Genomic DNA, 144,179 nt, shown 5'->3' with positions numbered 1-144,179 from the left:
CGACCATGTATAGTAAGGCGTTTTTGGCCTGAAAAAAACGACTATGTAAGGTAAGGCGTTTTTGGCCAAAAAAAAGCGACCATGTATTGTAAGGCGATTTTGGCCCGAAAAAAACGACCATGTATAGTAAGGCCTTTTTGGCCCGAAAAAAACGATCATGAATAGTAAGGCGTTTTTAGCCCATTTATAGACGAAAAAAACGACCATGTATAGTAATGCGTTTTTGGCCTGAAAAAAAGACCATATATAGTAAGCGTTTTTAGCACGAAAAAAACGGCCATGTATATAGTAAGGCCTTTTTAGCCCGAAAAAAACAACCATGTATAGTAATGCGTTTTTGGCCTGAAAAAAACGACCATGTATAGTAAGGCATTTTTGGCCCGAAAAAAACGACCATGTATAGTAGGCCGTTTTTGGCCCGAAAAAAACGACCATGTATAGTAAGGCGTTTTTGGTCCGAAAAAAACGACCATGTCTCATAAGGCGTTTTTAACCCAAAAAATGACCCTGTATAGTAAGGCGTTTTTGCCCCGAAAAAAACGGCCATGTATAGTAAGGCGCTTTTGGCCCGAATAAAACGACCATGTATAGTTAGGCGTTTTTAGCCCGAAAAAAACCCGCCATGGATAGTAAGGCGTTTTTGGCCTGAAGAAAAACGACCATGTATATAGTAAGGCGTTTTTAGCACGAAAAAACCCCGCCATGTCTAGTAAGGCGTTTTTGGCCTGAAAAAAAACGACCATGTATTCTAAGGCGTTTTTGGCCCAAAAAAAACAACCATGCATAGTAAGGCGTTTTTGGCCCGAAAAAAACGACCATGTATAGTAAGGCGTTTTTATCCCGAAATAGCTCGAAAAAAACGACCATGTATAGTCAGGCGTTTTTGGCCTGAAAAAAAAAAACGACCATGTATAGTAAGGAGTTTTGGCCCGAAAAAAAACGACCATGTATAGTAAGGCGTTTTTGGCCCGAAAAAAATGACCATGTATAGTTAGGCGTTTCTAGCCGAAAAAAACGACCATATAGTAAGGCGTTTTTGGCCCGAAAAAAATGACCATGTATAGTAAGGCGTTTTTGGCCCGAAAAAAACGACCATGTATAGTTAGGCATTTCTAGACGAAAAAAACGACCATGTTTAGTAATGCATTTTAACTAAAAAAAAAACGACCATGTGTAGGAAGGCGTTTTTAGCCGAAAAAAAAACGACCATGTATAGGAAGGCGTTTTTAGCCGAAAAAAACGACCATGTATATAGTAAGGCGTTTTTAGATGAAAAAAAACACGACCATGTATAGTCAGGCGTTTTTAGCCGAAAAAAAGGACCATAAATAGTAAGGCGTTTTTAGCCGAAAAAAACTACCATGTATAGTAAGGCGTTTTTAGCCGAAAAAAAGGACCATGAGTAGTCAGGCGTTTTTAGCCGAAAAAAACCCCGACCATGTATTATAAGGCGTTTTTAGCCGAAAAAAACAACCATGTATAGGAAGGAATTTTTAGCTCCAGTGTATGTGGAGTTATATATGAGGTTCACAAACTATGACAATAAACATATTTTTATAACAGTCGTTTTTGAGACCTTTTTTTTAATGTGGGTCAAATATGGCTCATGAAAGATGTGGCTTAGTTGAGGTTGAATTCAGGCTGCTATCAGGAACCTGTTCTGGCCCATCGTCGGGCCGGAGTAGGGCCAGGTATGGTTTTACAATGCGGCTCAGATCTGGGCCGAATGCGGCCCACATCATGGATGCCAGACGTGGGCCACTGCAGGACCGTCATTCATTGAGGTACAGTATGTGGGCCGAGCGTACGTGCCGTGTCTGCCCCAGAGCTGGGCCAGACCAATTTTGCTGACTGGGTTCTTTTTAAATCCGACACTGCGATGGTATTTCCAGTTGTACTCGCTCACTCAAATGAAAAAAAAAAAAGTATTGGGCGATAAGGAATACTGAACTCACCGTAGTGATTCTGTAGCTGTTACCTATAAAATGCTATGAGGCGTGCAGTGTGGATTTGCCCAAGACAAAATACACACAAGTTGAGCTCAGAAGAAGAATGATGTGGTCGATAAAGTCAGTGAGAAGTAGCGGCTGCGGCGGGATGACTCTGCCTGTGAATTAAACACAAAATAAATGAGAATCAATAGTCGGAGTCCAGGGATCTTCTGCTTGAATGAACATAGCTACGCCTCTCCCAACTTTGATCGCTGGATCTGCGTGTCACGTTGCGAGGTGGTGGTGGACCACAAAAAGCAGGCAGGAGGGAGGAGCAGGTTGGACTTGACAACTTGTATTAAAACAGAGAGAAAACTAAATCCAAAACAAACACAGTCTAAAGCATAGGTGTGAAACTCAGGTTCTGGAGGGCCGCTGTCCTGCATGTTTTCCAAGTCTCCCTGTTGCAACACACCTGATTCAAATGAACAGGTTCAATGTCAGGCTTCCGCAGAGCTTGCTGATGATCTGATCATTTGAATCAGGTGTGTTGCAACAGGGAGACTTGGAAAACATGCAAGAAAGCGGCCCACCAGGACCTGAGTTTGACAAGCTAAAACATAACAGTGACCAAAACATGACTGAAACAAACCTTACAGCAGCAAACAAACAACACAATGACCCGACAATGAGTGGTCGGGCGGGAGTCATTTTATACTCCTTATTACCAAACAACCAACAGGTGTGCAGCTGCAGGAGAAGCCCTACAGTGCCACCTGTTGGTCACAAACAGAATCATGACATTGTGTGGGGTTTGTCTCTATAATATTTGCGTGTCTCTTTTGTTTTAATACTCTGGGACGTGGTGGCCGATAAGTATAAGATAAATTCCAAAACAGATTTGTGTGAAACGGCTTAACCAACTTTATCTGTCCCCCAGCCATCCATTCATCCATTTTCTACAGCACTTGAACTCACTGCGGCTGTGGGTGAGCCGGATTCTATCCCGGCTGACTTTGGGTGAAAGGCAGGTTAGTTAGAATGTGAGATCATCAAAAAAAGAAAGTAACTATCAGACAGACTTTATGAATATGCATGGTTCCGCTGTACAAGTAACATATATCCAATTCTTATTTTCATCCAAACAACAATGTGTTTTCTTATGACAAACCGTTCCTCTTTCGTGTCTGCAAATTGTGTTTTGTTTGGTTTTACAGCATCAGCAACCTTTGACATTCACCTTATTGAGCCAGTCGCAGTGACACGGAGACCGCCTTTTGCGATTACGTCACTGCAAACCTGTTCAACATTTTCGTCTCGTTCCAGATAGCCTGTCACTGTTTGGGAGTGGCTTGCTTCATCCCCGAGCTGTGGTTCTTTTGGGTCATGGCTGTGTGTGTTTGTTTTGGTGGGTGCTGTGTTCACATAAAGTTTGCTAACACCCTGGCTTGCCGGGCAAAAGGCTACATGCCATAATTCCCTCATGTGCAAACTGTGGATGTGAACACAATAATGTGTGAATGCAATTTGCATCGCCATGTGACCTTGTGCCGTTTGTCATATTCTTAAAGTCAAATCATTCCCACGGCGCATCTGCGATTTCGCTTTTGTCACACACACAAACAAAATGTGCATGCAAGTCTAAATCTAGACATCGGAAATTCCCAAAAGAGAAATAGATTCCTTTTTAAAATGTAAGTAGCATACTGTATATGTGTAAATTTTGCCTTATGTTTAACATGTCACATAACTGTGCCAAACAAACATGTATCGAAAGATGGGGGACTGTGGAAAGAGCGGGAGAAGGTGGGTGGGTGGACGAGAGGTAAGTTACCAGGCAGTGTGGGAGTTTCAGCATGTCTCTCAATTTTGTGTGTGTGTGTGTGTGTGTGCGCGTGCGTGTGCGTGTGTGTGTGTGTGTGCGTGGGTGCAAGTAGTGATGAGAGTATGAGACCCAGCGAGCCCTTGCATGGAGGCAGTTGTCATGGCAACAGAGGAAGTCGTCTTTTCTGCAAGAGCTCTTTCGGCTGTCCCAGAATCCTACATCTCTCTCTCGCTCAACTGTTGGTGCCTGTGTCCTTGTGAGTCTGTATCAATGGTTTGAATACCGTTTCTATTTCGGTTGGGTTACTAAGACCAAAACAAACAAACCGAGCAACTCACCTACTAATGCCTATCCCTTTTCAATCCTTTCTATATCAGAACTTACGTTCCCTCTAATTTTACATGCATCTGAGCATTCAAAGGAATTCCCTCAGCATGCCTTGGAACATGGGGAGCAACATCAGGCATGCACACGATGGCCAATCTAGTGTCACACCTGTCCAAAACCTGTTATCATATCAAGTTACATCAAAGTTACACTGACAATTCAAAGCACCTTTCAATCAACATCGACCATACCATTGAATAGAGATTTGTGAAAATAATCAAATCAGTCCTAGTTTGTTGTGTTTATTTTAGCGCACGTCTCTTTAAGCGTAATTAAATCTCAATGCATTCTGTATATGGTCCCACGCTGTCCACGAAGAAATAATGGAAAAAAATGTCATTTCATAAAACTCAGAAATGTCTTGTCACCTGACCTCAGAAACGCGCAAAATAGCCTCATTTAAGGGGCTCGCAAACTAAGCCCATGTTTGGATTTTCTGAGTGGAATGGTTCGCATGTATGCTGCTAACCAGTGATTTGTCTACTCTAGCCCATTTTGGGGTGTGCTGAAACACCCTTATAGACAATAGTAGCACCTGTGAATGTTGAGAGAGCTTATATGTTTTTTTTTTGCCTGTGTTTTTCTTTTAACAGGCTAAAAAAATTATTCAAAACACATACAGGTTTGGTTGAAAAGCAATGTTTTTAAAAAAGAAATATTTTAAAAATAAAAATCCAATATGTCTTGTTAATTAACACAATTCAAGATCCATTTTATTATCGATGACATTACAATTATAGTCTATTACTTTGCGTGTGCGTGCCAATATTGGAACATCGACATCTCTAACCCACCACAGTTTTCTTCGACATCGACAACACATGCACACACACAGACCATTACTCTCATTTTACCATTTTAAGAATCAAAACTGAGGCTTCTTAACCTAATCAGGCATTTGCAATATTCCTCATGGAGGCTTTTGTTTTCATTCAAGACTAATTCCCAGAAACAAACAAAAAAAACAACCAAAACCCACTGACATGGCTTAAAAAGCCACAAAACACCAAAGTAAATTCCCAAAAGCTCATCTAGTTTGAAAGCACCAGTTTAATTCCAAAGTCAACATCTAGTGCTCATGACAGCTAAGATCAAGCATCAGAAGCACAGGGAGTAGATTATGGCTCTATGATGAATGCATCACATGCAAGTTCAAGAAATGTGACCCACATCATTGTAAACATCTTAAATCTCTTTCCAAGGTCCATTGTGTAACAGTCTGGCGCCAGGTTTACATTCCCAACCAGTCAGCTGACGTGTACGTTCAAGAACACACCTAAAAAAAAAAGAAAAAGATTGTATTTTGCACAAGTAAGGCCTATGACACGTATCTCAATGATCATAGCATGATCATGTTTTCCTGATGATATTGTAAAAATGACCAAATGATGACATTTCAACCATGCTGTACACTGTGTGCTAAGAAATATGTACTCGGAGATGGAAACCGGCTCACGTAAGCAGAGTAAGAATCCAAACAAAATCCTCTTATTCACATGCCTAAATAAAGATTATTAGTTGAATTAAGATTATGAATTGAATTAAAACTATTCTTTTTTTTTTTAAAATTGGCAGCTTTTCATTTGCAACAATAAAATTACATCGGTTGTGTAATGTGATTTGCTAATTTTTCCCCGAAGAAAGAGCATTAAAATGGAATTGTGTTAATATTCCAGTAACCCACAGCGCCAGAAATTAAAGCTTTGTTTGTCTCACCTCCACCTTTGCTTTACTCCTCACCTTCAAAAAGTCTTTTTCACTCTCAAACAAACACCAGCGTGCGCACACAAACACCCACACACATGATTTATAGCTTTGGTAGCAATGAACTGCATGTCTGAGAGAGAGAGAATGCTGGAGGAAAGTATAACCGCACCTGAGCCCGAATACTCGACTCATCCATCCACATTTACTAGAATGTAGACAAAATACATTGTCATTAAGAATGCTGTCAGGGACGTGCTGCAAAATGGAAAACTACCAAATGCTACCTGATTACAACCTCCATCAAACTTATAAGGACACCTGTTATTTAAAAAAAAAACACATCATAGAGGCCAATGTTGTCTGGGTGTCATGTTTTGCATGGTGGTAGTTGGAGGACCCCAAAAAGCAGGGAGGCAGAGAGGAGCAGGGTGGCTGACCAAAATGTATTTAACAAAAATGCAAGGAATACACTGGAGAAACTAACTCCAAAACTAACTCAAATAAATCCATCCATCCATCCATTTTCCGAACCGCTTGATCCTCACTAGGGTCGCGGGGGTTGCTGGAGCCTATCCCAGCCGTCTTCGGGCAGTAGGCGGGGACACCCTGAATCAGTTGCCAGCCAATCGCAGGGCACACAGAGACGAACAACCATTCACGGCCACACTCACACCTAGGGACAATTTAGAGCGTCCAATCAGCCTGCCATGCATGTTTTTGGAATGTGGGAGGAAACCGGAGCACCCGGAGAAAACCCACGCAGGCCCCGGGGAGAACATGCAAACTCCACACAGGGAGGCCGGAGCTGGAATTGAACCCGGTACCTCTGCACTGTGAAGCCGACGTGCTAACCACTGGACTACCGGGCCGCCCAACTCAAATAAAATCCAGTAAAAGCACAAGAAATCAAAGACAGAAATCAAAACAGAATACAAAACATGACGCATGCACACAGCAACAATGACCCGACACCGAGTGGTTGTGCCGGGACTCCTTTTAAACAAACAAACTAATGACACAATGACCAACAGGTGTGCAGCTGCAGGCGGAGCCCTACAGTGCCACCTGTTGGCCGCAAACAGAACCATGACACTGGGTACACAAATATGGTCAAAGGTGTGGTCCCCAAGTGTGTGGCCTACTGGGCACTCACGTTGAAATTTTTCATGGGCTCAAAATAATTCTTCATTTCCGTAAAGGCCATGTTGGTAGTCGGATGGTGGACTGTGGAAAGGTTTGAGGTGCCATAGTCGCAGCATCCATTTCTATTTGGAAGTGCTGCTGCTGAAGGAGCAAGGACAATCTCATTACCGGAAGTGTGGGTCCCTCAAAATACCCGCATGCCTTTGCACCCTCACTACACATCTGTCTGCAAGTCTGTCTTACAGTCCTGCAATAGCTGACGCAACAGGATGTGTGACCATCCCCCCCCCCCCCCCCCCCCCCCCGTCCTCAGAGAACATGTGCCTCCCCATGCTAATCATACGCTTTGCAACATGAACCCCCTCTCGTCTCACTTTCATGTCTTTCTCGGGACTGTCCTCGTCACGTTGCCTTTGATAGAGTGCCAGAGGCTGGCAGATGCTCATGTGCACGCCACCTGCTTCTGCAACTTCCCTTTACAAATAGCGCACACACACACACGCACACACACATAGACACACATTTATGGTCATGAAATATCAAAGCTCACAGTGGCCTTGAAATGCCAAAAATGGTTGCATAGCCATCACTATATGGCCTGTGATTAAAAGCAAGGACGTGTTCATCCATTATATATGAATGCCCTATTACATAATAATTTTATGCTGATGCTCAGCACTGGCCCTGGTAGCATTTCATTACACAACAATGCCATTGTTCCAAAAGGCAAGAGATATCAAAGACACAGCAGAAAGTGTGATTGGTTTTCCTCTGCTAGATCGGTCCTGATTTTATAAGTGGCTGTCACTGTCACTCTGCCTTCTAGATTTTGGACTTCAAAAGCAATAATTGATTTTCATTGTTCAAAAACGAGTATTTTTCCATCTGAAACTGTTTGACTAGCATTCAGGGTATGACAGTCTGAGGGGCGTTTAATCTTCTTTGAGCGTCGTTGTGTGCTCCAATTCAATTATCGGTTTGGATTAAAAAGTATGACGCTGTTTCCAACTGAAACATTTTGAATGGCTCTTCAGCCCGTGCTTTCTGTCCACTGTCAGGTGGACGCAATCTCTGCCGGGGTATTGACAAACACTCAAAGCAGCATATGTGACTGAAGACAGTTTGAACAGCAAACATGGAAAACAGAAACGTGTGGAGAAAAACAGAAAAACGGGCCTAATTAAAATGTTGTGTTGAATTTTAGAGTGCAGTAGAGTTAAGGATCGCAATACTTTGATTTGACTTGAAGACATGTTTTATTCTTGGAAAATAATGTTTATGCAAATATTTATGTTTATATACTTATATGTACCTGTAGAATGTGTATTTAACAATGTTGCATTTATTTATAATCTTTTTTTTAATATAACACACATTGTATAGTCAACCCTGTACAGTATTCTTTTTTGGTTTAATCATCATGTGATTGAGATACATTTTTTTAAAGTAGATGTATGGTCTACTTTAAAAATGTATCCGGGTCCAGATGATTTTATTTCGTGCAACCAAATGACACAATAAAATGCAGTCAATTATTTAACACACCATTTTTTTCAGTGTAGGCACATATTAAAGCATCATCTGACATTTTTTATAATGATTTTGCAGACTAAATTGCCGTAAAGTAAAACCGGCCACACGCCCAAGTGAATACAAGGTCGCTCATCCTCTGTAAAAGCCAATGTGTCTTGTTAGATATTTGTGTGAATGCAGTGACAAATATTCACATCAATATTGCTTCCAAAAAGGACTCTGATGTCGACCCAATATTGTTCTGTTCATTTTTTGTTTTGGTTTATTGCATTCTCTGCCAGGGCTTTCACTCAGAGGATTCAAACTCAATAAAAGTATAAAATGTGTAGTTTATTTCTTTGCCCAAACCCTTATTGGTTCCAACATATTGCACTTTGACTGCAACCGCCTTTGAAGATGGCATCATAGACAGCAAATCAATGACACAGCAACAATAGCATAGCATCATCAGAAAAGCCAAATGGCTTTCTCTTTCTTTCGATTGCACCTCAACAGATCCAGCTGTCAAACTCATAAAGTTCGCAGACGACACCACGGTCATCGGTCTCATCAAAACTCATCGAAGTATGCCTTTTCAGATATTGTCTTGTGCACTTGGGCATAGTCATGCAAGAACAAAAAAGGGTCTTCCAAAATGTCTCGTTAAAATGAAATCATTTTTTTTTTCAAATGAAGTACCACGCTCTTTGTAATTTTTGCTTGTTTTTGGCCGGATTCCCAGTGTATGATGTGTGACAGTCGCCTCCTGGTCGATGCGGCAGTGCTAACAAGAAAAATGCAAATTGGCCTGCATCACAGGCTTTAGGTAAGTGTCTCATCTGTATTCCAGGAACCAATCAAGCTTATAACTGTATACCATAACTGAAACGTGAAGGAACAAAAACACCACTCGTTCAAAGACACAGGTGAAAATAGGTTGACATCGCAAAGGCAAAGACCAAAAATAATTCAAACAAATAAATATATAAAGGATTATTTTTCTTAAATAGTTTGTACTTGGTACATATTTACACTAATGTCGAGACTGGCTATAACATTTACCCATGACCTTAATGAAAAACACATACAAGCAAGATGTCTTGAGGTTATGAGCTACTTGTACGTGCCAGGAGGATTCACTGTTGGCCATTGGACAGAGTCAGGAGCACTTTCAAATTCCTATTCAAGAGAAACAAATTTGCTACGAGCATAATTTCCATCCAAAATCTGGAGCAGAATTGAATATACTGTACTTTATCTTCATAATCATTTGAACAGGCCCCAGATGAAGGGACCACTTTTTGTCACATCTAGTTTGCTGCCTCGATAACTTCTTCTTTCCTCGCACTCCTGTTGTTAACTTGAGATATTAAGACATATACAGAAGCTTTAAGGACGTTTGAATGCTTTAGCTACACAATTACATATAAATATACCTTATTTAATGACTCTAGTGACACCGTATGTTCTGCCCCTGAACGCTTCGTTCACAACTTTCAGCGATCCAGAAAGCCAAAAAGAAGTCCGCAGGTTCTAATCGAGAGCATTTTCAATTCGGGCTCCAATACTCTAGAATGCCCTACACATGGAAATAAAAGCCGCTACCTCAGTTGAAATGTTTGAAACCCAACTAGAGACTCATTTGTCTACAGTACTCTTTGATTTAGTTGAACTGCATATTGGCCTGTTTGACTGCCGCTTCCCCCTCCTCCCTGATGTGGAGAGGGGGCAGGGTGATGGTGACCCAATTGGAAAGAAAGGTCAAATCCAATACCTAAATAATGGCGGCAGAAAATGCACCAGTCTATGAATATTACAGAGCAAAAGTAACATGTAAAACTGAAAGAACTGGTGAGCCGCATTACGCAGCCGTTTATGATGGGTGAAGACTGTCATCTAGTGGCACGTCTGGAGATTTAACTGTGCCTTTTAAACCGATCACAGTACAGTATATTGCTCAACTAGTGTATCGGCGTGTGTGTGCGTGTGTGTGCGCGTGTACGTGTGTGCGCGTGTCCTTGCGGATGTTGCTCTTACTCCATCTGTTTCTCTTTTATTTTGAACATTACTTTTACTTTGAAAATCACCACTGAGCGCCTGTCCACTTTCTGTCATTAATCGTTTTATTCCCTTTCATTAATTCAAGCGTTCTTTCAGTTTTCTCTTAGTTATCATCAAGTACAAGTGTATACTGTAGTTGTTTAAAGGCACACTTGGATGGGCTGAATTTTGGCCCTTATATAATAGTCTATGTCTATGCCTATGTGTAAAAAAATTCACCCCCTTTGAAGAATCTGTAGGACTTTCTGACATGATTTTGGCCATAGATTGCTCCGCCCACTATTGGACCCTGACATTTTTCCATCTCACCCTGTCTATGTCTCATTACAAAACAAACAAACAAAATTGAGCTCGTCAGCGAAAAATTGACCCTAACAACCGGATGATCATTTTAACGATTAAAATGTAATGCTTCTCTCTTCATTTGGGTCTTTGGTGGTTGTCCCCTTCGGTTGTCCAAGCGTCCCTGCAAAAGTGACCAACTAGAGTCAGATATGAAAATTTGTTGGAAATTTAGCATTGAGCTCCTGTTGTGGCTTACTGTGAGCCAGCCTAGTCATGTATCTCTCTAGTCTCTATAAACCGGCCTTGTTTGAATGTGTGAATGAGAGAGTATTTAACATTTTCTTAGGGAACAAGAAAAATTCCTGTACATATCGTGTTTGTTTGAACATGCTTTTACTTTCTTGTGGTGGTGTGTAAGAGCGGAGCCACATCTGGAAACAATAGAGCAGTAGATGCTTGTCACTTACCTCAGGCTTTTGAGGGAGCCCTTAAACAAACACTCATTCAGCCATAGTAAATTACAGGAAGGTAATCCAAGCTACAAACCCAGATTTCTGGAAAACCCTCGCCAGCACATCGCCAGCACTCCCTGCAACACACACCTAAGGAGATAATCTAGTGTATAGCTGAGTTGTTGCAGCTAAATTACATGCCAAACAAAACCTTCTGCACTCGTGCGATTTGAATGATAGGCCAGCAATTTTGAACATCCAGTTATTTTCACACACACACACACACACACACACACACACACACACACACACACACACACACACACACACACACACACACACACACACACAAATAGACAGAATGTATCCCAAAAATGCATAAAAAACACCCAACATAAAAGTTATCAAATGTCATACATTCTACTGATCGTAATCAGTACAGTATTTGATTCCCAAGTCAACTATCTGTGAAGACTAGAAACCCTTGATGACAAAAACAAGTGTTGGAGTTGGTCACCATGGTTCGCTCACAGCTCAGCAGGGATTTTAGCCGACTCCACCTGAAGAATCTTTCTTTCAAGTTTCTCAGCTGCTGCTTAAAAACGTAGGTGTGTGGACTTTGCATGTTCTCCGGGCCCGCGTGGGTTTTCTCCGGGAACTCCGGTTTCCTCCCACATTCCAAAAACATGCATGACAAGGTTGACTCAACACTCCAAATTGTCCCTCGGTGTGAGTGTGAGCACGGATAGTTGTTCGTCTGTGTGTGCCCTGCGATTGGCTGGCAACCGGTTCAGGGTGTCCCCCGCTTACTGCCCGAAGCCAGCTGGGATAGGCTCCAGCACGCCCGCAACCCTTATGAGGATAAAGCGGATTAAAAAAATGGATGGATGGATTTTCTTGGTTTCTCATCGGGCAGGAGGTGGCAGCATTGTTAAACTCCGGTGACGTGTACTCGTGTAAGTGTGAGTGCGTGTGAAACATTCACTCTGAATTAATGCACTCCAGTAATTTACACGATGACATCATCAAATGGTATCATGAACCCAAAAACTTTTTAATGCTGTCAATTTGCTGCGATTACACGCGCATGAAGGGACGTACACACACTGAAAACAAACCCTTTTGGTAACCAAAGCTTTTGTTTTTTTATTCGTCTTCTGATACAAAAGTGTCATTTAAATAACAAACGGGTTTTTAAAATTCTATCTCTTTTTACAAGGATAAATTAACATTTTTCCTATAATACACTGATCATCTCTCCAGACTTCTTAGATCTTATAGGCTAAGACCAACAATGTTCAACTAAAACCAACATTGACTCATATCTGGGCATCTCAACATTTACACATCTTATTGCCAGTGATTTTTTTTATTTTTTAATGTGGCCCGTGTCAGAGTAACTTAACTACTCTGTTATTGTTTGAAACATCATGGGAGGCACAGTGCGGTCATAAGGGAGGTGGCCGCCAAACGTTATGAGAAAAGGGAAACTGCATTAGCTCAGGCGGATGGTGGTCAGAGCTTTGCTTAATTCACTTTAGCTCAATGCAATGTTTGTTTGACTTTGGAAATCTAATCAGGGTGCCAAGGTATGCCGCGTTGGAGGACCACTGGTGGCTGCTCCAGGCTTCTCAGGTTCACCACAATATTTAGAAATAGCTACAAGGTCTCATTTCCCTCGGTAGGCCGAGACACAACATAAGTCTGTCAACCGATATCTTCACCTACTTCTGCAGCTTTACCTCAAAACGCACGTGACAGCAATGTGAGGGGCGATCTAGTTTCGCATGATGCGCTGAATGCTTGTATCGTCGGCCTTTTTTCACTTGAAATTCCCCACGTTTGACTCTGCGCTTGTACGAGCACTAAATGTGACTGACACACATTACAAATATACATTCCGAGACTCACTGAAACGCAAGTGCTTTGTTCGATTGTCGTGCAAACACACTAAGCGTGTGTACATTGATGAATGCTGCATTAACGCATGGTGATTGTGATACTTGTGAACGAATGACTTTTCAATTCTCAAATGCATTGAAATATATTTTTTTTTTCGAGGAGTGGCTTGATTGTCCAGGATGGCCACGGTTGCAGTCCTGACACATGTCACTGGAACACGTTGCTTCTCTAATGTCTTTATGGAACTTTATGCATGTTCCAGTTGAACATTTCGGGGTCATATCAGTTGACCCCGAAATGTTCAACTGGAACTGATATTTGATGATACTGTATTTTAGCCCAAATGAGATCACTATGGCATTTGGATTTGGTTCCTCTTCCAAGTGTTTCAATGCATAGCTGCATGAGGGCATGTGTTTGCAACAGCAATATAGTATTGAACTTTGTGTCTTTTGGCAAGCTATTTTCTAATAAGGTTGAATTCTGGCTAATGTTTGGAAAAGGCACAGCTTTAATTTCCTGGACTGCTCATTAATCTGTGAGCACATACAGCTCCCAGGAGAGTGAACCCATTGAAAGAAAAAAAAAGGTGGCTCCGAAAAGATGAGAGCTTTCTAACCGATCAGGCCGAGCTTCCCACAAATGAATTGCCCCATAAGCAACTTGACTTTTGTTTTTCGTACGCAAGCGATTGGCTTCACATTGGCCACTTAGTGAAATGTAATTTGCTGTCGTTCGCCTCCATGACAATTCTCAGACAACAGGTTTCTAACCAAATCTCTCCGGGGAAAATGTCAAAACATAATTACTCTGCAAATGTATTTTTTCCCCCTGCCTTTTGTCACAAATGTCACACTCAGAATTTCAATACATGCACAACTCAACCCTTTGTCATGTTTACATATTGTGGTTACGTCTGATTCATTGGAGTCAACGTGTAATTGATGCTAGATGGTGTTCTTATTGCAGCATTTTCGGAACAAAAAGGATATCTCCGCTGGTGAGTTTTCATGAATCAGTCTGCTGTTTAAATTAATGCACTTGTGGCAGGCACGGACGGACACTTCATGTTTTTAATTCGACTGCATTAATACAGCTTGAAGCTGGTGTCAAGAATATAACGCACTAACCCTTGCTGAAATGTAAACATTTTAGAAATGTAAGGCCATTTGACTTGACTCACTTTAGGTCTGGTATGTCTTTTCCATTTCCCGTTCCGTTTTATCAAGAAAGACACCAGGCTCTTTGGGAAACCTCCGCCGGTATCGGAATACCATCTGTACACGGGCTCATCAACAGGCCTTTAAGGTAGAGGGGTTATCCTACCCGGCAGTTCAGTCTCTGGCGCTGAGCAGAAAATTGAGGCAGAGGTAGACGTGGCACCACACAGCTTATTTTGTGTCCAATTTTTACGTTAATGTTTCAATGCTGCCTGCTATGTCTTTTATTCCTCCTCCATTTTCCAGCTCTCTCTGAGCTGGAAAATGTCTTAAGAGTTCACGGGGCTACTGTTGCTGCTCGTTTTTGAACCCGTCCACCCTTCTCGCCGAACTCCAGCACTTAAAGGAAATATCAACCACTGTGGGAGACACAGAGATAGACACGCGTGTGTGTGGACTCTGACATAGTTTCCAGCGTCGTTCACATCCAGTGGTTTGTATGACATCCTTCCTTTTGTCAGGGCGAGCGCCAGTGAGCTCAAGAAGCAAGTCCAGTCCTGCGCATTCTTTCTCCTCACACCACTGTCTCGTTGCCCGTCCCCGGTTTAATCCAACCATTGGCCGGTCCTCGCTTGCCTCCTCGACCCACCCTACTGTCCTTGAGTAAGCGGGCGGAGCAGCGTTGCCACGTGTGCAGGGTCTTGGCTGACCAGATCCACATGCCCGAGGTGACGCCCACGAGCAGCGACATGAAGATTCGAAGCATCTCTGATGCAACGTACGAGTCTTGCGTGGTGGCTTTGAAGTCCTCCCAGTGGGAAAGTTGGTAGAGGTAACAGCCAATCACAGTGGATGCTGGAACCGTGTAGAGAACAGAAAACACTCCGATCTTCACCATTAAACGCTCAAGCTTGTCTGTCTTGGCGCCATCCTTCTGCAAATTGGAGCGGATCTTGAAAAGCGCTACGAGACCAGCGCAGATGAATAGCGTACCTGCAGATCAACGCAGAAGACATTTAATTCATCGTTTTGTGTCAATAACTTTGGATACCCTGGATTTCTACAAATTCTCTTTTGAACAAAGATTAAACAGCATCGGTGTTACAGTGTATTCGGTAAAACTGGAGTTAAAAATAAAATGCGTATGATAGACAATACTGGAATGTCAGTAAGCTCATCGTGAAGATGGAACTTGTTTTTTCAAGATGCGGAGAGTCCCCGCGCTTGATTTCATCCGAGTGATATGCTTCAGTAGGTGCTTGTTTTGGTTAGCAACCATGTTCAAATGGACTCGGCCGTTCACCCCCCTTGTGTGTCAATGACAGCAGTAACAGCATGCGTTTTAGGAATGGGGAAAGGGAAGAGACTGTTAGAATGAGCTAACCCGCTAACGCAAGCAAACGCAGCGTGTCATGAAATTCTTCATTGTAGGCAAGGTTTGAATTACCTATAAGAAGGTAGGTCGCTAGCGGCGCCACGACAAAGCCCGTGAGCGCCTCCTGCTGCAGGTTGCCAACATAGCACAGGCCGGTCAGATCGTCAGCATCCACCAATCTCATGATAAGAATGACGATGGTTTTAACAGCTGGGATGGCCCAAGCCGCTATGTGGAAGTAGGAGCTGTGCATTTCAATAGCCTCGTGGCCCCACTTTAATCCTGCAGCCAAGAACCATGTCAGGGTCAGGATCACCCACCTGAATTGACAAGATGAGAAAACGAAACAACGCACCATTCAATCTTCTTACAGTGTAAATACAGCTACGGCCCATTCAGTGTTGCTCGTCGTGGCGGCAGATAGTAAAGGGTTACACAACAGATGGTGGTGTCATATTTAAGGCCAGAATAAATCCTTTGGGTTTGCTTTTCCTGGAAAGGGGAAATCAAGGGCAAAATCCAAGAGAAAGACTTTGAGCTGTGTTTTTCAATAGCCGCACAACAAGATTGTGAAAAGTGGCCTCAGTCCAGTGGTAGATTTTGATACGAGTGAAATTATCCATGAAGTGCCGATAAATGTGCAAGATTTTAAACCAAACAGGATGCTCGTGTTATGTTCCAATTGTTGTTCAACAAGAGGTGCTATGCACGTGTCCACGAACCAGAGAGAGGAGGCCATGCCAAAAAAGTAGAGCAGGAGAAAAACGATGGCACAGCCGGTGCTCTTCAGTCCTTCCTGCACTAGAATAGGAACTTCGGTGGCATCCAGGTCACATGACACACGTTCCCGACCCAGAGTCAATCGGACCTGAAAGGGAGATAGAAATACATTATTGAATTGGAAATGAATTTTGTTCGAAGCGTTTCTACAATTATGGCCAAATTAAATTCTCTTAGGATCATGTAAACTTCCTTAAGTTAATGGGAAGAACACACAAAAAATGCAAACTAAATTAGTGTACTTTCTGGACTACAAGCCGCGAATTTTTTCCCCCGCTCTATGAACCCTGCAGCTTTGAATGTGACCATGAAATTTTACTGACGATCTTCAAGACGCCAGCAGATTTATCCATAGTCTTTTTCACATCTGACCAATGAAATTACCAAACACATCACAGTGGATCAAAATTTGTAAGTAGAGACGCGTTTTCCATGAAAATGCCCTAATCTGTTCCAAGCCCCCCAAAATTCAGACATAAATGTTTTATAAAGCATAAAAAGGCATCAAAATATGTAACAAATACATGTTACAATTACATTCTTGCACAATAAATGAGTATTGCGTATAATGTAAAAAAACAAAGAATAAAGACTCAAAATGATGGTCATTTAACATTTAACTGCGCCCTCATCGTTTTTTGCCCTCTTTTGTTCATGCTCTCTCTTAGAATTTTTTTTTTTTGCCTGGCGTTTTGTAAAGAACTGATCCAAGGACGTTTGCTTTTGTCGGCTTTTAATAATCCTTCGAAAATTGCCAAGGCAAACATCAGCATCGTGAGCGATCCCCCAACTGGTGAACACTTTTTCTGGGTAATTCACAGTTACGTAAAACTATCGGAACACCTCGTGGCCCGAGGGACGAATGACGAAGATGCTGCATCGACACATATCTATCTATCTACAAAGACACGTGCGGTAGAGGTCCCTGTCAGCCAATGGGATGCCAGGATGATGCTCGGTAGTAGCCAATGTATGTTGCGTTCAGGAAACTCGGAGCTGCGAGTAGCAGCCCATACTGTATTTTTACCTTTCGAATCTTGAAATTTCTTTCGTAACGGGCGGCAATATTTTCCTGTTGGGGCGTTTCGTAACGTGAAAATTTCATTAGAAGTGGCGTTCGTAAGTAGAGGTGCTACTGTAGGTCAAAGCTGGAACGGTCAGAATCAGAAATGTGGAAGTATAAGCACATCCAAAAAGTGAGGAAAAAAATGAAATGAAGCTAAATGGTGTGGAATAACATACGTGCGAATGCTTTGTGCTCGGCTGAGGTGTTTCAGGAGAGGTCATTGAATTGGACAATATTCTTAGAATTGGCATAGCACTGCACTGCTTCTACAATGAAGTCAAACCTATACACACCAAACTGACTTACCAAGTAGGCAACACTGTACAAATTGCAGCACATGGACAGGAAGATGATTGGCCTCTCAGGGTAGGAGAATCGTTGGGAATCCAACAGGAAGGTCAGGACCGTTAAAGTGGTGGAAAGGAAGCAGAGCACAGCCCATACCGCCATCCAGGCATCCGTGAACACCTTGGCCCCGCGCCTGTAGAGCCCACTGTCATAGCCGCACTGGAGTGCACAGCTATCCGTCTGCTTCAGCCATGTGTACTGGTCGGGGGCAGATCCCAAGGCCTGACACTCCTCCTGGTGCGGAGGATGGCGGTAATACGGCGGATCCTCATCCCCCGGACCCTCCATGCACATGTGGTTGTGGTCATTCTGAGGCGGGAAAAGGCTGCAGTTGAGCACCTGTATCGGGAACAAAATGGAAAAAATATGCAATCCGGGAAAGTGAGAAAACAAAAAAAGAGAGGCTCCGAACTTCACTTTCGCCAGGAGCACAGGCACTCTGATTTAAGTATCTGCAGTATATGTGAAGGTTGTTGACTCACCTCTGGCCAAATGAATCCAAACTCATGAAGCACTGGCAGGCATTTTCTCTTGACAGACAAACACATGCTGCCACAAGGTCCAATAGGAATTGGCACTTTGTCCGTGCACATTGGCACATAGACTGAGCACAGGAAGAACTAGAGAAAAAGACAAATTGCTAGTTACAGTTCGAGATTGGGTATCAAGGATCATCCTACAACTAATCCAAGGAATGCAGCAAAGAATTTCAAAATTGCACACGCGCACACAAGTCAATCTTGTGATATTGTGGACTTTTCCTCCAATAAAATAAATTCCGAGTTTGACAAAGAAAGTAAATCTGCTATTACCATAAATGGCGGTATGCACCCTCCTATGGCCTTGTTTTGATATTCACTCTGTACCCCCCATTGCATCATCCCAAACCATTGCGACGCGTCTACACATGGCTGGTCAACATTTCCACTTATAATAGCATAAGTGAGTCAAGAAACCAGAGCCAAACTCAACCTACTTCAAGGTTAGACACACAACTCTGCGTCTTCAAAAAAAAAAAAAAAAAAAAACCCCGAGGAGTAAACACAAGGGGCATGAGCCTCATCATGCTCCATAATCCCCCTTAATCTAAGGCTCAATTTTCCGTGCCATGGCAACAGTTTTGAAATAGAGCTATAAATCTGGGTTTCAAAAACATTTTCAAGAATGGAGTTGCATTTTACCATTTCACATGGTCATGACGTGACTCCTTGAGGGATCCAAAAGCTTTTGAGTTTTTAGTATTTCTGAAGGCCTTTTATCTTCTTGTCAGGGGGTAAAAATGTTATATTAATGAAGTCTACATTTATACATGCTCGAAGGTTTGAAAGCGATGACTTTGACTGCCAAACTTAAATACACCGAGTAACTGAACGATACTGTATTATAGTAAGTACCGCATTTGAAGACATTTGTTGTTTACAGTTGTTTGCGCTTCAACAATTGATGACGTTTGACGTCGTTTGAACGCAGTGATGACAGAGAAATATCGAGGGTGTTTTCCCTGACTGTTAGTAAACCGAGTGCCGCCACTTCAGTGCCTGAAGCTGCTCTGGTTATTTGCCAGGAAGACTCCCATTAGATCAAATGTTCGGGGATATGGTTTCCCTTTCGCCTTTCCTCCCTCCTCTGCGTGTAGGAGGGGTTGTCGGCTAATCTTACAGGGCAATTTTGGTGCAGGAGCAGGGCAGGACTGTGGAGTCTGCAGTTCTTGTTCTGTCTGTCCTCCTCACACACTGAGCACAAATATCTTTTGAAGCACTTTGCTTACTGTGGCACATTCAAAGCCCTCCATCCAAGCACCTGTCCATACCAAGCCGTTCAAGTTCTTTAAAAAAATAAAAATAAAATAACATGCCTGCAACAATTCCTGACCAAAGATTAAATAAAATTGACAACATGCTTAAAACTACAAACGTTGCCATCTCCAATGTCATAGTAGTGTTAGAGGATTGCATTTTCTAATATGGAAATGGAATAAAAGATACACATCACAAATGCAGTTTGATGTATACTGCACATATACAACCGTATACTGTATATTACACAGAAATCGGTGCCGGTTTCGTTGAACACAAATGTTCAAATTCGGTAGCATGAATGACAATTGGTGGAACAACATGAATTGTCCTGCTTGTCACTATGCGTCAGTCACAGAAATAGATCAATAAAGATACATGACAAGTACCCAATACATTTGATTTGTTTCGGGGTTAATTAAGTAAACTGTTTCCTGACTTGATTGGGTATCACTGATTCGGTGTAGAGCGCTGAGGAGGCAAGTCAGGGGAGGCTAAATTGGCATTACATTGCACATTAGACCGACGTGAACTTTCCAGTTCATCCTGCAGTATGTGAATACTTTTACTGGTGGCAGCTCGATGCTGTCATGCGCTCCCCATTCCTCCATCCATCCACACATGCACGCACAGGTTTGCAGACAGTCTGCACCCAGCATTGGCTATTTGAATCTCCATCCCAAATTGTGTGTGCGTAACCATTCTGTTGCGGTCTGTTTATAAATACACACTGGACGCGGGTCCCACATGCGTGCCGTACCTTGAGCTGGCTGGAGCAGCCGTACTGGATGAGCGGCGTAAACGTGGTCAGCTGCAGTTCGGCGTCAGACTGGAGCACGTTGCCGACCAGATTGGGCATTTTGGTAACGTTGTATCCCAAGCCCTGGCACATGCTGATCCGGATGGGGTCGCAGGTCATCTCCTCCACTTCGTCGCCGAAGCCGCGCACCGCGCACGGCGGAGCGAGCAGTCCGAACAGGAGGAGCACGACTGCCCGAGTGAGCGACACCATAACCCCCTGCATGCTCACTCCAAAACGGAGTCACCGTCTTTTTGCAATCTTATTCCTTTTAAAAAACCTCGCCTTGGAAACAGTCCAACGCGCCCGGGCTTCGTCCCTGGTGGTCGGTCACCTTATCCTATCCGGAGCGTTTAATAGATGCTGCATACGTCCAGAGAGAACGCCGAAACGAATATAAAAGCTTGTTCACCTAAAAACTGCACATGCCCCTGCAGGCCCAAAACAAATCATCTCTTCCTTGTCGATTCCGTGAAAAAAAAAAGGCGCAGATCCGGCAACCAGCTCTTGCGCCTCCAAGCTCCAGTAGACCGGCTTCGAACTTTATTGTGTCTGTTTGTGGAGAGACGATACAGTCCGTCTACTACACAGCCAACCAATCCTTGCGCCCTATTTCGCTTTCTCTGACCAACCCTCAGCCGGCGGGCGGGGCCCATTAGGAAAAAAAAAAAAAATCGGACACTCCTTTTCTCACTCCCTCGCCTCCTTGTTTCCTTTGCTCGAGTTTCCCTCTGAAAATTCTAACCTGTGATGAAGCATTCCTAATTTTGACATAACGAGACCAGAAACTGAATTTCAGTGGTTAAGCATTCAAGAGTCAGAGGTTGTTTTCATATTTAAATTAGTATTTTAAATTTCAAATGGCATCTATATTGAGTCCCATTCTTCAGGCCCATCTCGTCCAAATGGCCCTGACATTGTTACTGAAAGTAGGCGCTTCACTCATGCCGAGGCGCTACAAATCCGTTTTGCATTGCAATGAAGGCACATACGGGACAGGTATTGTGTGGTTGTGGCACCCAGGGAGAAGGTTTCACCATTCGAGCATGAAACAAGTAGTGAAGAGTGATGGGACTTCGGGGAGCAACTGCAAACACTGTTCATTCGATTATGTGTGCCTGATTTGCACACTTCAGACATATTCCACCTGTAAATGCATTTACTCGGTTGAAATCTTAGGAGCCTGCAAATAGTATTGTGTCTAAAGTAAAAAAAAACACAACGGTTTGGGATTGTGCACATATAATGGGTCCACCTTTCAGCCATACACACTAAGAATGAGCTTTGTGAATTTATAGCATTTGTGAGCTGCGCGACAATGGCATGACAACAACATTTTCTGACCGTGTTACTTCTGAGCATGAACAAAGCAAACGAGCGATCGGATGATGGAGCGCATCGTCTCAGTTTGATGACACGTGGCTAGTCGCAACGCATCTTAAATATTATGATTACGTCGACTTGGTAATCGATTGTGACTGCATGCAGCGGGCAACGTATGGCATATCGCGTGAAAATGTGTCAAGCGCTTCATGTGGGAAGAAGGCGCGTTTCGGATTTTCCGTCGGGCACTTGGGACCGTTGATGGAAGCAATGATGGTAGGTTCACATGAATGGCATGTCATTCGAAACTAATCATCTGTTATAACATCTGGTCCTGTTATTAATGAAGGCAATGGGTAAACATTTCAAGCACCAGAGTGGACCAGATAGCAGCACTACGGACATCATGCACTTTTAAGATTTATGCGGTTTATTTATTTTGCGGATCTGGAAAGCTACTGTACTTTCCACTGCTTAGGGCCAAATGAAAATAGGGTGTATTTTCAAATGATACATCTCACACTTTTCTCCAATAACAGCCATGTTTTTTTTTTCTGTGTGAATACCAGCAGAAAGAACTTCAACATCTTTGTGAAAGTGTGCTTTATTTATTATCGACTGCTCCCAGCTGGTTTCCATTTTGCTATTCAGTCCCCCCGTTCGTCCAAGTTTTGCTCAAATATGACTAATTGATTTGACAATTTCAGATTGATGTCTTACTCATTGTCTTTTCAAACAATAAAGCACAGTGGCTGAGTAGTATAAACAAAATGCCATGCCAAAGCACTTTCTCGAATGCCAAAAAACATTCAGGAATTCAATATTGGAAATGACACATTCGCAGATGTCAAAACCAAAATTCATGAAAGAATACAGTAATACAATTTACAATCGTAATGGTAAAATATCCCAATCCCGTCCTGTGATCAGGGGTCTCAAACTCCGGATTTTGAGGGTCGCTTTCCGACATACGTATTTTCCATCTCTCCCAGTTGCAACACACCAGATTCAAAAACGATCTTGATCATTTGAATTGGGGTGTGCTGCGGGGGGGGGGGGGGGGACGGACGTTTTAGACCCCCGTTTTTGTTTTTTATTTTTTTAAATTAAATTTGTAAATTTCCCCAGTGTGGGACAAATAACGGATATCTTATCTTATATTGTCTTGTCTTGTCTTGACAATGGTAAATCAGTCATAGACTGCAACAGTAAACGTCCATCCATCCATTTTCCGATCCGCTTTTATCCTCACAAGGGTCGTGGGGGATGCTGGAGCCTATCTCAGCCATCTTCGGGGCAGTAGGCGGGGGACATCCTGAACCGGTTGCCAGCCAATCGCAGGGCACACATAGACGAACAAACATCCACGCTCACAATTACACGAGGGACAATTTGGAGCGTTCAGTCAGCCTGCCATGCATGATTTTGGAATGTGGGAGGAAACCGGAGTACCCGGAGAAAACCCACACGGGCCTGGGGAGAACATGCAAAATCCACACAGGGAGGCCTTAGCCGGGATCGAACCCACGACATCTGCACTGTGAGGTCGACGCGCGAAACACTGGCCCACCAAACGGCCTGCAACAGTAACCCTCTATAAAAACTCTGCATATCCACTTTGAAAAACGTGTGAATTTGGGCCACAAATGAAACACAAAGATATATTTCTATTTGCACCACCAGCTCATGACTGCTTCCTCTGATTATTGAAAAACAAATATTCAGGGTACATAAGATAAGAAAACCTTTATTAGTCTCGCAATGGAGCAATTCCCAATTCACAGCAGCAAAGTTATGAAAGGAAGAAGTAGAACAACAAAATATAGTAGCTGCTGGAAAGGCAGCCACTCTCGCGGTGCCATTTTGAAATCAAAATAACAAAAATAACACAACACAACACATAGGACACAGACAGTCGTGCAATCTTCACCAATTTTCTGCATACACTTTGTTGTCTGAAGCAGTTCTAGATGAAAGAGGAGAGGATCAAAGTGTCCTTTCACCAGTGGATCAGAGACGTCATGCTGAAAATGTGCACACGTCTGCTACAAGCTAAGTTTTTGAAAGCAAACACGAAGCTGTAGCGTCCATTGACGAAAAGAGATTAGTTCACTTCTCCTGTCCCACGTAATCCGCTTCAAACTCCAAGCCGCGACTCCCAGCTGCACATCCGCATCGGCGCTGCGCGCTAACGCTCCTTTCTTCTCATCGTCGGCTCCTCAAGCCTTACATCCATCCAGCCGCAGACCGTTCAACAGCACCGATCTCTCCGCTGAACAAAGCGGGGCTGTGAAAAATGCTGCCCATCACAGGCACAAGACACAAGCGCCCCGGGACTGTCCAGCAACGACAGTCAAATGGCGCCGACATTCCTCCCAGGCAAAAACAGTGCTGGTATACCCATGCTGCCGAGAAGGCGCAACCACCGAGCACAGAGTCTCCTCCTTGATGAATGTCGTGGCCAAAAAAATGCTGAAAAAAGTCCACATCAGGTCCACACGACGTAACAACAAACACAAAGTGACAAAACAAACACAAAAACAACAAAAAAAGCAAGGCTCATGAGAGCACTTGCTGACGGCTGCCTACTCGGGCGCCATCTTGACTTCGTGAGGACAAAAGTCACTTATGTACGCTCGGTAAGGTCATTTCGTATCCACTTTGAAAATGAATGGAGAAATAGGCTGACGCACAAACCTGTTTTCCACAAAAACACTGTATTTTCCAATTTCAAAATATCTGATTTACACATTGTTAAAAAAAAACTTTCCATAAGTAGCCTTCTCTTTAATTAAATTTACTGTCTCATGTTTTTTAATTAGTTTTTTTCTCTTGTCAGTTGCATTTTACAGTGTAATTTTGTATTGCCAAATGAGAATTTGTTTCAGAATTCATAAAAATGTTTTAAATATGTCTCACAAATATGCCACTGAGTAAGTCTGGTAAAAAAACAAACAAACAAAAATGTTTTGATCATTTTAGGTGAATCAGCTTTACATGTAGAGATTTTACACTCTAGCCTTTCCGTTTAAGAGCACTCCGAGGACAGAAAAAAAAAACCCAAGCGTGTATCAGACACCACATAGCATCTCATGGCCCAAAGCCCAGTCCTTCAAGTGTGGTATTAATAGGCCTGCCAACGCCTCGGAATGGTGTGAGTATGTATAAGTGACAGACCTGCCTATAGGAGTGAATGTGTATGTGCACTGCTTTCTATGAAATGTTGAAGTTTGTACTGTCGGCTAGACAATATAAAAGTATGTGTGTGTGTGTGTGTGTGTGTGTGTGTGTGTGTGTGTGTGTGTGTGTGTGTGTGTGTGTGTGGGTGACATGCTATATTGCGAGTTTGACAGAAAAGAGTTTTGCAGGTGTTCTGTCCCATGTGGCGGAGCAGGTTCAGGTTACCTTGCAAGTACATGCACATGCTGCAAACCACAGTGAAACAAACCAAAACAAAATTGTAATTTACGCCAAAGTATCAATAAGAATGTCGTACTGGGGAGGTGATCACTAACTCTCAGATTGTCAATACCCTTTTCTCAGAAGTTATGACGCAGGAAAGTGACAGAAGTGCCTCTGGCATGTGCGAATAGTTTCCCCCCCCCCCCCCCCTTTTTTTTCTTGAACCATATGTTGTTTTTGTGCTCGTTTTGTGAATGTGGAAAATGGAATTTAATCCATATTTAAACCCTGGTTCAGATGAGAAAACTGCCAGATTAAAATATAATTTTGTAAGCATGCATTTTACACATAGATTGTGCTGCCCCTGAAGTTGATGCTTATCACACACAAGAAAACAGCGAGTACTATACATCATCAAGACCTGGAATGGTCAGCGATGCAACACAAACCATTTACTATTGCGTACGTACCTCTACGTAGTCAAAAAGATGATAACTTTCCTTTCATAATCCACAAATTGAAACGGAAATATGGCTTCGTGATATTACTTGTAACAATGCTGCCCATACGCTGATTGCCTGCGTGGGTTTTCTCCGGGTACTCCAGTTTCCTCCCGCATTCCAAAAACATGCATGGCAGGTTAATGGAACACTCTAAATGATCCCTCGGTGTGCGTGTGAGAGCGAATGGTTGTATGTCTGTATGTGTACCCTGTGATTGGCTGGCAACCAGTTCAGGGTGTCCCCTGCCCAAAGTCAGCTGGTATATGCTCCAGCACACCCCGCGACCCTTGTGAAGATAAGCGGATCAGGAAATGGATGGATGGATGTGTATGTGTATAAAGTGGGGGTCATGGGAGAAACTTGTCCCTTTCTCATAATGAATTCAGTCGAGTAGATGAGAGAGATGCGCACCACATTCTTTTTTCAACAAAGCAGAACAGTTGTTTATGAATTCAAGATTGTAGCTTTTTCACTCGACCATGAAGAATTTTCCAAGCACATCATGTGAACTAAATCCTATGCGGCATTAAAACATTTCACCATGCATAAGGATAGCCTATTCATTTCTAATTCGGGGTACTTTTTGGAGCAGTAGCTTCAGCCTAAGGCGACCCTGTGCGGTGTCAGGCAGCAGAGTGCTGATAGATGGTTCCTGTCCATGTCTGTAAATGGGCCTCTTGTTGGTGAGTTAACCCCTGTAACCCTGCTCGTCTGTAACTCCACACTGCTCTCTCACTGCCTAGGGCAGATGATTTTTCTTTCTCAGAAAAGTCTCATGAGCAGGTGGTAGCAGCCCAATTGGAAAGTGGACAGATGTGCACACTCTGACAGAAAGAAAGAAAGAAAGAAAGAAAGAAAGAAAGAAAGAAAGAAAAACCCTTACTGATTGGTTGTGTACGTGTGAATTTGGGCCACAAATGAAACACAAAGATACATTTCTATTTGCACCACTAGCTCATGACTGCTTCCTCTGATTATTGAAAAACAAATATTCAGGGTACATGAGGACAAAGGTCACTTAAGTACGCTCGGTAAGGTCATTTCGTTTACAGCATCTTGCTGCGAGTGGTTTGTCTTTCTTTGGCAGCCGTCACTGTGTCTTGTAAAATTGGTCACAATCAGATTTATGTACTGATTATGCTCATGATTCATTCAGCATGAAATCATCTGACCACATGCAGATGCCTGTGCCTTGTGGTAATCTGATCTCATTAAAAAAAAGAAAAAAACCCCATCTTCGATTATGACGCTGTACGGATTCCTAGATGGAAGCATTATGACGCCGCCTTTCAGCATCTTTGCTATTTAGTTGAGTAATTCAGTTCAAGTTTCGTGTTAATCGACTGCATGTCAGTAGTTTCCAAGACCTACTCTTGGGATATGAGAAGACCCTCCAAAACTAAAGAACACTGCAAACCGTGCTTTTCCACTTGTAGGTGAAAGGAAATGATTGGTCATCTGTCAGATCTATTAGATATAAAGCCAACACCAAAGCAACGTTCTTCCGTCCCTTCATCCATTATCTGAACCGGTTTTTGCTCACGAGGGGGTGCAGGCGTGCTGGAGCGTTTTGTGCAGCTGTGGCCGTGACTTAATTCACTTCCAGTGGAAGGGGCTTCTCTCCTTCCCTAAAATGCAGCGTGCAATAAGTGCACTAATCATCCTTGAGATGGCGGAAGAACAAGTTGATTTGCTCGAGTCCAGGCAGGGAATCGAAGTGTGCAAATGATATTTATAAGGAAGCAGACTTCCATGATTGGCCAGGAAGATCACAGATCTGTGAAGTGGGCACTTGGAAAGTTTGTGTACCCATGCCAAAAACGTAGCTGGGGTTCTAGCAGCCGCAAAGCATAAATGAATTTCTGCTACCGGACTGTCCGATGCGCCCGGCGCATGTCAAAGGAAATGTCCTTGGTACGCCAGAAAGTCCAGCATGACGCAAAGAGATGAAGCAAATTCCTAAACAGGAGCAACGGGGCTCGCACTGGCACAAAAATGACATGCCACTCTTTATGCAGCTTATAATAGAGCCCAAAGTATCAAACAGTAAATGATTTCTTAAATCTCACTCATCATGTCGAATTGACTTTGTGTATTTTGGAACGGAACACCGAGCTCAGTGTGAGCATGTACAAGTGCAATATGATATCACGCTTTTACTTTGTTATGTTTTAGTTTTGGCCGTCTGGTTTGCGAAAGTGATCCGGACTTGTTTACCTTGATTCGCTCCGAAACACAGCAGCTTTTGAATTGGATGCACGCACAAAGCGTTTCATTCCAAAATGGAAATAAAAAGCAAACTTGCAACGGGAACAGATACACGAGAAGGACAGTCTGGCACAGTATTTCTTCATTAAAGTTTTCAGTTTTGTCCGCTGATATCGAACTGCTTTGCACTGAACTCGGCACCATCCATTTCTCCCTTCACTTTGTTATTCATATTTCGTGCTAACTTCCTTGGCACCTGTTTCTTCTCCATCTCGTTGCTCCGCTCCCTGAAATAGAACTCATGTCTCTGGAGGAAAAGTCAACACTGTCCCTGCCGTGGGAATATTGAGCCCCACCATAACACGCGCAAGCGTATCGTCATAGAAATATACTCGTATTTCAGTTTGGAGGCACGGATGCCTTCTGTGACCTATCAGCAGCCACCAAACGGATTGAAGCTGTCACAATATTTCACCATCTGACTCACAACTGTAAGAATAAGGGGTCTCTCTTATGTTCAGTGCCGGAATAACTTCCCAACCTCAATCCCATCAAACACCTTTGTGATGAACTGGAATATCATTCGTGACCACCAAACTTAAAAATCTTCTTCTGCCTTCACCCTCCGCTCAGAAGGCAGTGCAAGGCAAGGCAGTCTAATTTATATAACACATTTCATACAGAAGTCAACTCAATGTGATTCACACAACCAAAAACCAAAACTCCTAAAAACATTGACAAACAGCTACAGCGGGGACGTACTGGAATGTAAAATCAGCCGAGGGATATTCGTGTGGTGAGGAGGTCTGAGGAGGTGGCACTGCGAACGGCGGCCGAAAAGAGTCGAGACGAATTCGTCGAGGATGCCGTGTGATCCAAATTTTGATCCACGCTGACTGTGATGCATCCTCGTATATGTACTCTCTTTGTCTGGAAATGCGATGCCTGAGTTTATTCTCCCAACTACGTGGGTGTGGTGATGTTTCTGAGCGTGCGCTCAGTGGCGACGTTATACAAACATCTCATTATCTTCGGATTTAGCAGGGACAGCCACCGAAACATTGACACCATATCACCTCTGCTCAGACCAATCGTGCTTTCACTTGCGTGCCATGTGTGTCATCTTTGTGTCACGCTTGCCACTTACACAATAAGCAGTGGTTGAGGAATATATATGTCCCGGTTTTGGTTTTTGTCTCATTCAACGTGCACACATGCACAGACTGTCAGACAAATGGACCTCGCTGACACCCAGGCAGATTTGGACAAGATGGTTTTCTGTTTGAATGCCCAGTCAAACCGCAAGCCACAATTACACTTGTCCGTGTCTGTCTGACTGCAGCTGAGATGGAGTCCTTGGTTTCCATTGGGCTGGGAGCTACGGCATGGGCTTGTGACCACTGGGGTCCGTGTTCAGTTGCATTCACATTAGCATTTTGTTGGAGCCAACTTCAGGGAACGTTCTGTTCTTGGTCTGGAAATAAGCAATGTTAATTTATGTTTGACTTTTTTCAAATTGTCAGAATGATGGATGTGCTGCGAAATGGGCTTTGATGACTTGATTACAGCTAGTCCTTCATTATTGAAAATACACTTGATGATGTCTAATCACTATTTGGTCATTTGCGTAGAGGTGCTTCATGGCAATGGCAAAACCAAAAAAAATGTTGCTTGTCAGTATGTACTGATGCTATTTGTACATTGCCCTTGTATTTATTAACTTGGTGTAACACACTAAAGGAGGCACCCTGGAATGATGGATGGTTCACAGTCATGGCTCATGATACAGTTAACTCCTACTAGAATTGCTTGCAATCATTCTTTTATTTATCTTTTTTAGGCAAACCTGTGACTGGTACTTCATAGTTAACGGCCTTCACAGCCAGTGTATGCTAGACCTCTGGCAAGCCTTTGAAACACAAATCTTCTGGTGTGCGCAATATTTGCTTGCAAATCTGGAAAGGAATGCAAAAAATGGCGATAGCTTTGGTGATTAATTCTTCGTAAATCTCTGGTTTTGAAAACGTACCGCATGAATTTGGAACCCTGACATCCAGAGTACCCTGCACTTAATCAGTATCTCTTGTTATCAAAATAAGACCTCATTTTGTACAAACTTGTTTGAAGTTAAAAAAAAAATCTTTGTCGTTATTCACTTACCATAGAGACAATAGCAAAAAAAAAAAAAAAAAAAAAGACGAAGCAAAATGAGTGAGCGGTCTCTTGGTCTAGAGCTCTGAGTTTGGTTTTCTCAAAGGAGAACACCAGACAAATGATTTACAGAGCAGATGGTCATAAAAAAAATGCTTATTTCCCCTTTAGGTCCCTAAAAAATGTCCAAGAATGAAATTGAGCGTTTGCGTTACTGTATAGTTTACTTTCTGAGGTTTGAGATCCGGACAGTCGGCATTAGGACATATTTGTTAAACAAGGTTTGGAGTGGACAGCGCTGATTGACATGCAGAAGTGAGAGGCTTTGAAGATGAAGGTTATTTTTAACTTGCAATCTAATGACTGATTGGCTTAATGTTTACATTATGTGCTCACTTCGATGAACTGTTTAGCAAAGGCCCCGAGGCCACACATGTAAAAGTCATTGTGCTGTTTGTTCCTTGTACCTTCATTCCTTTTTTATTACTCATCTGTTCTTTTTGCATTCCTTCTTGCTGTATTTTATTTTTTCACCTTTTCTTTTGGTCTTTTTTTTGTGTGTGTGTGTGTGGGGGGGGGGAGGGGCAATGACTCTGTTTCTCCAAGGTCCAGTAGCACTATGCGTAACTGGCAATGTAATTAAATGCTCTACAGGGGCCTGGAGAGCATTCGAGAATAAAGAGGCAGCAGAGAGAGAAATGGTACATTTATTGAAAGATTTTTTTTTTTTTTTTTAAGTGTGAACAGCTATTCTTTTCCCTTCTTTCCACCCTCAACGTGGAAAGTGTATTACTGGCTTCTAATAGTGTGACTGAATGCACATCTGCTAACCTTCTAAGCTGAAACTTATACACCATTTGACGTGCACGACTTTATACAGTTACCGGCATCCGAGATTTATGGTTACGTCTTATGTTGTAAACACACTGCAGTCTGTGTGTGGTGGAGGATGTGGTGTTCTGTATTTGTTTGTCTTACTAAGTGTTGCGACAACCACAGACCACAGTGTAGCCATTTTGTCCGTCCGTCATTTGGCAGGAAGCCCGTAGTTAACGTCAACAGAAGACGTGTGTGTTTGTGTCTTTGTCAGACGCATTTTTAGTAGTTAGGACAGTTTGAGGAAGTGAGACTCACTTTTACATACAGCGACAAATAGCTGTTTCAGACCTGAGGCTGTTTAACTATAAAAGTGAAGACATTTATTGGTACGGGACTTATTGTTGTTGGTGGGTAGTTGTACAAGTATGACTCACTCTGTCACACAATTTTAAGGAAGATGGAGAGTGGCAGTTGAATTGGTCATACTAAAATAAATAAATACATAAATAAATAGATGGATAAATAAATAACTGGGTTCCAGTCTGTCAGGTCACATGCAATTTGGTAGCAGGCCACACATAGACACTGAACAAACGACATTTTATCGATCAACAACGTTTCGTTCACCCGCTTCGTCCACTTGCGTAACATGGATTCGTTCATCTTAAATTGTCTCACGGCCGCTCGATTACCATGTTCCTCTGCGCAACTGATCTCTTGATGTTTGAACTGTGCTTCGTGTGCGTGTCTCTTCAAAGGTGCCATTTTGCAGCGTACGGAATAGTTTTGCACAATGCACGTGCCGGCATTATATCCACCGCGCCCTCTTTCACGCCCACCCTTCCACTTTAACGTCCGCATGCCATCCTCATTCACAGATTTTGGAAATCGATGTGTAGATTAGGCGCCCGTCCATTTTGGAGACGATGTAAGACTTTTAAGTGTGCCATATAGTCGCGAAAACAGGGTACATTGTACGTTATTAAAGGAAAGTTGGAGATCATGTAGCGCTCACTGAAAAAAAAACCAAGACAATAATATAAGAAGAGTAAATATACAGTATATAAAAATATAAAGCATATTTTAATATGAAGGGCCATTTAAGGATATGTGACTTTTTAGGTAACGACACTGGAGTGGACAGTGGATTGGATGAGAGACAAATATTTGTGCGGATGTGTTTATAATTCAAATTCTTCACTACAGTAACTGAAAAGCTTTCCGGGCCTCACGGGAAACCACACCGCTGGAGACAGTTTGTTCATTGTTGTGATGTACAACACTGCAAATGTAAAACTAAGGACCTGTATTCTATAATGACTCCTGATGATGAGGGAAGTGGATTCAGTCTCTTCCAGGAAACGCCTATCCAACAGGATACCTGCGGGTGCTGTAAACAGCAGTACACAGACACAGACACAGGCAGACACACACACACACACACACACGCGCACACACACACACACGCACACACACACACACACACACACACACACACACACACACACACACACACACACACACGTGCACATTTTGTCATAAATTGGTCTCAATGGAATTTTTACTTTTCCATGTGTTGGTGAGTGTGTGCAAATTACAACCAAAAACGTTCCTTTACAATTGTACTTGTGACTACATGTGTGTGAGACTCAATGAGGTCATGAGAAGCAATTAACTGTGGCACTGCAGGCCTCGTTAGAGACCTGTTGATGGATTGGAAACATCCACGGGGTAGACAGAGTTAGTTGTACTCTACTCAACGGTCTTTGCTCTGGTCAACTCACGTTTGTATGTGTGTCCGTACATTGCACGCCTTCTGCGGTTGGAAGTGCAGTAGATTTGTCTTGGATCTATTTTAATCATTTGGAAGGATCTACTTTACTTTATGTTCACTCACAGAGACTGAACTGTCTTGTACTGTCTGACCAGTTGGTAGGAACCACCCCCCCCTAAAAAAGAAAGAACCCCCTTTTCTCCTCTCATGTTCCACATTGCCCTCTTAATTGGACTCATTTTTTAAAACCGAAACATGTTGCAGGCATAGGTGGTTTTACTGGGTGGCTGTTAAGTGAGGAAGAGAATTTGGACCAAGAAGCAGACAGGACACGGCAGTGAAAAAGTCAAAAGTAACAACAGAGAGCAGGGCTGGATGCAGAAGGCATGAAAGAAAACTTGACGTCTGACAACTTGTTACTGAACTACATTTGGTCATACGCAATTCTGTATGATAAAATAAAAGTGGAAAAAAAATGAAGGACCATAGCAAATGACAGCATCAAGGACCCAACCCAAAACACAACCACTCACAACAGTACCCCCCTCAAAGGGCACCACCTGCACAGCATGTAAGCAAACATCTCGTACAGGTCCCGGAGGAGGGAAAGGTCGAGGATGAGGGAGCTTGAGACTCAAGAATGTTCCCATTTGGAAGGAAGGCTGAGGGGGCCAGAGAAGACTGGCTTCAGGAAGAAAAAAAGGAGGGCGAGTCCGGCGGGTGGCCCAAACGGCGAGCACACGGCTCTTTAAATAGCCACACGGGAGGCCGCACTTGAGGGTAGGGCAGCTGCAGGGGTTGCGCCGCCAGAGCAGGATCGTGTAGCAGCCGCAGGACGTGCGCCACCAAAGCAGGGCCATGGGGACGACCTCACAGTCTCCCCGGCGCTGGAGAATGACCCGCTGGCTGGAAGAGCCGTCCGCCTGAACGCCAGTGGAGGGCCTTCCCGTGATTGGTCATGGCTGCCTAGCGGTCCATGCGGTGGTGGGGCGAGCGAGCCGGTAGCGGGGTGCGGAGGCCGCTCGTGGTGGTGGTTTCAGTTACCCACCTCGGGCAGTCGCTCCGCAGGCGTACGGGGACAAATGACACTGAGTCATACGAACGATTACACCGACGGAGGAAACCCCACTTCTGTCAGTGCTTACTCCATCATTTTTTTTAAGTTTCCTGCCATTTGTCATCAAAACGGGGATCCGTCCGTGACGGATTGACAGCCTTTCCATCAGTTCTGATGGAATGCTGACTGACCTCTGCTTACAAGTACATCCATCCATCCTTCCATCCATTTTGGAATCCGCTTATCCTCACGAGGGTCGCGGGCGGAGGGAGGTAGAGAGGGAGGGAGGTAGCTCGACATAACTTGCGATTTGAGATGTGGAATCTCTGCCAAAACGCATTTCAAATAGTCAACAACCCATGAAAGCTAGCTGCAGAACCACGCTGACTGCGTGACAGGACTGAATAGTTCAGTTGTAATGAGTTGCTCGGTATATGCTGGGAGTAATACAACTTACCCGCCGGATTCAGAGTCATCCAGCCACTGCATCTGCAGTCACAGCTTTTTTTTGTCCACTGCTTTCAGTTGACCTGCTCTTATAACCTTCATTATTTTTTAAATGTAATGGTGCACGTACCGTGAGGACGCACTATGGTTGTAAACCACGTTTGACCGCATTTTTATTCATTCATTCATCAATGTAACCTTTTATGGATTTTTATTTTCCTAGATCAACATGCAGTAATAAATTCTGTTCAAGTAGTAATCCACTGAAGAGGACAGCATGAATGAATGAATGCACGTTGTCTTTCAACTGTAACAAGACAGCAATGCAATACATTTTTCTGGCTGTGGTTGCAACAAATAATCTTGTTGCAACTCTTCTGATGATGGCCACCTGTTACTTATCAGTGACACACATACGTACTCATGTCTTGACTCTGCTATTGTCCATCATTTCCAAGTAAAACCACCCATAAAGCGATCGACTCTCTACACATGCTCAGTGGTGCTCAGCGGACGAACTGCCATCACAGGATAGAGCGGCCTGGTGCGGAAAGATGTTTGGCTTGAGTAGCGGCATTTGATGAAAACCCTATCATTATCATCCTCGGCCTTACGTTTCTATTTCAACCATGTGATGTAATTTTGCAGCAGGGAATATGTTGCATGACAATGTCCACATGCGGCTATATCAATGTTTTACTCTGAGAAAGCAGCTAACACCCACTCTAATCCGTATACATTCTCTGAACATGACAAGAAACCTCCTGGTGATTGTGTTAGGGAATGATCATTTTAATGAGTGTGCATGTGTGTATGTTGCGTTGGCGAGTGAACGTGTGAGTGAGCGAGCTTGATATTGAGCAAGTTAGGTTTTCCTCCCGCGAGAGTCTGAGGATGTGCGCAAGTATGTGTTAATGTGGTCACAGCCACAATGTTGTACTCTCAAATTAGTCTGTGGGTTCTCTGAGTTTTGGAAAAGAGTTTTCTTAAGCAGATGAAAGGCGTTTGGTGGGATGGGGAGGACTGGATACTGATGTGTGGTGATGAGTACACGCATCTGTGCCCGTTCGATTTCTGCGTTCACTGAACAAGTCCGAAGAACCGACTATGAGCGAGTTACGATCAACTGAGTTAATTGGTTGTATTATAATATTACTGGATTTGAACCATAATATGTCTGTCGTGCCCTTAATTTACCCTCACCAAAACACCAGATTTGAAATGTGTAGCTGACCACAGAAATGACATTAGTTATTGCATACAAAAAGTATTAAAAATTTTTTTTTAATGAAGCTGGCTGCTAAAAACAGGTGCAGTCGCGACAAGGGCTTAAAAAAATATCTGGATGGGTGGCTCATGATATAAGTTACAAACATTGCAAAGCACTCTGTAAAAAAAAAAAAAATCAACGATGATCTTCGGGTCAAAGTCCACATGTTGATCCAATTTCTCCTCGGTGAGGTGTTGCAGCTGAGTGCAGAAGCTGCCAAGAAGCTGCAGGACAAATATTGTCTTAAACATGAAATAGGGCTGGTCAAGGGAAGGCCCTCATAAAGGAGAGACAAACGATGCTGTTGGAGACGAGTGGTGGAGGCTCTTAAAAATGACCTGGCTGCAGTTCAATGAGTCTGGCCGAGAGAGGGAGAGATGTTTCTTGAAGGTGGACGAGGAATACCAGTGGAGAGAAAACGCAGACCTCCGACGTGATTCAGCTCAACATGAAACAAGTTGGACATGAAGTGCATCTGATGCTGCCGCCACTGCAGTTGGTTTGGCTTGGCCGCTTTGGGTTTCATGACCTGGCATGACTGGGAAGCAAATTATTCTCCATTTAAAGTGCCTTGTTACAGCTCCAGCTGTTGTGAAAGCAATATATAAAAAACAATATATTGTATCGTATTATCTCATTAAAAAAAAGTTGATCCTTTTGCCCTTTTGCTGAGCGCCGGTCATTGAGTTCTGTCAACAAAGGATAGTTTGTGTATTCCATAGAAGGAGAATTTAAAAAAAGGGAGGACGTGAAAAAAAACAAACGCGGTGAGTGGAAAAACAGAGTCTTTAAATGTGTGTTACTAAGGCGCAAACATATTTGTGCAGTTTACAGCCCCATAACGAAGGAGGAGTGTCGCAGTTCCTGCTGCGGTTGCATGAATGAGAGATGAGGATTATAAAAATGAAGAGAGAATTGAGTTGTGGTCGCAGCTGTAGCCGAATCAAAGGAACCGGTTTGTGCTTCTGTGTGTCAACATGTGTTTCAGTAGTATCTCATGGCTGCTTCATCTGGTCCTTATTTAACTTAGTTTGGCCGCTTCTGTGTCTCACTCGTGTGTGCCTGTTCAAGTGTGTCTCTCTGTATATGGCTAGCCAAAATGAAAAAAAAAAAAAAGTAATTCTTGTAATTTTCTATTAATTGCTCATAGTCTGGCATTAACCGAACAATGGTGAGCATTTGGGAAAGTAACAAAGACTCTAATATGATGTAGGAAATTAGAATATCTACTTTGGGAAGGCTGTAAAGGGTTTTGCTTTAGGATTAGGCCTTCAACATCTCTCGCTGTGATTTACATCACTGACGTCATTTGCCACCGGTCGACCATCGGTCAATGATGGGCCTCAGAAAGTACGCTTGAGGCACGCACCCCGCCCGTTGCCATTTTCAGACCTTGTTTTTGCCTTTTCTGGACACTTCAGTACACTGCATCGGCAGCACGGGCTGGAAGAGAAAATTCTCTTGAGCTCTTGGCCATAAGATCAGACGAGAACCGCAAAAAAAAAAAAAAAATTGACAGCTCAACATGTTTCCCCCATGTCGGCTGCTCCTTGTTAGCAGACGTTGGATTTTCTGTATTGAAGAATGCATTGTCCTGTAAATGCCCAAATTCCGAAACACAGATCACAATTCAACACACACACTTACTGAACACAGCTCTGTTTCTCAGGCTTTGTGCGAATGTGGGGTCAGAGTTGGGGCCCCTCATCAATCACCACATCATTAGAGTGCTTTAACGACCCCTTCTCATTTCCTTTTACTTCTCTCCCTTCTTCATTCTGCAACCCCTGCTTCCATAATGTGGAAAAGTTCTTCTTAAAATCCGCACGGGCCCTTATACCCGAAAAAAAAATATTTTCAGCTTGAATTGTAGATTCTCAAACACAACATGTGGGTGGTGCGCCTATTATTATGTGTTGTCAGGAGCAAGTTAGTTTTCTCAGGATAAACTGATTTAACGTGGGGGCCCGTACTTCAGTGCTTATAGATACTGCTGAGTGACACAACAGTAGAATTTACAAACATCGGCCAAGAGATGAGAGTATACTTCTGCCTTATGAGTGCCAAGCCTGGGAGAAGAGCTCTTGAGGGGATTTTTATTATTATTATTTTTTACCAGGACTGTCATTCAATTCACAGGATAGGGCATCAAATAGGTGCTAGGCAATGATGGGATTCTGTTGTTTACCAATTTCATAGAGCAATCTTAAATAGACCCTGGACTGGACCAGTCAGTCGCAGCGCACATGAGAGAAAAACTACCGTTCACACGCCCATTCACATCTATGGGTAAAATTGAGTTTTCAATTAACCTAAGAAACATCCATCCATCCGTCCATTTTCCGATCCGCTTTATCCTCACATGGGTCGCGGGGGTTGCTGGAGCCTATCCCAGCTGTCTTCGGGCAGTAGGCGGGGGACACCCTGAACCGGTTGCCAGCCAATCGCAGGGCACACAGAGACGAACGACCATCCGCGCTCACACTCACACCGAGGGACAATTCGGAGTGTTCAATCAACGTTCAATCAGCCTGCTATGTATGTTTTTGGAATGTGGGAGGAAACTGGAGTACCTGGAGAAAACCAAACCAAACTCCACACAGGGAGGTCCGGAGCCGGGATCGAACCCACGACCTCTGAGGTCGACGCCCTAACCACTGGCCCACCGGGGCGCCCCCTAAGAAACTTGTTTTGGATTTTTTTTTGTGATAGTTAAAGGAAGCCAGAGTATAAGGGAAAAAAACCCTACACAAATGGAGATAGAAACACACAGGTGGATATTCAGTTGACATTTGAACCCAAATATCTCGACTGTAAGGCATGCCAGCCACACCACTTCACCGTGCCGCTTACTTATTTTCATGATCATAACTCTCTCCAGCTATTTTTGTCCACTTGATAATTATATATACACACTAAATAGCATCAGGCCATTCTCCACGTTCTCCTGCATGTCCAAAGATGGCGCCTATGAATTGGCAGCCTGTTACAAGAACTCCGGCGTGGGCTCGTTGTTAACTGTTCTCAGCATTTTTGGCCGTGCCATTGAAAGTCAATATTGATGCTTGATGGTTGAGCAAACAATGAAAACACATTTTATGACCACATATCTTTAATCAGTTCCTCCATTTCACATAAGTCATCTTTCAAACAGGATCTTCCGCCACATACAATATCAACTTCATTTACTCTGTTTTAATGACAAGAAAAGATTCAAACCATCATTGCAAGAGCTGTCATTATAATTTATTAAATGCAGACAAACTCCCAAAGTGAGCCGGAACAGACTCCGGCACATCCGCCACCATCGTGAGGATAAGCAGTACAGAATATGGATGGATAGAAATGCAAACAACCTTGAACAGTTTGAGCATATGATTGACAGGAAGCTGGAATTTTAGCTGAACCAAGTCAGATTCTTGCAGGGACTGCTTGTCCAGATCTTTACGGGTCCCCAAGCAGAATTTGATTTGGGGCCACCCTCCCAACATGTTAAGGCCGTTTCACTCCGCACTTGGTTTTCCTTGTGTTCTCCGCGGGGCGGTGTTCAAGGTCGACAGCGCCCCGGTGCATGCTTGCCATAATTGGAAGTGCTTGCAGAGCCGTCGTCCAAGAAGAAACAGGGGAGGATTTTCCCACTCTTTGGTCTGTTGCTGTTACAAATTTCTCCTATTTGACATCATACGAATGTCACACTTAAATTGATCGTGATTCAGTTTGAGGGCGTGTCATGGAAAACATCCACCGTGTGGGTCATGAGACAGCGGTCCATTCTCACACCGTCTTAGAACGTGAACAATGAACATGCATGGCGCTACACCGGAGCTCAGGGGTTTCTGTAGCCCCATCAGCAATCTGTCTAGCCCCCATTCAGTCCCTCCAGCAGTTTATTCATTTAAGTGTAAATGAATACGATTGCTGCTCCGTGCAGCTGCAGCTGTACCCCGCATGTGTTTGTGAGGGCAGGGAGGGAGCAGGATGAGTCTTGTAGTGACTTGCGCTTCGGTTAGAGTTGGTAAACATATTTGCAAACACGTTCAAATGGTTTGAACGTATTAATAAAATGCAGGCTATATGCGAAAAACATCACCTTTTTCCCATAATACCACGGGGTATTGATGTGCACATGCACAAGTTAATACCCCATGGCCTTGTGGGAAAAATATTGCTGTTTTTAGCATTTTCCCTCCTACCCATATGATCTTGAAATGGCATCGTTAATCATTTTCCACTGTTGTTTGTACTGCTTGTTGGGGACCAATTTGTCGGACACGCGTTAATGCAAGAACAATTTGACGTTTTTTTTTTTTTAAAAGTACGATAACATAGCCCTATTCTCGGGTTGGTAGATTCAACATTCTTGTCCCATGACATGCGTTTGGATAGTAAGATGGTACAAAAGCAACTGCCAAATTTGTGCTATTATTTGGCTCCACATGAGCTCCGCAGAGAGTACTTTCTTTAAAGTTATACTTTGCAGGTTTTAGTTTGAAGAACCACAAGTCAAATGGCACCATTATTTATGGTTGAAGTGAGAATTGGCTGGAGTTGAGGATGCCAAAATAAATACCTGTCAGAGGCCCCTTTCAGAACCCATTTCGCACATAATTGGCTCGAGGAAAACATTGAAGTGCCAGGCCGTGTGTTTTTTATGAGGAGCTATCTGGATAAAAAAAAAAAAAAAAAAGACAAAAAGGCCATGATTTGGAAAGCTGTGCCTGTCCCCTACTGTGCTAATGGTTTTGAAGTCAATTTCTTTTTATCAGTCAGCCTGCTCTGAGCAGTACCATCGACAGAACCTTGTAACTTTGTTGAACTGTCCCCGTATCATTCACGAGAGTAATGAAAATAAAGTGCAATTAATAAATGTGGGAAAAAGGCTCGCGCGCATAAACACATTTTGTATTCAAGCATCTGCCCTCCTCGCTCAGTGCCACATGTGGAAGCAATAGAAGACCAAATGTGTTCCTCATTATGGCAGCAGCGGCAGCGTGTATGGACATGCTCAGGATACACAGACAAATTAGCTCATTTCCCCTCACGCACGCACACACCCGCGCTCACACACAAATACTGTACATACATGCAAACTACAACAACCAGCAGCTTACGCATTCACGCATGGTAGTGTGTGCATTTCTCGAAACCCGCACGCAGAGTAATTTATCGGTGAAAAATTCACGAACTGTATTTTCTGTTTATAAAGAGCACACTGCACAATTGTGTGTTCCTTGGAAACAACTCTTTGGTTTCATCTTGTTGCACACTAGTTTGCCAGTAGTGCTGTGGAGCATCTAAGCACTCTTTTACAAACTTCAAACCTATAACAATGTTTTTTTTGGACAGCAGTGGCTCCCTCTGTGGTGTCCTTCAATGACATCCCACCTCGTTTAATGTCTTGCCCGTAGAATTATCAACGGACATATTTGGATGTTGTCAGAGATTTCAATCGGTTCTTAAACTACGACCAAAACGGGTCATACGCAGCTTTCCACTCTCACGTTCGGGTGTATCAAGAGTTAAATGGGGGTATTCTCGTGGTGTAGCCAACTCGGGGATCGAACTCACGCAGCCACCAAGTCTCTGGTTTGGTGGCGCAGAGCCCTGACCGCTGAGTGAAATATCTGGGTCACCGTTTGAGTTGAGCAGCCTACTGAACAAATTCAAGCACCCGCGATCCGAAATTTATGTCTCATTAACAGTATTGCTGGTCTCGTCTTTGCTCACAGGCATCTCGAGCTCACACCTTGTGAAGTTCCGCGTTTTTCATTGGTGACTCGTGATTTGATAATCTGATCAGGTAGCGTGATTATTCCCACCCTCAGGCCTGTTTATGCAAATTTGCATATTTATATAGAGGTGTGGAAAGGAAGGGGTCTGGTTTGCCAACATTTCATCATCGAGGATGTGCAGAAGGAATGTGCTTAGATTCAGGTGTTCGCAGAGATTTGTGCATCTGGATTTTTTTTTTTTTTTGTGCAACATTTTTGGGGATTTGGTTGTATACCGTATTTTAAAATGAACACCACACAAGCACAGGAGGCCCATGAACTTTTTCCCTTTGTAGACAATCTGTTTTACCATGGCTTGATGAACATCACGGCTTCTTGAGATACGTTTGTGACCCATTTCACTTTAATTCCGGTTAATGATTCTCGATTGTTATTCTGAGAGCTCTTTCGTGCAAGGCACGGTTCACTTCGGGCAATGCAATGAAATCTTAAAACTGGTGTGTGTGTGTGTGCGTGTGTGTGTGTGTTTTATCGGGCAGGAAAGCTTTACACTAACTCTTACAATCTCGTCACATTGATTGGACTCAAGGTTGGCTGACTCCTGACTCTGATTAGCGCTGAGAGAAGTCATTAGCCCAGGGGTCCACATACCATACTTTTTTCCATCCCGCACTTTTAAATGTTTACATGGTGTGTCCAATAAATGCATGAACCGATATAATTGTTTGTGTGTTATTAGAAGTCTGTGAGCAATCATTGTTGAGACTTTGATGAACATCAGATCTCATTTTATGACCAATATATGCAGAAATCCAGGCAGTTCCAAAGAGTCCACATACTTTGTCGTGCTTTGCTTCATAATGCGTATGTACTGTATGGTTTCAGTGTTCATATTGGCGCCACGTAGAACCATGCCCAGATTTAATGTCATGAAGATTACAAAAAATATATATCGCCGTAACTAGCCTTATTTTCGTTTACCTGTGCGATTTTGATGAAGCAAGAGTATGCTTGTGAGGGTGTATCATGTCTTTTGCAAACGTGTGTACAACGGAAGGGTATGGCTTCCTGCTTTGCGATTGCACAAAGTTGCAGGAAACTCACCCAGACCCCTGCTCCCACTTCCAGACACAATCTCTTTCAGTCAAGGTGCCTTTATCCTTCATAGACCTGCTAATCAACATCACAAGATTCTTACCTTGTAGGGAGCAAAAATCCGAGTGGGTGTGGCAGTGGCAGAGCGACATATGGTTAAGTTAATGGCACAATGAGTAACTTTTATTGGACTGGAATCTGAGAGTGACACTGTTTAATTTTGATGGGAAATTATCTTGTTTTGTGGCTTTCACATCAAATGGTATATATTGTGGCAAATTTGTAGCGGACCAAACATTGAGGATTGTGCTTCTACATCACTAACTTGGGTAGCACCTCGAATTTCCACACACACACACACACACACACACACACACACACACACACACACACACACACACACACACACACACACACACACACACACACACACACACACACACACACACACACACACGCACACACACACACACGTTCTTGGTCTTGTCACATTCATTGTTGATCTTGGTTCAGACCCACTGAGAGTGAGCAATGTTTGTGCAGACTTCATGTGAATATGTGTCTAGGAGGGTGTTTTCCTAAGGGTGTGTGTGTGTGTTTGTGAGAGAGAGAGCGAGAGAGAGAGAGAGACTGAAGTGAGCTGTATTATGTTCAGTGTTGTGACAACAGACAAAAAAAAAGATATCCAGAAAACACGATAGTTTGAGACTTATGACAGATTTTACTGAAATGTGTTCATGTAATACAGGTATGATATCATGATAATCCTCAAATACACATTTGTCTAATTGCACATGTTTTTACACAATGACACGCTGAATTCCTTTATGTTCAGGCAAAAGAATGAAGGTCAAAATGCCATCTCCATGGTTAAACTCAACCTTAACTCATTCACTCCCAAAGACGTTTTTAAACGTCTTTTCAGACTTGGTCCAGAATTGGCTGGTACTGAATGAGTTAATTGATTTGAATATTTGGATACTTTACGCATACACAACACAATTTCTGCTGTTAATAACGATGAAAGCAAATGGTAATTAAACTACATAGTCCTGTTAGTAATTTGGGAAATTTTCATCTTATTGTTGTATCTGTGATTGTCATAAATATACAGAATAGTAATGTATGCTTTGAGTGGTCGCGTTTCTCAACGCATTTCCTGCAGTCATTTATCACGCTGATACTGTACATTGTAAATTTTGCATTGGTGGGAAAATCAACCGGAATCAAAGGGCAAAAGTCGACATTTTGAATGTAAAGAGACTTAAGAGAAAGTTTTACTCATATTTTCAGATATGATTGGGAACTAACTGTTAACTTTTTAGTCAGTTCATATATCAGTCGGAGAGAATGATTCTCCTATTGCCAACTTGAAAATCACATGGAAAATTGGTGAATTTACTTTCCAAGCCCCTGTGTTTGCGTGAGTTTTCCACAGATACTCAAGCTTCCCACACGTTCAAAAGCATGCGTGGTGGAGGAATTGAAGACTCTCATTTTCCTTTCGGTGTGAAGGTGAATGGTCGTCGTTCTGTGATTGACCGGTTGCCACTGATTGGAATACATTTTTTAAAGTAACCCTCCCAACCCTGAAATTCTGGCGCTAAGCAGTCAGGTAATAAAAGTCCAGCTTGGTCGAGCAACACTTTTGTTTACTCGCTGTCGGCCTCTCACATAAATTTACAAACTCGCACACCGGATTGAAGACAAAAATACGGAGATGAGCTCAGTGTTTGCTAGCAGCTGCTGCAACACAAGTGGATAAATTTAAAATTGGTCCAAAAGAAGACCGTGGAAGGCGAAGGAGGTTCGAGTACGTTATTGTAAACGAAAAATGAAAACCTTTACGTCATTTGACACGGCTGGGTTATACCGTGACGGTATACATCCGATATATTGTCAAAAAAGTCAATACCAGTACCAAATTACATTTCGGAAAAAGGAACAACCTCATCTGCGGATAGAGTTCTGTTAAATCCAATGTCACGGTAGACACAGTGATACCTTATTGTCTTTCTCCCTCGGGCCCTTTTGTGTCTTTCAAAATGGCACTGGCTGAGGTGCATGTGTCTCGGCCCTTTTGGATATGTGAGCTGAAAGTAAACTGATAAGAACTGTTATGTGCAGAAGACAGACAGGTTTGAAAGCAAAAATCAACTCAAAGGAAGGCTAGGCGGATACGTGATCTATGTAATTGTGAATGAGTACATGAGTGGATCAGAGAAGACGAAAGGAGGGGGTGACAAAATTTACAGGCACGTCAAGCTAAGTGAGTTAATGATCAGACAGATGTCAGAGCTGCTCCTCTCCTTCCCTCTAACGAGGCAGGAGCACTCAGCCTAGACTAATGCAGCTTTTATCCTTTCTCCTTTGTAAACCCTGCTCCTTTTTATGAGCCTGTTTGCAGCTTAATTAGTGGGCGCAGTGACGGACAGCTTGTAGCCAAGAAGGAGAGAAAAAAGCTGCTGTGGTCAATAACAGACTGACGAGACGATTAAACTTGTCTGCCTACTCCTCTTACCCCTGTCCACCAACTCTGTTCTATTGCCGTATCCTTTGAACTGGAACCTTCCAGTACAGTAAACCCCTGCTTATACGCTATTCATCCTTTACGAGCTATTTCTTTTCCCTGTTGAACCCAACTAACAGTTATTCACTTAACTTTTTTTTATTTTTTTTTTTAAATAGGATAAGTGGGGTAGAAAATAACAACACTATGGCTCGAAATATTGTATATTTTTTCTTTGTGGAGGAGTTTTGGGAATCAGTGACTTCATTTGTGGAGCAATTTCTTTCTCCCCGAAGGTTGACCCCAGGGAACTGAAGCAACATAAATAAAAATAACTATATAATGAATGAACAATTGGATTACTTTCTTTTTTTACGTATTATAGAATCGACATTTTGTATTTTTTAATTTCACATTGAAAAAGTGTATCCATGATATTTTTGCATGCTGCTTGAACTCATGAAGCTAGCATAATGTCTCGGGGGTCAGTAAGTTTAAGTGCCCTCATGGCAAGCCTGTGTATATACATTTAATTGTGAATGACGTCAATTCTGTCCGATCCAGTCTGCTTCAGCGACTCCTTCTTCATCCCAAAGTCCGTCTCACACAACTTTTCCGCTTAGCAGGATACCAATTGGCCGGACCACCTGTTGCTGATGGCGACAGCGCCCTGACAGGAGAATGTGATTGGACGGTGAGGTCGTTAACCTCCGCATAGAGAAGGAGGTGAACCCTGGCAGGAGGTGGCGACAACGACACACATCGTCTTAATGAGCATACGTACACACACCCCTGCTTACACTTGCAAATCCCCCCACAAACCGGTATTATACACACCACCCCCCCATGCACACACGTTTAAGCGAGGTCTCCCATTCCCCTCCTCCCCTGAGCGAGCGTTTAGCAAAACAGCGACGGGATCTATTGAGGACCAGTCTCTTTTCTCTTCTCTTTGTCCGGAGCTGATTGGCAATTTGTCTGGAGACGAATTACTTTGCTGGTTTCGCAGGAAAGGATGAACAGAATAAAGGACCAAAAGCCAAGGAATTAGAGAGCTAGTTAAGAGAGGGTGAGAGTGGAACAGAACGAAGAGGGTGAGCCCGAGAAAGACAGAGGCGCAGATTGCCGGAGAGGAATGCTGAAAAGACTGAACGAGAGTGCTGATTGAAATGCTCTGCGATGGCTGTCTGAAGTCTTTGTGCTTGGACAGAGTGCTTCAGGCAATTCAAAAGGCTTACTACTCCTCTGCTCCCATTGTCACGGAAGGATTTTGCATACCTCCAACTTTTATTGGTACTTTGTGTGGCTCCTTAGATCCATTTCCCTCTACTTGAAAGCTAATGATTTACCTAAAAATATTTTGGGGCGTATTGGAGCTGCAATGGTGTTATGCGGCGAAACAGCAGGCCAGGTGAAAAAAAGAATAAAAAGGCAATTCAGCCAGGATTCAGGAAGGAGATTTTCCAGTTTTCTTTATTTTCAGGAGTGACAGTTGACCAGTTTTGAGCAGCCCGCATGTAGCACTGCTCTCCAAGTTGTCCGGCGCAGTGACTTCCTCATTCGTCTTATAAAGGGAGTTTACTTGAGCTTCAGGCCAATCAGGTCCAAGCAACAATTGGCCATTCCCAGGTGGTTGCAATTACCTTATCTGAAACAATTAGTGTTCTACAAGGTGCATTAAGTATCAACAATTTTGGATGGAAAGAAATGTGCGCCTTTCTTCCATCCAAAATACACAAAACCCCCCCAGAATTTTTAATATACACCTGTATGTCTTTCGTCATCATGACAAATGGACAATGTAACGTGATGATTAAAAAGAAAAGCGCACTTTTCAAAAAAATCTTTTGTAGAGACGTTACTCCAGAAGATGAATTTGACGCTGCCCACCCATTGTTCTCTGCATGTGTGAGTTGAATCCCATTGCAAGCTCCACATGTGACTTTGCACTGATCTGTCCATTTGTAATCATCCACGTCATGAAAACCACACCGCCTCTTGAACTTAATGAATTGATCTGACGTAAATAGTGATACAAATCCAATATTGCGTCCCCAGTGTTATTTGGATGATGTTCAAATGTAATCAAGATATGGACGTGGCTTGATAAGAGAGTTGAAATTGTGTAAAAATGACTTCCCGACTGTAATCACATGACGGGAGAGAAACAATGATGTACACTCACTCAACTATATTTACGGTTCTCCACCCTTCCTCCTCCATTTTGGAGCAGCTGTAGAGGAGTGCCTCGGCCCGCGGCCAGTGAAGGGCCCTTCGGTTCGAATCCACCTCCCAACTGCTCCCATTAAGCTGGAAAGCTTCCTGTTGCCTGTTCGCTTCACGAACGGCGTGGCCCTGCTGCGTTCATGACTGCACTTGGCTACATGCAGATGTCACATTTCACGGATGTGTTTACACGACAATAAAGTCAAGGGAGTCCATGAAAAGCTGACCACAGTCGACTGTAGTTAAGTGACTCACCGCCCACAAGAAATGTTACTCACCCATTCTCAACAAAATAGGTGATAATGTGGCTATACTTCCACTCATAAACTTCCGCTAGGATGTCCCCTATTGGGTATGTTTGAAGATACTAATCTCCCCAACAGACAATGGCTCTTCCTGAGAGGCTGTATATGATATCCTCTCACTTGGATTCATTGACAACTCCTTTCAAAATGTCCATTGTTCATTTTGTATGACAAACCTTTTCGAACAGTAGCAAAAACAATATGTATTGGCTCTGTATGGCGTGGATAGTTTAACTTGACGTAGGCTACAGATGTTTTGGATGGAATTAGCAAGTGAGGCATGAGCCAACATCTTGTCGCACTTGTTACAGCTTCCCAATATTTTGATGGGGGGGAAAAAAAAACACTCCATCAACATTTTTATCCAAATGTACGTGTTATCCAATTAGTTTGGTTTTTCATATACATGGTTGTCTCTCTCCCTCTCACACAAACGCACACGATCCAAGCGGCTGCATCTCATACTGTCTGCTTGAGTGCCAAGTGTTGAAACTCTAAACACATGTTGCGATGTAATTTCCTTTTCTACCGAATGCGTCTGCGAGGACATGCTGTTCTAATAATTGTCCGAGTGCATTTTTCAGATGTCTGCCGTTGGACCTACCTCATTGAGGCTGTCAGCACAGGATAGAAGAAGGAGGCAACAATTAGATGTTTGAGGAGAGGCAAAGTAAGACGTTCATAAAAGTCTTAAGACAGACGGAGAAGATGTGCGGGACCGAGAGAACAACTCTTGGAGCAACTGCGGCGAGAGAAAGAACAAGAGACCGGCCTGTTAGTGGAAATGCACCTCTGTCATCAAAGCTCAAGTCCAAGAAATATTGTGCATGGCCTTCATTATATATGGATTAAGCACGCACACAGGTACCCACATGCACACAATCACGGGAACACGTTCAAATGACAATGCTATGTTGCAGCCAAACTCTCCCTCAATTGCAAAGCAGGCTTGTTCTTGGTCGACAGAATAAGTTTAAAATGCAAGATTGGTTCAGTAAACCCAATCAAACATTCAATCCTGTTATTTATTTCCAGCCCGGGACAATTACATTTGAGTAAACATACAATCAGTCAGGCACACAGCGAGGCTTCCAGGAAGTTGGCTCACTATTAAGCATCCCCACACACAAGCAAAATGGAAGCAAAGCGATGTCACGTCACCGCTTTACAACAAAGCAAAATTGAAACGTGTTTAATCATGTAGGCCGACATGCTGCCTGGCTGTGTTTTTTCACTTGCCCTTAACTCGATTTGACGAAGTAGGACTGAGTGTGGGCCATGGTTTTAAGCTAGTTGGCCACCAAGTACTGACAGTATGAATGCTGGCATGAAGCCCAGCCTCCGAGCACACGGCCTACACAGTAAACTCCCCAAATTTAGGCAGCAGATGGAATACTGACAGGTAGTTGGATGCTACCCAAGTAACATTACATCGACGAAAAAGAAGGTAAAGTGCTTCAAACTTTTCGCGCAGTAGTCTTCTCCTTATCTTTTAGTTAGCCTTTGTCCGCGTTTGTCTAGTCTTCCTACGCTGTTATGAAGGGTCACCGGGTCAAATGTTCTCTTTTTACTGGCTCTGTTTCAACCATCATCATGTATTTTCTGTCCTCCCCCTGATTCATTCTCTTCGCATGACCGCCTCTCCTCTTTCGACTCACTTTCCGATAAATGATCTCTCTTTCCGCAGCAAAACAGCGACGTGCTCCCCGTCGTCGTTTCTTTTATGGCGGCGCCATTTACCATGTGTCACATTATTTTCCTGCGTTCCTACTTATGCTCTCTCATGCTAATTTTCACTCCCTCGGAGACAATGCACAGGAATGGGTGTGCGGCTTGTGGAGGGAGCTAAAGTTGCTTTTCAGTAATGATAGAGACATCCTGTTTCACGCACGCACGCAGGCACACACACACACACACACACACACACACACACACACACACACACACACACACACACACACACACACACACACACACACACACACACACACACACACCCACACACATGCTCTCATGCTTTCTTTTATAAAGAGGATGTTGGCTGGACAATGGATAGCCCTCAAGAGTGTTTTGGAGGAAGGGGGCCCATCTACACCTCGCCTTCCAGTGCCTGTACACTATTCCCTGTTTAATAGTTTGAGGTATCCCATTACAGCATATCTGACTTCAGAACTTTTACTGCAACACTTGTCTGTGCAAGAAGATGCACTTTTTTTTCACATGAGAGTACAGTTGGTCTTGGGTGGTGACAGGTATGTAAATAGTTGCGGCATATTACTGCAAACCAAATTAGAATTTAAGAGCAAATTATTGAGTCATTTTCAGAGTAAAAAGTTAATATCTGCTGAAAATGGCAAAATAAGTTTAGTATCCTTTTAACTCATTAAGTACCAGCCAATTCTGGACCAAGTCCGAAAAGACGTTTAAAAACGTCTTTGGGAGTGAATGAGTTAAGAAGGGGATGACAATGGAAGCCTCCCGTGTTTTGTGTCCTTCTATTGGGCAGTGTGTTCCAAGAATCTAAGCTTTATTTCACACATTTGCTTTGTGTTGTTTCAATTGCTATTCCACTGTTGAGTGGAAGTGAAAGTTCTGTTGACTAAACTCTTTGCGGCAGTGTCTTGCTCTGCCCTGTAGGCACATAGTAGAGCAAATGAAGGGTTCGGTGAAAGCAATCTGCACAATGAACTCAACATAAACGGAACACAAACCGAGCAGAAACTACACTGCATCCGCATTGTGAATCTTTTACAATTCAACTGCAGGCTGGCGAAGGCAACCTTATTTCAAAACTGTCTACATTCATGAGAGAATTCTCCAATCGCAGAGATTGCACAGCATATTCAATGTTGCAACAATGCAGTCCTCTTCCGTTATTCCTCAGGCACTACACCCGCAGTGAAAGTAAGCCAATGTGGACTGAATAATACAGCCTTACGGCAGCTGTAAGAGTGCGTGCAGCCGACAGGTACAATGGTGTGATAAAGTACACATATTTCTCTTGTTTTCATTTGTCAGAGTCTATTTTCACTCAGCAGTCCAGATACTGTTTTTCTTCGACGGTTCACAATTTGGTTCTGCCTTTTCTGCAGGCTCTGTGATTGGAGTGGGAACTTTTGGATAAGAGTCATCCAAGCATGGCTTCGCCAAAACATATGATAATGAGCTTTTGTTGGCTCCACGTAAAAGTCCCGGCGTATGCAAGGTTGCGAGGAGGAGATGAATGGAGGTGGAGAGCAAGAGATGAGGAGAATGCAGAGAAAAGGAGGGGAGCGGCGGCAGAGAGAGAAGGAGCAGTGCCCCGGTGCTATTGTCCTGTCTGTCAGCTGCCGGGGGGGAAGAACAAAGCAAACTGGTGGCCTGTGGCATATCAAATGTCTGTCTCACTTGCTCTAACTCTTAGCCGTGTTATTCGCTCTCCCGCTCAGTACATTCACCCCGGGAGATGTGTGACTCTCTTGTGTTTGTCGTGTCCCCCTGTCCCCTTCTGTCCTTTCTCATTCTTGATTCTTTGAGCACATTCATTTCCAGTCTGCTTCCCAAAGTGTAGCGAGCTCTGTCCCAGGTGGGGTAGGAACTATAGGTAGGTGGATCTCTGGATGACAAACACTACACCGACCGTAAGGAGGTCACGGCATGGCCAGTACACTCCACACCTGTCTCTTGGCACCAGGGCGTGAGGAATGGACATTGTAACACTGTGCTGAACCTGTACGTCAGCGATCAGACCGTGTAAAGAAGTGTTTCCCAACCTTTATTGCACCAAGGCACCCATGTGCATTGGAAAAATGTAGCAGCACACATACAAACAAAAATGTCATCTCATTTTACTCACAAATGTACTTACTCCAGTGATGTCATGGTCTTATCTGCAGTCCAAACACTATCACGTTTAAGGACCTACATTCACAATTTACATGAAATGGTAATATTTTTTTTCCCAAAAGCCTTTTGTCTTTGTGTCTTGGTCGCACGGTTTCCAGTCATTTGTGAGTGTGTTTTTTTTTTTTGGTCCCATCAGATTTCAGCTGCCATGTGTATCCATGCAAATATTATTTCATCCAATGCCTTCACAATCAAGTGCAGGACCACACACACACACACGCACGCGCACACACGCGCGCACACACACACACACACACACGCACACACCGTTGAAATCGCTGGTTCTTCTTTTACGATAGTCATTCAGTTTTTAGATTTACCGCTGAACACCTTCTCAAAGGCTTGGTGATGAGCGAGTTTCTCCGTCCTCTCATTGGTTCAGCTATGTTTGGCTTCTGGTTGGTTGAGTTGTGCATCAAAGCTTGATTTATGATGGTGGACGATGTCAGCCCATAATTAAAAATTCACTTTCAACGTGCACTTTTCAAGAAAATGTGGATTTGATGAGATTAGCTCAACCAAAACTCTTGTTGCTGGCTTGTTTCAATTCAATTCTTTTTTTGGGGGAGGCCACTTTCAGAGTAGCTGGAGTATCCCAGGGTGGAAAAACAAACTTCAGTCATGAGTCAAACCTCAAATCTTGCTGTAAGACAGCATTGCTAACTACTGTTTTACTGTGCCGCAAAAACCCAACTGACCTTAGAAATCAAGCTCCTGTTGAGGATTACATATCAGAAGTGTAATGCATGTACGCTGTGTAACATGCCGTTCTGTATATCTTCTTAAAAAAAACACAGCATTGCTACCTTCTTGTTCTGACTGTATATGACTGCCTATTTTGCCTCCTGATATTAATGAGCTAAAACACCCGCAGAGCACTCACTGTGGGGGGAATCCCAACTTGTTTGGCTCTGTACACTGACTCATGTTGAGGTGAAAAGTGGAAATGGCGGCTCCTGTTTTGTTTCCCAATCTGTCATCTACTCCACTCGTCTCTTCCTAATCATGTGCTGTTGCTATACTCTACTGTCAAATAACTGTGAGGGAGATGTTTTCCCAAGTAGAGTCGGGAGAACATTTGTGGCTTCCAAATACTATCCAATAAAAGCAGACCGCGAGCTCAATCCCTGTCTTCGCTTGCTCGTGCTTTAACTGTTTCTCATATGAACTCTGGCTTGATTTGGGATTGGCCGATGTCAAGTCCTGGAGTGGATAATCTGGAGCACCGGGAGAACACCAGGTGGGTTAAAATGCTTTATAAGCTGCTAAGAGCTGGTCCCCAAAATGCAGAAAGCTCACACAAAAGACGTCTCATAATTTGATCAATCTAGTACCAATATTATCACAGAGTGGGATTGTGTTATACAGCGAGCTATTTTAAATCCAAATGTGAGTTGTAATTAGCTTTTTGTTCATTTATTCAATTTAGAGAGAGTGACATTTACTATATTTGATCATCGATATCTTATTGATTGAGTGTGTTATTGCCCTTAATTGTTTTAGTGGTACAAAGACTCATTAGAATTATTAGCAAGCAGGCCCCTGCTTGCCATCGGAAACTTTGTGAAAAATGTGATGATTTTTTCCATGATGATCGATTTCAGGGCTGGTCGAACCGCATGACAGCCGACAATCGCTGATTAGCTTTCATAGTGTGACGGCCCACGAACCTGACATACAGAGATGATCAAGAAGTGTGAGTTTTCATTTCTTTTGTAAGCAATCAAAAATGGGCTTTGACAGTATGAAGGGAAAAGTCAACATTTCTAAACCTTGATATGCTGGAAGCAGTGCCAGGGACCCAGTAGGATGCCCAGTCTGACTGTTGCTATTACTGAGAACACTTTAGACAGTGTTGACGTCTTGGAATGTTGTTGTTGATTTTGATTGACGTTTGTTGTGTTTTGTGTTGTGATTAGTGCAATTGGAAGAGAAGGATGATATCAAGTCAAGTCAAGTCAACAGTATTTATAGAGCACTTTCAAACAGCCATCGCTGCATACAAAGTGCTGTACATGGAGCAATTTAACATGCACAATAAACAGTAAGACAAATGGGTAATAAAGGCGGTAGAAAGCACCAAACAGTAAAACCAAGAACAAATCTAAGTCATGCTGAGTCGAATGCCAAAGAATACAAGTGAGTTTTGAGGAGGGTTTTGAAGATGGGCAGCGAGGAGGCTTGCCGAATGTTCAGTGGGAGGTCATTCCAGAGAGAGGGACCAGCAACAGAAAAGGCTCGATCCCCTCTGAGCCTCAGTTTAGTTCTTGGTACTTCTAATAAAGTCTGGTCCACAGACCTGAGGCGCCGGGCAGGTGTGTAGGGGCGGATGAGCTCAGAGAGGTAAGGTGGCGCGAGATTATTCAGAGATTTGAAAAACAAATAAGAGGATCTTGAAAATAACTCTAAAATGAATGGGGAGCCAGTGAAGGGATGCCAGAGTAGGAGTTATGTGCTCCCTCTTACGAGTACCAGTCAAGAGGCGAGCAGCGGCATTCTGGACCAGCTGAAGGCGCTTAATGGAGGACTGGCTGACTCCAAAGTAAAGGGCATTGCAGTAATCGAGCCGGGATGTGACAAAGGCATGAATTACCGTCTCAAAGTGTTCATGTGAGAGGAGAGGTTTTATTTTGGCCAGCTGTCTAAGGTGAAAGAAGCTGGATTTAACAACGGCACCAATTTGCCGATCGAGTTTGAAATCACTGTCCAGTTTAAGGCCCAAGTTTGAGACTGTTGACTTAAGATAAGGAGACAGGGGGCCCAAGTCTACAGGATGGAATGTACAAGGGCCACTGGGACCAAACAATATCACCTCTGTCTTCTTTTCATTGAATCTCAAGAAATTTTGTGCCATCCAGGTTTTGATTTCTTCCAGACAGGATAGGAGTGGCCTTAATGAGAAGGCGTCTTTCTTGCTCAGTGGGACATAGATCTTATAGATCGTATCAATATTCATATTCATTTCTACTAAGAAACTGTCAAATGCTACTAAAAGAGAACAAACCTGTAGCTAATTGATTTAGTTTATGGTGCCATTTCAAGCTTGTGACCAAAAAAAGTCATTTTCCGGTGCCTTTATGTGCTGATTTTGCTTGACCTATCATTTCATTTTCCAAATTTCTTATTCATTCCAATTTAAAAATGTCAGAGCATACCCAATAACAGAATAAAGCATGTGTTTACTAAACTTTACTCAACTAAAGACCATTTTAATCAACTTTAAAACTGAGACCGTGTGCGCAATGAGCACATGTTCAATTTAAATAGGCCCTTTCATTCCAAACTACCGTCGAAATGAGCTTGAACAATCAATTGAACTCAAATGGCTCAAATGTCATCGAATGCACGAAATGAATATTTTTATGATGTATTGCAGTCCTTCTTTCTAGCTCTTCATCTTGTTGGAGAGAGGGGTAATAGCCCTCAAAACAGCAACAACAAAGGCTGTTTGTTGTTGCTTTTAGATTGAAATCGCTGCCAAAAGCAGATTTGGTGAAATATTTAATGTGAGAGAATTCTGAGCAGCACAAATGACCTTCACAGTGTGAACAACGTGTTGATGGACAGATAACATGGCTGCTGCTATTTGTTGACAGGATGCAGGCCGGCTTTAACCTTTGACTCATGCCAGTGGCCAACTATAACCTTCTGACCCCCTGCTTTGTGTTTTTCTTTTTCTTCTTCCTCTTTCCTCTTGTTTTGCCATTTCCCAGATTTCCCAGAAGGTAACAGAACTGTTTCTCCATATCTACACAACATGCAGTCTCGTGTGCTTTGGTCAAGACTCGCTTTTCCTGGACAAATGTTTCCAAAACTTTTTCTATTTCCTTTTAAACCCATGACCACATTTTAGCAGCTTTGGTGCATGTACTTGGATATGATTGACATGATTGCTATTTGAACTGAGCCTGGTCAGACACCTTTGGTGATGCATTACTGGTACTGCGCTCCATTCAGGTTGCCGTCATTGGTACAAGTATTTAATTTTTAACACAATGCGATCAGATTTACTGAAAGCCACTTGTGAGACATTTGTTGACAAACTGTTGAATTGTAATTTGCACGTTTGCGTGTTTTGCAAAGAATCGGAGTCACCAATATGCAATGGGGCCTGCGCTCACAGTCCTGTCTTGTTAAGTGCTTGCATGGACCCATGGGGAGTGTTTGTGAATGGAACTGGGGTGAGGGTGATTTATGGCCCATATTTTAGACACCTTGGAACTGAACTTTGACCTCGGTGACGGATTGTTCTGCTAGCTTGAGGTAAGTGACACCACCAGCGTACACTGGAAAGCCTTTGTTTATGTAATGCATAACATTTTTGGAAAAGTCTTGCCTACTTTTAAACGTTGGAGGCTTTATTTGAATCATCTTAACTCAACGAAAAGAGTTTCAGACCTGATGATGAGATTAACTGATAAGTATGGAGACTTCCTCCGTTGTCCCTGAAACAAATGATGACATCTCCCAAGTGTATGCTGTCTTTCTTGATTAAATTTATGGTCTTAAGGGGGCATAAATCTGTCAGACAGATGGGTCACATGTTATTTTGGGGACTTTCCCCTCCTTTAGGGTTCACGAGGCATGGCTTTGTGATACAAGAATAAACATTTACTGGTTGGTCAAGTGAGGTTAGTGTACGTTTTAAGAAAATGAAGTGTAGCTTGTCTTAAACGTTTCAGGAGTGTGTGAGCCATGGAAAGAATTCAGTGAGTGAATGTGGGAGTATATGTTCTAATAAAAAGATAAAATTACATAGCTGTGCGTGCATGTGTGTGTGTGAGAGAGAGAGAGACAGAGAGAGAGAGAGAACTGTATTTATGCAACCCAGGGTCAGAGGTTATCCTTTCTAAACTCAACCCCCACCCAACACACACAAATGCAAATTCACATACATTCCTTTCCCTAATGACTTTTGTCTCCAAACTCAAAAAAGTTATTTGAAGACCCAAGAGAAACAACATAGAGAACAAGAATAGCGACTCTTTCTCTAGTGACTAATCCCTTGTCCTCGCCATGGTAACACACGGTCAACAGAAGGTTCAGGGGTCAGCAGGTGACCTCCACTGGTCCCATCTGGGCCAGAGGATAATGATAGATGTTCTTGACATGGTGGAAATAATAGGAAATAAAGAGATCTCCAGTCATGGGGCAACATCCCAATGTAAGTCTCCTCACTAGTTGGCTAAAAACGAAACAGGAAGCGAGGAGGCGGAAACAAAGGCCCTCACACAAAGGAACATATAACGTAGTATTTATTTACAAACGTACTATTTATTTCCAGGACTTGCATGAAAGGATGATTTGTTTTGAGTGTTCAAGTTGAAAAGCTGAAGTCATGATTGTCGTGCCTGATGTCTCTCTGGTGACGAGGTTGCGTGTTGTTAGACCAAGGTAAAGAGGTCAAATGGCTTTGTGGCTTCTTTGGAAACCAGTAAAAAAAAAAAAATGAAATCACAGATGGTGAGGGACTGTGCAGCTCCGATGTGCTCAAGCAGCCTGCACAGAGCAGTAAATTATATGCTTTCCATCTCAAAGGCAGTCTGCAGAGTATTCAACAATGCACCGACAGTAGACGTGATTTCTCCAGGTGTTTGGACACATGACTGTCCCCCGTATCATAATGATAAACTGTTTCCTTTCAAATTAAGTTCAAGCTTGAGAAATTAGAAAAGTTGAGAGTATGGTGACTGTATACTTCAACTCAGAGGTGGGCCTTTTGCGAAATTTGCCAGTTTGTCAAGTGTCAACCATCAGCGGCCTGGACACCAGTCCGTCTTCGTTAGTCCATCATTTCTTCAAACCGAACTACTATCGTCACTCTGTCAGTCTGGCAGGTTATTTTAAAAGCGCTTCCATTGTTAAATTACATCAGTCCGACATTCAGTGCGGTCATAATTCAACAGATGAAAAATCAATGTCATTAAGATGGTAAACACTTATCTGCCAATCTACAGCATTGAACTGGTGGCTTCCTGCGGCGGTTGAATTTAAAGTTTAAAATGATTTGCCTTAACAAGAATCCAGATACACATTGCGGCCAAGGGTAAAATCTAATCCAAGTACCTTAAGGGCATCTCTTTGGACAGACAATAGCAATAGAAGCAAACTGTAAATAAACTAAAGTGTTTTTGTTTGAAACAACTTTGTGTTGAGATGAAAACTACCTCCTGTGAAGGAAAACATGACATTAAAAAAAAAATCCCTGTTACCTGCATGGTGCCATGGCCTCAGGTGATGTGAGGAGGAGGTGTAGGATGATGTACTTTTATGTTGTAATCTCCTGTGATTGGGTGAGGGGAGAGGCTCATCTGACTGGGCTGTGCAGGAAGTGTGAATGACAAAGCACATGTCATGTCTTATATTTCAACCGCATGCAGGACAATATGTGCCAATCACTTTCGGTGCAAATGATCCACAGCAATAAAAAGTTCTCTCACTCTCTTACACACACACACACACACACACACACACACACACACACACACACACACGCAAAATCAAGTTAACCCAAACTATATTTATCCCCTTGTGGATATGTACCTGCCAAGTTAGAGCTCTCCCGGGTTCATCCTGTCATCCTCTTGCCTACTTCTCTTCTGCCTCAAGGCTACGATTGGTCCTTCCTGTCATGTGGAGAGCCGAGGAGAAAGAAGCAAAGTAATATTATACATGAAAGTCAATACATGGGTTAGGTCACAGCAGTTGTACATTTAACTTTCATCATGAAAGAGTGTGTCAGGTTCTGGACCGAACTGAATCATGTTTTTGGATTCCAGGCTGAATGCAGGCTAGAAGTGTGATAACAAAAATATATACAGAAAAGCGCAAACAGAAATTGCTTGTCACAAAGAGCAAAGGAAAAACAATGTATAAACAGAAGCGCTTGCAAAAGGCAAAGGTGCGAGAGAACAGCAAGAATAAACAAACAAAATGTCAAGAAGCCAATAAGGCAAAGCCAAGGATCAAGAGCAATAGCAAAAAAATAAAAAAAATAAAAACTTACCAACTACTGTAGAATCTATGAATAATGAGAGTGACTATGGATAGTATCGAGATGTCTAGAAAACAACACTTGAGGCACTAAAGAGAGCAAGGTCAATAATCTGACAGTGACTTGGAAACTTGGCGGTCAAGGCTTGATTGGGAAACATGGAACAGGTGCGCCTGCTGAAGGGTAACACATTTCGATGCACACCGGGTTGAAGTCTCAAGTGATCTCTCACTTGACAGTTTAAATCATAGGTGTCAAACTCAGGTCCTGGAGGGCCGCTGTCCTGCATGTTTTCCAAGTCTCCCTGTTGCAACACACGTGATTCAAATGATCAGATCATCAGCAAGCTCTGCAGAAGCCTGACATTGAACCTGTTCATTTGAATCAGGTGTGTTGCAACAGGGAGACTTGGAAAACATGCAGGACAGCGGCCCTCCAGGACCTGAGTTTGACACCTATGGTTTAAATTCATGATTTTTGTGCAAATTTTGACTTTTTTTTTTTTTTTTTAGCTGTGAATTTATTAAATGCTGTGTTTCTGGATTTGTCAAGGTAGTTTCGATATTACCATTTAATGCTTGGTTCCAAATTTAGAAAAGAAGTAAAGAACTGTGACACGATGACAGTGTGTGTGTGTGTGCGTGTGTGTGTGTGTGTGTGTGATCATAGTATCATTCAGAGCAGTGGGTCGATGTGGATTTATTGCTGCTTGTTGATTTGTGGTAAGCCAATAAGGCCAACATTAAATTTGACATCTGGACTCAATGTTGAGGAAAATGATTAATTTAGAAAGAACAAGAAACGCGCTCAATGAAAGTCTGCTTGTTGGAGCAAGCAAGGAACAGTGTTTTAAACCTGGCAGATGACTCTGTACTGAATGGAATCGGGTTTAGTTGGAGCACAGAAAGACACGTAGGAAGAAATTGAGGTGTGCAGTGGAGGCTCATCTGTGGTTCCCATGCTCCGCAGAGTTAGCTGCCTGCATGTGCTCACACGGTTGAAAGTGTGTCTGCAAGACTTTGCATTCGTGTGTATGTGACACTGGTGTTCCCCAGAGCACAGACCAACGAGGTCTCACGGTGACACCTATTATCCACATGTAACATGACACACCACCAGGGAGAAAGACATAGTGAGAAGGGTGGGGGGTGAACGCATTTCCCCTTCAAGCGCCTGTTCGCCTCAGCATTGATTATATCACAACATTCAACCATCTGCCTGTACTACAGTTTGACTTTGTCTATGTGCTTGGCACACAAGGCCCTGACATATTTTGTGTCAATAGGGAATCAAGTTTGTCCTCGGAATGGCCTGGATCAACATAATGGAAGTCCGAAAATGTAATCTGCACATATGAGGTCAAGTTTGGGTTCTTGCCCACAGAGTGCTTAGACATTTATTTTGATTAGAAAATAAACATTTATGGCCTTCAACCAGGCGTCAATGCCAAAACAAGAAATGCCCTTTTAATAAATAGGCCTACTTTTTCCATTGGCCCTTTGACCTTTTCGGTCACCAACACATTTACTTTGCATGCCGTGAGTTCACTTTAAACAGGTCAACTCTAGCTGTACTCATTGCCATGTACGCTAACCAATGTCTGCATAAAGACTGGGTGAATGGTCAAACTGAATCAAATGGCAATTTATGGAGCCTCTAAACCCTGCCACACATCAACTGTTGTGGCCAAACAAGACTGACACGCTGTGGCTGTTGGCCACAGTGTGTCTAAAATGCACACAAGCTTTCACAAAAAAACAAAAAATTATGCTTGCTTGGTCATTGCATGGAGGAAGAATACATGCCGACTGTGGAAACAAAACTCCGCACTGTTTCAAAAGTTATGCACATAAGAACAAGGTTTGGTGCCACCTATTGTAGGTGCTGTAGATGTTATCACAGAGGGGCAAGGGTTGGTCTTAAGGTAGGTGTCAGTTTGGCTGCTGTGTGGTGGACGTGGTTAGACATTTGGAATAAGTAGGGGCTCCTTGGAGGGGGGTTGACTGGAGACATTCTAAACTGTAGTATCTCTCTTTCTTTCGGCCTGCTCAGGTTTCCTAAATGCTGCCAGCTACAAAGCAAAATGCAGCCAAAAAAAGAGTTGGAGCACAAGTGCAAGGGTGTGTGTGTGTGTGTGTGTGTGTGTGTGTGTGTGTGTGTGTGTGTGTGCGTGTGCGTGTGTTGTGGGGTGTGAAGTAAGTCAAGGGAGTCTAGGGGGAGAGTAGGGGTGAAGGAAACTAACGGTATGGAGGAGGGTAAGAGAGGGTGGAAGTGAAAAGGATTAATTCATTTATAGGGGAACTGTAAAATGAGAGAACATATCAAATGCATCAGTAAAGAAGTGTAGATAAGCTATAATCAGGGAAATTGGAAGTTTCAGAGGAAGAAAGGAGAGAATAATAAATTGGGAGGGATTTAAAAAGGGGGCGTTGTCTGAAAGTCAAAGTAGCTCCTGTCTTTCTACCTCTTTCACTCTTTCCTTTAGTGGGAGCCGTCAAAATAATGGATTGTCACGCTAAAGGCCGGAGACAAGAGGGCAAAGGAGTTGCCCAGGCAGGGGGGTCGGAGAAGGAGGGAGTAATTGTAGAAGGCCAGGGGGAGGCCATTTTGGACAGATGGGGGTGAACACACTGAGAGGTCTGCTATGCTTCCAAAGCAATTTATTCCCTATTACAGAGTGGTGACAAAACACTGTGAGAGAGCAATTGTTATTCCAAAGCTGAGATCACGCAATTGACTGTTTTACATTTCAGCTCTATTCCCTCCAAAATATTGTTTGTAATATTGAAATACTGTTATTTGCAAACAAAACTGTCCTAAAGTAAAAAGTGTGATGCAGCAAGTGCACGAAGAAATGATGCTGAGCACAACTTGCCGAGATCATAGAAGAGCTCACTATATACGGGAACAGTCCAAAGTTGGATACATCGCCGAGAACATTTTAGAGTTCGGAACGCCAGTTGGGGTTCAAAACCTAAAAATGAACAGACAGTAACACATTCTGGATTCCGAAAGATGGAAAAAGAAATGGAGGAAGACTCGTTGGAGAGACCACCTGGACCATTTCAACAAGTAATGGAACAGAGGCGCCAGGACGGATGAAGAAAATCTCGGAAGGCTGATGTCCAAATTCACACATCATTTTTCGACTTGTGTAGCTAATTGATGTAAGCAAAACATTAGATACAGTTCTCGATATGTTGTATTGTAATGCTGCACCGCCGCAGTCTAAAAATGAGTTCTGTCATACAAAAAAAACAAAACAAAAATCTGGAAGGTTTTGGTTTCTTGCAAAATTCTGCTTGGACACTTTATGCTTATGAATATTCTTTGGCAGCCCTTGTAATATCTTTGAACAATTTACAATGTATCTTGGCCCGCTGACTATTTTGAGCAGATTTTTCCTGGCCCACATGTGAACTGGTCATTTGTGGCTTCGCAAAGCTTCAGGCTGCGTCGAGTGTGAAACACACTTGAGCCGCACAACTCATCATTGCTCATCAGGAGGAAATGAAAGTCTGTATTTAAATGTGCTATTTAGGACCCGTGTGCCATCACCTCTTCATGTCAATGACAGTTGGTTCGCATTGTAACCACTGTACTGTGGCTGCTGTGTTGTTCCTACACTGCGAGAACATTCACTTGCCAAACCAATGTCAGGCCACCGATATCTTTGAATGGAGTTTGAATGCTATCGAAAATGAGCTGCAGCTACTTTCCTAGAGGCTGTTTGTTGGTCTTAATAAACAGAAGGATTGCCTGTGTTTCTTCCCCCCCTCTATTCCTCTGCCTCCCCAGCCAGTCTTGCTACAAGTGTGTTTGATGTATATTTGATAGATCCCAATATCCCTGCCTCTTTTTCCCTTGCTGACGATAGAGGATCAATAGTGTGCGTGCGTATGTTCAGGTCTGGGTGTGTTTGTCAGAGAAGAATAGAGATGAGGTACTGGCTTAAAGCGATGCGAATGCAATGTCGTCCAGCTGTAAGATAGAGAAGATGGCCCACGCGAGACTATCCAATCCTATGGATAGTTGGGCCGCACAATCAGGCGGTGTTGGATTTAATGGAAAGGTATGTGGATCATACTGTAATTTCCCTGTAGGCTCCCCTCAACAATGAAAAGAATGAAAACAAAAGAGAACCTATGGGAATGGGGTAACGGGAAACAGATTGAAAATATGGAAGTAAAGAAAAATAAATAAATATAGTCGAAAATAGTGTGCACACTGTCCTTAGAGTAAGCATTACTTGACTAGACAAAGGAAGAAATGTTTAAAAAAGTCAGGAAATGACAGATCTGCTTGTTTGTGGACCTTAAATGGATAAAACGTATATTGAAGTACTTTTTTTTTTTTTTGGCGATCAATTCATGAGTCCCCCGGCCAGTTTGCTCATTCGATGATTTTGGTCTACACCCAGTCTTTTGAATAGATGCGCATGGATGTTTCTTTCCCCCACGGTCTTCGACAGCCTGCACACTTTAAAATATGCCTCTCTCTACCATTTTGCTTAATACTTCAACAATATCTATTTTGCTTGCAGTGATTTCTCCCACGAAGACCTCGGGGACACCCAAGCAAGCATGTGTTACATCCCTCCCCCACGTGCCTTTGCTCCTCTCTGAGAAAGGCAGGATGCTGCAATACCTCCAGAATGAAGTGATGGTGCCTTTGGGCTTCTAAGCCATTTGAAATGCAACCAAACAAGCTCTCCAAGGAAAGCTTTGAAACAATAGCACTCCTTTTTTCTGGGCATTAATTCAAGTAAGCATCTTTTTTTTTTCTCCTCCCCCCTGTGAAACAGCTCCGGCAGGACCCATCAAATAAAGTTTAACAGACAAAGAGCATGTTTAGTTCAAACCCTGAGCGAAATAAGCCGCTTACCATCACTGGTGCGATGTGAACATATATTTCTCTTAGTATCAGTGGAATAAGTGTACAGCACCAACTGCAATCCCATAATAATTGTTGGATGTTTTCTGATGGATTATTACTTGGATAGACAGCTTGGAGTAACACAGTTATTGGCAGAGCTATTGTTTGCGTATCTCTGCGAAGGAAGAAAGACAGCCAGGAGACTCATGAATTTATAACATCATTGTGGGTGTGGAATGCAGCTCTTTTTCCCCCCCTCCACGAATATGAACAATGTCTCTTTGTCATCCACTAATTTCTTACCTAAATTATTTTCAGAATTCTAACAAGATGAATATCTAGCAATTGCAGTCAGCTGTCATTTGAAAAGCAAATGTACAAAGACCATTGGAAAGTGGTTGATTTTACCACCATGTGTGAGATACCCGAGAATATTCTCATTCATCCATTCTCAAGGCATTTCATTTCTCGCAACTGGACTGTTCTGGTTGTTTTAGAAGACGATTTGCCTTTTATATGAGTAAGCTTCATCATTCATGCATCCGTAGCCTGAGTGTTTGGGTGGAATTCCAACAATTTATCCCCAAAGTTAGGCCCGGTCCAGATGGATATAGAGCCAAACTTTTCTTATTCTTTTTTTTAAAGTTTCCTGTAAACACAGAATCGTTTCTAGAAATACGTCCTAAAACCGTGCGGTATAAAAGTAGGTCTGAAGCGGCTTTGTAACACTGCCACAGCCTAACGTACAACCTTTCCAGCTTGTCAATGTATCGAATGTCATTTTCATGAAAGTGAGATGTGAATTCACTTGGATGGAACATTGACTGAGAAAAATGAATTTTATCACTGCTCTCCATGGTAAATCCTTCGCCTGCCACTCCTACTATCCTGCCAACATGACTGCGTAAACAAATGCACGTGGGGATCAGCAACGTGATGTCCAGAGCTCTGTTCGACCCAGGAGGAAAGGCAAATAGCGTGTATCCGTGTCGTGTTTCTAAGTGCTATGGCCAACCATTGGCCTGGCATGAACATGACAGCAGTTTAGGTAATTTCCGCAAGTGTTTCCATGTTAACAGGAATTGTTTGACGTAAACCTTTTCACTCGGTTGTTGTTTGTTGAAACATAGAAAAGGTCACTGCATAGGGGAACGGCTTAGCAGAGACAGCACAGGCTACAGTCATCGGCTCTCACGACATACATTTCAAATTGTGATGGCCTTTGATGTTCGCCCTCCGCAGAAACATGACGCTATCAACAAACTGCAGCTAAGTGGGCATGTCATTGCAACCCCTGCTAGCGCTTCCTCCCTTGGGGTTCCCTCACACGATCCTCCCTGAAGACAGTCTGTTTCACTCTCATCACCTGTCTTAGTGCCACTGGTGATGGACTGATGAACGGCTGGATGGATCCATGCATGTACATATATGTCAGGGTAATGTCTGCAGGGGAAATAAGTCACATCTCAAGAAGTTCAATAAATGCCGGCAAGGTCTGGTCAGATTTCACACACTCACACACTAAAGATATTGGGTCCCAGCGAGGTTAAAAAATGCCTTGGCCAAAAACTCATTGAGTGTATCACCATTACATAAAAGTGTGCTGATTGACATTCGGCTCATCAAACAGGACAAACATATACGCCGGAAGCTCTTTTACAAAGTAATTGGTCAAAATTGCCTGAAAAGTTGTTTCTTTATAGACGACTGTTAATTCCTCCATGGCTGCTTATCATCACGGAAGGGTTTACTTGGAGCTGCTAGGTGCAACAGCCGTGTAACATTCCTGACCTAAAACGGCTGTTAAGGAGACGCCAGCGAATTAATGTTACTCATGTGTACACAGCCCAAACCGAATTCCTGCAGCCTCTTAAACCCTCTTTCTTCGTAAATCTGTCAAATCTCGCTCCAAAAGTGTCCAAATTCCCCCACTGAGCAATTAAACAAAGGCTATTTCAGTCAGCACCACTCACAAAGAGAATGTTCAAAAGGCCCTGCTGTACTACCATTAATACACATAACCAATGTTGCCAGTTGCCTTGAAAAAGTAACGTAGTCATACCTTAGTTATGAAATTCTCCTCGGTGTAGGGTGTTGTCCTGCCTGGTTTCCAGCTCTCCCAGGAGCAACACACCTGATTCAAATAATCCTGAATGTTTTATTGCCGCTTCAGAGCTGGCTGATGAGCTGATCATCTGAATCAGGAGAGATGGAAAACAGGCAGGACAGTGGCCCTGCAGGCCCGGCCAGAGCTGGACATGCCTGCTTTGTTGGATCGCTTGTCTCCCCAAGAATTCCAATTTGTCGAATCTGCTATCTTACTGAGTCAAGGTATGAATGCACTTGGCGACTCTGAAATCCCAGGATGAAGGACTTTTCCTATTATTCCAATGTGCTTAATACATATTCAAGAACTGCTATCTTTCTGATGTCACTAACATTATTACCTGTTCCTGTTTGGCTACAACCTTATCAGATCATAATGCTCAACAGATGAAAGTGCTTCTGCAGGGCTCATCGCTTAAAGCTGGTGATTTAAATATTTGAAATGTCAAAGTTGGACTTGGAAAGATTCGAAGCACCGGACTTCCACCGATGAGGCTGACCCTTCAAACATTCAAACTTTGAACTGTTCATTTTACTGTATCCGTATGTTTCCAAATCAAAGCCAAAACTTATGATTGGTCTTTTTTCCCCATCGAATGTTTCCTCTATGTATTGTGTATGCATTTATATATTTTTAGAATGACTATGACTAAATATCTTTTTCTCTTTGCTTGACATTGCACTCATTACATACACACTCTCTCACTCTGCAGCCATACAAAACTTATAATCACAACTGTAATATCCTGTTGTTTCGGATTATTCTCAGAATGCCAGCAGCCTAATCCTCATCATGCTGACTCAATCCACTTAAATTGCTTTCAATCATTGCCTTGTGCACTGGTTCCCCGCACAAAAGAAATATATTCCGAATATAAATTCTCTGGTACGGGCCCCTTCAAAATAGCGTGGCAGAGGTCACAAACTGCTTGGTGAGAAATGCATTTACGGAAGATGAAGTACAGAGGCTGCTGTGTCACTGGAGGACAGAAACCTGCTTATTATATTCCTCAGAATTACTAAGAAGCTTAAACGAAATACCTGCACTGTCTTCTAAAGAGCATTATTCAAGAAGCTAACAGTGCTGACCGTTATTGTGAATGTCTGAGTGTCTGAAGTGGACTAGTTATTAGATTTACTCCCTCAAGTGAAGCGAGTTTGCCTCTTGAATGTATTCAATAGTTTTTGAATAGTGAGTGGTACATTTAGATGTTCCCGTGTCCAAAATAGTAGCTCCATTTCATGTTGAGCCGAAACACCTCATATCCTCTTCAACAGACTGCTGTTTATGTTTCAACCCGGCCTGACATGCTGTGTGTTTCTCTAACAGCCACCGCAGAGGAAAGTCCAACTGGTTTGTTCGTTAGACAACAGAGGCATGAGGGGAGGAAGACAGACAAATTTGGGGTGGTGCAGAGGTGGCGGGAAGTACGATGCTGAATTATAAAAGGGAGCCAAGAAAGGTGAGAGGGTAGAGGAGAAGAAGAGGAAGATGTTTGTGGTGACACGGGGAGATTGATGGAGGACCAGATCATTCGAGGGAGGCGGAGTAGAGCACCAAAAATGAAGTAAAAGTAGAAACAGTAGTGGAAGTCAGGAGAGAAGGAAAATTAGTCCGTGTCAGAGGGGAAAGAGATGGAAGAGGAGAACAGATGTGGAGAGAAGACAAAGGATGGGTGGGTTGGGACCTCGGGGTTACATTCCTGAAGCGCAACCAACCTGGTGCTGCTCCTCTCCCCAACGTAAACACAGAATGGAAAGGAGGACTAACAATCTGTCACAGTATTAGGGAAAGATAAATGCCTCAGAGTGGGAGCAGATTCAAGAAAAAGACTTGATAAACTAAGATATGAGTAAGTATTTGACAGTTGACATTATGACAGCATGAATTAAATGTTGACTACATCATCCAGTCATAACCTTTTATGACCATTTTCATCCCATTCCATCATGGCTGCCCCTGCCAGGTACTGCAAATTGATATTTAAAATAAACTTTGCTCATTTGAACCTATTGCGTTTGCTGGGTTGCTCATACTTGGCTGAGCATATGATGTAGTTGTGTTCCAACAACGTTCACTTGATCGATTAATGGTGCCATTGCTACATCTGTTGGCCAGAGAAGATGATGCAGCTCTTTTTCAATGACTTTAGTCGCAAAACGAAGCTGCGCTGAAATATAAAAGCTCCAAATCGATTTAATTGGAAGAGTATAGTCATCAAACAAATGTTTATTATTGCACTTGTAATTTGCAGTAGAGTAGAACATCATTGCATCATAAGATGAATGGGATAATATTTTGATTTGCTTAAAATCAAACAACAGTTTCATTACATACATGAAAGAGGCGACATATTACTTTACTAATGCATTACTTTACTTCTTGCATGCAATTTGGAGACAGTATTTTCATATCTGAAATAGAACCATGTAGAAGTACAAAATAAAATACATGTGAAAAAAGTCACATACAGTATCATCATAAAATCCCACTCAATAGAGTTTCTTATAAAACAGGCCTTGCTGTCATCATTTAAATAAAAAGACGCTGTCCTCGACCTCCTACCACAAACAAGTTCGGGTTGAAGGTATTGCACCAGGTTGGATTACCCACAGAACCAAGACAGAATGCGGCAGACAACTAAAACTTAAACATCTTTTTTACAAAAAAAAATTATATACAGTATATATATGAATTGTGAATATCCACAAAATCTAAAAGAAAGCAAGGCAGCTGCTGTCTAAATATTTGGAAAATCATAATTATACTGTACTCTCTTGAGTTTTTGAGGGTAGTGGTTTATCCTTCAGCAGTTCACAACTGCAGGGTCTTTTCTCTTTGGCCTTAATTGAGGGCCTTTATTTCTCTGGAGGGAAATATAAGGGAAAACAAAGAAAGACTCAGAGATGACGGTAACTATGCTTAACTGTTTTGTGAAGCGCTTTGTTACAGCTGTCGCTGTTGTGAAAGCGCTATATAAATCTGCATGTATTGTATTGTATTGTATGCATATGCAATGTACTAAACATTATAATTTAAGATTTTACTTTTAATTCCGATGAGATTGAAAATGTTAACACTTTACAATCTATCGTTTTTCTAACCAGTCAAATAATAACTGCCATGAATTTAAAAAAACAAAACAAATTACAATTGTATTCTGGTGCAATGCAGCATAAACAAAAATACTGTACAGGAAAATATGATACAAGCACAACCCAATATTTTGGAACATGCTCTTGGGTTTAAATGTAGAATGACTATCAAACTGAATAGCTTTTCAATAAAATATGTATCTGTTCCACATGCTGATCATTTCTTTTTTTTAATGGACAGTTAATAGTCAAAATTTAAACTTACCTTGGATCTACAGCTACATTAGTTACTGCTGCACCTATAAAAAGAAAAAGACCCAATTCAAATTCAAATTATATCCCAGTACAAAGTAGGCCTGTCTTCATAGTCCAGTCAGGAAATAAGTCTAAACAGCCATTCTGTATTGTGATACATGTATGTATTATTAACACTTTGCTTACTTTTCTGCTGTTTTATGTATTTCCATACCAGCACCAATGGAATCGTTGCGATGAACAACATTACTGAACAGATTGCTGTTTTTACACTAGGATTGTGATACTTTGGAATGCCTGTGGGTGAGAACAAATAATATGTATTTTTTTTTTCAAACGTCATATCTGGGGCTCCATAATTCACAGTACACTGTTAGCAAAAACATTCTCGGGGCAAACTACTTAGGAACCAAGCATGCAATGCTGATTTCAGTAATGTAACAAAAGTCGAAAAAAGAATGTTTTAAAACACAACACTGTCTATCTATCTCGTGCAGCCCCAAAGTCATTGACATTTTTAAAAATGTTTTTGAAACACCTTAACCAAACGTTTTGCCAATTTTTTGCTACTCCATACTCCATTTGTACATACGGTATACTGTACATGAATCTAAATATTAGATGCCTCTTTCACTATGATTCAGTACGGTTCTACACCCCTGCAAACTACAACCACACTAATTACCACATGGTGAAATGAATGTTTCTCTGACGGTGTCAATCAAAATTGAACAGGCAGAATTTTTTTGAACATTGGTATAAGATGTATATGATGTCATAATGGAAAAATGAAGATTCAAATTTGCTTCATGAGGCAGTTGTATTTTTTGATTCCGCTAGATGACATTGTTTGATGTTTCTCATGTAAATACGTGCTTTAGCTCAATAAAGGTTAGAAAACAACGGTGCAAATCAAGAGGGTCTGTTACCAAGAGCGCATTTCTCACTTCTCAAACGTCAACTCAGACTTTGGGGCAACAAACTCTCATGACTTTATATTTTTGAATCTGTTGAATGTACTACTCACAGACAGACAACGACTCAGATGTGCCACCATCCACGGAACAACTAATGAATGTTTCTTCTCCATCAGAGCAGTTGAAGGACACGGTACTGGAAATGTTGTACAACAATGTTTTTGGATCGCTCTCCTCGCTCACGTTCAGAACCTTCAATGTCAGGCCACTGCTGTTCCCGACACTCCACATCAACTCGGTGTGCGGATAGCCTCCATGTGAGGCACACGTCAACAGGCAGCGATGTGCAGAACAAAACGTTGTGACTGCAGGTTTGCTGTAGTGGGCTGCCAGAGTGCAAAAAAAAAGGGTAGCCTTGTTAGAAACTTAATTTGTCAATGAGTTAAACACACGCACACGCACACGCACACACACACACACACACACACACACAAATTAAGATATGAACATGTATGTAATGTACCTGTGACACTGAGGTGTATGCCTGTGACAGAAACATTTGGCCTTTCATTATACTGGATGTAACACTGATAGTCTCCACTATGCGAAGCATTCAGTTTGATCATTTGGACGGTTGCAGTGTTGTTTTCCACTCTGGTGTTTTCCCATTTCTCTGGTATCTTTTTCAATTTATGGAAGCCATTTACAAATTCTCCGCCCCTTTGGAAGTAGAAGAATTCGATCGTCTTATGCTGGTCCACAGGACAGTGAATGGTCACATTCTTACCAACTTCACCTCCGAGTTGAATCTGAGCAACACTTTCTGCAAGAGAAGCAAAATTAACCGTTACCTCGAGCGAAACCAGTTTAGTAACTATTGAGCAAGTTTTCACAAAGTAGCTCCATTAAACTGTGGATATAAGGCCAATTCAGAAAAAGGAAGCCACTTTTTACACTTTGGATCGCAGTGGAACCATTACCATCACCCCAGTGTTCATACAAAATCCCAAATTGAAGGGATTTGAGCCCTTTAAAAAAAAAAAAATCTATTTTATATTCTGGACTGGTCGCCTGTCAAGTTTTTTTTTCTTTTCAGAGGACATGTGCTGTAGATACAGAAACCTTTTAAAACTCACATTCAGACATCATTGAATGGGAATTTAATCCATTTTGCCTCCGTGGAAGCGAGCCGCTCGTGTCAGGGGCCATCAACATGGTGCCCGTGGGTGCCAGGCAGCCCTTAAGGACCACATGAGTAGCCCCTGGGCTTGTTCTACAAATAATAAATATATAGCTAACCAGTGTAGTGATCATTTGTACAGATTTATATAAATTAAGTGTTGCAGATTGATATTTATCTGTTTCCTACAATTGATGATAATTCTTATGAGAAACTATCAACATAATCAGTGTCTTCATAAAGATAGGTTGTCAATCATTAATCATATGTCAAGGAAGTTTTGGCAAATTTGTTATTTCAGAAGTGTACCGGCATAGAAAACTGGCCTTCACACTTCAGCAACTCCAAATGGTGGCATGTCATTGGTCTAGTAATCTTTCATAGAACGTAATCAAAGCAAATGGACAGACAAATACAGCACTCAAGGTTTCACTTCTCTCTCTCTGCTGTATGATTCACAAAGGGCCCCCCCTCCAAAAAAAAATAAATAAATACGGATTTGGGCCCATCTTCTTACGTCAAGATACAGACAGAAATAAGGCACTCTGTGGTTTTTCTTCTTTCTACCCACAATCTTGCTGCTGTAGACTGTAAATTTCCCCAGTGTGGGACAAATAAAGGATATTTTATCTTGTTTCTTTTTCCCAAATTGGGTGGAGGTCTGTGCTCTGCAAAGTGCTAATGTGGTTTCTCCATTGTGTCCCACTGGGGAAACAAAGGAGTAACATTGAATCCATAGTCATGGTAATAGTCGAGATTTATTGTGTACCAAACACAGGCCCATGTCTTTTTCGTTTTTAACATTTTGTTTCCCCCCTAGGTTCCAAAACAACTTAAAAGTGATTAAAACAGTCTGAGAACGCCTAGTGGGATCGAATGGGGTCATCTACAGTACAAACAAGCATCCACCCGTTTCCTGCACTGCCCATCTTCATGAGGGTTCACTGGTGAGCTCAAGCCTACCCCAGCTAGTTTGGAACGAGAAGCATTGCGCACTGGTTGTGACCCAGTCGCAGGGCACATACGAATAACCATTCACACTCACATTCACATCCAATGACGATTCACACTACATGCTTCAATGCAAGTAACGTGCATCTTTTGGAGTACCCAACCTCTGAACGGTGGGGCCAATGGCGCTAACTACACAACTACTGGCAATCTACAAACATTTAATTTTAAATTTTTCATTTTTATTTACTTTTTAAGTACAAATATATTTTACGTTTTATTTCAAATCCAAATAAACCATTTGTCATGGCTTTTTGTTTTTCACTTTGGAAAATATGTGGATTTGAAGGTTATGGGTTTGTGTGATCTTTCAAACTTCCTCTTCCGACAATTTGTTCTTTTCCATGTCAGTAGTCAGCTTCCTATTGACGTGGTTTCACTTCTCTCTTCCTCTTCAGAGATAATGATGCTCCCCTTAATTTGGTCTTTCTCTGTCTCTAATCTGATATGTTGTGCCATGATTAGAATGTGAAACTCTGCCTTCTCCTCCTAATGCAAAAGTTCAAATTTGGAATTACCGCTACTTTCCCGAACCACTGCATCCTCACATTTACAAAGAAAACATGATCACATTATCCAATTCAGCCATGATCAGAATCGCTTTATTTTCATGAGGATAGCGGCATGATCACATTATATTTATTATAATAAATATTATTTTGTTCTTGCACATCCATATCACAGTATGGGATTTGTGGTTTGAATCTCAGCTGCAGTGGGAGGAATTCACATGTAAGATTACTTGAATGAGTTTCCTCCTCTCACATTTCAAATACATGCATTTAAGCTTCATTTTTTAAATCTAAATTGTCCATACATTTGAATTCTTGTTTGTCTATATGCACCCTGTGACTGACTTGAGTGTAGGCTGTCCAAGTCATTTGGGATAATGACTGGATAGCCTAAAAATGATGCATTGATTATTTTGGAGTAATCGTTACATTATTTGTGAGAAAATTACTTTGAAAAATATGTGATATTATTCATATTACATTTCCCCTTCCATTTAGTTCTCTAAATAGCAATTTATTTACAAATAAGGAAGACAGTAAGGCGCTTACTAAATTGACTGTTGAAGTATTTCGCAATACTGTTTGGAAACTCGACCTTTCCATTCCAATCCAGAGGAGGAGCGGACATATTGTTTATGTCATGTTGAAAATGGAATGCATTTTTTGTTTTATTGTCCTCTCTGTATTATGATTTGAGGAGACAATTATTTTGTAAATTGTTGGATGTGGCAGTGTATTTGTTACAATGTCAGAGGAAGAAAGACTGCAATATCGGTTCAAGTGCAAGCCTTTTTTTTTTGGCTGAGTGTCTGTTACGTGCTTGGATGCTACATCAGGGGACTCTCTTTGTTTGATATATTTGTCGATGTCTGTTTGTTTTTGTGTGTTCTTAGCCAATGTCGGCTGGGCCCTTTTATTTGTGCATGACACTAAAATAAGAAATAAACTAACCTAAAACTAAAACTTCAAAAGCTTTTCAACATGATTTTGATTTTGACTCTAAAAGGATAATCACATGTGAGTGTTAAATACAAAACAACTGAATTAATCGTTACTTCTTGATAATATCAGGATTCATTTAAAGCAATGATATCAAATGTATGGATTGCTTCAGCAACGTGTGAACAGTCACGATTCTTTCTCATCGTGTGATCACGACAGGATGGCGCTTTAAATTAGAGGGTTCTCTTTCCTCAAACACTCAACTGGAACAAAGCTTGTTGGGGGTTGAAGGATTCCTCAACCTCCAACATTACAGTGCATAAAATTGCTCTAAAACTCTCTTTTGTTGTTAACAGAAGTAAGCACTCACCTTGGGGGGCCAAGGGCCAACTTACAGTGAAAATTAAAGCCAACAGTCTCCGTAGAACACTTGTTTTTCTAAGAAGAGAGAATGAAAGCCCACTTAATATTTGTCTTCACACGAGTTATCAAGAAGAAACAAGAGCATGTGTATATTATCATCTACTGAGAAACCTCCACAGCATGCTAAGATATGCACCTTTTTCAAATTGCAAATATACCAAAATATTGAATATTGATGACTCACATACAAACAGGACAGTTGTGGAAGTAATACTTACATAAATTGTGGCGCAACCCAAATCGAGATCTGTTCAAAAGAGCATATTTAACTTGTAAAACTGATTTCGACAGTCATTTGAGACTCAACAATCCCAGTTACTCCAGCAGACATATGAAAGTTTTCATTATTATCCATTCATCCAAATATTTTCTTCCAATCATTTCCGCTTATCCTCATGAAGGTCGCGGGGCGTGCTGGAGCTTATCCCAGCTGTCTTCGGGCAGTAGGCAGGGACACCCTGAACTGGTTGCGAGCCAATCGCAGGGCACACATTGACGAACAACTATGTGCGCTCACACTCACACCTAGGGACAATTTAGAGTGTTCAATCAGCCTGCCATGCATGTTTTTGGAATGTGGGGGGAAACCGGAGTACCCGGAGAAACCCCAGGCAGGCACGGGGAGAACATGCAAACTCCACACAGGCCAATAACATTATTTTCCATCATTGCAATGGTAAAGGGGACTGGTTTACAAATATAAGGATTATTACATAATACAAATAAACTAAAGAAACAAAATGAGGTAAGGCAAAGCAAAGAAGAAATATAATATCTTACCATGTTGGCGTCTTCCTCGCAACTGTAACTGAATGCAAATGCATGTGAGTATGTGGAGTGTGTGGAACTAGGAGAGTGACGTGACAACTTCCTCTTTGTTCGGGTGAAAGTTGACTCATTCAATCACACTAAAAAAATTAGAAGCGTGGCTTCTTCTTTTTTTCACAAAGAACAAAAGTCACTCATAATTTTAATATTATTGAGGTACTATGTTTGTCCTGCATGTCATTCCAAAACCGCAAAGAAATACTGGACTAGTACTCACATTGAGCAGTATAAGACCCAGTTTAAGGACAACTCTGCTATCTAGTGTCGATTCTGATATTATAATTTAAAACTACAGTCAACGGCTGCAAATTTGCTGTTCGACACTAGCGGATTTGTATATTCACGGGTTTTTTCTCTTTTTTTCCCAATTTTTCAAATAATTTGTCTAGATTTTCCATCACATTTCCCTAGTCTTTTGTGAAGACTGTAACTACTTTTCAGCACCTTATGAAGAATTGTTCTTGTTCTTACACAGAAACGCCTTCATTGTGTACCGTCGTTATGCATATCGCAACATTGGCAAAGTCTTCACAAAAATACCTGAAAATTTGCCAATTTGCCACAAAGTTACGTAGTTTTACGTAAAATGCGTAAGATTTCAGGACAGCATGGTCACGTGACTTCAGGTTTCGGTGTTTCGTAGCAACCACGCAAGTGTTATCTTGGAGAAGCAAGGGAGCGAACTGCAACAGTTTGCGCTGCTTCACTCCACGGATTCAGATTTATTTGTGGAGGCAGAGAAGTAGTATGTGGCTGAGGGCTATTGAAGTGTTGTTTGTCTCCATGAACCAACGCCATCGCTAATCTGCTGACGTGAGGAGGATCCTTTTACTGAGGCAGTGTGCTAACCACAGCTAGCTTCTTAAGTCACTACAGGGCTGGACTAAAACACCGTTAACATTCTAATGGTAATGTAAGAAACCAATTAATAATACATCTACTTGTATGCATGTTCGTTAAATGCAGTAAAGTTTATTCTTACCAGACGTGTATATACTGTGTAAGTTATTCGCCCTTTCCCACACTACGATTGTTAAATTTAACGATGCAATTTAATGAATGTTGGTGTGAACGATCAAATCATCAATTGCTACGAACGAACACGGACAAACAATGTTATGCTCATGTACCAATGTCCTCAGCTAGCCTCCTCCACGCTCGTGACGGCCAAATCCACCAATGTAGAACGCGGTCGCAACCAGGTTGCACTCCACCTTTAGTCCAAAGTTAGCTGGAATCGGCTCCAGCTCCTCGGTGACTTTAATGAGGACATGCACTTACATGATGTAATGAGGACATGCACTTACATGATGGATGAAGGATAGAATATTACTATTTAACTTTACGTGCTGTATAAAGCCACTTTGAATTGCAACTACATTAATACATAGTATTGAAAATACTGATGATTATTTTTGCAAAGGCACCTTTGTATTCGATTTTATTCGAATGTGTATGACATCCGATGTGTTTATCCAAAGCATTAACGTAATTTTTCAAATTGTGTGTTGTGTATTTCAACATCTACCTCCTTCTGTACGTGTTTCATATAGGAGATGACCCAGCAACCAATCGATGGGCGTAAAAAGTTTATCCTTACCACTACGGGAAACTTCTTTGAACTAAAGCCGCCATCCCTTCTGAATGACAGCCCAGAACTCAACAACTTCTTGGATGATGGGAACCAATTTGTCTTGTCCATCACCAGACATGAAAGTGATCTTCACCTGTCAAATAAGGTAGCGCAAACTTCAATTATCAACATTTTTTTTAGTACATCAAAGCATCTTACTCAGGTGAGTCATCCCTTATCCCACGCCATATCCTACTCGGCCAATAGTGAGTTTGGCTTTTGATACCATGACAACGGGGTAGAGCTTGAGCTTTGCCACAACAGGCCTAGCAGGCAAGCTCTCATCATCTTGCCAGCAGGTGTATGGGAAACAGCAGTCTTGAATCTCAGCACTGAGTGCAATTTCTGGTTGATGTTTGGCTGTCTCCTTTTCCGTGTCACTCGGCGGTGTAGCTCTTGTCATGTCACCTGCGTTTGGTGGCTCTGGATCTTTAGCCACTCTAGTTGATCATGCATTGGTAGAAACTTGGTATCAGGGATGTTGTTATATAAATGAGTCCCACTGCTTTGTAACATTGGGGCGTAGATGGCTCACTCACAGACATTTTCAGAAATTATCAGATGAGTAAATATTTAATTGCTTGTTTAATTTTACACTTTATCTTCAGGCAGGCACTTTAAATACAGAAGGATTTGTCTACAGGCAGTTACAAGCACATTTCTCCTTTAAATGAATTCCTCTTCCTTCATCAGATCGAAGCATTGGAAGCTGGCCAAGAGAAAGTGTTGGTGTTCTTCAAGCTCTACCCCACAGTGATCACAGTGGAGAACCTCCACCAGAGCATCCTCGTATCATCCATGCTGGACTCCCCTATTAACACTCTATACCAGGCTGTGAGACGGGTCTTTGCACCTGTGCTGCTGAAGGATGAACACTGGCGTTCGGTGTTTGATCCCAAGCTTGCGAGTTTACTCAGTGAGTTGGAGCTGGGTCTGGGCTCAGTGGTCCGCCAGTCAGGAGCACAACCGTCTGACTTGAAAAGAGGACACTCGGAAGAAGATGTTTTGGGTATGTGCACACAGACCATTAAGTTGTGTGTGGGTCAATGTCCAGGGTCCAGTGAGTTGCAGTTGTAGTGTGATTTTGTCATTTTCCCACATGTGTTTGAGAGCTTTTGTTATAGTCCAATGAGCTTAAGGTTGGACTTTTTGGACATAATTCCAGAAGTTACTTGCACAAACGCAACACAAAAGAGCACTAAAGCTACAGTAAAACCTGGTGATGGCAGCATCATGCTTTAGGGGTGTTTATCTTCAACTGGAACTGGTGCCTTAGAAGTTGTAAGGAATAATCAGGATAATCAATAGAAGGTGTTAGTGAAGGTTTGGTAACTTCAGACTTCTGTTAGAAAGAAAAACTAAATATCTGGGAAGGCTTGTAGATCAGCTGAAAAAGCCTACTAGAACAGATGAAATTAATTTCGGGTTAATCAGAGGCACACAAATGGTTGTAGGTGTGTGCTGCGGACTCCCATTTAACATGAGTTTGAATGTAATTAATCAGCAAAATCTCAGTTGTAGCGAACTGTGCCCACTTGTGCAACCTCGTTATCTCAGTTATTATTATTTCATTCCCCGCTGAAAAAGAAAAAGAAAATCCCAGAAATACCGGTAAATGTTGTTGTACAGGTTATAGGTAACATTCATTTTTTAAATGACACATCTTTGTGTTTATTACTTTACTTTATGTTAACTGTTTTGTTAAGCGCTTTGTTACAGCTGCCGCTGTTGTGAAAGCGCAATATAAATCAGCATGTATTGTATTGTATTGTATCTTGGTATCTTTTTTTTTTTTTTAATTTGAAAAAAATGACCACACAACTTTCTCCAATAATTCATGTGACGTTTTATACCTGTCTAACTTATGCAGGTATTCTTACACCCAATGATGAGTTCCTGTACTGGGCGGATGTAGCAGAGTCTGCAAAGAAGACCAATGTGAAAGAAAGGGCTGCATATTTCACTGAACAATTTAACCTTGTAGAGAAGGTATGCATATAAAGCATTATACTGTATATACTGTGTGTGTGTGTGTGTGTGTGTGTGTGTGTGTGTGTGTGTGTGTGTGTGTGTGTGTAAATGTTAGCAATTCACTTGGACTTGGTGGGTAAAATAAAAAAGGATGAATAATGAAGATGTTCGCTTATAAATGTGATTCTTTTAATCAAAACAAGACAAAATCATGTTAACTACCCTTGTGTATGTGTCTCCATCAGGAGTATTGTGGTCTTGATGGCCTGTCTTTGCCTGATGTTCTGGATCTAGTGGAGCAGAGTAGAGACACACTCGATGGTGTCTGGCGGCAGCTTGATTACGAACCTTACCCAGAAACACGCATGGTCCGACTGATGGACGTTATTGGTGAGAATTAGCCTCAACAAGACACGTACTAAGTAATTTCTACTCAAGGGATTTTTTTTTCTTTTTTAAAGGAACATGTTTGAAGGAATTTGGTTTTTTTTTGTCTTATTTCTTTTAAATCTTTGAGGTGGAGCCCTCGGACGATACGTCCAGAAGAAGCTCAGTGATCTAAAGATTTTTGAGCAGCCATTCGTGTCTGTGAGGGAGAGCTGGAAAACGGGGCTCGCTATCTGTGAGCATTGGGTTGCAGCTTGTGAACATCTAACTGGACAGGTGCGAGAATGTTTGAAATAGTGAATAAAACTACTAATAAAATGGTTTTAAAAAACATTGGATTGACTGACAAATATTTTCAAAACAATTGACCATTCTCAATGTCTGCTTTTTTTTTTTTAATCCTTCTAAAATGTTATTGCCAGGTCTGGAAGAGACATGCTCCTCATCCCTGGAAGGGAAACAAACACTGCCCGCAAATGCTACATTGCCTTGGCAAACGATTGGATGAGGTATACCGCATCAATCCACCTACCTACTTCATGAGTAACGAGTATTGTTTGAATGTTTCTCGCATTGTTATTTAGAGCCTCTCTCGATTAGTTGAGTATGGAATGCACTTTCTCCATCAGGTGGTGTCTTTGCGGATTTTCCATGAAAAGCTGCTGCGTTTGCTACCGGGAGGAAAGCAGCAGGCTCTGACTTCAGATTGTGTGTTTGAACCCTTCTCTGGCCTTAATCCTCTCCAGTACAACCCCTACACTGAGGTTAGTTGACTGGACTGGTTGTGTGCATGTGAACCTACCTAAACACCGACAATGTGCCTGTTTTTTTTTTTGGCCACTTCTTTATGTAAACCTCTGTGTCCCAATAGAGGATAGGCTCCAGCACCCCCCGCGTCCCTAGTGAGGATCAAGCGGTTCGGAAAATGGATGGATGGATGTGTCCCAATAGAAGAGATTTAGCAAAAGTGCCACCTGTAGATGTGACCTAAATATTAGCAGCTCTTGTCAAAAACTACACCCACAATAATAAAGATGCATTTAAAGTAATACATATATGACAGTGTTGATCAAACCATTTTCTTGATTCTTGCTTCATCTCTTGTCTTCCATCCCATCAGATCATGCACATTTGTCAGATGTGTCCAAAATGACTTCTAGCTGTACATCAGTGAAGGATGAGCAATTTGTCTACCTGATTCGAAAATTTTTGTGTTTTTGTAGCCCCTTTGGAGGGCAGCAGTGGCCCAGTTTGAGCGCATCATGGCTCCTTCAGAGCGCGAGGTGGCTGTCAGACTAAAGAGCTACATCGCTGATGTACAAGACAACCCACAACAGGTTGTGTAACAGCTCCGAATAAAATGTACACCCTACTCTTGGTTAACTTTAATGTATGCTCACTACAAGTACATGCTATCTCTGTAGCTGTTGCAGGTGTTTCAAAAACACAAGGAGTTAATCAGGCGGCCGACCATCAGAAAAGAGCTCCAGTCTGAGAGAGACACTCTATTGGCAAGACTTCTTGACTACAACAAGGGTGAATTTGTCTTTCTTTCTGTCAGTTTATGAGCAAAGCTATCTCACAATTTTGAAACGCTCTTTTTTCAAAACTAGGATGAAGAAATCACATGTTAGATTCTATAATGAAACACATTAATTTTGTTACTCGTCTCTTAACCCTTTTAATAGGGTTGAAGACAGACTTTGAGAGTCGCTGCCATGGAACTCCAGGAGAGAAGGCTGGCCCACTCATGGGGAGAAACCTCTCTGATGTGGTCAATAGAATTATCTGGGTCCAGCACATCATTCACAAGGTAGCCTTATAAATGAATACACATAACTGTTCAGTCGTCTGCGAGGACAAATTTTGCACATTTTATTCTGCTTTAGCCATGCTCTTAAAATTGTACATAATTATGAAACCTCTGCATCTCTGAATACAGGGAACATAAATACTTAAAAGAATGAAGAGTAAATCATCAAAAATACACAAAGACCGCTGGGGGATATGTTCCTCCCTAAAAATCAGGCAATAGGTGACTCACCTATAAGCGGATGCCCACTGTACAGTATACACTGTATGTATTATTTTGTTGTGGTTATTGCAGTGTTTACATCTTTCTTTTTTTTTTAATCATTTAAATTGCCATAAATCTGTGGTCTAAAAGTCTAAAAAGATACACACAACGAAAAGCAAAACTAAAGTTAAGGAAATACACACTTGACCAACAAATTGTACAACAATGTAAATCTTCACGCCACTCTAAAACCTCAATGGAATGCAATCCAAAGTAAAGTCATTCTTAGATCTACTTTAAGGTCGTCCAATGTTGAAATGCAGCTGTGAAAAATGTCACTAAAACTAGAGCGTTAGTGGTGGACTTTTTGCCCAGTGCTGCATACATTTTGATGAATATATTAAAACACGTGGTAGATTGCTGCTTGCTTGTGCTTTCCACCCTACATTAGGTGGAGGACTGTGTCCGCATTGCCGAGGCTCTGCTGTCAGATCTGTCAGGGTTCAAAGGGTTTGTGCATTTCTGTGATGACTCGCTGGAGGTTTTGAGAGCTTATGAACAGGAACTGTTTGAAGACTGGTCCAGAGATTTATTGTCTAGTCTGGCTGATTCCAAGTCAGGACTCAGGTGAGACATAGTCAACTTTTTGTAAAATAATTCATAAAACATACAAAAAAAAGCACACCGGATTTATAACAAAATTCTGCACGCGGGGCTCCAGACTAACATTTTTTTACTAGGAGCATAGTAGCCCCAAACTTAAACCATTTAGTGGCAGTCCGTAGCCTTGAACACACTGAACATATATTCCACATAATCTTTGTTACTTTAGTCTCCAGGCGAGTGACAGAGTGATGGAACTGGATCATGCAGATGGCAGGCTGAAGATCCATTACTCTGACAGATTGGTCAGTCTGCTCAGGGAGGTCAGACAGCTCGCTGCTCTGGGCTTTGCTATTCCTGCGAAGATCCAACTGGCCGCCAATACTGCAGACAAGTTCCATCGGCAGGCCATTGTCCTCAAACAGGTGACTTTCGAGTTTTCCTTCCGTGATCTTATTTTTTCTTCTTCTTTTCATTTCGATTGGGCTTACCTTTATAACACAGCTTTGCTATGTTGCATAGGTGGCAAACTTCTACAACACCATTGACCAGCAAATGATCCCTTCTCAGAGACCAATGATGCTTACGCTTGCTTTGGCTTTTGAGCAAGTTATCAAGGTAATCCCAGTGTCATGGCAATGACACAAATGCTACTGTCCTTATTACGAGCAAGTTGATTATTTTTATGCTCAAATCACCGCATAATTGTTTCTCTAACTGTGTCATGGTTATGGTGATTATTATGTGATAACATCTCATGTAACATCTCTCTTCTCTTTACAGAATCCTCGCTCTCAGTCAAAAGAATCTGGCAGTAAACTGCACATCACTTGGAACAATCCCAAAGAGCTGGAAGTTTACATCTCTAAATTGCAGTCTGCCACTGAGAAACTCTCCACTGAGAACAGAAAGCTGCGCAAATGGCACACGGATTTCACAGACAAGGTTGGACCGTACCGTTATGCTTGTATCACCTGGGTAATAATTTGACCCATTCTTGTTGTGTATTGTAAATATTTGTGGACAATAGCTCATAATTGGCTTTATGTTCATTTTTATGTGTGTTGCCAAGGTGGTGACATTGATGAATATTGACTTACTGAGACATCAACAATGGTGGAAAGAAGGCCTCCAGGAGCTCCGCACTGGTTTTGCCACTCTGGAGGCCCAGGTAATGATTGTTTTGTGTGTGTGTGTGTGTGTCTGTTATTGTGAAATCGATGTATCGTTGCGCTAGATTGAGGCTGAAGTATTTAGTGAAAACATAACCTTTGTATTTTGATATTCAGGGCTTTAGGTCTGATGACATGCAGGCATGGCGGCAGCACTGGAATCATCAGCTATACAAGGCACTTGAACACCAGTATCAGACCGGATTGGAAGCTCTGAACAAGAACCTACCCGAAATACATATTGACCTTACTTTCAAGTGAATGCCACGTCTTTATTGTCATCCACTATCCCTCGTTTCAATTTCACAAAATACATTTTCAGTGTCCTTTTTCCGAGCAGGCAGGGCCGGTTGCAGTTCCAACCGCCATTTGAGGAGATACGAGCACGCTATTACAGGGAGATGAAGAGGTTCATTTCAATCCCGAACCAATTCAAAGGAGTCAGTGCACCGGGCGATCCGGTTATCTTTGGTGCTATGATTGAGAGGAATGCTTTTGGGTTCCTCACCATCTTCAACAAGGCAGAGGACCTCTTTAGCCGCCTGCAGGCTATTCTACACAAGTACAAGGTGCCTGAACAACGTAATTTACAACATATCACTTCAATTTAAATAATTTAAACTTTCCCAAGTGAAAAATGCAGGCTGTTGGATGTTTTTTGTCAGCAGTTATTCATCTATTTTTTTGAAAGGGAAAGCCCGACCCTTCTTTGTTTCCTTTTTTATGTAGTCATCATTATTCTATGTTCAATATCATTTCTCCTTTCTGACACGGTTGCATTTAAAATGAGGAATCATGCATAGCTCACAATTTTTGGTGTGTGCGTGCGTGCGCCTGTATTGCGTGTTTGTTTTGTTTTGTTTGTTTCTTTAGGAGTGGGTGGTACTAGGTCAGGTAGATTTGGAGAAGTTAGTGGAGAAACATCTGACCTCTGTACAAGATTGGGAAAGAAATTTCAAGGCTCTGAAAGCCAGAGGAAAAGAATCAGAGCGCCTGCCCAGGTACATATTACACAAAACAACAAGTATGTTCTTCAACTCGCTGGATACTTAAAGAACTGATAAAAGCCAATGTTTCGCACTAGTGGGAGGCGCTGTATATCCTGGATTGGTTGCCAGCAAATCACAGGGCACACATACTGTATATACACATGTCGACAAACCACCATTCACATTTACATTCACACCGATGGTCAATTGGAATCTTCCGGCAAAGTAACGTTTTGATTCGGAGGGATTAGGGAAAAAAACTGTAATACCTACCTAAAAAGGAAACTCACAAAAGCATAAATAGGACATGTGCACTCCACACATTTGGGCCTGAGCTGAGATACACGGGGCCTCTTGACTGTGATGCAGGTGTCCTAACTTGTCCACCATGCTATGTGCACCCAAAAAATACCACCTAAGTGGTCTTCCTAGGTTTTTTTTCAGAATGAACAAGTGCCCTAACAAACAACGACATAAAACTCTCACTTTTACCACTATTTGAACTAATGTCTTTCCTTAATGCAAATGCATGTCCTTTCTTATTATCAGCCAGGAGAAAGTTGACTGTGTCACAGTGAACTGTGAGCCACTGAAAGCAGCCATCGATCGGCTGATCCAGAGGCTCTTTGACTTGCTGCTTCTGTCTCTTCGGAAGTCGATACAAGGTAGAGGGCACAATAAATAAATACATCAATAAATAAATCGAACCAGAAGACATTTTAAATCTCTCCCTTCACCCTTTTTTTGTCTACTGTTATAGGCTAATTCCATGTATTATCCTTGTTGTTTCGTCGATTTCAGGTCACACACAGGCCATAAACAGTTTTGTGTCAGAGTCAATGGAGACTTTGTCTACACGACCAGAAAATATTGAAGCGATTAGTACTGCCAGCAGCAAATATACCCAGATAGTGGCCAACAAACCTGAGGTAAGAGACAAATAACCCATACTGTGGAATTCAGAACACACACAAAAAAAAGTTGCATTTTGCTACTGTATTTTCAAATAGTTGAATGTAAAAGGTTGAACGCGATCCATTTCAGGCATGCTTTTTGCCCCTACACTATTCATTTTGAATTGTCATATGATTGCAAAAATAAGTGAACTGTTTTGCACAAACATATAAAAACAACGTAACCAATTAACTCTGACCATTAACTCTTAACACGCGTAGCGGATACAAACTCGTGACATGTTGATGAACCTGCAGAGGATACTATTACTGCTTGTGGCTGGCGGGTAAACACAGCTCACTTTGCAATTTAAATTCTCTTCTTTTTTTAATATTGACTTACTGTTAACCTAGCAATATTCTTTTTAGCAATTTGGCCAAAAAGCTGTGACCCATTTTCTTTCCTGTAATCATCATTAACAGTTTCCTCATTGCAATTTTCAATACACTTCTGCAATTGTATCACAAAAAAGGATGAAAGAAGCAAAACACATAGTATAAATCCCTTTCCTTGGGAGGGGTGTAGGTATTGGTAAGTCATGCAGCTCACTGCCAACTGTATGGGTCTGACTAGATCCTGCCTCAGTTCAAGTCAGCAGAGGAGAAGAACCGTTTACTGCGAGCAGTATCAGGGGCGGGGCTTGACTCCCTCTCCTCCCTGCGGGCCAAATGGGACAAACTGGAGCTTGTCATGGAGAGCCATCAGCTTATGATCAAAGATCAGGTATACCAGTGGAGCATCATGGTTTGCGTTTTCTGATGGGACACGTCTTCTGCTGGTGGTTGACTCGTTGCGATATCATGCTGTTCTCCTTTCTAGGTGGAAGTGATGCGAAGTCACACCACAGATCGTATCAATGCCTACAGGGCGGATCTGGAGAGGTTCAAGGCCCGCTGGGACCAGCTGAAACCCAAAGAAGAGCTGCTTGAATCTGGTGATCATGAAACCCTACTTGCCAGTCTTCAAACCATCAGAGATAAGCAGCAAGAGTTCCAGGAGTTAGAATTAATGCGCAATAAGCTAATGTAAGTAGTTTATTATATAGTTTATAGTCAGAATTTTAGAGGTGTGGAGAGAATGTATGGTTTCTGATCTTCCCACCCTCTTTTTCTCTTTACGCTACTTCTCCTCTCCTTAGTGAGGACTGTGTGTATTTTGACCTGGAGGTTTCAACTTTCCCTCTTGCTGAAGAGACAAAACAAGACATGGAGGAGTACAGTCAGATGTGGGGTCTGTATGAGGAGTGGCACCAAGGCTTTACGGAAAAGGCTCAGGAGGACTGGATCTCCTTCAGGTAAAGTAACAAACACAGATCAAAAACATACCACTGTTATAATTTTTATTCTTACTTTAAATGTTTTGTTTGCTTCAACATTTTTTCCCATTTGACAGGAGTAAGATCTATCTGTTTGAGGAGTTTCTATTCACATGGCAGGACAAACTTCGGAAGCTTGAACAGCCTACAGCCATTTCTGTTAAACTGCAAGAAGAAGTGGACAAATATAAGGTACACAATCCAGTAAAAAACATTTATTTTTCGTGTCAGTTGATATGCCTGAATTGACATTGTTGTGTGTTCCTTACACTCGGCAACTAACCTAAACATTGCTTTGCTCGTGTAAAAAAATATATTGCTCATGCATTTTTTAAAATGATACATTATTCACCAATGAAAAGTGGGGGCATCACGGTGGTTGACTGGTTAGCACGTCAGTCTAACAGTGCAGAGGTGCTTGGTTCGATTCCAGTTCCGGCCTTCCTGTGTGGAGTTTGCATGTTCTCCTCTGTGTGGTACTCCAGTTTCCTCCCACATTCCAGAAACGTGCGTGACAAGTTAATGGAACACTCTAAATTGTCCTTATGTGTGAGTGAGTGTGAATGGTTGTCCATCTATGTGTGCCCTGCGATTGGCTGGCAACCAGTTCAGGGTGTCCCCCGCCTACTGCCCTAAGATAGCAGGGAAAGGCTCCAGCACACCTGCGACCCCTGTGAGGATAAGCGCATTTAGAGAATGAATCGATGGATAAAGTCATCAGTGCGGCTGTTTTTAAGAGGCAGCTATTGTGAAAGCGCTATATAAATAAAACTGTCTTGTATTGTGTTGTATTGTAAATATTAGGGGATTGAGTTCATGCCCCACTTAGTTGTTGTGATTGTGTTCGATTTGAACGTTTAAATGAATAACTTTTCAATCTGTGTGTTCAGAACATTGTTCCAGTACTGAAGTATGTGCGTGGGGAACACCTGTCTCAAGACCATTGGTTGGACATGTTCCGTTTACTTGGTCTTCCACGGGGGATGACTTTAGAAAAACTCACCTTTAATGACCTCCTGGGAGTGGCAGATAACATTATTACAAAGGCCATGGAGCTTAAGGTATAGTACAGCGGATATAAAAACATTTCACACGCAAGATATTCGGGACATAAAAAAACGAGACAGAGATAAATCATTTCAAAACGTATATATATATATTTTTTACCACTGATGTGACCTATAATGTAATACAGCTCAATTAAAAGAAATCTTCGAGAGGGGAAGTAAAGATGAACTGAGATGATGTGGCTGCTCACCCTCTTAAAACTGGCAATGTCCCTTTGTTCGGAATTGACCAATCATATTGCACACACGTGCCACCATTTAAAGTGTCTCTGATGAACCCCAAATACATTTCCGCTATTCTAGTAGGTTTTTAACATCATTGGTTGCTTTCTCGCACGAGCCTGAAGGTTTTAACTAACTATTACTACTGTTTGGAACTGTTCATTATTCCCTCAACCTTGACTAAGGCCCCAATTTCAGTTTAAGAAAAAATAGCCCCAAAGCATGATGCTGCCACCACCACCATGCTTTGTTGTAGGAATGGTGCTCTTTTGGTGAAAAGCCGTGTTGTGTTTAAACATTCCTTTTGGAGTCATGGATAAAAACCTCAACCTTGATTTCTGTTGCTATGGTTTTGATTAATTTCTCATTGATAATGTCTTAAAACTTAAAACTGTTACTAATGCGAGGAGATAAATGTTCAGATTGCATTAAAAAGTCATAAGCATATGATGAAGTTGCATCTGCGGTTTTCAAGCTCAAATCACCCTCAGGTTTATACCTGGCTGAGTGTACTGTCTGTTTCATGTGTGCGTAGGACCTCAACAGCCGCGCCCAAGCAGAGGTGACAATCAGAGAAGGACTGAGAGAGTTGGATTTGTGGGGAGCAGCAGCTACCTTTAACCTCACAGAGTACACTGGTAGCAGTGGCTGCACTCTAAACATCATCAAAGACTGGAAAGATATAGTCAGCCAGGTAGAAGCATATACACATTGAAGCAAATGCACTCTCATGTACAGTATGTAATATTTGGTAGTGCTTCTTTTGTTGTTGTTTTTGTTGTCTTTTTCCCATGCACATTAATAGTCGTTGTGAAACTTTTTTTTAAAAGCTGTTTAAGTTGGTTGAAGGGTACAAGTATGGATTTATATTGTGGCATGGTACACTGTTCAATTAGAACTGAAGAACGTGCGACTTGAATATTTTAAATGAGTTTTACTCACTGTATGTATTGCCGAGGCACAAATTAAATAATTGGAGACATTTCCGAATTCAGCCAGTTTAGTATCGCAGTACCTCAAACAGTTTAGTATCGCAGTACCTTTGTAACCTTTTATTTCCACCACAACAAAAATCTGATTAGTAAAGTCACAATTACAGTAAATATATGAGTGAAAACCACGTATAGGCCATCAATGTAAAACAACCAAATGGAAGATAAGTGCGGGTGGCAATTAAATGTCACATATTCTTTGCACGTCGTTTAGCCATAATGGGTCCAGGACCCACTTTTGGGCATCAGTACCCGCCAACTGTGCATTGCAAATTACAAGCCTGAAAAAGTCTGTGAATGTTTGCGGTGTAAATTTTTGAATGCAATGCATTGTAAAATGCTATTTGTCTAGAATATTGGATAGGCGCCGTGGCCATGTTGAAGAACCCTTGAAGTTATTTCAGATAATATCCTTCAGGATATCTTGGCAGTTATAAGTTTGAGTTATAAATTATGTTACTCAATGTTTTTACTCACATCCTTTCAGATAATGCGTTCTGTTGCACATCAGTTTAAATTTGCTCTACCCCTATTTGAGAAATCATTTTGTGAGACTGCGGTCATCGAGATATGTGCACCATTTCCAGATATCATTTATGGTCCAATACATTTTGGAGTGTTAAATGCATTGAGTAGCGACTAACTGCCTGAAAGCAGACACATAAATCCTCAGCTTCAGTTTTGTTTGGACTGGCAAACTTTTTTACCTCCCGATTTATAGTTTATACGCTCTCTCTGTCCCCTTACAAATCATGGTGAATTCCATTTTGTCATATGCTCTAGACACTATGGGCACAAAACCTTCTTTTCTGTACTGCGGTCTTCACCACTTTTACTCTCCACTATTTGGGATCCTCATAAATGAGGCCCCACACATGAACATAAATCCCTTGTAACTTGTAATACGGTGTCTGCCTGTGATTACTGTTGGTTTATAATTAGGTTGCATATTTTTGTAAAACGTATTTGTTCATTGAAGTGACATTTTGTCTTGATGAATTATAATTACTCCAAAGACGTAGCTGTCGTCAGTCACATCAACGGACACTATTCAATGAAATCTTTTGAGTTAAGCCACTGTTGGCCTTATTGCCACTTTGCGTGTCCATCCAGGTGGGAGATAACCGCTGTTTACTGCAGTCTCTGAAAGACTCACCCTACTACCGCAACTTCCAGGACAAGGTCAGATGAATGTGTTGGATTGGGGTCCTTTGAATAAATGGAAATAATTTGAAAAATGTAAATAACTACTTGTACCGTATGTATGTTAACTCCCATTTACATTCAGGTCAGCTTGTGGGAGGTACGTCTGTCAGACTTGGATGAATACCTACTAAGTCTAAATGCCATCCAGAGAAGATGGGTTTATTTGGAGCCTATCTTTGGACGGGGAGCATTGCCGCGAGAAGAGGCCCGCTTCAAACGAGTTGATGAAGACTTTAGGTAAGTGGAGTGTGAGCTATGATTCTACGCTTCAAAATTTCTGGAAACACATTGGAGAAGGCCCTAGTGAGTTCCATCAAGGATGCTTGGATGGCCTTTGTGTTGAAGAAATTGGCAAAGATCCTTGACCTCAAAGCCATCAAACACATTTGGGATGTGTAACTGTATTATATATTTTTTCATTTTAACACTCTGCAGGTGTGATGGCCAGGTCTCTCAATATTTTTGTCCCTATGACAGGATGTGTCCTGTAAACATTAATTAACAGCAAAATCCCATGTGCTGCAGGTCTATCATGTCTGACATCCAGAGGGACAACAGAGTAATTTCTCTGAGCTCAAGGGCTGGCATCAGAAACTCCCTGGTGACAATAATGGACCAGCTACAGCGCTGCCAAAAATCACTCAATGAATTCCTGGAGGTACATACACACCAAAAACACACACAACATATGGCGTCTTTCCCTTCATGTATAGCTGATTCATATGTCAGTGTGTGTCTGTTTTAGGAGAAGCGCTCAGCCTTCCCAAGGTTTTATTTTATAGGAGATGATGATCTTTTAGAGATTCTTGGTCAGGCCACCAACCCAACGGTTATCCAGTCACACCTCAAGAAACTGTTTGCAGGTCACAAATCTTTGTTGCTTTTTGATAATTGTTGTTTTCTGGCTGTAATGGACACCAACCTGAAGCTTTGTGGCTTGAACATGGGACCCTAATCAATGTACTACCCACTCAGGCATCCATAGTGTTGTGTTTGATGAGCAGTGCCAGAATATCGTGGCCATGTGTTCCTTGGATGGAGAGGTGGTACCTCTCAGGAATACCGTCCACATCACCAGCCTTGTGGAGGTATACATAACATGTGAAGTGTGTATATATAGACATTTTTTGGAATAGTTTTGTATTTTTCATTTCCGTATAGACATAGTCTTTTGACCAGTGTTTCTACTTTATATATGTGTGCTTCATAGGTGTGGTTGAATGAACTTTCAAAGGAAATGAAGGGGACTTTGAAGAAAATGCTGCATGACTGTGTCACTGCAGGGAAAAAAGGGGATGTTGACCCCTCACGTTATCCGTCACAAGTACGTATGCATGCTTTTTCATCTTTTTATTATTATTATTATTTTTTTGCTTAAGTCCACCTCTCTGTCCTTCATATTTTTTCCAACATCTTTTTAGGCAACATCCCCTTTGAATAAAAAGACCTGAAACGTCAACATTGTAATTTTGGGGTGCAGATTTTGTGTCTTGCAGAGCAAATCCAGTTTACTGAAGATGTAGAGGCAGCACTCAAGGAACACAATCTACAGCAGCTAGAGTTGGAGCTCAGTGCCAAGCTAGAACACTACACCACAGTTGATTCCAGCTCTGATGAACAGACAAATACAGGTAGGCCTACTGTAGTTCACAACTTAACTTTATTTATAGAGTACTTAGAAAACACCCACAGATGCATACAAAGTGCTGTACATAAAGTAAAAATCAGTCACATGAAAACAAACATAAAAGAATAAATTACTAACGTGTGTGTGCGTGCGCGCGTGTGTGTGTGTGTGGCATGTAGGGGAAATTAAGGGATGCATCCCAATGTCTGACGTCTGAATGAGTTAGATGAAGTTACATTCAAGAATGCATCTTGTGTGGTTTCTTTACACCTTAGATTCTTGCCTGACTTCAGTTATGTATTTCAAAATACTCTAAAGGGTATACTGTATGTCATTATACTGTAGTCCTGTTCAGGGCGTTAACAACAACATTGTAAAGAAATGCAAGATAATCTATTTGCATCGGCCTTAAAATGAATAAAGACAATGATGATTGTTTACTTTGCATCTAAATTTCAAGTATTATCACATTTCATTTGTTCATCTAATAATGGCCCTGTACAGACACTGGTATTCTGCAGCTGAAGCTGAAGGCCTTGATTCTGGACATTATCCACAACATCAGTGTGGTGAAGCAGCTGAAGCAAGCAGGAGTCAGCAACCTTGATGCGTGGGACTGGCAAAAGCAACTTCGCTTCTACATGGGACCTGACAAATGCTGCTGCATTAATATGGTGGATGCACAGTTTAGCTACACCTATGAATACCAGGTGGGTAACTGCAACTGGTTATGCCTCCTCCCTTTTTCTTCTTTGCAACAACTCACTTCCTGCACACATTCGGGGGGAGGCTTCTCTTTGACCTTGTGATAATTATTGTAGATGAGATCTGCAAAGATCCTTTCCATAACGTTAGCACACACTCGATTCCAATTACGTGTGTCACCATTAATCACTGTCCCAAAAATAGATGAAAATTGGACTTGTTTAAAAAGAGCATAATTACCATTTGAGGTCAGAATCTAAATGGGAAGATACATTTCCTGCTGAACATTCAATTCACAATAGTCTGTGTGTGAAAGTCATTTATCGGACACTAAATTTGTGTATAAATAGCATTCCAGCTGGATAAATGACTCATCTCATGCCACTCAGAAGAGTGTACGGTAGTCTTTTGTTAGGCACCCGTCATGGGTTCGGTGCCTAACATAAAAGAGAATTAATCTCAGTCGACGTAACAAGGTAACCGGTTTAAAATAGCAAAAATTAGGCCAAAGGCAAAAAGGTACAAAACTGTTATTTACAATATTCATTTGACAAAAAGGTCAGAAAATGGGTCAAAAACAAGAGGCAACAAAAGCTGTCATGTAAACAAAGGATCGAACCTAAAAGTAACGAACAACTAACTCCTAACTAAGGAAGCATGAATTCTTGAAAACAATTGTTGGAGGCCAAGAGCAAGTGAGCTACTGCTGTCAGATACATCGCCGACTCTTGTCACTTGGCACATTTGTTTGGAAATGCATGCTTTTAATCTGACATTGATATCATACATGTTCATCCACATTCATACCAGTTTACAACAACCAGTAAGGTGTATTTGGTGTGTGTGGGGGGTTTTTTTTTGGGGGGGGGGGGTTGTTTTTGAAATCATATAGGCACCATCATTTGGGGAACTTTGGCATGCAGATTTCTTACTGTCTAAGAAATATGCTACCATTTGGGGGAGCTGTTTCTTTAAGAATGGGTAAAAGTGAATGCACATTGAGCTCATTTGAAAAGATACCAAAAGCGTCTGTCATTTTGTTTTTCTGGTCACTAAATTGTTTTCAGGCGTTGCTTAATCACCCACCTACTTTCCCTTCTTCACATTGTGTCATCTTATGGCTTTCCTCATGATCTTCTCTTTTTCTCTCAATTCCCTCCCCATTTTCTCTCTCTCTCTCTCTCTCTCTCTCTCTCTCTCTCTCTCTCTGTCTGTCTGTGTTGTCTTGCAGGGGAATGCGGCAAAGCTGGTCCACACTCCGCTGACTGATAAATGCTACCTGACACTGACTCAGGCCATGAAGATGGGGCTTGGGGGGAATCCCTACGGGCCAGCTGGAACAGGCAAGACTGAATCGGTCAAAGCCCTGGGTGGGCTGTTTGGACGCCAAGTGCTGGTGTTCAATTGTGATGAGGTAAAAAGGTGGTCTTAATGTGTGGAGAAATAATCCATAATCACTCATCACACGCACCAACATCTCTCATTTGCGATAATATAGCATTTATTAATCACAGGGTTTATATTACGTATCAGAAAGACGTGATTAATTTACGAACGCAGTTTTCAAACCCTGTTGATATCTCAATATTATCACGTTGGATATCTTTAAGGATTGGTACATTGTGTAGAGACTGTATTTGTATGTGAAAAGCCGAAAGGAGAAGAAGAAGACATTGTGTAGAGACAAAGAGATTACATTCTGTGTGAATGATCTCCTCATAGCATCTGATTCCGGTTTAGTATCCATCCTCATCCTCTTAGACTTGAGCGCTGCCTTTGACACAATCTCTCACCCTATCCTCCTCAATAGACTCTCCTCCATTGGTCTCTCCCACACTCCCCTCAGTTGGTTCCACTCCTACCTCACTGGCCGCACTCAGTTTGTCCAGCTCAAATCCTTCACCTCAAAGCCCTCCCCAGTCACCACAGGTGTACCACAGGGATCTGTCCTAGGTCCTCTTCTCTTCATCATCTACCTCCTGCCTCTTGGCCATATCCTCCGCAAATTTAATATCCACTTTCACTGCTTTGCTGATGACACCCAGCTCTACCTCTCCTGCAAGCCAAACTCCATACTCCCACCCCCCTCCCTCACCTCTTGCCTCTCCGAACTCAAAACATGGTTCACAACAAACTTTCTTAAATTAAATACTAATAAAACTGAAGTCCTCCTTCTTGGCACCAAATCCACTTTATCCAAAGTAAACAGTTTTTCCTTCAACATTGACAGCTCCCTAGTGTCCCCCTCCCCCCAGGTTAAGAGTCTGGGTGTCATCCTGGATAGCATGCTCACCTTCCACTCGCATATCAACACCATCACCCGCACTGCTTATTTCCACCTCCGCAATATTACCAGACTTCGCCCTTCCCTCACCCCCCGCACCACTGCTATTCTTGTCCACAGTCTTGTCACATCCCGCCTTGATTACTGCAACGCTCTCCTCTTCGGCCTACCTCAAAAGTCCCTTCATAAAATCCAGCTGGTCCAAAACGCCTCTGCTCGCATCATCACAAAAACATCTTCCCAGCAGCACATCACCCCCGTTCTCCAACAGCTTCACTGGCTCCCTGTTCAACATCGCATCAATTACAAACTGCTTCTATATACATATATGGCCATCCACAACCTGGCCCCTCCTTACCTATCCGACCTTCTCCAGGTGCATATCCCCTCTCGCTCCCTCAGATCCTCGTCCTCCCTCCGCCTGTCAGTGCCCCCTGCCCGACTGAGCACCATGGGAGCCAGAGCCTTCAGTCACGCTGCTCCAAAGCTCTGGAACAACCTACCTCCGGACCTCCAAAACTGCACACCTCTTTCCACTTTCAAGTCCCGTCTAAAAACACACCTGTTCAGGATTGCCTACAACACATAGCTCTTCCATTTCCTATGTTTTTATGATTTTATGTCCTGTTTTTATATAATATCTCGTTTACTAATTTTTACATTGTATTTTCTTATTGTCTGTACAGTGTCCTTGGGTGGCATGAAAGGCGCTTTTAAATAAAATGCATTATTATTATTATTATTATTCTTCTTTGTTTGTCAGCACATGGTGTGAACAATTCCAAATATGTGACTTCAAAAGAGAGAATACATGAAAGTCTGTTTTCCCATGTTTTCTTTTTACTCAGGGTATTGATGTGAAATCAATGGGCCGCATTTTTGTGGGCTTGGTGAAGTGTGGCGCATGGGGCTGCTTTGACGAGTTCAATCGTTTGGAGGAGGCAGTGCTCTCTGCAGTTTCTATGCAGATTCAAGCCATTCAAGACTCCCTTAAACATCACAAACACACATGCGAACTGATGGGGAGGGAGGTCAGTGAATACAAACTGATGCAATCTCATTTCGTTTTGCAAGTACGGATGCCAAGCTAATTCTGTTCTTAGACCATTCTCTTCTTTAATTCAGTGTCTCTTCGAATCCTGTAGACGTGTACTGTGATTGAACAAATATTGAACTGTCAGGTGCATTGTTTTCAGCCCACTTATTCAGAACCTGTTTCAACATTTATTAATCTGAATCTACAATTTATGTTATGCATGTAATGTTATGTACGTATTTATCAATTTATTGATTACTCTCCCTCCCAGGTTGAATTAGACCCAAACACTGGAGTGTTCATCACATTGAACCCAGCAGGGAAAGGTTATGGAGGGCGACAGAAACTTCCAGACAATCTAAAGCAGCTGTTCAGGCCCGTGGCCATGAGCCGGCCTGACAATGAGCTGATTGCTGAAGTAATTTTGTACTCTGAGGGCTTCAAAAATGGAGAAATACTGGGTCGCAAACTGGTTGCAGTCTTTAACCTGGCCAGGTAAACTTGCATTCAGATGTGTGCTGTGGGGGTAGGTGGGTGTTTTAAAAACCCCTCTAACGGCAATGACTTCTATTGCTGTCTGTTGATTCTGTGAAAAAGTTCTGTTCACACTTGGACCAGCCTTGCAGTCAGCTGAGAATGGTTAAAGTTTCTTTTCTTTTGGCGTCTAGGGAGCTGTTGACCCCGCAACAGCACTACGACTGGGGTTTGCGTGCTTTGAAAACAGTGCTGAAGGCCTGTGGTAGTTTGCTGCAGCAACAGAGGAAGAGTCATGACAAGGACAAAAGTGAGACCCTTTAAGAATTCTTTCAACATTTGAAGCATTGCAAAATGTCTGTACTTTTTCTAGCAGGGCCAACTATCTGGTGGCCTCAATCCATATTTATTACAGCAAAAACATCAATATTAAGAGCAGTTAAAAACACTCGGGCCTGACAAACGATATTTTTATTTTTTGAGCCTGCTGGCGATTCAGATATTCGGAAGCAAAAACAATTCCAACAACTGATTATTCACCCAATTAAAAAAATAGAATGAATAATACTGTATATAACGAATATGATACCTTAATGCTTATGAAAACACAAATATGAATCGCAGGCAGAGCATTTGATCGTTTTACAACATTTTGTTCCTTAGTATTTGGTTTAACTTTACAACAGAACAAATAAATAAATAAATAAATAAATTGGGGAAAAAAATTAACCTGTATTTCAAAGCATTTACACTCAGGGCTAACGTCACTCCTCTTGGTATTTTATTCCGTTTGCATGCATCATAAACAGCTAAATGACACTTCACCATGTATGCTTTGAATTTGCTCCAGCTTTTTGATAACTTCTGGCTGTAATTTGTCCTTGCTTTGCTACTGTATACTGTGCGTACAACTTTTTATCTGTGCCACTTCCCTTCTCTCTCTCTCGGTCACTTGCTCTTCTCTGGTTTTCCCTCCCTCTCAAACCCCAATTCCTAGTGGTCCACCACCCGCCCGTTATCTACTCAACACACACACACACACACACTCCATATGCCCCTCAGTGGGTCCCAGGCCTCTCTGGTGTTTGTCTCAGTGTGTAGTCCAGTCAGGATAACACTGTGCTCTCAATAAAAGACACTTGGGTGGGAAATGCATGCAATTGAAGTCCTTGAAATCTCTGAAAACATGGCATACTCAAAACAAGTGACATTTTCAAATGATGTGATGATTTGTTTTTTGAACTGTTCCTATTTTGCAGGAAAGTTTGCCCTAATTTAATTCAAGAGATAATGTTTTGGGTGGGAAATGCATGCAATTGAAGTCCTTGAAATCTCTGAAAACATGGCACACTCAAAACATGTGACATTTTCAAATGACGTGATGATTTGTTTTTTGAACTGTTCCTATTTTGCTGTGCTATTTTGCAGGAAAGTTTGCCCTAATTTAATTCAAGAGATAATGTTTTTATTTGTTTCCATTCTTCTACAGTTCAAGAGAGTAATCTGGTGGTCCAGGCCTTGCGACTTAACACCATGTCCAAATTGACGTTTGCTGATAGCTTGCGATATGACGCTTTGCTCAGAGATGTCTTCTCTGGGGTCAGTTTCATTGATGTTGAAGACCTGATCCTTACTGATGCCCTGGAACAGGTCTACAAAGAGACTCGACTGGAGCCCATACCCACTCAGGTCTGTGTGTGTGTGTCTGTGCTTGCGAACACACTGGTTCACACTCTTTTCAGAACTGCTACAGACAATCACCTGGACTGGATGACAAATGGACAAGCTTAAGTACTGTACACGTGTGAATGTATTAAAATGGATGGACAATTATACCTTGATACAATTTTGTGTGTGTCTTATGTGTGCGTAGCTCAAAAAGGTCTTGGAACTGAATGAGCAGCTGAGACAGCGCATGGGTGTTGTGATCGTAGGGCCAAGTGGAGCGGGCAAGTCTACTCTGTGGAGGATGCTTCGGGCTGCTCTGAATAAGACAGGCAAAGTGGTGAGTTATGAATACTCTTCTTTCCCACTTTTAAACCCAATGGCTCCAGCTCATTATTGGCTTAACATGTTCTAGATGAAACATTGACACCTGTCCGTATGTTTTTTATTATGTTGTAGGTTAAGCTGTACACAATGAACCCTAAGGCAATGCCAAAACAGCAACTTCTGGGACATATTGACATGGACACCAGAGAGTGGGCTGATGGCGTCCTGACACATAGCGCCAGAAATGTGGTTAAAGAATCCCAACGTGAGAAAATGGATTGCATTTGTTTTTATTTAGTTTAGTCATATAACCTTTTCATGTTTTCTTGTTTCCCCAGATGTAAGCTCCTGGATTGTATGCGATGGTGACATTGATCCAGAGTGGATTGAGAGTTTGAACTCTGTGCTCGATGATAATCGTCTTTTAACAATGCCAAGTGGAGAACGCATTCAATTCGGACCCAATGTCAACTTCCTGTTTGAGACTCACGACCTGAGCTGTGCCTCCCCAGCAACAATATCTCGCATGGGCATGATTTTTCTCAGGTCAGTGTTGTTAAACAATGCACGTCATGAAGTGAACTCAATTTGACGTTTCCCATTGATTTGCCGTTTTTTTGGTTATTTTCCCTCTTCCAAAATCCCCCTTAATTCTTTAGTGATGAGGACGTTGATGTGGGCGCCTTGGTGAAATCGTGGTTGTGGAATCAACCCGAGCAGTGTTGCTCTAATTTAGAGAACTGGCTCGGCGATTTCTTCCAACGAGCTCTCGATTGGGTCCTCAAACAGGTAATTTTTGCCATCCTTCTCCAGTAAATATTCACCTGACATTTTGTTGGAGACACCTTCGTAATCCATTGACATTCGAAGTGATATAATGTTCTTGTATCATTATCGAAATATGAACGTTGATGATATTAACATTAAAATTAGTACGATATCACTTATGTGACCTTGCCACGCTTGTGGTGCATGTAAAGCTCAATCCAACCAAGCACATTCCTCCTTTCAAGTTTTGGCCTTCATCAACCGTGAAAGCCAGCGAATGACAATCATTTAAAAAAAAACAACTTTAATTTGACCTGTACAAAAAGTGCGAAAACTAATGGGTTAAATAAACTGTTCTTTACTCTATTTTTTTTTTCCTCCCTCAGAATGACTTTGTGGTGGAGACCAATCTGGTGGGCACAGTGCTCAATGGCCTGTCACATCTCAATGCTGTGACCGTGCGTGGTCAGTTCATCATTGGTCTTCTCAGAGGCTTCGGAGGAAACCTCAATCTCAAAACAAGACAAGAGTTTGCCAAAGAAGTGAGCACTCGTGTTTTTTGTCAGGCTGGGATATGATGAAATAAAATAATATTCACAATTATTTTGAGTCGTATTAAAACTACTAGTAATAAAACAATTATTGATTTATTTAAAAAACAAATTTGGTACTTTGCTAATTTAAATAACATTCAAGCCATGAATAAGCATCTCCATTATCTATTTATCGTATGTGATTCTTAGACACCACATTATAAGGCACACTGTGGACATTTGAAAATGCTTAATCATATCTTCTGCCATACATATTTTTTTAGTTGCTGAACTGGGCCAGTGAAACCCCTCCAAATATCAGAAAGCCACTTGATACCTACCATGACCCTGACAGCGGCCATCTTGCAGCTTATACGTTGCAGCGGCCTGACAGTCTCAAGCTGGAGCAGCTTTCTAATTCAAATTCACTGCCTGTTATTGAGACACCAGATATGCAGAGGGCCCTTCATTGCTTCTCTCCCTGGCTCACTGCTCAACACAGGCAACCCTTCATGGTGGTCGGGCCAGAGGGCTGCGGGAAGGGGTAACTACACACCTACGACACATCCACTGATCTAACTCTTCATTAAATACACGTTTTCATTCTATTAGGATGAAAAAATGCTGCTTTCGGAAAAAATCTGCCTTAAAATGTGCTGGGTTTTGAAGGACACTAAGACATACATATATTGTCACCATTTTGCAGTGGTGTGCACTGAGCGGTCGCTTCGAATACGTTCCGTGCTCGTATAGCTACATTAATAGAGTATATTGAATAAAATTCATTTAATTCATGCATTGCTGCTGCAATGAGCACACTTTTAATCGTACAGTGACACTGTCAATCAAATTGTTTTCTTCACATCTAGAATGCTCCTGCGCTTTGCCTTTTCCCGGCTACGCTCCACCCAAGTGGCGGTGGTCCACTGTAGCGCCCAGACCTCATCTCGCCACGTCCTCCAAAAGCTGAATCAGACCTGCCTATTGCTCAGTTCCAACACTGGTCGAGTCTTCAGACCCAAGGACTGTGAGAACTTGATTCTTTACCTAAAAGACATCAACCTACCCAAACCTGACAAATGGGGGACAAGCAACCTCACAGCCTTCCTGCAACAGGTAAAAATTGTTGGCGAGAATAACTACAACTGAATAGAAAGCATGAAATAACTATTCAAAATGTTCTCGCTTCAAATTCGTAATCTGTCACAAACTGCCCTTTAAGCAGTTTGTTTAAATGAGACGGTTTGAAGGGTGGTAACTAACTTATTTAGAAGGCAGATGCTCTGATCACAAATCAGCAGTTGGACTGCTGAAGCAATAATAGGAATTTGCTTTTGTTAAAGTTTTAAAATCCCCCAGAAAGAAAACTTTCTTTGACAAGTTATTTAAAGACACACGAACAGATTCTTTATTGTGTGCATGCATGCATATGAACTTTGCAACAGTTGTTTTGCACGATACAATGTCATTAACCATCCATCAGAATTTCCTGCAAATTTGTGTCCTAACTCTGTTTTGCCACTCTTCCTTTTCTAGGTGTTGACATATAAAGGGTTCTATGATGAAAATTTGGAGTGGGTGAGCCTGGAAAACGTTCAGGTGGTGGCCTCAATGTCAACAGGTAGTGCTGTTGGGACCCATGTACTAAATTCCCGCTTTTCATCGATAGTTCGCATCTGCACCATTGAGTAAGTGCAGTTGGTAATTGCACCGTCTTTATTATTATTTTCCCACCATCAAACTTTTCAGCATAAATTATGCTATAACCGTTTCTCTATTCTGTTTTGGTGCCTCAGCTATCCAGACCGGGAGCAGCTGCAGACTATCTGCTCGGCGTACCTGCAGCCAATTCTCCAACACAGCCTGGGTAGCCAAGCATCCTGGGCCAGCACAGGGAAAACACACCAGCTGGCTGGTTCGCTGGTGCAGCTCTATGAACAGGTACTGAATTGGACCGGACATTTACGTCAACATTTATAGTGGTGGCCAAACTATTTCCTGAATTAATGAAAGCATGATCTTTCATGAGTACAAACTCAATTACATGTTTTCAACATTCCTTCTGTTTGGTTTCTGACAGGTGAAAGCCAAGTTTACAGTGGATGACCATAGTCATTACGTTTTCACCCCGCGTATCCTGACAGAATGGGTCCTTAGCTTGTTACGATACGACCTCACAGCAGGTAACCGCATACATAAGCAAGGTTTTTTTTTTCCGTACCTCTTTTTGCAACTTTTTCTCATTTGATAGATTACCTATAGTAAAATCAAGTAAAACAGATTACGAATGATTTGTAGTTGATTATTTATTATTATTTTTTAAAAGCTCAATCAGATGTGACCGACAGCGTGCTGGTGGTGGTCGCACATGAGGCAAAAAGGCTTTTCAGAGACCGGCTAGTTTCTTCCAAAGATCTCTCTACCTTTGATAACATCCTCTCCTCCATCATCCGCGGGGACTGGAGCTCCGATGCTCTTGAAAACATGACTGGTAGGAAATCTCCTTCTGTCGTTCTCCTTCTTCATTCTTTACCTACACAAAACAAACACATGATGGATTAAAGAGAAGGAAAATGTGTCCATTCTGATGCTTATACACCATTATACGCGTATACACATACAGTACATGCATGTTATTTTCACAAAATTATTCAACCTGTATGTTGGATGCGCACACATTTGACTACTGCCAGTTTTTTTCTCCCCATGTGCAGATGGCTTTTACGTAACGTGGGGAGTCTCTGAGGGGGTTGTAATGACTCCAGGCCAGTCTCTGCCTCCTCATGGTAAACAACTGGGACGTCTGCAGTCTTCTGACCTCAAGCAAGTCATTCAGAAGGTACACGACAATATGTTGAATTGTTTACTTTGATTTCAAAGTAAACGCCATAACTTTTACAACAGCTTTCTGCTTTGTGTGAATTGAAATCACCTTTGTACTCCTTCCCTCACATTTTTTTATTTCAAAACATTTCACCTACTGTCAAAGCTGTCACATTTGATTGATTGATTGATTGATTGATTGATTGATTGATTGATTGATTGGAGCTACCTTTTACTGAGTAGTGGTTTTCCCCATGTTTGTTTTCTCTAGGGACTAGTGCTGTACAGCCGTGATAACAGAGAGTTGGATCTCCTCCTTTTCTGGGAAGTGTGCGACTTTGTGTCCAGGCTCGATCGAGTGCTGAGCCGGCCCGGTGGCTCTCTCCTCCTGGCGGGTCGGAGTGGGGTCGGGCGGCACACAGCCACATTCCTGGTCTCACACATGCATGGATACCTCCTGTTTACACCAAAGATCTCTCGTGGTTATTCCCTGAAGCATTTTAAGAATGATCTCAAGACGGCAAGTGTTGGTTTCATTCAAGATTTGGCCATTCTAGTTATTGTAGCACATAGCGTAAAATGTGTGTACACTCTTTGTGCTTCACATATTAATACGTGCACAGGTGATGCAGTTGGCTGGACTAGAAGGGCAGCAGGTTGTTTTCTTGTTGGAGGACTATCAGTTTGTCCACTCTGCTTTCTTGGAGATGGTCAACAGCCTGCTCTCATCTGGTACATGTTTTCATTTTAGAAGGAGTGGTCTAACTTGGACACATTTGAGAATTTCAGTTTATAATGTGTGTCGAATGTGTTTTAAGGTGAGGTTCCTGGACTGTACACCCCAGAAGAGCTGGAGCCTCTTCTCTCTTCTCTCAAAGATTCAGCTTCCCAGGATGGATTTACTGGACCCCTATACAACTACTTCTCCTTCAGTTAGTATGCCGCATTTATCTGCCATTCGGCATTCTTTTGAACTCCCTGTGTGGTATATCTGGTCATCTTTTCTCTCTACTTGTTCAGACTATCTTGCGGTTTTGCTCCATCATTGTTCTGTATTTGTTTCCATCTCTCCTTCTCTCTTATCGAGCAATGTACCGTTGAAGTGTTGCAGGGTCACTAAGGTTGAAGCTGTAGCCAGGGAATTTATTTAATAGCTTACTGTTAAAGTCAAACCACTAAAAAGCCTCCCGATAGCTCATTATTCAAGTCTGCCAGACAATTATATTCAGAGGGACAATATTATGAGCATCAAGAAACACACACTCTACCACGTGTCACTTGTGATCTCAATTTTGTGAGGAAAGGCTTTTATGGTAATGTTAAACCCTTCTTTCTGTGTCAAATCACCCTCAGGAATCCAGCAGAATCTTCACATCGTTCTAATCATGGACTGTTCAAACCCCAACTTCACCATCAGCTGTGAGAGCAATCCGGCTTTTTACCGCAAGTGTTCTGTCCAGTGGATGGAAGGATGGTCTGAAAGCAGCATGAAGAAGGTCAGATGATTATTTTTTTATGAATGTTTCTCAACCTGTTGAATTTAACATTGAGTGTGTGTTTTTTGAGAAGCAATTATTGTTATGTGCACGGTTTTGCATAAAATTGTGTCTTGTCAGATACCCGAGCTGTTACTTGCACAGGCAAACGGTAAAGATAAGAAGGAGGGTGAAAAGAAGGCACGGAAAGGTACGAATACTCTTGAAGAATAATATTTCTTTTAGTTCCATCTTACATAGCAACAAATCTTGAGACACTCAAGGAATCATTTTGACTCCATTGACAAAAAAATAACTGTAACTTTCTTCGGAAACAATGATCAAATTACAAAAACATGTTTCTTTTATTGTTATGTTATAATGTTATAATGTGTGCTCAGAACCTGGACAGGAAGATGTGAGGCGTCTGTTCCTCATGGTCCATGAGTCATGTCAAGAACATGGTGCAACACCCAGCCAGTATATGGCCTTTCTACACCTTTACAATGCAATTTATAGCAGAAAGAAGATGCAGCTCACAACCAGACAACAGCATCTGCAGGTAATACATGCAATGAAGCTCTAAAGTTGTTTACAAATACAGTCACAGTTTCTTGTTGCTTTTTTTTCACCTCCCACTACTGTTTAACCAGACTAGTTGTTAATATGAAAAGCAGAACTGACTTTGACTTGTGCTTGCAGGCCGGTGTGTCTAAGCTTAATGAAGCCAAGGCACTGGTTGATGAGTTGAAGAGGCGGGCTGCAGAGCAAAGTGTGCTGCTGAGGACAAAACAACAGGAGGCCGATTCTGCCTTGCAGGAAATCACCACATCCATGCAGGTACAGTGTATCATTTGATTGGATTTGTATTGTCGTTTCCAAATTGTACACTGAGTGGCAGGCACGATGAGTGTCTTGGTGAAACGCCATTCAGTGTCCTTGATGACTCACTGCACCTCTCCTCCTCTGCATCTCTTGCATTTCAAGTCCCAGTAGTGTTACCTATTCCCAGCTGTGAAGACCATATTCACTGAGCAAAAATGCACTTTTGTTTGTTTCATTCCATCTGTTGTATTCTCTCTGTAGATATTCATAATTCTGAACGCGGTAATCCCTCGACACTTCATGCTTTACGACTGAAGTGCTTTGCGTTTCTTTTCCCAAAATACTATGTGGTAAATGGGCTGTCACTTGTATAGGGCTTTTCTATGTTGGGCACTCAAAGCGCTTCACACTGTTACCTCATTCACCTACTGGTGACACAGTACGAGGAACAACTTGGTGTTCAATATCTTGCTCAAGGACACTTGGACATGGTCGCAGTGGCCAGGGATCGAAACACCAACCTCCGGGTTGGGAAACGACCACTCTACCACTGAGCCATTCCTTTTTAGTTAACCACTAATAACACCAGCTCATAATTGTTGGCCCTTCAGAATGCCAGTGACCAGAAGGCAGAGATGGAAAAGATTCAAGCAAGAATGGCTCAAGAAGTGTCCAAAATAGAAGAGCGGAAAGGCAACATTGAGGATGAATTGAAGGAAGTAAAGGTAGGTTGACAGGTTGATTTGTCAAGGGCTACCCTCCACCATATAGCTTGGGCACATTCTCACACATTTACTTTGTTTTTTTCCTAAAGCCTTTGGTGGATGAGGCGAAGCAAGCAGTAGGAAACATCAAGCCTGAAGCTCTGTCTGAGATCCGCTCTCTCCGCATGCCACCTGATGTCATCAGGGACATCCTGGAGGGGGTCCTAAGACTGATGGGCACCTTCGATACCTCCTGGGTCAGCATGAAGAGGTGAGATAAGGTAGAATAGAGGCATGAGGAACAGCTGTAAGGATACACACAGAGGAGACAATAGAAATAAAATGACAGCTTAAATGTTTTGGACTAAGTCAACTGATGAAAATAATACACTTCTTAAGCTGACTCGGCTCAAGGGTGATGTTTTCTCCATCTGTTTTTATTTTTGTTTTTTTGTCTATATCCCCATCCTATCCTTAGTTTCCTAGCAAAGCGCGGCGTGAGGGAGGACATAGTTACATTTGAGGCCAGGAACATCACCCCAGAGATTCGCCAGAGTGTGGAAGAGCTACTTTACAGGAATAAGGCTTCCTTCGACCCCAAGGTCGGTTTGCCCCTAATATACACGTATGTTTTTGACAGATTCACAGATCGTGTTGTTTGTGACTTGTGATCCTGTTGTCGTGGACAGAATGCAAAACGTGCAAGTGCAGCAGCTGCCCCTCTGGCTGCCTGGGTTAAAGCCAATGTTCAGTATTCCCTTGTACTACAGAGGATAGAGCCTCTCGAGCGAGAGCAGGCTGGACTAATGGAGTGAGCATACACACACACACACACACACACACACACGCACGCACGTGCACATCCTACCTACAATACAATAGTTTAAAGCTATACGTTAGACACAGCAGCTTTTTTATGTAAACCAATCAGTATACTTTGAACCTGATTTACTTCAGGTTTGCATGTGATGAACTGGGTGCAAACTTGAAAGCACGAGTAAACAGATGTGGAAGCTGATCGACTGACGGGGCTCAACCAGGATTGCGACTGCCAAGCATGCAAAATTGCTGCCCATCTGATTTTGTGTGTTCGAGGAGTAAATGCAAACAGATACATACAGTATACCACATGCAATGAGATGTATCAACACTGAGATTAATTTTGATGGCTGGCTTTGTGTCAGTCAACAGCGCAACAAAATCATAGGTGGAGGAATATTTTCTTGGGTCATGTACCGTAAACATTTTCGAAAGGCGAGCAAAACATATGGTGGTATATTCAATTAGCATTCAGCAATGCACATTTGGAGCCTATGAGTTATCCACAGTCAGACGGACTTGGTGGCGGTAGCGATGAATTAGATCTGAATCACGAATGAATGTTAATATCGTTAATAATATTGTTTTTTTGTTTTTTTTTCCAATTACTCTATGTCAAATGACTACAAAAACAACCCGAGGCACATTTCTTTCTTTTTTTTTTTTACTGGTCAGATTTGCTTGATGTTGATCACATTATTTATTGTGCTTGTCCAGCAACCTGAGGAAAACGGAAAGTCGAAGGAATAAGCTTGAGGGCCTACTCAACTCTGTTGGAGACAAGGTTAATGAACTCAAAGAGAAGTATGAACCTCCTTTCATTTCTCCTATTGTTTCAAACTTGGTTTTTTCATAATTACGGTTTATGCTGCGTGCGTGCATGCAAGTGTGTGTGTGTGTGTGTGTGTGTGTGTGTGTGTGTGTGTGTGTGTGTGTGTGTGGCCAATTATATGGTCCTGTCTTTGTGGTGACCATTTTATTAGGAAGGCAATTTTCTGTTCCAAACACATATCCGCTCTGACCTCAATGTCATAAAAACCTAAGGAAGAACCTACAAATGAGATTACTGTAAATGAAAAAAAAAAAACAAGTACTATGTAATAGAATGTAGACTGTTGCTAAGCATATGCTAAAGCTCTAACACAAGGACTCAATATTGCTTGCAGGGACAAGTGATTAAACTTGATTTGATTTGATCATTTTAAATCAGTGTTACATTAAAAATGTCATCACATTGCAGTTGCAGGAGGTTACCCAGCTACCACGGTGACTATAATACGGCACATAATCTCTTACACGCTCACCTTTGGGAAATTGACTTTGATGACATCACGAGCAACTGGCTGCTTAGCATGTTTCTCAAGGTTCCAGTCATCACGTTGCAAGATGCCCATTTGACACGTCACACCTGTCATCCTTGAACCAATTTGTTGTTACTGTCTGTTTACTGCCACTGCATTTTATGGTCATCAAGGATATTAACAGTCACGGCTGCCCGAAAGGCAAATATATTCCCCCTTTCTTAAAACGTACTGGACCATGGTGATTGCAATCAAGTAAAGGTCAGCAAGGTACTGCATATATCAAGGTGACTCTCTTTTTTTGCATTCCTGCATCCTGACAATGTGTTTCTCAACAAGATCAATATCACTCATACATATTTCATATCATCTCCCTCTTTTGCTGCCTTTGTGAGGTTTTCTATAAGTGCAATGAATATATTTTCAAAAATTATTTTTCTTTGCCTCATCCGAAAGGACAATAAATATGGCTGTTGATTTGTTACACCATTCAGCATCATTGTCCTATAATAATTATGAATAGAACATGTACTTGAGCTGTTTTTTAATTGTTAATCTTCTCATTAGCACACAGTGACTGACCAAAATATTCCATATATCTGTACAATCAATCAGTGAGAGCAAGAATTTTTTACTCATGGAGCCAGCACTTCATCACTAAACTACCGAATTAAGGGTAAATTAGTGTGCGGATTGATGCAAGTGGCATACACATTAAACACATTTACACTTTTTAAAATCAAATTTGATTTGTGTGTATAGATATACAGTATATATATATATATATATATATATATATATATAGAGAGAGAGAGAGAGAGAGAGGGGGGGGTAGTGGGAGGGAGAGGGAGAGAGAGACTCACCAGTTCCTTGTCTTTCTTTCTCTCTGTCAGGTTTCAGTGTCACACTGCAGAAGCAGCTAAGCTGGAGGCTGAGGTGACAAAAGCTCAGGACACAATCAATGCTGCCCAGCAACTGATTTCCCAACTGGACGGAGAACACAAGCGTTGGAACACACAGGTTGTGTGAAGTATTGATACCGCTATTGCTATTATAGCCATTTTATAGTAAAATCAATGCACAAAAGGCTTTCTGTTGACAAAGGGATGAGGGGCCCTTTATTTGCTGTTTAACTTCTTTCAACAGCATCTGTCTGGGTGTTAATTAAAACACTCAATCTCCTTCTGACACACAAACAAATTCATTCCCTCACACTCTCAACATTGCTTACCATTTGTTCCATAGAAACACTTCACTGTCTACTTGCATTTCTTTAAACCTGACACACACATCTGCAATGTCATCTCATTTCATTTGTTTCTTTTTGTGCAAAATACCTCATTTTGTACAAAAAGCCAAATACTACCACAAATGCATTAATTAACAAAACTGATCAAGAAAAAAAGGAATCGTATACTCAAAAATGAAATAAATTCCATATGTGTACTGCCAAAAAAGGAGTGGGAAAAACAAAACTTGTGATACACCACCCCCATCTCACATTTATATTACACAGCATACTATTTTTGCTTCCTGGGTAAAGTCCTACAAAGGCCTACTCGTAAATAACAGATAGGAAACAGATTAGGATATATCTCAATTATAGTCTATATTATTTAAAGTTGAATATACAAATTATTTCAACAATTACTTACCAAAAAGTTCACACTCACATCGGCCCTTCAATGTTTTAAGATAATATGACAGCGTTGGTGAGCTTCATAATACTTTTAATTACCGTGGCATGCTTCAGGGGCATCAGCAAGTATGTCTTGTAAAAAAAAAAAAGTTACACAGACACACATAATAAGACCATGGCATTCTATTAATACAACTTGAGTCGGAAACTTTTTGCCACAGTATTAAGATTACCACGAGAAATTAAAATAGTATGCTAATGTAGTGCTGAAAAGAAAACCAATTTTAACTTTGACCTCAGCTATCTTCGTCATGGATATGCATTATCTTGACTTTTTTTCTGACTTCTTCCATTTTTTTTTCTCCATTAGATGTCGGAGATAAAGAATGAGTTAGATACACTCCCTGTGAGGGCAATGCTTGCTGCAGCCTTCATCACATATTTGTCCGCAGCTCCTGAAGATCGTCGTAGACATTGTCTAGAAACCTGGATGGCTGAATCTGGACTGCAAAGTAATTGTGCTTTTGACAATGAAAGACCATTTAAACACTTAATGGACAAAATGCAATTGGACATCTGAACCATTGTAGCTCGAAATCCTGAAAACAAAACAAAACAAACAAAAAAAAGAATTGGTCTGTCTCGACCAGCTATAAAGGCTTCCATTTGTTTGGGAAAACTTGCTTTTTTGTGCACAGAGGCAAGTAATGTTGGAACAATTAAGAACCAAAAATGGATTCTCTTAAGTTTGATAGCATGGGGTGTGAATAGCCCCTTACTGATGAACCAAAAACCTTTGCCCATGTTTTCTTTATCAGTGTTTCCCATCCTTCATTAACAAGGCACACCTTTTATTTATGGCACACATGACCAAACCAAAAAATGTGACACAAAGTTTCTATCCATAGAAATAATGATGAGCTGCTGTAAATCTACTCTCAAATTTACTTACTCATGGGCCTGTTTAGTTGACTAGAAAATTGATATATGAGTAAAACATAAAGAAAGGCACATACCGAGATCTGAAATTATATTTCCGGGACCAATAGAGCATATCGGTGATTTTCTGCGGCACACCTGATGAGCACTCACGGCACATTAGTAGTCGTGAATCCTTGCTTTGTGAAAAATATTTGTTTATTCATCAAAGAAAAGATGACACTCAGCTGTGTTTGGCGGGGCCAAAACTCATCACAGTCTTCATTTATGTTGGTTGGAATAGAGTTTGACTTCAGGTCATTCCTGTCATTGGAGAGTGAACAGTTGATCTGGAAGAGTCAAGGGCTGCCGTCTGATGACCTCTCCATGGAGAACGCCATTGTCATTCTACAGGTTGGGAATTCACTCTTATGCTTGTCTTCCCCGATTTTCTCATTGATATTATTGAGCTCTGTCCTCATAATACATACGGCGGTTATCAGAAAACAGTTTTATGGGATTATGTTGTCTTGCCTTTATTTGATCACTCATTTCCAACCACTTCGTTCAAAGTATCAAAACGACTGCATTGAGCCTGTTGTCATATCCATATGAACAAATTACATCTGTGTTTGTGTTTTCTGTCTCCATTTCTGTCTTGTAGATCAATGAACTTAAGTTACGGGTAAGGAGTTGATCCGTAGATCCAGATTGTTTGCGCTCATGCCATACACATGTGAAGTCACGCACTATAAATACACAGTTGACCCATGAACTTCATTTGTTTCATCTTTGAATTCCTGCAGCAAACATCATATGACGTGGGTGTTAATAGCGACAAAAAAAACAACAAAAAAAGAATTTTCTAAGCAGAAATGGTTCATTTGTACATACTCAGTGTTGATCATGTAGATGCTGGCAGTAATGAGACCATCAAATGTATCAAGCATCGGGGGAATTGTTCTCCTTTCATATGTAGGAAGTCATGCTGATCAATAACCATAGCAGCATAAAGACAGAACTGAAGTTCACCTATGAGTGCACATACACCTCATTTCCTAGTGATCCAGCACCTTTCGAGTCGAAGACCTCGTAGAATGACTAAACTCTTTTTTTTTTTTCTTAGAGTGTTGCATGTCCTTTTCTCATTGATCCTTCCTCCCGAGCCACAGAATGGCTCTGCACACATCTCAAACAAAACCGACTTGAGGTGATCAACCAACAGGTAAGTGTGACTTTAAAGGCATCAGATGTAATTCACTCTTTTAAGTGAACTCTAGAAAATGTATCATGATCGCTGTTTTGACCAACACTGACAAAGAAGTACCGGTACGAATTTAAAATCTCACTGGAGTCCGGCCGAATCCTCTTATGTCACAATTTGGTAAATTTCACAATTTATTTTCACAAATCTGTACTATTGATCAGTCCGCATGCGTGGGTGTTATCCCGACAAGTTACGGACCAATCTAAAGTGTACAAAATGGTACATGACTGGAATAGTACAAAACAGACAGCAAATCATTTGCTGAAGGTGGACTGACAGTCTGATTTTATTTGCTGTAGCTCAAGTAGTTGCTATGATGTTTCTCAGTTTGTTGCTACGTCTTCGATGTTCATAATAGTCACACATTTGTATGTTCATAAAGGACAGTAACTTCATGACAGCACTGGAGCTGGCAGTCAGATTTGGAAAAACACTCATCATTCAAGAAATGGATGGAGTGGAACCTGTACTCTATCCACTATTGAGGAGAGACCTCATCGCACAAGGTATAGTAGTGAAATGCACAAAACCATATTTGATTAGGATTTTAGGGTTGCTATGCGACATAATTTTGCTTCATGACTTCTCTCTGATGCATCTGAATTGCCCTGAGAATAATCCGCATTGAACAAATTCAGAATTAATATTATTTACAATGGAAATCATTGGAGTCAAACATCATTTGACATCATTTGCCTTTTTGATTTATTTTTTTTTTACTCTTTGACTCATTACCACGTCTATTTTTATTTTTATTTTTACGGAACTCACATTTTATGTCACATCCAGACATCCGTTTTTGTTATTTAATTCAGAATGTTCAAGCCAAGTGGAAAACCGATCAAGCATGTCGGAATGGTGACTGTGGCAAAGTGATGCATGTAGTTAGCAGTTCTGCCTTGCAGTCAGATGTTGTGGGTAGAAATCTCAACTCCCAGCTTTTTTTGTTGAGTTCTCACCTTGCTTCCTCACACTTTGGTTGACGCAGTTGTAAAATCACTCAGCAGAGGCATTGCGCCAGCAGAATACATGTGCTGGATGCACTAGTCTGGATGCGGAGGTGGTGAACAGTGTCTTAAAAACACAGAAGCCCAAAACAGTTGACAGAGGGATCTGAATACTCCGAAAATTTCGCAACACGGTTACTAAGTTGGGAACAAAGTTTTGCGTTTTCTCTTGCTCAGCCCTTAAATGGGAAGTCAAGTCAGAAATATTCTTTCGAAAAATACGTCCTTTGCCCTTTCTCTCCTCCGCTCGAAGCAACTTCCGTGTAGTTCCCCCACAAACAAAAGCAATCCATAATGTCAGTCCCTGCATGTTCGACGAGGACGGTAGGTGTGTCGTGTTTACCATGGGGTCGGTGAGATTGAAATGGCTGCTCTTTGCTCAGCCTACCTGCTTAAATCATGGACGGCGAAACTTAGTGTTTGGGGCAATTTTTATGCAAATCAGACGCACTGTTATATCAAAGTGGGGCACAATTCTGAATGTCCCTCCTTCAAACTCATTTTCGGAAATGGGCAGATAAGGGGCATGTTAACAATGGAAAGAACGAAGCGGAAAGCAGAAAGACAAAGGCCACGCTGCATTAGAAATTCTAAGAGCAGTAAAGGTCACATTTGAGAGTGACTTGTAAGACCATCGAAGAGAAAAACTCAATCCCTTGTTATTTTTTTTTCTTTTCTGGCAACGCACATTTGTATGCACATGCACACAGGCCCAAGATACGTTGTACAGATTGGTGACAAGGTTATTGATTACAACGAGGACTTCCGACTCTTCCTGGCAACACGTAATCCTGCTCCTTTCATCCCCCCTGATGCTGTTTCCGTGGTTACGGAGGTCAACTTTACCACCACAAGAGCAGGCCTGCAAGGACAGGTGATTTATTTCTTGATTTTTTTTTTCCATTGGTCAGCAATAAATCCTACACCACTTTTGTCAATCTAAGCACTTCAACTGAACAATGTCATGACAACACAAATACGTGTTTGCTTGTTTGTTTGTGAATAGCTTCTGGCCTTGACCATACAACACGAGAAACCTGAATTGGAAACAGAAAAAACAAGACTGCTTCAACAAGAGGAAGACAAGAAGATACAGCTTTCACTATTAGAAGAGTCACTGTTGGAGGTACGACAAGAAACGTAACGCTTCTTGCCCATGTCGTACAGGAATGTGTTGTTTGTTACTTTTGTTGTGAAATCTCAGTCTCATTCCCGGTGAGTGGTGGTCAGGTTCCTCTTCAAGTCCACAAATAGATCAATCAATTAATCAGTCAACCACTGTTATTGTCATCAGAGGAAATAGCCGTGTCCCAATACTTTCAGTATATCTGCCCAGTTTATATTCTCGTCATACCATTTTAAAATGCAATTTTTGTCAAAAAACAGCAACTAGTACAGGAGCAAAAGGCTAATTGCCTTCCTGCAAATGCGGTCGTGAGAATATGAAGATGCTATGACAAACAGATAAAGGTTGTCAAAATTAGCTTCACATAAACTTCAAACGTGAATACAAATTTGCTGGATTTTATGTCACGAACACTTTTTTTTTTTGTGCAAAAGAAACACATAACCGGGTCATCAGTGGTACACGAAAACAGTCTTGTGATTTATTTTGTTCAGTTTACCATTTTCATGCTTCACTGCTTTCCCCATTCGTTTTACCCGAATGTTTTTGTGAATGCCTTTTATTTTCAGTCAGTTCTAGAAAATTGTTTTGCAATTTCTTTGATCAATCTGTTTATTTCCCACATGAGACTGTTAGAAGACAACAGCACTTGCTGTAACCCGTCTTGTCACTTTCTACCCCTGCTCCCACCATGTCAGACCCTGGCTACATCGCAGGGGAATATTTTGGAGAACCGGGACCTGATAGACAGTCTGAACCAGGCCAAAGCAAGCAGTGCCCTCATCCAGGAGTCGCTACTGGAATCACACCGTTTGCAAGCATCTCTGGACCAGGTAATCACGTGCAGTAAAGAATTACTGTCATGAGCATCGTAACATTCTTATCAGCACCACCATCAAGGACAAGCAGTTTAACCTGACATATCCTCCCCGGCTCAATGCTTAGCTGAAACCTTGCTCAAAAGCAGACCTTCAAGATTTTCAGGCACCTTCGGGCAACCACGTATGGTAGCGCAAATGTTGCTCTAAAATATCTCTGAGAAATGGGGCCAATTGTTTGCTCCCTGGACTCCTTTTCATGCATGCAATTTCTCTCTGATTATTAAACACTATTCATCTTTCCTCATTATGTCTTGCCTCTAGGCTACAGTGGGAATAGAGTTGCAATGTTTTTCTGTTCTTTGGGAGCATCTCTATCCTACCATCACCTGCACTTTTTCCCAAGTTGGATGTCGTGGGCTTGTGTCTCAGTCACACTCCAATCGCGTGATGGGTCGATATCGGAAATTCTCTATGATCGTTTTTGATGGAATGCGACAGATAAATTTTAAACTACATGTAGATTTTGAATCGTTTATAAACAGTGTAACACAAGTGGTACAGACACTATACAATATATATTGCTTTGAGAGCGTTCTTGCAGAAGTGTGGTCAATTCACTGCGCAATCACAATTAAATGCGCGCTAACTGTTGCTAGGGCATAGTATCGGTTGCTGTAGTCGTTTTTCCAAACTTAAGAGGATGAGTCAGCAAGATTAGACTGGTGTGGTAAGTGTTGAACAGATGATGAAATTAATATTCAGGCTTTTAATGAAAGTGCCTTGAGTGAAACCGTAAGGCAACTGTTTTACTTTTTAAGCTTCTTCAGCAAAAAAAATGTTTTCATTTGATTCGACTCTCATCCAGGAAGCAGTGTTCTACCAATGCTATTCATCTATCGAGCCTCAATTTTTCACATTCCTGTTCTTTCTTCCCCAGAAATTTCATGTCTTTTGCTGTCTTCCTTTGCCCACTCTCATTTCATTGACCATAACAAATACTTCTGGTTCTCATTGCTATGTGCCACTATAACTATACCATCCCTGCTTCAACATTCAGTTTTATCACAAATCTTCTGTGTTCATTTTTGTCATTCACACATTAGTTTGTTTGGATTTCAGGAACGGGATGCCTACTTGCCTCTCGCAGAGAGTGCCAGCAAGATGTATTTTGTCATCACAGACCTGTCAAAGATCGACAACATGTACCGCTTCAGTCTTGCTTCATTTCTACGCATCTTCCAAAGGGCTCTTCAGGCCAAGAAGGTGACCCACTTCTTCCCTTAGCATTTTAATACAAACATTTGGGTGGTTAATCACACACACACACACACACACACACACACACACACACACACACACACACACACACACACACACACACACACACACACACACACACACACACGTATGCACGCTGTTGTCATATTTGGGAATGAAATATGTTGACATTCATCACACACGTCTGCGGAGCTCAGAATCTATCTGCTTGCATCACATTACCACACATTTTTACTACACTCCCTGCGCCAGTACTGAGACATGGTTCCAGCAGGTGTAAAGTTTAGTCCACATTCAGCCAAATTCCCAAATGCACTAAACGAGGCTTGCACCGGCACAACAATGAAGATGTGCCACTTTTTATGCTGAAGCGCACCTGCGCTATGTACAAATATCCAGCACCTCGTCTTTTTAACGGCTCATCATGTATTTATGTATGTTGCAGGAAGTGGCGCACACTGAAGCAAGGATCACTGCTTTGGAAGCAAGCTTGAAGAATATGGTGTATGACTATGTCTGTCGCTCACTTTTCAAGGTAAAACAGCCCCACACACGCACACACATGCACGTAAACATTCAAGCAGCTCAGCTGCAGACCTGCAGATCATTGTGTGTCATTTTAATGTGTATTATTAATGGGGCTGCAGCATACGATTCTTTTAATGGTCAGTTAATCTCTTGATTATTTTGTTGATTATAGACGATTAGAAAAGTTTAAAATGTTGAGCCAAACTGATGTTTGTGGAATATCTGTTTTTTACTATAAACACGAAATGACAGATATATTGTTCGGAGAACGTGGTGCATACAAGCTTGACCTTGATGACAAAGTGCCGGTCTTACAAATAGAAGATGGCAGGTTTGAATGCTGGCTCTTTCAAAACACCCTAATTGTACACTTGAGCATAATTAGTGCACGAACGTGGGCGTTAATACGGTCATGTCCAAGCACCGTTTTCTTTACATTCAAGATAATTCCTTCACAAGCAACTGTCTTACTATCCAGTGTGGCATACAAAATCCTCTTCATTGTTTTGCGTTCTTCTTGTCACCTTCAGGCTGACCAGTTAATGTTTGCAATTCACTTTACCAAGGGCATATACCCTGAACTCTTCCAGGAAAATGTGAGTATGCTTATCATTGTATTTTATGAAGCATATATTTTCAATGAGTATACATGAGAGGTTCTGGCCTATTTGACTACACAACTTCTTCACTAAATGTCAACCGCAATAATAATTCCGCTATAGGAATGGGAGGTCTTCATCGGCTCCATTGTGGGGGAAATGTTCAAACAAGAGGTAAGATTTTTTTTTTTCACACAAAAGCCTTTTACCTTTAGAATCACCTTTCACTCCATCCCTCCTTCTCGCCCATGCCAGGAGTTCCCATCTTGGATTGACCAGGAGAGGCACAGATCAGTAGCAGTTTACAAGGTAAACAAATTTACTAGAGAAAATATAGGCAGCATTACAGTATTTTTCATATTTGTATGTGGCAAATCCATAATGCGGTACATATCTGCAAATAAGTGAGAGAGTACAGTAAACTTGCCGTGTTGTATTTCAAGTTCTGCAGAATTCTTTTTAGTCTCGCATTCAAACTTTTCTTTGGCCTTAGTGAACAACTGCTGTCTCTCTTTCTCAGGCTACATTCACAGCCCTCTATCAGTCCTTGTGTTTGAGTGACTCAGACCTTTGGCTGTCCTTCGCACGGAGCTCACACTGCGAACAAGAAATTCCATCCTCCATTGCCAAGAAAATTACTCCCTTCCAGCAGGTTAGATTTCCCTCAGATAAAATGTGAATCCATATTACTAATGAAAGAATTTACCTCTATTAGCTGGAGAAAGATGTCTCTACGCGTACCCGCATATTGCCTTCCGGTCCTTTATTGGGAGATATCCATCCATCCATCCATTTTCCGAACCGCTTGAATCCTCACTAGGGTCGCGGGGGGTGCTGGAGCCTATCCCAGCCGTCTTCGGGCAGTAGGCGGGGGACACCCTGAATCAGTTGCCAGCCAATCGCAGGGCACACAGAGACGAACAACCATCCACGCCCACACTCACACCTAGGGACAATTTAGAGCGTCCAATCAGCCTGCCATGCATGTTTTTGGAATGTGGGAGGAAACCGGAGCACCCGGAGAAAACCCACGCAGGCCCCGGGGAGAACATGCAAACTCCACACAGGGAGGCCGGAGCTGGAATCGAACCCGGTACCTCTGCACTGTGAAGCCGACGTGCTAACCACTGGACTACCGGGCCACCCCGGGCCCCGAATTTACCTCTATTAGCTGGAGAAAGATGTCTCTACGCATACCCGCATATTGCCTTCCGGTCCTTTATTGGGAGATATTTTGGATTTCATACTTTGAAAATATATAAAAATGCATCTATTTAATCGACATATCAATACGTCTGCACCACGATCTCGCTACATCGATAGGCACTGGACTAGTGCACATCAATGCCGGCCACACGTCAACAAAACATCATTTTTTAGTCATGTGTGCCTTGTGATTGACTAGCGATCAATCTAGGGTGTACCCTGCCTGCCACCCAAAGTCAGCTTGGACAGGCTCCAGGTCCTTTTATGACCCTAATGAGAACAAGCATAATATAAAATGAAAAATTAGTATGTGTTTGCTCACGCCGCATGGCAAACTAGTTCATGCAAACAGATGTGTCAATGAATGTACTGTCGTAATGCCGCAATCCGGTTTGCATTGCAAAGCGAACGACGGCGGAGCGAACTTTACTGCTCCGTTAACGTATTTGAAGCGTCAGAAACATAAATTATCACGGCATACAGAGTCATCTTGTCAGCAGTGCAATTTTGGAGCTTCTGAATGATTGGATGTTGACCTTGAGCCAGTCAAAGGAAAGTATCATGGCATATCACAAATGACAAACCCCCTTTCACCGCTGAGTAATTTTAGTACACTGTAACTGTAATTGGTTCTGGAGTCTGTCAGGGCAGTTTTCCAGGTGTGCAGTTCTAACTTTGAAAGACAGTGTTGTACAGGATGGGCAGAAACATTCAACGCTTGCCTTGTGCCGTGTGGTTAAATCGAACAAAACGTGGCTTTTTTATAGTTGCTGGTTTCCATCCGAATTATTGGAGCAGTCAGTTTTCCTTTAGGTCTTTTCATTTGCCTCTTCCACTAACACTTCCAATAGCATTACTTCAAACTTGATTTTTTTACTTGCAGCGTTCTGATGGTAAAAACCATGAAACCCATTTGAAGCACAAAAAACGCGACCCAAGTATGGCGACCTCTACCGCTTTAACCTTTTGCCAACAGCAAGTGCACTCTGTAAGAGTGAACGTGCAATTTAGCGCCTATCTTAATAAAGCAGTCCGCTCGTCTGAAAAAACACATTGTGGGGTATTAAGACTTTTTTTTTGTGATCTTTTAACAGGCTGACAGCCAAGCTCATCACTTTCCCCTTCTCTTCTCTTTATCTTCCCTCTAGCTGTTATTGGTTCAGGCAGTTAGACCAGATCGACTGCAGAGTGCCATGACAGCATTTGCCTCACAGGCATTGGGTAAGTGTTTTCATTTCAGACTGCTTTGTGGGTTCTGTAGTTTGGCTTTGTCATACCAGAGTCAGTATCATCACAAATCTGGCAAAGCCACACAAGAAAAGATCCCCCCCCCCAAAGGAATTGGGATTAGAAGACATGACAAAAAACAAACGGGCACCCGCGAGGATTGGTCTCATAGCCTTCGCGATAATGAAGTGGCGGGGATGAGTAACCACGACAGCATCATCAACAAGGAGTTTGTCAGTTAACTCTGTAGCATTCATGAATCCACGAAGTGCATTATTAATATCTGTATTCGCACAGTGGTAATATACAGAGTTCATGTATTGCTATTAATAAAACAAGTCCATGCCGCAGGAGAAAGGTGGATTGAAGAGAAATGACAAAGCCAGACAGAATTAGGCTAAAGTAGAGTAGAGTATAAGGTGCTTCCACGAGACATGTAGAAGTGCTTTAAATTTGGTGCTCCATCTGCGGAAACAAATCCTGACAAAAGGATGACTCGCTTCTCTTCATATTTGAGATCTTCCATTAGTCATTCACACCATATTTTAGGTGCTCATTTTTTTGTATCATTTGGATTTTTGTTCATCCTCACTTCTGTTTGAAAGCCAATGCCACACTATGGTCTCTCGTGAAAAAAAAAAAGCTTCATGTCATTTGTGAAAGTTCAACATGAGCAACCTTGCTGACATTTAAATTGATTTTAAGAGAGTCTGACAATGTCTACCTTGTTCTTCTGTAAAAACACAAACACAGCAATAAAATATACTTGTTATTGTGGTTGTACAAAAAAAGAAAATAATCCTAGGTGCATCTGGGGCAACACTTTTATTACGTACTGCTCAAGACCACGCTTCATCATATTCATGAGTAATACAGTGAAAATGAGTGGGATGATAACTTACTTTGCAAGGCAATTTATAAAGCGTGCGCCCCTAAATCTTCTACCTGTGCCCCCCCAAATTTCAGACTTGGAGCCACTGAGCTGCAGCCCAGGACAGTGTCAATCAAAATTGAGCGTTATCTACGGAAAGCAGAATGTATGACAGAGCCTTTTGTTTTGGGGCTTATTAAGTGTGCAATTGTACGTTGTTATGGCCTGTGAGAGTACAGTGCCCAAACTTGTTGAACAGCAAATGAGTCCACCATTGGAGTTGCAGTCAGTATTTACCCCCAAGATTAGTCTTCATTCAAGGGGGGCGGCAGATAACGCTGATAATAAAACAGGAGCAGTGTCGAGAAACAGTGATCGTATTTGTGTCTTTGGCAGTAAATCAGTATGCTAATGAAGCATGCTCTGTAATCCTTTTACAAATAATCTCACCAAATCCTTTCAGTCGAAAGCTAGCCACTGCTCGCACACAGTCATGCCTTACTTAACTCATACAGAAATCAATTTAAAGTCATCTTCTGAGCCTGAATTTTCATGTGACGAGACAACTATCATATACATTACAAAGCATCTATTCTATTCCACTTATATCACTTATAGTCTAAGGTGTACCTCACCTCTTGCCTGAAATCAGCTAGCTCCAGTACACCCGTGACCCTAATGTGGATAAGCAGTAAAAAGGGATGGGTGGATAGATATCAAGATGCATGGCAAAGCAACCCTCATGCTTTGAACGTCGGGGTGATATCTATGATAAGACACCACTACGTACACTTTTTTCAAACACTGCAGTATGTTTGAAACAATGAGTGTTCTTCAAGGTTCCTCCTTGCCTTGACGGCATGTTCCGAAACCCAAGAGGAGTGTTGACATCCAACGCCTGGGTGCTTGTTCGCAGTGAGAATACTGATTTCGTGCCGGTAACCTAGGTGGTGATATTTGTGTTTTTGCACACGCGTACTCTTTAAATGCCCCAATTCTAGACACACACCGCACGCCATGTTGGTAGATGATTTTTTTTCTTTATGTTGCCATGGTGAATCAGCTAGAGGTTGATCTCAGATGTTTTCTGCCAGGACCTTGAATGTCTGTGTGTGTTTGGAAGGGTGGAGCAGATTGCATTTGGCAGCAGCCACCAAAGGTATCCGCTAGCAGTTTCTAAGGCACTGTTTGATTCTGTGTGTGTGTGTGTGTGTGTGTGTGTGTGTGTGTGCGTGCGTGCGTGCGTGTGTGTGATTATGAGGGTATTTGGCTGAGATTTTGAAAAAGTTCCCTTATCACAGCGTGTGTGCCTCTATTATCTTATATCAGATTTTTCAATAAATTACAGCAGGATTATGCGCAGTGTGAAACAGTACACATTTGCACAGTGTGTATGTGTGTGTGTGTGTATTTTTTTGACTTATGATTTTTGGACATACTTTGGTTCCCTCTCAATGAATCCCATACCACAAAACAGTATGTGCATCACTTAAAAAAAAATTTATTTTTTGCTTTCATCGTGGCTCCAGGTATGAAGGAGCTCTCTCCTCCTCCGCTGAACCTGCGGCGTCTATATGCTGAGACATTAGAATGGGAACCAGTGCTGATCATCACTTCGGCGGGGGCCGACCCCTCCCAGGAGCTCGTAGAACTTGCCACAAACACTGTGGGTCGGGACCAGTATCATGAGGTAGACTAGATTAAAATTCTGACGTTGTTAATGTAAACAAACATGTTAATCATGACTTTTGCTGATAGCTGGAGTTTCAAAATTGTTTTTACTCCAATCTAAGATCTAATTGCAAGCAACTTTCCATATAAATGAGTTAATTTGTAGGACCTCAACTCAAGTTGGCTATTTACATATTTGATTGGATTCAAATTTGCAATGTACAGTAATCTAGTTTCACAACTGCATGCTTTCACCCAGTAAAGAGAAATACTGACTGGTGCAATCACATTATGTACTCACTAATCTCGAATGCCAAGACAGAATTGGATTTTACAACCCATTTCCTTTGTTTGGTGCCCTGGCTGAGTGTGGCTCTCTGTCTGACCAGATCTCAATGGGTCAGGGACAGGCTGACGTGGCCTTGGCCAAACTCAGAGAATGCTCCCGAAATGGAGAGTGGCTTTGCTTGAAAAACCTTCATCTTGTCACAGCATGGTTACCTCTCCTAGAAAAAGTAAGCACTCAGTTCTTATATTTTGACATTATATTCACTTGCTGTAGTTATGTAAGGCTTTTGTGTTCCAACATTAGGCTCCACTTTTTTTTTTAATCTCTACTCTTCTGGACAAATCCTTTCATTGGTGTAATATAGCTATATTAACTAGAAACAGTTATATAGTTTGGTTAAAATGGACCTTGGCCCAATATTTCTGCTTTATTTGATTGATATGATATCGAGGTAAACCTGTATGGTGCCAACGGACACTTACGCTTTTTGGATATGTTCAATTGTGCAAATTATGCCAGCCAAATGCACAGACTAGTTTTGGCAAGTGTGAACTGTTTCCTTGTTTTATATTTGTATTCATTTTAGTTGTTCTTTGTACCGAAGCAGCCAGTAAAAATAATAATGAAACAAAACACAACTCCAACGGGTGTTCAGTATGTGTAATTGAGCAGACAGATTTGATTGAGCCTATAACATTTTTTCGACACAAAAAAAAGATATCTTTGCAATTTTGCAGAATATACTTATCAGCAATGATTCTTCTCAATAATCATTAGCCTACAATCAATATTTTTATTTTTGTCACATTCCAAGTCTTACACTGGGTAACATCCAACCCAAAGTACTAAAATAACCCGTTACAAAAATTTGAATGATAGACAAAATATACATCGCTGGAAACCGATTCCTCTTGAAATATTTGTGGAATATGATCAATTGAATTATTTAATTTGAATACATAACCACCTGTATGATGTCAAATGCCACACTCTAAAATATTTTAAAATTCTTCCTCACAGATTGAATCCTCATTATAACATTTTCGTTTACGTGTTCCATGCATGCTCTGCTATGTTGTCAAACTCTGTCATCTGTTGTTGCGCCACATCTGTTTACCACTGTTTGTATGTTCCTTTTTTTTTTTTTTTTTGGAATGTTGGTTGGGCTATTCATTTATTTATGGAATTGTACCTGCCCTATGGTTATGTTTTGTAAGTGGCAGGTCAACACTCACTCAGAGGCATAGCAGTTGGGGCAGAAGTGTGTGTGTTTGTGTGTGTGTGCGTGCGCGCATGCGTGCAAACGTATGTTTGTGTATCCCTCAGTCCAGCAGTGGTGCTCACGGTATGCCACAAAGCTTTTTCTTGTATTTACTCCACTTTTGTTTTACATCCTGGACATCGTCTGAAGCTATTTTCCAACTGTAACACAGCCCGTGACCCTTAAATCTTCCCCCTGTTCCTCTTCGTTGCTCTCTTTCTTTGTTTTGCTCTTACCCATCAACTGATGAGGTCTTGGCAGTGAAGCTTGAAATGAAAAACTGCCATAAAAAAACTGAGGGAATGATGGGGTCAGTGTGTGAATGGAAGTTAAGATTAGAGAATGATGAATGAACAAAATGGTGGTTGTGAAAGGAGGAAAATGGACAAAGATGAACAGAGGCTCCAGAAGAACTAGCCAGGTACTAAGGCAAAAAGCAAAGTCCATCCTACCACTTAACTTTTGCTATTAATCCATGTACAGTCCCCTCTAAAAGTATTGAAACAAAATGGCGCTTTGTTTTTTTTGTTGTAGTTGCGGGTTGCAGGCTCGATGCAGTTATTGCAAATAAGGGTTATGCCACCAGATATTACATGTCTGTTCTAATACTTTTGCTCGCTTGAAATTTGGCTGCCTTGAAGCAAAAGGTGCCTCATGCTGAGTTGTTCAAGACATCTCGATGTAAATAACTCAACTTTTGTCTGATGTGCATGGACATCCTATAGTTATGGTCTGTCTGGTAGGCAGATGAGCTAACAACTTGACTCAAAGTGGAAACTAAAAAGCCACAGTTACAACCCGTAGTCGCCATGTTCAGACAGTTGCCATACCACATGACTGGATAGGGAATGCCGAGAGAACGAGAATCCGCGCAAGATTTCTAAATGTGTACCATCCTCATTTCATAGGAGCTAAATGTGCTTCGTCCCAAAGAAGGCTTCCGTCTCTGGTTGACATCAGATGTGCATCCCAGATTTCCTCCCATCCTGCTGCAATCCAGCCTCAAGATCACTTATGAGGTACACATTTGCACATTCTTCTCCTTATGCAGTGTTGAATACGACCGGTTTTACTTTTAGGCTTCATTGGCTGTTTAATCGGTCTACCTTTGTAGCTGGTTGATTCCTGGTGTAAATGAGGGGTTGTAATGTAGTATGAGTGGGGAAACAAGGTCACACGGTACATGCAGTCAAGGGGAAATCTGCTTTTGCAGCCATGCATGCGGCATAACCTGCTGCTCTGTTGTTGTCTTTCCATCTTTTTGTCTTTGCCGACAGACTAGCACAAGGAAACACATTTTAAATACCTCATCAACTCCAAAGCGCAAGTGTGTTTTTAATGTGAATAAATGTTTTGGGTCGGGTGCTTCAGCAAGATGCTCAGTTGTTTACAATAAGATTTAAGGTAATCAGCTTAATGAGTGCACGTGCACGAGCTTCCAGTTTATATATTTATTTATTTTTCACATTTTGATGTTTGATTTAGAACTCGTTCATGTTGTTCTCTTGAAAGTAGCACTACTAAAGATGCTTTCTCTGAATTGAGTTGTTGGCACATTTTTGACAGTTTGGAAGGATTGATGAATCTGTAACTTCCCAATGTTCCCACTAAGGTTGATCAACTGCACTCTTAACATTGCTTCTGTGTATGGAGTATTTTGGAAATGTAGATTATGGCCTGTGGGAGCCACTGTCATCATCTACTACCGTGCATTTCTCATTTGTACAATATTTCTTCTTTAGTCCTCTTCTTATTAATAGGACTTTATCTGACCGTAACCCTCTAAGTTGTTGTGAATTCTTTTACAAAGGATGTATCAAATAATCTCCTCTTTTGTTCTGAATTCCTTACCGATACCTGCATCCAGGATCCTCCTGGATTGAAGAGGAATTTATTGAGGACCTATGAATCCTGGACACCTGAACAGATCAGTAAAGGTCTCATCTCTTCTCGTGATAGTTTATAGTTTAAATCTGATTGGGTATTTTATAGTTACATTAAACTCAATAGCTTGTTAGTATGATGCTAATGCTCATTTTAACTGGTTTTGTTTAGGGGGGATATTGGCCCGGTCCCAGTCTCTCTTCTGTCTAGCCTGGTTCCATGCTGTCTGCCAAGAGAGACGTAACTACATACCTCAGGTCACACATACATACACGCATGCACACCTACACACTGGGGTTGTCACAATACCAGCATTTTGGTATCGGTATCGGTACCAACATTTTGAGGCTTTTTGATACTTTTTTTTTTCTTCGAACAATAACATATCAATCACTAAACACAATAAAATACCACCAAGACAAGCTTTTCTAATAAACACAATTTTAAAATGAAAAAAAAAAAAGCCATCAAAACACTGACATTTTCTTATTGCACTCAAAATACTTGAAGAAAACTGAAATAGAAGTAAATACGTACAGCATATATAAGTAGTGTGAATGAATAAAAAGTATTACATTTCGGCCTTTAGCCAGGCACGATTTTAAACACCGTTTACACGTTGGTGCATCAGTGGTCTCAAGCAGTTGGTTTGACCAAGAATTGCGGCGCAGTGCTGTTTGCTGCAGTCATTCTGCTCTCTCTCTCTCGCTCCCCCTCTCCCTTCTCCCTTTGCAGTGTCGACTCTCTCCAAGCTTTCCTTGCACCACGCATGTTGCTCTCATCCGCGCTGCTTGCTTGTTTTCTCTGGCTTGCTCCTCTTCAAAAATAAATAAAACTGTACTTACAATGTAGTGACGTTATGTGACAAGCGGCGGTGCTGCAAGTACTAGTACCATCCAAATGCAGTACAGTATAGTATTAAATACAGTAGTACCCCTCTACCAAACTAGAACTAGTATACCGTGCAACATACACACACACACACACACACACACGGCAGAGAAGGTAATGTAAAACCAATGTGGTAGAAATACTGCACAAAAGTTACATATATGGAAGATTTCAACCGACTGTGCCATCTCATTAGGGACATAATATAAAGAGAGGAATTACATCAGGAAGTGCCAAACATGGATCAGAATCAGAATCAGAATCATCTTTATTGGCCAAGTATGTAGAACACACAAGGAATTTGTCTCTGGTATAACACGTTGCATTAGTATCACCGTATTGTTTTGTGTTTTTTGTTATTGTAAAGTGTCCTTGGGTGTCTTGAAAGGCGCTTATAAATAAAATTTATTATTATTATTATTATTATTATCATAAACAACAAATCATTGAACCATTTTAGAGTAACCAGTAGCAGTATTTGTAGTACAAGAAGAGTGACTACGTCAGTGACTGTTTAAGGAGTTAATGGCTAGAGGGAAGAAGCTGTTTAAGTGTCTACTGGATTTGGTGCGCATGGATCTGTAGCGTCTGCCTGAGGGGAGTAGCTGGAAAAGGTGGTGGGCAGGGTGCGGGGGATCCAGGAGGATTTTCCGTGCCCTTGTCTTGATTCTTGCAGTGTGCAAGTCCTCAAGAGTGGGTAGGGCGGTGCCAATGATTTTTTCCGCCGTCCTAACTGTCCGTTGAAGTCGGATTTTGTCCTTTTTTGTGGCGGCCCCAAACCAAACCGTGATGGAAGAACACAGGATTGATTCGATGACTGCCGTGTAGAACTGTCGTAGCACCTCCTGTGGCAGGCCATGCTTCCTCAGCAGCCTCAGGAAGTACATCCTCTGCCGGGCCCTTTTCAGGATGGAGATGGTGTTGACTTCCCACTTCATGTCCTGGGAGACTGTGATTCCCAGGAACTTGAAGGTCTCGACGGTTGACACAGGGCAGTTGGATAGTGTGAGGGGCAACTGTGGAGAAGAATGTTTGAACAGGGGATGAACAGTCCCCTGCAGCATCAACAGGAAGTCTACCATTTTGGATCCCAGTAAAGAGCTATATTTGAACAACTGTAATTTATTTTACTCGGCTAGCCATTATTATAGAGAGCACATGCATGCGTGTGTGTACGTGCGCGTGTCCCTACGCACTTGTGTAGAAGTGTGTGTTTTTGTGCATTTATATGGCCGCTGCCTGTGAGACTGTTTTCCCTATACTGAGTATTCAGGTATCGCCTTGACCTTCTATGTGCTGAGTCACTGTTGAGAATGTGTAGGGGGGAAAGAATATGATGACTAACTTCTGATGTTAAGTGAAGTTTAGTTGCAAGGTAATTTAATAAAGCATAGTCTGTTTTCTACCACCTATCCAGTTTAAGGTGATGGATCAGCTGGAGCTTATCCAAGCTGACTTTGGGTGAGACGATACACCGTAGACTTGCCAGTCAATCACAGGGCAGGGCGCATATAAACGTTCACCCTCTCATTCACACTTACGGACAATTTGGAATCCTTACCGGTAATTAACTTAGCATGGATGTTTTTAGAATGTGGGCGGAAGCCAAAGTACCCATCGATAGAGAGGGGCTATATGTTTTGTACGTATTTTATTTCCAAACAACGACTTTGTCTTTGTCTTGATTGGTCTGAGTTGGACCAGCCTGGAAAACCCTTATTTATATTTAACTTTCTCTTTTTTTTTAGGGATGGACTAAGTTCTACGAGTTTTCCTTATCAGACCTGCGGGCTGGCTTTGAAGTCATCGACAGACTTTTTGAAAGTAGGATGCCCTCTTATATCTGCTCTCTGATCGAACAAGCGTCACCGCTTCCATTTCACATTTGTCCTTGCTTACCATAACCGCAGTGTGCTGGTCAATGCTTGTACTCTTACATTCTATGTGCACTTCAGGGGCTTTTATGCCTTCTCTGATATCTTTTAGGCGGTAAACCTTTTCAGTGGGAGTTTGTCCATGGCCTGTTGGAGAGTGCCATCTACGGCGGACGCATCGACAACCCGTCTGACCTCCGCATCTTGCGCTCTTACCTGGAGCAGTTCTTCTCTGCACGAGTCTTCTCCTCCCTCTCAGCCGGACAGGGAAAGAGCAAAGGAGCGCGCTTTCTTCCATCACAGATTAGCCTTCCAAGCTCCTGCTCCATCTCGGTAGGTTTACAAGCACAACTTTTCATTGAAACAATTGCTAGGATGGAGGTCTTCTTATGCAACATCCCCTTAAGCAGCCCCAAATTAAATCATGCGAAAGACAAATATAAAAAGGAACAATTCCGTCATTTGCTTCTGGAAGGAAATGCCACAATTTAGTGTATCTGTATCTTAAATGAAATCTGCTGCATTGGCCAAGTAAGAAGTATTAAAAGAAAAAAAAATACAGATTGCTGCTAGAGGCCACCCAAGCTTATCACTGACTCACACTTCTTGGTGCCTTTGAAAGTGTGTTTTGTTTTTGCCACTTAAATGTTGGCTAGGCATATGGTTGGAAAAGGAAGTCAATATGGAAATCTGTGCTGTGAACGGACAATTTGCAAAGAAAGTAACAACTAAAGTAGGAGTGAAGCTTTAATGCTGTGTGTGTGTTTTGTTTTAGTTTTTTTTTTTTTTTTACATATTGTCAGTGGACCTTTTGCCAAGTTAGCTCAACAACACTTGCATTCAAGGAAACATTTCATTCCCATCTTGCTTTGTTAAAAATGATAAATTCTTGCACGATGTGGCCAAACTAATTATGCAAGCCTTGTACATAATTCTGAGTAGACTTGGAATTATGAAACCAACACTTATAATCAAGGATGATTTCATTGAAGTTTTATGTTCTCCCACGTGACAAAACGAGTTCTTCCTTAATGTCTTTTTGTATTGTGTGTGCATCTGTACGATTACTGTTGTCATCTTATAAACACAAATGTGTGCGTATGCTCTCAGGACTACCGTGGGGTCGTGGAGAATCTCCCAGAGGACGACAAGCCTGCATTCTTTGGTCTGCCTGCTAACATAGAAAGAGCCTCGCAGAGAATTATCAGCTCCCAGGTGCATAACAAACGCCCACATGGCCACACAGACATTCTTGCCTGATTGCTAAATCAAGCCCACATGTTAACAATATGCTCACTTATGCACACTTATTCCCTCGTTTCTTCCGTATGACACCGTGCTACCATTTTGTCACATACGTTGTCAATGAAAATCACATGAAATTCAGTTTGAGATTTTATTAAGGTTGGAATCACAACTTACAAGCAATTTTATCCGTGCAATGTTACCTTCTTCTCCCAACGTATTACGTTCGCATTATATATTCTAATTGCACAAATTGCAACAGATGGACATGTAATGAATTAATTATGACGAGGCAAGAGCAAGACTGGGTTGCTCATTCACGCAGTGATCATACCAGCACATCACCATTCCATATCCACCATGTAAGCGCTTGTCTGCAAATTTTGAATGTATATATAAAGGTCGCTGGTCAGCCAACATGTTATTCGTCAATCACTAATTTGTCGCCATGATTGTCTCTGTGAACATTTTGCACAATATCAAAGTGAATCGAGAAGTACTGTCATTTAAATTCATACACTGACAGGGCAGCTAATTTTGGAACACCTGCGTATTCTAATATTCCGGATCCAAGACACAAGTTTGAGCCCCAACAACCTCCGAGACCCCTCTTGGAATGATGCATTGCAGTAATGCAGTAAAACAACAACAAAGCATCCAGCAGTCTCAAAACAGTCCTATCAAGCAGCCATCTGTGATATTGATCGTACGATGCGATGAAAGCCCCCTTGCACAGACACGAAACATGTAAAGGAATAATTCAATCATTCAAAATGTGAGTTGCGTCTGCATCAATCAATCTCATGTCATGTCACTGTGTTGTGTCGTATCTGTAACCATCATTTAAAATAAAAAAAAGTCTCCACCGTCACTGGAATGCGTCTGTGACACATGGAACAGCTATCTTTGCTTTACAAAAAAATAGTGCAGAAAAATTGTCTGTGAGTAAGTGAACGCTATCTCTTCCACGCCAGTGCGAATGTGAATTACAAATTTGTTTGCATATGTTGGTACACTCAATGGCTTAGTGAATTCGCTGTTAACACAAAACCAACATGAACGTATTTATTGAACGGCAGTGTATGTGGAGCCAGGCCAAGGCAGCGGGGCCATGTTTGTCCTTGCCGCGCCACAAACTTGCTCCAAAGCTGGCCGTTGTCCATGTTTCATCCGTAGAAAGCCTTGACAGAGCGTGAGAAAGGTGTGGGATCCCATCAGGATGTGACAGGCCAGAAGGCAAACTGCAGGTCGAAACGGAGTATACCATTTAGCCAGCCTGTCTCCCCAGAGCTCTTTATAGATCCCGTGATAGATGATGAGAAAAGGTGGATATAGGGGAGGCAAATGGCCAAAACCTTACATTGCACTCTGCTGCCCTGGCCACCAGTAACATAGTATCGGAGCACCGGCAAGAATATCAGGGACTGATGATGATGGTAACGGTTAGTTTCCCAATAATGGCACCAAAGTTTTGAGAGGAATTTCAGTGATTAGGTTATCATGTGAGGAAATGTTTTTAACTCTTCATGGCAGGAAGGAGATTCAACAATTTGGGAACAAATAAAGGATGCAGTGTAAACACGCGTGCGTGCATACGCATTCAGTATGAAACACACACAGAGACACACTTAATCACCCGAGCAAAGAAGATAAAGCAGCTGGTTGAGTTTGCCTGGGACTAATGGAAGCCATTCATCACCAACACTCCTCACGTACACCTTCACATTAACACACGTCTTGATTCTTTGTGGAGCACAATACCGTGGTCTTGGCCAAAAGCTAAGCACATTTGATGGGCTGCGGAAGGATCTCTCAAGACTTGCGTTTGAAATTTGGCCACTTTTTTTCCCCCTCCTCTAAAACTGAAATCGTGCTGCATATATATTTTTTTCCAGTCATTTGTCTTCACCAAACCAAAACAACAAAAACCAAAAAGGTTCATGAGAAACTAACATCACACTCCCCCCCCCCCCCCCTCCCCAATTCAATTCATTTGTAAGCTATTTATTTTTAAGAGGATTCTTGATTTGAAATCACCTTGGAGTGTTTTGGGATTTCAATTGTTGGTATATTTATGGTTTAGCTATCGATGTAGACCAGACATGTCCAGCTCCGGGCCTGGAGGGCCACTGTCCTGCCTGTTTTCAAGCTCTCCCGGCTGCAACACACCTGATTCAGATGATCAGCTCATCAGCCAGCTGTGAAGCAGCATGTGAACGTTGTTGATTATTGGAATCAGGTGTGTTGCTCTTGGGAGAGCTGGAAAACAGGCAGGACAGCAGCCCTTGAGGACCGACTTTGGACACCCCTGATGTAGAAAATTCTGAGCATTTTGGGTCGAGGGGGAGCGTCACTCATATGAGGAGCTTTGCAAACAACGAGCATAAATATGTCACAACAACCTTGAATGTATTGTTTCGTTGGTTCGCAGGTGATTTCCCAACTTCGTGTCATGAGCTGCTCAGTTGCAACAGGGTCAAAATTCGACAGGGAGCTGTGGTCTCATGGACTGTCACCTATCCTCAACTTGTGGAAGAAACTCAACAAGGTTAATTGCTGCACTATTTATTTGTTCATTTTCTTGAAAAGTGCAGCGTGCTGCCGAATGCAATCGCAGTCTTGGATGATAGCCTTCAATGATTTTAGAAATCCAAGAGATTGGACACGCTTCCCCATGCTCTTGAATGACAATGATGATACAAATAGTTGACAAAAATCTCAAATAAACTGCTCCTGTGAAGACGGACAGCATGATGGAGCATTCGGTTAGCACTTCTGTCTCACAGTTGAATTGGACTCTCGAGCCGAACCGCTTTATGTGGAGTATGCATGTTCTGCCTGTACTTGCATGGGTGTCTTAACTGATTCGTTCGAGACAGGCTCAGTTCAATGACTAGTGATTTATCGAAAAAAATACACTCAAACAACCTACACTGTGTTCCATACTGCTGTTGTTTTGATCCCAGTTAGGATACAGCGCATGTGTCTACTCTTCTGTCCCTCAAATTGATGAAAATGATGCATCAGATCACAATAGCTGACCGTCGATGCAAATGACATGGGATCAATTGCCACCCAATGCTCCATTCGTAATGCCTGCCCAGGCCGTTGCCTGTTTTCTTTATATTCAGTCTTGTTTTTGAACAAATAACAAAACAGCTGCTACTTTTGCCATTGTATTTCAATGCAACATATTTCTGTCTGGCTATCGTCGACATTGCAGGGTTCTGCGCTGATCCAGCAAAAGGTCACACCGCCGACAGATCAACACGGGTCCCCAGTACTGTCATTCGTTGTTCTGGAACAGTTTAATGCCGTTCGCTTGGTTCAGGTGTGTAAGAGAACCAACATTACGAGAGATGCTGCAGTCAAATAACATCTATCTTGCATTTCATGCGTAATATACGATACGATATTTGTACCAAATGCAAACAAGATATCACCGTCATACAGTGCATAGACTGACATCAGTTTAATTACATTAATTTAAAAAAAAAAAAGATATGTGCCCTTAACTATAATTGTTGTTGCAGAGTATCCACCAGTCCCTCGCTGCCTTGAGCAAGGTGATTAGAGGGACTGAGCTTCTAACTCCCAAGGTCCAAAAACTGGCAACCGCTTTGCTCAATCAGGAGGTAAGTGGAACTCGTTTATGGGTTTATTGTTTATTGGATCCCCGTTTGCTCTTGCGAGACAGAAAAGCGAATCTTCCTGGGGTCCATAAAAGTGAAAAAGACAACAATTCAAAATATATAAAAAATAAATAAAGATACTGGTATAGTATTTCAAGGAAAACAAATACATTTTGAAAAACTACCAAAGAAATAAAAACCCAAATGCGTTCAATGTCACATGTTCAGCGCACAATCATTTTCCCGACAATTCAATGGCCAGATATGCCGATACTTTTACTTTTATTCTGTCTGATGTACGAATAAGACATCGATAGGCCCTTTGTTTAGCAGAGCTTGCCTCTGAGTATTTAACATGCGAGCATGGCTGCAGGAAGAACAGACTTAACAGTTTGGTCTTTTAAGCACTTGATGTTATGACTTCTTTATTCATTATTTGATGTGGTTTTTGTGATTGAGCTGCTGTTTCTCTCCCACATGTCAAACGAAGGCACTTAACACCTCAAGAATCCACACACCATATTGCTAAAGAAGATTTCATTTTGTTTTTTTTGAGTTCAAATGAGGGAATTTCGTAAAGGAAGACAATTCCGACTGAGATCAAATACAAACACCTTCCCTCAAGCCCATTAAAGGTCGGCTTCTTACGCACACCCGTCCCTCTAATCCTCCATTTTCCATTTTGCTCCCCTTCCCCATCACAGTATACACGTGCTGGAAAGTGCACATGCCACAATGTAATGACGTTTTAAAACTCTTTCACTTTTTATGTAAAACACAGCCGAGGGACTACAGTAATTTAAGCAACTTTTTGGTCTTCTTTCCCCTGAGGGCTGACTTTAATGCAGCTCAATGAATTTGATTTTATGCTGCGCCCTTTGGTTCTCTGCATTGACAGCAAAAGTGAGAGCGAGAGAGATGTGCATCCACTCAATCGCGCATCAGTTGAAGCTTGTACAGTACCTTTCTGACTGACTCATATTTGAGAAGGGCATCCAAAGGCTGCTGATTGGTTGAGAAATGTTTGAATAAATTGCTTGTTTGTTTTTTGCTCTCTTTCTTAGTGTCCTCTGCAATGGCAAAATATGTGGGAGGGACCTGAAGAGCCAATGCAATATCTGGGCGCTATAGTAGTGCGTGCGCTTGCCTTACAGGTAATATAGGGGAGTCCATTAACTCATTCAGTACCAGCCAATCTAGACCAAGTCTGAAAAGACGTTTGAAAACGTCTTTGGGAGTGAATGAGTTAAGATTTGTCTCATCAGTAGAGCTTACCATCCATCCATCCATCTATCATGCATATACAGTATAATCATCACCCTTATCAACTACAAAATCGATCTGAATCAATACAGCAGGGGTGTCAAACTCATTTTAGCTCAAGGACCACATGGAGGAAAATCTATTCCGAAGTGGGTCAAACCATTCAATCATGATATATAACTTAAAAACATTCAGTGTGGCCCGATGGTCCCGTGGTTTGTGCGTCGACCTCACAGTGCAGAGGTACATGGATCGATTCCGGCTCCGGCCTCCCTGTGTGGAATTTGCCTGCGTGGGTTTTCTCCGGGTACTCCGGTTTCCTTCCACATTCCAAAAACACGCATGGCAGGCTGGCAACCGATTCCGGGTGTCCCCTGCCTCCTGCCCAAAAGACAGCTGGGATAGGCTGCAGCTCCCCCCCCCGCGACCCTTGCGATGATCAAACCGGCACAGGTGTCAAAGTCCGGTCCTCGAGGGCCGGTGTCCTGCATGTTTTCCATCCCTCCCTGCTGCAACACACCTGATCCAAATGTTCAGCTCATCAGCAACCTCTATCGGAGCCTGATAGGGATCCTGATCATTGGAATCAGGTGTGTTGCAGCAGGGAGGGATGGAAAACATGCAGGACATCGGCCCTCGAGGACCGGACTTCGACACCTGTGAATTCTAGCGGATCGAACGATGGATGGCTGGACATTCAGTGTCAATATTTTGTAGATTTTCGCTATTTGCGGACCAGCGTTGTTTATCTTCCCTGCGAAAAGCAGGGGTCACTGTAAATTACTGTTTAAAAAAAAACAAAAAACCTTTTTGGCCCCCTGTATCCCTATTGCATTTTTCCAAATTAATGTCAGTTTTTTTTTTTATTATGTATTCAATTTGACTAAAACAATTACACTGCATCCATTTTCCATAGATGTTTTCATATATAAATTGTTTGAAATTTAGAGAAGTATCTGCACTATGTTGGTGCCAGGAAGTAAAGGCTTTGGCTCTGTCTACTCTTGACTGTGTCTCCTACTTTAATATGTTCTGGCAGCTGAGAGTAGACAAACACACACACACACACACACACACACCCTTGCGTGTGTTCAGAAATATTCATGTCCATGAGAATCCGATGCATTTCATTGTCCGCGTGAGGCTGAACCTTCTGTCTACGTCTGTCGGTCTGCTATCTCGTCTGCCTGCACGCCCAGCTGTGTGCGTGCGTGCGCGGCATCATTGTTTCTTTCTATCTGCTAACCTCCGTGCACTCCGTCTGTCTCTAAATATCTGTTTGTGCTCCTCTTCAAGGCAGCCTGCTCAACTAATGTAATAAAGGTGAATCAGGCAGGCCGTAGCTTGAACGCTACACACTGCCTTGCTGAGTATTTGGTAGCATGCATACATCTGCATCTGTGTTGATGTGGTGACTGTAGGAGCTTGCATTCGTGTATAGAAGAAGAAGGAAACCTTTTATTTGTCTTACAATGGAGAAATTCGCAATTTATAGCAGCAAAAATTATGAAAAAGAGAAAGTAGAAAACAATACATTTGCATGCACAAAAACATTTTTAAAATAGTTAAAAAAAGGGAAATATATATACAGCATAAGCATATATGCATATACTCAAAAGTGAGCCGTCTTTGAGACCAACCCTTTTTGATTCTGTGCTGAAAATGACCCTTCCACAATAAAAAAGCACTCAAATCAAATATTTGCTGATTCATCTCATGTCATGCCGCTGACCTCCCAAATCTTTTTTCTTACTGGCATTAAAAAAAAAAAAAGACAGAAGTCGAAGAGGTTAAAACTGCAATCGAAAGGTCCTCTTCCAAACATGAAAGCATGCGACAGCAGACATCTCCAGGCGTATCTTTTGAGTTTTCTCCAAAGAAATAAACATCAGCATACTGACGAGATAGATGCAACATTTTCTTATCTTTGAGAGCCTCAGCCGCAAGCAGGTATCTCCTCGAGGCACGGACTAAAAGAGGGGTGAGAGCCCGCTCATCTTACGGCTTTAACGCTGACAATATTACCCCTCTTGTTTTGCAAAATAGGTCACAGACAAGATCTTACAGCATATCTACAAGGGCACAACAATAAACAAACACCATTCAAACCAAACCAAACTGTGAGTGAACTGATGCTCGTTTAGGATGCACAAATGACCAATCTTATAGAACAATTTTTTTTCCACACTTCAAACTATGGTATATACTGTATATGTGAGGTTTCCTATTCTGTATCCCAAAATATTGTCTGCTATCGAAAAAAGAACATTCCTTGATCAATATTTGAGCTAAGAGTGTATATTACCTGGACCCTTGACGTAATCGTGATGCGTTCCTTGCTTAATTTGCATTTGTTGTGTCTTCGTTCCAATTTTTACAGGGCTGGGTGGAACGTGCTGGCAAACAAACTCTTCTGTCGGACACCTTGGATCTGTCCGAGCTCTTCCACCCCGATACCTTCCTCAATGCTCTGAGGCAGGAGACTGCCAGGTAGGATTTGTTTGACCGGGTTCTACGAAGAGTCTGATAGATAACATCTTTTTTTTTGTGGGTTTTAGATCTTTAGGTTGTTCAATGGACAGTTTGGTGTTTGCGTCGTCATGGAGGAGTCCCATTGTTGGAGCCAAACTTCAAGTTCAGGTAGCGTGAAAGCTGCGACAGACACACACATACACTTGGTCAATGCTGTTCACTGATATCAATCATTTACTCTGGTCCATAGTCGGATACGAGTCACTTTGCCCTTTTTTCCTGATCTTGATTTATGTCTGTTGACAAGTTAAGTTGTTCGGATAACGCAGCCGCGGTGGCTCGGTGCAATGTGACTCCTTTTACAAATGACTAAATGGCACCCTGTTACCTCGAACCACATTAGACATTCCATTGGGTTGGACCATTGTCGAAAAAGGTCTATTATCTTGGTGCTTTCGGCATCTTCTATGACTAGTTTTAAGTGTACAGCAGGAGGAGGGAGGAATGTGGGCTTGTAATGCGAATCTGCGGCTGGACGCAGGGAAGGAAGACGCTCCAAAATCTGACAGCTGAAGATAGTGAGGGAATAATTGTTGTGAAGTGATGTGCTCATTTTATTGACACACACACACGCACGCACGCACACACACACACGCGGTTGCAGTGCAGCTTTGTCTGGCTCTGTCTGCCTTGCCCAGATTATGGTGATTTAGTAGTTGTCTTTGTATGCCTGGCTTAATGCCAGAGTTCCTTTTTGTTGTTTGAGCTGGAAAATGTCTGAGTCACCGGAGTGAATGCACTGACAAACATGAACTGCGAGCATGACATGCAAGTTCACGTGCTTGTGTCTTTGTGTTCTCTTCCCCAATTGGCTCTCAGATCGGCTTGCCTCTGCATTCTCTTTGCATCTTTCTTCAGGGACTGTTTCTGTCCTTGCGATCATGCCATTTGGCTTTTTTTTTTTGTTTCCTTTCCTACGCCTGTGTGTAATTATCGCCTTGCTTCCTTTTCCTTTCTTTGTCTTTTCTTCGGCATTCTTTGATGCAAGTGAGAAAGTGTGATGCTAAAACACAAAACATATTTCCATGAAACATTATTAGGTTCCCGCGAGTCCTTGAACAGCAATGAATCCATGGAGCTAAAAACAACGCCTAAATAGACATTACAATGTTTTGAATCAATCTTTCAAAACTCCCAAAAAAAAAACAACACATGATAATCGGATTTAAGAACTGGAGATAGTCCCAAATCTCAAAATAATTGAACATTCATAATAATTTACCGAATTTTACCGGAACCAACAAAACAGTGATGTTGGTTTAAGTGACACTCTTGAGAGCAGATTCATGTCATTTATGTCTCGTAGCAACCAAGGATGCGCCATAACGATCGGACAGATAACTATTGGACCGATGCTGGGAAAAAAATGACGTCACATTCATCGGTCTGATATCAACAAACAGGACTGATAACAAGAGGCGTCTCAAATACACCGGCATTCGTCTAGTTACGGCCACACTGTTAAAAGCGTCACGCGCTCAGCTTCTTCTACATGACATGGTGCGACCGGCACTTTTTTTTAAAAAAAACCTTACTAAAACTGTAATACATTTTTTTGATTTGAAGACTCGGACCCCTTATAGTAATTACAGCTGTTGCTGCTGTAATATCAGCTACATTAAGTGTGTATGTCAAAAATAATAAACAGAGACAGGTCACGTTCTAAGATGCCGTTGTTTGCTTTCTTTCACGCCTCACTTCTGTCTGCTCTTTTTTTTTTTTGAGGTGGGAGGTCTCCAGCTGGAGGGTTGTAGTTTCGATGGTGTCCATCTTTGTGAAAACCAGCATGACTCTCCCAGTGTGTCAGCAGTGCCACTCTGCTACATGGCCTGGGTTCCTCAGGTATGGGTTCCAAAGTACTTGACAGCGGTTCCATTGATTAGATGAGATATTAGAAATACTACTATGTGTTTGAGGAACAAAAAATATTTTTGTGGAGTAGACGGACATCTAATTGATAGGTTTTTTTTTCAAAACACACATTTCCAATTAATGAAGTAATCTCTGTCAAATATAGTCAAAACAGCGTATAAAATGGTGTATCGAAATACCGTCCTATTACATTTTTGCTCGGATCACACCAAAAATTTGAATTGGGATGGAACGTAAACTCCCTCTGCCTACTTTGATCAGGATTGTAGCTCTTCCACTCAGGGATTTGGCAGGTGACAAATGTTTGTCTAAATCTCGGAGGAGGTCTCTGCTCTCTCACTGCTTTTGTTTCGAGGTGGGAACGATTGTCAGTCGTGATCTGTTTTATGCTCACTCGTAGAATTCTTCCGCTGACCACGCTGCTTCTGAGGAGAGCATCTGGTTGCCTCTGTATTGCGGCTCCGAGAGGGTGAAGGTGGTCACGCACATCAGTGTGCCCTGCAGAAGCAACCCTAACCAGTGGATACAGACTGGTGCCGCCCTCTTCCTTAAACAACGATGATAGGACATCATGAGCAGATTTTGTTGCATGTATTTTCTAGTTATATTTATTGTATTAAAAAAATAAAGCTTTAATGCCATCCAGCGAGGTGGTTGTTGTCAACTGTGTTGTGGCTTTTTGTGCATTGTAGGGGCCATTTTTGCAAAAATGTTGACATGAGCAGATCCATCCACCCATTTTCTATACTATCATGCAATGCAAAGTTCTTAGAGTCGAATTATTTTAAAAGACAACATTATTGTTTCCACTTAAACACTTCATACGGTTCTCAGTGAATGCAAAGATGTTTCGTTTGAGCATGCGCAACCATCAAAACGATTGCCGACCACAGCACATTTATGCTTATCATGATGCTCCAGGAAAGTGTTAGTTACTATGCCACTCATGCCTCACTACATCCATATGTCAAAACACACCTTTGGTTAGATCTATGCGTGTTTGTGTGCCAAGCTGACCAACTGTCCTATCACGGCTCAGCAGCAAACAATGCACATCACGTTTCCCTGCGCTCACTCTGCTGCACTCACTTCTGCTGAAACAAGCATTCCAGGCCTGAAATGCTTCACTGTTCACAAAGTAAAGGCTGATGTGCTATCTGCAACACACACGCACAAGGTGGCTGACTAGTTAGTCCCTAACCTAGTGTGACTGGCCCTGAGCTGAGGTTGAGCAGAGTCATTCAAGCCACAGGGCTACAAAAGCGTGTGTGTGTGTGTGTGTGTGTGTGTGTGTGTGTGTGTGTGTGTGTGTGTGTGTGTGTGTGTGTGTGTGTGTGTGTGTGTGTGTGTGTGTGTGTGTGTATAGACATGGTGTCGGCTACATAGTCATGAGCATCACATTTTGATGACTGGCCTAAACTCCAGTCAAACATGAATCTCCGGCATGTGAGGCAGCTCCACTAACTGTTGCTCACCACTATTTCTATTCTATTTTGGTAATTAAATAAACATGTTCAAATAGTATTGAATGTTATCCAAGCAGATTTTCTAGAGCATAGGTGTCAAACTCAGGTCCTGGAGGGCCGCTGTCCTGCATGTTTTCCAAGTCTCCCTGTTGCAACACGTGATTCAAATGATCAGATCATCAGCAAGCTCTGTGGAAGCCTGCCATTGAACCTGTTCATTTGAATCAGGTGTGTTGCAACAGGGAGACTTGGAAAACATGCAGGGCAGCGGCCCTCCAGAACCTGAGTTTGACACCTGTGGTAATGCATAGGTGATTCAAACGATTGAATTCAACACAGCTGATTCAAATGATCAGCTCATCAGCAACCTCTGCGCAAGCCTGACATTGAACTTGTTCATTTGAATCAGGTGTGCTGCATGTTTTCCAAGTCTCCCAGTTGCAACACACCTGATTCAAATGAACAGGTTCAATGTCAGGCTTGCGCAGAGGTTGCTGATGAGCTGATCATTTGAATCAGCTGTGTTGCAACAGGGAGACTTGGAAAACATGCACAAACCTGATTCAAATGAACAAGTTCAATGTCAGGCTTGCGCAGAGGTTGCTGATGATCTGATCATTTGAATCAGCTGTGTTGCAACAGGGAGACTTGGAAAACATGCAGGACAGCGGCCCTCCAGGACCTGAGTTTGACACCTATGTAATCTAGAGTGTTTCAACAATCAGCAGAAGGGAATCTCACCTGCTGCATTTTGTCTGTCTTACCTGTCCAGCCAAATAGCCCCCTCACCTACCCCCCTCCCGAAAAATTGCCTTTTTTTTTAAACCTTAATTAAAAAAAGGTAATTACTTCCTTCCACCAATGGACATAGTGTTCTTTCATTTCCTCAAACGGGAACACAATGCACGAGTTAATTTTCAGTCACTGATTTGATATGGATGTGTGGAGTAATTGTACCACCTGTGTGTGCGTGTGTGTGTGTCTTACAATTGACTTCTCTCTGTGTCATTTTCTTGAAACTGTAGTCCCCCAAAAGTGTTGGACTAAAGTTTTAACTACACGGGTAATATTTATAATATTTAATTTCTCTGCTTGTCCCTTTTCTTGAGCTTCTTTGCGTTGTCTTATGTCAAGGGTGTTATTGTCAAGTATTGTACATGGATCGGTAAAGGAAATGAACAATATAGTCGGACACGTGATGATATTTTAACCTTTGACACCAAGCGCGCTGCAGCCAGCAGTAGTTTTGATCATTTGGTGATCCAGCGATAGGATGATTGCAAAACGGAGAAAGAAAGCAACGCATCCAAAGGGGACTCCCACATGATCTTCATAAAATGTGAATGATGTGTGACTGTGTCTCTGCTCAACGACTGCAGAAGACAAAACGGCGTCATCTGACTTGCTCAAACCAGAATGTAAACGCCTGAATTCCCCTTTTCTTTTTAAAGAGTGTTCTTTTACCGAGCGCATTATGTCAGGTCACAGTTAGTGACAACGTGACAGCGCTGCGAACGTTTGGCCCTAACTCTGTTCTGCTTGCCACATAACTTGTACCACAGCTTTCTTTCCGTGTGCATTTCCATCAAGTTCAGAACCGAATGGCCACGTCCAGGTGGCATCCTGCGGTGACATTCATGGCCTCTTTCATTGGCGACGATGCGTCATTCTGCCAATTACCGCTCGGGATTACAAAAGAGGTCATTTCAGGGGAGGCTGGCGAGAGGACAAACTTTGACTGCGCAGCATAAAACACATGCAGCAGAACATAATGGGCTTCACCGGAGGCAGGAGGGCAAATAGTTAAAACATAATTTGCCATCGACCTGCTTCCCTGCAGGTTTAATTGGCACTAACTTTTGTTTGTCCTGTAAATCTAGGAGTGTAAATGCACACAATACACAATTTGTTAACATACAATATGCTCTATTATTTTTATACCCAAATTAGCATGGGCACATATACCCATGCTCAGATTCAGAATCATCCATCCATCCATTTTCTGATCCGCTTTATCCTTACAAGAGTCGCGGGGCGTGCTTGAGCCTATCCCAGCTATCTTCAGGCAGTACACCCTGAACTGGTTGCCAGGCAATCGCAGGGCACATGAACAACCATCCGGGATCACAACCACACGAGGGACAATTTCGAGTGTTCCATTAACCTGCCATGCATGTTTTTGGAATGTGGGAGGAAAGCGGAGTACCCAGAGAAAGCCCACACAGGCACGAGGAGAACATGCGGAAGGCGGGAGCCGGAATCGAACCCTGCACCTCTGCACTGTGATGCCGACGCGCCAACCAGTCGACCAACGCGTTGCCCGATTCAGAATCAGCACAACAAAATCATCTAGAAAAGTTTACTTGCAGCCCTGTTTAGAAAATCTTGTCAAATGTGTTGACCGTTGTAAATATTCCATTTAAAGAATGAACTCATCCATCCATTTTCCGAACCGCTTGATCCTCACTAGGGTCGCGGGGGGTGCTGGAGCCTATCCCAGCCGTCTTCGGGCAGTAGGCGGGGGACACCCTGAATCAGTTGCCAGCCAATCGCAGGGCACACAGAGACGAACAACCATCCACGCCCACACTCACACCTAGGGACAATTTAGAGTGTCCAATCAACCTGCCATGCATGGTTTTTGGAATGTGGGAGGAAACCGGAGCACCCGGAGAAAACCCACGCAGGCCCGGGGAGAACATGCAAACTCCACACAGGGAGGCCGGAGCTAGAATCGAACCCGGTACCTCTGCACTGTGAAGCCGACGTGCTAACCACTGGACTACCGGGCCGCCCCTAAAGAATGAACTGAATCATCTTTATATGTGTATACTATTGGATGTGATGTTCCTCAGCTGGGTGACTGGCACTTGTGTCACATGAGTTTTCCTCCTCTTACAGGAAAAGTCAGAATCCCAAATAGCTGTCAGAGCACATCCGTTGCAACCACTTGGGAATAAAAAAAATTGTTACTGCCTCATGCAGCAGCTTGAAATCATTTGGTTGACGGTTGCTACACTTTGCTCAGCATCCTTCGAAAAGTAAGCATGAGCATTTTTTTTTTTTTGTCGACACAACCGCTGGTACTGCGCTCTTTGCAAAACCATTTCCACACAATCCAGATGCTCAACAGATGGTCCAGAGCACCATTAACGAAGCACACTTTGTTTAAAGAGAACAAACACAGAAGGATGGCGGAATTAAATCTTCCTCTGTTGAATGACTGCTAACGATAAATTCTTTGCGTTTGAAAACGATGAACATTGATCTGCTTTATACTTTTTGTCTGGATTTTTTTTTTCCAGTCATATTGTTACATTCCAGTGAGCCAATTATCGAAAACGCGTATCTGTATTTGCCCGTCATGGAAGGCGACAAGAGGAATCTTGTAACAGAAGAGATTCTCTGCTTGCCACTGGCACTATATCTCACTTGCATCACTGGCCGCGCACGCCACCTGACCGTCGCTTTCTGGATTGATTTTATATGAGGTCTGAATGAGTCAGGCTGCAAATCTGAGACCACAAGTGAAATCTTGCACTGAAATACTAGATGTGGCTTTACTATTATGCCCTATAATGTTTCCAAACTTATGTCCATCAACAACACATGACACCTACTTTAGGTTCCTATTACAATGACTGCAAACTTGGAGTTGGCATCGATCCTTCTTCTCATGTTATAAGGGAGCAATGCAGGTGGAGCAAACAAAGGAGGCGCCAAAATGACAAAACCAATTGAACTCTCCATTCTTTCAAATGCATCCATACAACAACACTGCTTATTGGTGACCAGTGTATTTGCCTGAATGCAAGTGTGCGAGTAGATTTAGAAAAGGGCGGATGGAAAAATGAATATGAATGGGTCAAAAGTTGATTGAAGCTGATAATGTAAGAGCATCGATAAGTGATGACAGTAATACATTGATCGTACATTATTCATTGATGTATAAAAGCACAAACTGGAGAGACAATAATCACAGCCTCATTCCACAGCACCAGACACTTGAAAACGCTCAAAGACTTTCTTGATAATGACACACCGAAGGTTGTACTATAATTAATGTTACTGATCAATTTAGAAAATCCTGCATTGATTATTTGCACCAACTGCACAACCGTCATAGAATTGTATCGCACCATTGAGCACTTGATCTCTGCCCGATGACTGTGGACATTGTAGCACAGCTGTCATCGGGTGGTACTGCTGCAAAATGGTACCCTCACCTTACGGAAAATCTTTCGATACTTATATGTCATCGTAGTTGCTTGTTATCACAATACTCGTGTAGCCGATACTACCGGAGACCAATTCCTCATGTGTTCTACACACTTGGCCCAAGAAAGATGATTCTGATTCTGACACCTGCATCTGTCTGAAATTTTTGCTGTACTTGCAGCATGAGGTAAAAAAAAAACATGATGCGTCCAACCTAAAATGAGTAAACTGAACCAAATGCATAACAGCGTTATTTCTCTCCTTGTGCGTTTTAAATTTAATTTTAGCAAGTGACGATGTACCCTAATGCTGTACATAGAGAGGAAGTGAAAGAGACCAAGGGTAGAAATTGTGAGTTAGAGAATTCCCGTTGACCACAGAATTTGTTTTTGCTTTGTTTTCTGCATCTAATGTTGAAGAATGGTTGCCGATTAGAAAGGTGACAGTGGCTAACTGACTAGCTGCACTAGCCCCTCCCCTCCGCTGTCACGGTCAATGGAGCAACGTCGATGAATTTCCTTCACACCTTCAGCCCATCGCTGAACTTGGCTCTCATCCCAAGCAAGGTATGTCCTTGAACATACGCGCACGCCTTGTACAAGGCGCGGCGCGACGCCCTCGCCGCTTAATTCAGCCTCCTGTGAGGGCAGCGGGCCGCTCGGCGCCCATGTTTATGGCTCTTCTGAAGCTGCAAATCACCGCGGTTATGGTTGGCCGGATTTATGAGAGCGGCCCCATCCTGCGGCCCTTAGATAAAATATGGATCACCGTCGCACTGGCACACATATGCAATAAGCACCGTGTACTGTGGATGATACACATGCTCACACAGCACCAAGGATTTTTGGAGGGAGTTTTTTTTGTTTGGGTTCGTAGATCACCATGGAATAAATAGTCATCCAATGTGACAGGTTCCACCGTATCAGTATCACTTCCAATACCAACATCGGAGATGAATCATATTGTGTGAACAGCTCTTCAAATAGGCTTATATACCGTTGGACCAAAAAGAGCCACACACAAGACCTGACTGATCCTTTGGACTTTGTAATAGTTTATTTGCAAAGTTTGAAAAGTGGTGCTCGCACGATTCGTAAACGGAAGTGGAGGTCATCTTTTTGCTGTATATGATCAGATTTATTTACTTGTTCATTTTCCCTGCGAACGGGAAACACTGAATATATTAATTGCTCATAAACAGATACAAAAGACAGCCTTTAGGTGACCCGGTATCTCTCCAAAATGTTTCCAATGCGCTTCACCTCTCATAGTGTATCTTTCTCGTGCTGTTATGTTGTCCCCCAGTGTGCAGCATCATGACACGTA

The 144,179-nt window shown here is 42.1% G+C and overlaps 3 protein-coding genes and 1 long non-coding RNA gene across 6 annotated transcripts; 1 reads left to right on the top strand and 3 right to left on the bottom strand.

Moving 5' to 3' along the window:
- Nucleotides 1-12,331: 12,331 nt before the first annotated feature.
- fzd4 (frizzled class receptor 4) lies at nt 12,332-21,096 on the bottom strand. Its single transcript, XM_086125956.1, has 6 exons — nt 20,491-21,096; nt 18,417-18,554; nt 17,893-18,273; nt 16,463-16,608; nt 15,813-16,060; nt 12,332-15,358 (listed from the first exon to the last, which is right to left on the bottom strand). Exons 1-6 carry the CDS (start codon nt 20,752-20,754, stop codon nt 14,940-14,942), a joined length of 1,596 nt encoding a protein of 531 aa, XP_085982082.1. The 5' UTR covers nt 20,755-21,096; the 3' UTR covers nt 12,332-14,939.
- Nucleotides 21,097-56,521: 35,425 nt separating this feature from the next.
- On the bottom strand, nt 56,522-58,148 carry LOC147197126 (uncharacterized). Its single transcript, XR_015102527.1, has 3 exons — nt 57,779-58,148; nt 57,448-57,555; nt 56,522-56,734 (listed from the first exon to the last, which is right to left on the bottom strand). It is a non-coding gene; the product is annotated as an uncharacterized LOC147197126 (long non-coding RNA).
- Nucleotides 58,149-67,422: 9,274 nt separating this feature from the next.
- LOC147197125 (T-lymphocyte activation antigen CD80-like) lies at nt 67,423-74,369 on the bottom strand. The gene is made up of 8 exons (XM_086126411.1): nt 74,327-74,369; nt 73,765-73,793; nt 73,494-73,561; nt 70,002-70,301; nt 69,589-69,864; nt 68,748-68,858; nt 68,572-68,605; nt 67,423-68,077 (listed from the first exon to the last, which is right to left on the bottom strand). The coding sequence occupies exons 1-8, from the start codon at nt 74,327-74,329 to the stop codon at nt 68,056-68,058; spliced, it is 843 nt and encodes a 280-aa protein (XP_085982537.1). The 5' UTR covers nt 74,330-74,369; the 3' UTR covers nt 67,423-68,055.
- Nucleotides 74,370-75,023: 654 nt separating this feature from the next.
- dync2h1 (dynein cytoplasmic 2 heavy chain 1) lies at nt 75,024-137,833 on the top strand. Of its 3 annotated transcripts, XM_086125236.1 has the most exons (96): nt 75,024-75,282; nt 75,928-76,113; nt 76,701-77,016; nt 77,878-77,996; nt 78,224-78,368; nt 78,496-78,641; nt 78,788-78,874; nt 78,995-79,129; nt 79,589-79,702; nt 79,790-79,901; nt 80,054-80,178; nt 80,834-81,009; nt 81,215-81,410; nt 81,508-81,603; nt 81,769-81,930; nt 82,058-82,156; nt 82,275-82,414; nt 82,498-82,726; nt 83,031-83,158; nt 83,696-83,811; nt 83,948-84,075; nt 84,674-84,823; nt 84,920-85,125; nt 85,239-85,394; nt 85,493-85,607; nt 86,306-86,476; nt 87,240-87,398; nt 88,810-88,878; nt 88,985-89,139; nt 89,428-89,560; nt 89,648-89,765; nt 89,878-89,990; nt 90,113-90,226; nt 90,383-90,533; nt 91,034-91,239; nt 92,466-92,648; nt 94,367-94,549; nt 94,826-95,049; nt 95,223-95,338; nt 96,518-96,717; nt 96,902-97,033; nt 97,153-97,285; nt 97,359-97,566; nt 97,680-97,809; nt 98,175-98,330; nt 98,606-98,865; nt 99,191-99,437; nt 99,858-100,009; nt 100,118-100,262; nt 100,402-100,504; nt 100,648-100,812; nt 101,036-101,160; nt 101,416-101,664; nt 101,768-101,876; nt 101,963-102,076; nt 102,498-102,640; nt 102,761-102,830; nt 103,021-103,181; nt 103,322-103,459; nt 104,056-104,169; nt 104,259-104,419; nt 104,627-104,750; nt 104,838-104,959; nt 105,685-105,771; nt 107,162-107,288; nt 108,278-108,419; nt 109,130-109,239; nt 109,490-109,510; nt 109,952-110,050; nt 110,475-110,598; nt 111,810-111,973; nt 112,106-112,225; nt 112,924-113,058; nt 114,166-114,309; nt 114,770-114,859; nt 115,383-115,448; nt 115,575-115,625; nt 115,707-115,760; nt 115,972-116,103; nt 117,806-117,878; nt 120,285-120,445; nt 120,816-120,941; nt 122,885-122,995; nt 123,844-123,913; nt 124,032-124,117; nt 126,500-126,575; nt 126,738-126,958; nt 127,736-127,840; nt 130,302-130,418; nt 131,094-131,201; nt 131,404-131,505; nt 132,567-132,656; nt 135,146-135,255; nt 135,324-135,405; nt 137,023-137,139; nt 137,570-137,833. In XM_086125236.1, the coding sequence occupies exons 1-96, from the start codon at nt 75,280-75,282 to the stop codon at nt 137,729-137,731; spliced, it is 12,924 nt and encodes a 4,307-aa protein (XP_085981362.1). In that variant the 5' UTR covers nt 75,024-75,279; the 3' UTR covers nt 137,732-137,833. The 3 variants fall into 3 exon arrangements, 2 of the variants coding, with proteins under 2 accessions (XP_085981362.1, XP_085981363.1); XM_086125237.1 differs by lacking the exon at nt 109,490-109,510; XR_015102434.1 differs by lacking the exons at nt 127,736-127,840; nt 130,302-130,418; nt 131,094-131,201; ... (4 more) ...; nt 137,023-137,139; nt 137,570-137,833 and having other exon boundaries at nt 124,032-124,100; nt 126,738-126,819.
- The last annotated feature ends 6,346 nt before the right edge of the window (nt 137,834-144,179 follow it).

This window comes from Hippocampus guttulatus, chromosome 12 (assembly GCF_054856545.1).
Source record: "Hippocampus guttulatus isolate MCC_2025c chromosome 12, RoL_Hgut_1.0, whole genome shotgun sequence".
NCBI classification, from domain to species: Eukaryota; Metazoa; Chordata; class Actinopteri; order Syngnathiformes; family Syngnathidae; genus Hippocampus; species Hippocampus guttulatus.
This window is presented reverse-complemented; position numbering and strand designations above follow the sequence as displayed.

Coding starts and splice junctions, on each gene's coding strand:
- fzd4 (XM_086125956.1), bottom strand. CDS start 20,754: ATGCAGGGGGTTATGGTGTCGCTCACTCGGGCAGTCGTGCTCCTCCTG. Junction 18,274..18,416: donor TTGGATTCATTTGGCCAGAG/GTGAGTCAACAA, acceptor TTCCCGATACAG/GTGCTCAACTGCAGCCTTTT. Junction 15,359..15,812: donor AGCGACCTACCTTCTTATAG/GTAATTCAAACC, acceptor GTTGATCTGCAG/GTACGCTATTCATCTGCGCT.
- LOC147197125 (XM_086126411.1), bottom strand. Junction 69,865..70,001: donor CATACACCTCAGTGTCACAG/GTACATTACATA, acceptor GCACTCTGGCAG/CCCACTACAGCAAACCTGCA. Junction 68,606..68,747: donor ATACATAAAACAGCAGAAAA/GTAAGCAAAGTG, acceptor TTCTTTTTATAG/GTGCAGCAGTAACTAATGTA.
- dync2h1 (XM_086125236.1), top strand. Junction 107,289..108,277: donor ACAAGCGTTGGAACACACAG/GTTGTGTGAAGT, acceptor TTTCTCCATTAG/ATGTCGGAGATAAAGAATGA. Junction 120,446..120,815: donor GTCGGGACCAGTATCATGAG/GTAGACTAGATT, acceptor CTGTCTGACCAG/ATCTCAATGGGTCAGGGACA.